This window comes from Hyperolius riggenbachi, chromosome 1, assembly GCF_040937935.1.
Source record: "Hyperolius riggenbachi isolate aHypRig1 chromosome 1, aHypRig1.pri, whole genome shotgun sequence".
Lineage (NCBI taxonomy): Eukaryota > Metazoa > Chordata > Amphibia > Anura > Hyperoliidae > Hyperolius > Hyperolius riggenbachi.
Window position 1 is genome coordinate 443,663,025 of NC_090646.1, and position 138,942 is coordinate 443,801,966.

Sequence of the window (138,942 nt, forward strand, 5' to 3'; positions counted from 1 at the left end):
CCCACCACTGCTGCCCACCTACCCAGCAGGCTACCCAGCAGGCTACCCACCGCTGCTGCCCACCTACCCACCACTGCTGCCCACCTACCCACCGCTGCTGTCCACCTACCCACCACTGCTGCCCACCTACCCACCAGGCTACCCACCGCTGCTGCCCACCTACCCACCACTGCTGCCCACCTACCCACCAGGCTACCCAGCAGGCTACCCACCGCTGCTGCCCACCTACCCACCACTGCTGCCCACCTACCCACCACTGCTGCCCACCTACCCAGCAGGCTACCCACCACTGCTGCCCACCTACCCACCACTGCTGCCCACCTACCCACCACTGCTGCCCACCTACCCACCAGGCTACCCAGCAGGCTGCCCATCTACCCACCACTGCTGCCTACCTACCCACCAGGCTACCCAGCAGGCTACCCACCACTGCTGCCCACCTACCCACCACTGCTGCCCACTTATCCACCACTGCTGCCCACCTACCCACCACTGCTGCCCACCTACCCACCACTGCTGCCCACCTACCCACCAGGCTACCCACCACTGCTGCCCACCTACCCACCACTGCTGCCCACCTACCCACCAGGCTACCCACCGCTGCTGCCCACCTACCCACCGCTGCTGCCCACCTACCCACCGCTGCTGCCCACCTACCCACCGCTGCAGCCCACCTACCCACCACTGCTGCCCTCCTACCCACCAGGCTACCCAGCAGGCTGCCCATCTACCCACCACTGCTGCCCACCTACCCACCACTGCTACCCACCTACGCACCACTGCTGCCCACCTACCCACCACTGCTGCCCACCTACCCACCAGGCTACCCAGCAGGCTGCCCACCTACCCACCAGGCTACCCAGCAGGCTGCCCACCTACCCACCACTGCTACCCACCTATGCACCACTGCTGCCCACCTACCCACCACTGCTGCCCACCTACCCACCAGGCTACCCAGCAGGCTACCCACCGCTGCTGCCCACCTACCCACCACTGCTGCCCACCTACCCACCACTGCTGCCCACCTACCCAGCAGGCTACCCACCACTGCTGCCCACCTACCCACCACTGCTGCCCACCTACCCACCACTGCTGCCCACCTACCCACCAGGCTACCCAGCAGGCTGCCCATCTACCCACCACTGCTGCCTACCTACCCACCAGGCTACCCAGCAGGCTACCCACCACTGCTGCCCACCTACCCACCACTGCTGCCCACCTACCCACCACTGCTGCCCACCTACCCACCAGGCTACCCACCACTGCTGCACACCTACCCACCACTGCTGCCCACCTACCCACCAGGCTACCCAGCAGGCTGCCCACCTACCCACCAGGCTACCCACCACTGCTGCCCACCTACCCACCGCTGCTGCCCACCTACCCACCGCTGCTGCCCACCTACCCACCGCTGCAGCCCACCTACCCACCACTGCTGCCCTCCTACCCACCAGGCTACCCAGCAGGCTGCCCATCTACCCACCACTGCTGCCCACCTACCCACCACTGCTACCCACCTACGCACCACTGCTGCCCACCTACCCACCACTGCTGCCCACCTACCCACCACTGCTGCCCACCTACCCACCAGGCTACCCAGCAGGCTGCCCACCTACCCACCAGGCTACCCAGCAGGCTGCCCACCTACCCACCACTGCTACCCACCTATGCACCACTGCTGCCCACCTACCCACCACTGCTGCCCACCTACCCACCACTGCTGCCCACCTACCCACCAGGCTACCCAGCAGGCTGCCCACCTACCCACCAGGCTACCCAGCAGGCTGCCCACCTACCCACCACTGCTGCCCACCTACCCACCACTGCTACCCAGCAGGCTGCCCACCTAACCACCAGGCTACCCAGCAGGCTGCCCACCTACCCACCACTGCTGCCCACCTACCCACCACTGCTACCCAGCAGGCTGCCCACCTACCCACCACTGCTGCCCCCCTACCCACCAGGCTACCCACCATGCTACCCACCTACCCACCACTGCTGCCCACCTACCCACCAGGCTACTCAGCAGGCTGCCCACCTACCCACCACTGCTGCCCCCCTACCCACCACTGCTACCCAGCAGGCTGCCCACCTACCCACTAGGCAATCAGGCTGCTCACCCTTAACCACCTACCCACCAGGCTATCAGCTTGCCAACACTCAAATCTGCTACCGATATTGTGTATTTTGTGGTCAGATCTGCTACCGACATTGTGTATTTTGTGGTCAGATTAACTGCCGACATTGTGTATTTTGTGGTCAGTTTAACTACCGTCATTGTGTATTTTGTGGTCAGTTTAACTACCGCCATTGTGTATTTTGTGGTCAGTTTAACTACCGTCATTGTGTATTTTGTGGTCAGTTTAACTACCGTCGTGTATTTTGTGGTCAGTTTAACTACCGTCATTGTGTATTTTGTGGTCAGTTTAACTACCGATATTGTGTATTTTGTGGTGAAATCTGGTGCTGACATTGTGCAAGTTCTGGTCAAATCTACCGCAAGATTGAATGATTTTTTTCTGGTCAAATCTGCCGACATGATTGAATGTATTTTCTTGTGAAATCTGCTCACATAACGTGTAATGTCTGGTGAAATGTTCTCGCATTACGTGTATTTTATGTTGAAAGCTTCTGACATTTTGTGTATTTTCTGGAGAAAAGCTGCGCAATGATGTGAATTTTCTGGAGAAAGGTTGACTAAAACTTGGGTGCACTTTTAAATTAGCTCCGCCCCATCCGGTCATAGCCACGCCCATTTTTTCGCCGCGACGCGCTTCGCGCGCCGCAGGTGGTGGACCGTGGGTGGGGGGGTGTCTTTCAATACCTAGCACCGGGTGTCAAATGCCCTAGGTACGCCACTGTGGCTGTGTTTATCTCTATAGTGTCAGTCTGCTGCTCTCCCCGCCTCCTACAGAACTCCAGTCCCCGCCTGCATCCCTTCCCTCCCTGCTGATTGGAGGGAAGGGACGGGGGCAGGGACTGGAGCTATGCAGGAGGCGGGGGAGCAGCTGAGACTGACACTACAGATGTAAACACAGCCTCACAGCATGGCTGTGATTTATGAGGGATTGCAGAGTGCAGGGGGACCTTAGGGGGGTTTGGGATAGCAACAGAGGCTGGGCTGTATAGGCAGATCCAGCCTCTGTTTGCAGATAACATGCTTTAAACACACCTTGGGTTCTCTTTAAGGCTTGGATGAAGATCACATCAAAGATTAATCAGTGCAAAATATTTTTCTCACCACTGCAGCTTGGAATAATTAGCTACAGAGTAGCATTGTCAGACCTGGGATAGTTTTATAAGCGGCATTATAATGAGTTTTGAATGTCTGTAAATATAACTATTACGCAAATAGATGTTACCCGTTTAAAGAAGAAAAAGTTTGCTTGGACTTTTCTACCAAGAGACATGAGCAGGGGAAGGACAACTGAAGTGAGAAGAATATGGAGGCTGCCATGTTCATTTCCTTTTAAACAATACCAGTTGCCTGGCAGCCCTGCTAATCTATTTGGATGCAGTAGTGTCTGAATCACACCAGAAACAAGCATGCAGTTAATATTGTCAGATCTGACAATAATGTCAGAAACACCTGATCGTCTGGATGCTTGTTCAGGGCCTATGGCTAAAAGTATTAGAGGCAGAGTATCAACAGGACAGCCAGGCAACTGGTATTCCTTAAAAGGAAATAAATATTGCAGCCTCCATATACCTCTCACTTCAGTTGCCCTTTTAACCACCCTGGCGTTCTATTAAGATCGCCAGGGTGGCTGCGGGGGGGGGGGGGGGGGGTTTAAATAAAAAAAAAACTATTTCATGCAGCCAACTGAAAGTTGGCTGCGTGAAAGCCCACCAGAGGGCGCTCCGGAGGCGTTCTTCTGATCGCCTCCGGCGGCCAACAGTAACACGGAAGGCCGCAATGAGCGGCCTTCCGTGTTTTGCTTACTTCGTCGCCATGGCGACGAGCGGAGTGACATCATGGACATCAGCCGACGTCCTGACGTCTGCCGCCTCCGATCCAGCCCTTAGCGCTGGCCGGAACTATTTGTTCCGGCTACGCAGGGCTCAGGCGGCTAGGGGGACCCTCTTTCGCCGCTGCTCGCGGCGGATCGCCGCAGAGCGGCGGCGATCAGGCAGCACACGCGGTTGGCAAAGTAAAGATAATTCTCTGTGCGACAGTACCTGAAGCATTAGGTCTCAACTCAAAGTAAGATAACACTCGAATTTTAAAGTTTCGAAAGTCAGATCTATGACCAGAAAACTTCTCGGGCACAGGCATACGTAAGTCTGTAACAAGAGGGGATCGCACTGCGTTAACAGTCGTCTGAAGGGCTTGTATAGACCCAGACAAGGCATTGATCTGGGTCTGATGACTATCCAGCACGCTGATGCAATTCTCCACCGAGGTGGTGATTGCAAGCAGACGACTGTCAAGTGCGCCCATATTGTTTAGGTCTGCTGTTCTGTAATGATTGGTGTCAACACGCAGAGAGAGAATCTGATTATTGGTGATCTGCAGAATCACCAGCAATGCAGATATACACCAGATTATGGATGATCTGCAGAATCACCAATAATCCAGGTATGTCTAACCTCTGGACACCTGAGATATGAGTGTTTGGTGTAACAGTAGCTCTTTGAGTGAGAACCACCAGAGGAGCTGGAGGTTAGAAGAAGAAGGGAATTCACCCCAGACTGTGGGTGAATCCCTATAGGCTAAAGGCTACCTAGGAGAGGGGCCTAGGCTTGGTTGCAGGATGCCCTGCTGCTAAGATGAACAGACATGCCCTAACTGGATGTGAGATCCTAGCTCTCAACACCCTAGAGGCGGGCTAAGGTAATACAAGTACACAGTGCTAGTCTTGGGTGTGAGGTCCGTAGTGTCAACACCATGGAACTAGTCTAAAGCATAACATAGCATTGACACAGTATCCTAGGCTTGGGTGTGAGGTCCGTAGTCACAACACCCTGGAACTAGTCTATAGCATAACATAGCATTGACACAGTATCCTAGGCATGGGTGTGAGGTCCGTAGTCACAACACCCTGGAACTAGTCTATAACATAACATTGCGAGAATAATCTAACTCAGTGTGAATTCCCAGGTCCTCCTGGTTCTAACACACTGTGGGATCTGACTGAGGTCTGTGTGCCAACACGTAAAGCATTCGCAATGGCAGACAACGTGAGACTGAGGGACGAGTGGTTATATAGTGCAGCGCTGATCAGCGCCGCCCAGTCCCTCCAGCCAATCTGCATACATCCTGGGATCAGCTGACCAAGGGAGTCAGCTGATCCCTCTCTGCTTCCCATAAAGCTTCTGTCTTTCCGCGCGCGCGCACGTGTATTCCTCAGCCTATGTGCACAGGAAGGCTGTACCACATCAGACACATGTCGCCGCGCGTAAACCGCCGGACTGGACGCGAAGTAGCCGCCACGCCGTCAGAGCACGCGGTGGCTACTCCGCAATCCTTCACACTCACACTGTTTTACATAAAAATCTTTCACCGTCAAGGTGCGTACACACGTCGGTACACTTTAAGTATGGTTAAAATATACCACTATAAAGTTCTGATTAATAATGTAATAACCTATATTTTTGATTTTTATAATAGTGGCATGTCGCCTCCAGTATGCATAGTATAAATTGTCACTCTCTGCTTATACTAATAGTAAGCAAACTTACTCGAAAACCTGTGCTGATTTTCCCCTCTGCTTGTAAAGGGTTCCTTCCCCCTAGTGTTTTCTCACTACTTATCATCTCTGTGTGGTTTTAGCAGCACTTCTGGCAAACAATGTTTAGGAAGTACAGACTAAAGGTGCATACACACGTCGGATTTGCGCAAACGACCCGTCGTGACGTCAAATCGGGCGTGTGTACAGTCTGTCGTTCAGCTGATAAGCCCGGACTTATCAGCCAAACGACAGACTGTACACACGCCAGATTTGCCGTCCAAACGACCGGTTGTTTGGACGTCCAAACGCCGTGTCGTTTGCGCAAATCCGACGTGTGTACGCACCTTAGCGGTGAAAGATTTTTATATAAACACTGTAAGTCAGATGTCTTGAAATTTAAGAAAGAGCTAAAGTAAGAATATTGCATTATTAATCAAAACCGCACTATAAAAAGTTGTTTACCATACTTCATAAGTGTAAGTACAAAAACAGTCATCCTGTAGGCCGGGGATTTCATTTTAAGACTAAATTCAGCTTTAAAGAGAACCCGAGGTGGGTTTGAAGAATATTATCTGCATACAGAGGATGGATCTGCCTATACAGCCCAGCCTCTGTTGCTATCCCAAACCCCCCTAAGGTCCCCCTGCACTCTGCAATCCCTCATAAATCACAGCCACGCTGCTGACAAACAGCTTGTCAGAGCTGGCTGTGTTTATCTCTATAGTGTCAGTCTGCTGCTCTCCCCGCCTCCTGCAGAACTCCAGTCCCCGCCTGCATCCCTTCCCTCCCTGCTGATTGGAGGGAAGGGACGGGGGCAGGGACCGGAGCTATGCAGGAGGCGGGGGAGCAGCTGAGACTGACACTACAGATGTAAACACAGCCTCACAGCATGGCTGTGATTTATGAGGGATTGCAGAGTGCAGGGGGACCTTAGGGGGGTTTGGGATAGCAACAGAGGCTGGGCTGTATAGGCAGATCCAGCCTCTGTTTGCAGATAACATTCTTTAAACACACCTTGGGTTCTCTTTAAGGCTTGGATGAAGATCACATCAAAGATTAATCAGTGCAAAATATTTTTCTCACCACTGCAGCTTGGAATAATTAGCTACAGAGTAGCATTGTCAGACCTGGGATAGTTTTATAAGCGGCATTATAATGAGTTTTGAATGTCTGTAAATATAACTATTACGCAAATAGATGTTACCCGTTTAAAGAAGAAAAAGTTTGCTTGGACTTTTCTACCAAGAGACATGAGCAGGGGAAGGACAACTGAAGTGAGAAGAATATGGAGGCTGCCATGTTCATTTCCTTTTAAACAATACCAGTTGCCTGGCAGCCCTGCTGATCTATTTGGATGCAGTAGTGTCTGAATCACACCAGAAACAAGCATGCAGTTAATATTGTCAGATCTGACAATAATGTCAGAAACACCTGATCGTCTGGATGCTTGTTCAGGGCCTATGGCTAAAAGTATTAGAGGCAGAGTATCAACAGGACAGCCAGGCAACTGGTATTCCTTAAAAGGAAATAAATATTGCAGCCTTCATATACCTCTCACTTCAGTTGCCCTTTTAACCACCCTGGCGTTCTATTAAGATCGCCAGGGTGGCTGCGGGAGGGGTTTTTTTAAATAAAAAAAAAACTATTTCATGCAGCCAACTGAAAGTTGGCTGCGTGAAAGCCCACCAGAGGGCGCTCCGGAGGCGTTCTTCTGATCGCCTCCGGCGGCCAAAAGTAACACGAAAGGCCGCAATGAGCGGCCTTCTGTGTTTTGCTTACTTCGTCGCCATGGCGACGAGCGGAGTGACGTCATGGACATCAGCCGACGTCCTGACGTCTGCCGCCTCCGATCCAGCCCTTAGCGCTGGCCGGAACTATTTGTTCCGGCTGCGCAGGGCTCAGGCGGCTAGGGGGACCCTCTTTCGCCGCTGCTCGCGGCGGATCGCCGCAGAGCGGCGGCGATCAGGCAGCACACGCGGCTGGCAAAGTGCCGGCTGCGTGTGCTGCACTTTATTTCATTAAAATCGGCCCAGCAGGGCCTGAGCGGCACCCTCTGGCGGTAATGGACGAGCTGAGCTCGTCCAAACCGCTAAGGTGGTTAAGGAAACCACGAATAAGGGAGGCTTCCCTTTACTTAAGTATCCATTTTTTTTTTTTTAGTATTTTCTGATACAGGCTTGTTTTAAAGGGATCCCAAGGTGAGAGCCATATGGTAGATGCCATATTTATTCCTGGCAGTCCTGCTGATTCACTGCCTCTAAAAGTTTTAGCCACAGATTCAGACACTACTGACCAGAAAGATGAGCAGGATAGCCAGGCAACTGGTATTGTTTAAAAGGAAATAAATATGGCAGCCTCCATATCACTCTCGCCTCAGGTTCCTTATAAAATCTGTTTTGTGCTTCCCTGGGCTACCTCCATGTATTCTCGCTCCTTTCTTAAAGGGAATCTGAGATGGCAAAAAAAAAAATATATATAAATATACAGTGGTGTGAAAAACTATTTGCCCCCTTCCTGATTTCTTATTCTTTTGCATGTTTGTCACACTTAAATGTTTCTGCTCATCAAAAACCGTTAACTAGTAGTCAAAGATAACATAATTGAACACAAACTGCAGTTTTAAATGACGGTTTTTATTATTTAGTGAGAAAAAAAACTCCATATCTACATGGCCCTGTGTGAAAAAGTTATTGCCCCCCTTGTTAAAAAAAAACTTAACTGTGGTTTATCACACCTGAGTTCAATTTCTATAGTCACCCCCAGGCCTGATTACTGCCACACCTGTTTCAAGCAAGAAAGCACTTAAATAGGAGCTATCTGACACAGAGAAGTAGACCAAAAGCACATCAAAAGCTAGACATCATGCCAAGATCCAAAGAAATTCAGGAACAAATGAGAACAAAAGTAATTGAAATCTATCAGTCTGGTAAAGGTTATAAAGCCATTTCTAAAGCTTTGGGACTCCAGCGAACCACAGTGAGAGCCATTATCCACAAATGGCAAAAAATGGAACAGTAATGAACCTTCCCAGGAGTGGCCGGCCGACCAAAATTACCCCAAGAACGCAGAGAAAACTCATCCGAGAGGCCACAAACGACCCCAGGACAACATCTAAAGAACTGCAGGCCTCACTTGCCTCAATTAAGGTCAGTGTTCACGACTCCACCATAAGAAAGAGACTGGGCAAAAACGGCCTGCATGGCAGATATCCAAGGCGCAAACCACTTTTAAGCAAAAAGAACATTAAGGCTCATCTCAATTTTGCTAAAAAAACATCTCAATGATTTCCAAGACTTTTGGGAAAATACCTTGTGGACCGACGAGACAAAAGTTGAACTTTTTGGAAGGTGCGTGTCCCGTTACATCCGGCGTAGAAGTAACACAGCATTTCAGCAAAAGAACATCATACCAACAGTAAAATATGGTGGTGGTAGTGTGATGGTCTGGGGTTATTTTGCTGCTTCAGGACCTGGAAGGCTTGCTGTGATAGATGGAACCATGAATTCTACTGTCTACCAAAAAATCCTGAAGAAGAATGTCCGGCCATCTGTTTGTCAACTCAAGCTGAAGCGATCTTGGGTGCTGCAGCAGGACAATGACCCAAAACATACCAGCAAATCCACCTCTGAATGGCTGAAGAAAATCAAAATGAAGACTTTGGAGTGGCCTAGTCAAAGTCCTGACCTGAATCCTATTAAGATGTTGTGGCATGACCTTAAAAAGGCGGTTCATGCTAGAAAACCCTCAAATAAAGCTGAATTACAACAATTCTGCAAAGATGAGTGGGCCAAAATTCCTCCAGAGCGCTGTAAAAAACTCGTTGCAAGTTATCGCAAACGCTTGATTGCAGTTATTGCTGCTAAGGGTGGCCCAACCAGTTATTAGGTTCAGGGGGCAATTTCTTTTTCACACAGTGCCATGTAGGTTTTGAGTTTTTTTTCTCACTAAATAATAAAAACCATCATTTAAAACTGCATTTTTTATTCAATTATGTTATCTTTGACTAATAGTTAACGGTTTTTGATGAGCAGAAACATTTAAGTGTGACAAACATGCAAAATAATAAGAAATCAGGAAGGGGGCAAATAGTTTTTCACACCACTGTATACACACCTGGGGCTTCCTCCAACCCCCCTACAGCCTGATCGCTCCCACGACGTCCTCCTCCGTCTCCCCGGTCCAGGGCCAACTGCCCATGTGTGCGTTCCTGCTGCGTTCATGTTGCCGGAAACATTCTACTCCTGCTGCGAGACGAGGGAGCGCGCCTGACCGGACTGCACATGCGTCGACTGGCCAGTTGCAGGTGAAGTTGCAGGCAAAGGAGGAGGCGACTGAGGACAACGAGGGATCGATCAGACCAGAGGGGGCTGGAGGAAGCCCCAGGTATGTCGAATTTTTTTTGTTGTGTCTCCATCTCAGGTACACTTCAAACCCAAGACTAGGGATGGTCAATGAGATGCAAATAACTCCAAGTTGATGTATCTTGAAAATGTACAGCCATCAATATCTTGCCAGCAAAAAGATCTGCAGAAAACTCCTTGTATGTGTGGGAATTGTTCTGTAGTAGGCAGTAGTGTAACTACAAATCCTGGAGCCCCCCAGCGAAACTTTGATGGGGCTTCCCAATGCTAAAACAAAAGAAAAGAGTTAAATGGCCAGAACTGAGAGAATATTCAAACATCATTTTGACTGAGAACTCTGTGTATATTAAAAGGCATTGACAGCACAGCGCAGTATTAATTTGCTTGGTATATTGTAACCTGCAAAAACGCATGTTTCCCAGTGGGATAGTGAAAATCAAGCTGTAATTTACACAATCAAATGCTTGTGAAATGTCCAGACAGACGTGACATGTATGTTTGCCATCTGTATACAATAGGGGACCCCCTTTCCCACCAGCTGCTTCCTAAACTTCCTTCCCTCTGGCCTGAGCAGGAATACAGAAGGAGGAGCTGGACACGTCTCTCCATTCCCTGACACACTCAAGGGGATAAACTGATGTACACACACGTACACACATCCAGCATTGCAGAGATGTCTGAGTGATATGGTCTGCACAAGCCTTCTGCGCTTGCATGACACTAGTGCAAGCTATGGGTGTATTTTTATATAATGCGCCTACAGTGTGAAAGGTACATCTAAATGCCAACCACAAACTCTGAAAGCCACAATCACTGTTTCCTGTTCTATTGCCAATCTAGTTTCCTGAATCTATCACAAAGGTGCCAAGATCACAGCAGTGTTGAGCAAATATATTGAGTGGTTTTGTACATAAAGAGTTAGTGTACTTTTACATAAGTGTGGTAAAAAAACTCTTAATATAGGGCTCCGAATGGCTCTGAATTTGAGAAGCTCATGCTTCTTCTGGGCCTCTGCAATCCTGCACTGCTCATAGGAGGTAGCACTTATGCTGATACAGATTCGCCAGGTGGGGAATCATGTGCTAAGCTCTCCCAGGGTCAATGCCAAGGCTTTTGATAGAGACTTTGAGCATGTCCTTGAAGCACTTTTTCTGCCCACCTCATGTGCGTTTTCCTTCAGCCAGTTTACCATAAAATAGTCCCTTGAGGAGACATGTGTTTGGCATACGAACAAGGTGGCCTGCCCACCTGACCTGGGCTCTCTTCAGGAGGATGAAGATACCTGGCAGACCAGCTTGAGAGAGGACATCTATGTCTGAAACCTTCTCTTGCCAGGTAATTTTCAGCAGTCTTCTCAAGCAGTTCATGTGGAAGAGATTCAACGTTTTTGCATAGCGCTTGTACACAGACCATGTCTCACAGGCATACAGAAGTATGGGCAGTACAACTGCCTTGTATACTTTAGCTTTGTGGACAGTTTAATGCCTCTCCTCTCCCACACTGACTCCTGCAGGCGTCAAAATGCAGAGCTTGCTTTGGCAATGCAGGTGTACACCCCGATGTCAATATTTACAGATCTAGACAGTGTGCTGCCAAGGCATGTAAACTCCTCAACGGACTTCAGGATTTATTTTTCAGTGGTGGTAGTTGGTTCTGAATACATCTTCCCTGATGCTGGTTTGCACAAGACCTCTGTCTTCTTGGTACTGACTGTTAAACTGAAATGTCTGCAGGCAGTGGAGTATGAAAAGACTCCTCAGACAGGAGTCTTCCATCCATTTGTATACAGAAAAGAGCTATTACTACTGCTGAACTATAGTTACATTCCAGATGCTTCTGGGTGTCATGGCGATGTTTTGTTCACATTTTTTGTGAATAAACAAACCTGCTTTTTAAGAACCAGCCAGTGCTGGTCATTTTTTCTGGTAACCTACAAAGGTTGAAAAACTTGCCATCAGTCCTGTATCTGATCTTGATACTGATGCTGTCATCATCACAGAAAGCATCTGACAGCATGACCAAGAACATCATGCTGAACAATGTGGTTGCCAGTTAACAGCCTTGCTTGACTCTGTTGGTAACTGGGAAGCCATCGTAGGATTCTTCATCATCTAGTACTTGGGTATACATGCCATCAAGAAACTGTCTCACCATACTGATGAATTTATCTGGGCAGCCAAACTTCTCCATGATCCGCCAAAGCCCCTCTCTACTGATTGTGTCAAAAGCTTTAGTTAAAGAGACTCTGTAATTTAAAAAAAAACCCTCTGGGAGATATTTACCTCTGGAGGAATCCAGCGCTGGCTCCCCCGAAACCTCCCACAATTCTCCCCTGACAATCTTGACAAGGCTTGATATATCGCCGGGATCCAACGCAGGCGCAGTAACAGCTCTTTGTACGGGCTAGGTGGAAATAGCCGAGCCCCATAGTATCCGCTTTACTGCACAGGCGCAAAGGACTTGCCCCTGTGCAGTAGTGCGGATTGATCGGGTTCGGCTATTTCTGCCTTAACTTGAAGGGAGAGTGGCTAGTGCACCTGAGCAGGATCGTGGTAGGTAAATATTTAACTTGCCACGATTCGGGGGTCCCAGCAGGGAAATGGAGGGACGGAGGAGGACGGGGGAGCCTCATTAGAATCCAGAAGCTTCCCCCTCAGGAGGTAAGCATCCCCCAGGGGACGTTTTTTTTTTTTTAATACAGATTTTCTTTAAATCTGCAAATGCTGTGCAGAGGTCCCTGTTTAGTTCCTGGCACTTTTCCTGAAGTTTCTGAGCTGCAAATATCATGTTCACTGTCCCACTACCCTCTCTGAAGCTGCAACCATTTTCTGGCAGGTGAATATCTTCCAGGTGTTTAGTGAGGCGATTGAGGAGGACTGTGGAAAGGATTATGCCACCAGGAGAGATATTTGTCTGTTGTCACATGACTGCTTGTTTCCCTTTCTTTTGTAAAGATGGAGGATGGAAGCATCCTTGATGGCATTTTTCTAAGTGAGCAAGGTGGACCTGTCAGCACTAAGCAGTGATGATGTTCCAGTTCATAGATAGTCTCAAGGGCATCGTAGAAGTGTTTGGAGTTGTTACGATCAGCATACTTCTGGATCTCATCTGCCTTTTTTGCTGAGCCAGGAGTCTTGCAACTCTGACTTTTGCCTGATCCTTATTTTTAATGGAATTGTAAGCTGCTTTCTTGGAGACAGCTGTAGGGTCTTGCTGGAGAGATCTGAAGGCATTACACTTCTCATCCAGCAGCTTCTGAATTTCTTCATCATTGTCATCAAACCAATCCTGGTGATAAAGTTTGTTCTGACCCAAATGAGCAAGAGCGGTGTTGTAGACCACATCTCTTAAAACTGTCCAATCTGCTTCTGCGCCATTTGTGCAAAAGCTGAGTTTACTAGTGAGGTCTTCACAGACGTTTACAGAGGAGAAAATTAATAAAAGTAACAATTATAGAGACGGTAGCCAAAGATAGAATAAAAAGGTCAAAACAAAGAAAATGAATACTCAGACATTTTGGAAGAAAGATGTCCTTTGTTTGGAAGACCAGGAAATTAAAAGTTCCTTTGTTTCAGAATTCAGGGAAGCTAGCCGTGGGTTCTCTTGCTCACTTCAATCCATACGTGTTGTTAAATGGAGAAACCTTTTTCGCATTTCAATCCTTTGCTTATATAGGACCCAGCTCTTGAGGGTGGAACTCAGAGTCTGCCCCTGGGCTGAAGCTTGGGGCGTCATCTTATTTGGGAGATAATCTTAAATCCCAAATATGTGACATTTCTATAAATCAAACAACGTTCATTGCACACAAATAATAGTAGCAAATTCAAAATCCCTAAAGAGTATGGATCACATTAATACCATACATGAATAGTGTGTGACATTCCCTTCCTGAGAAGTTTAATAACCAGGTTGCTGGTTATGTCAGATTTATAAATGAAATATGAGAATGCTCGGCCAGATGTTAGCTTTAAAATTATATACTGTTCATATTGATTACAAGTAGGTTATCTTTAAAAAAGGCAAAATAATAAACTACAAGACTCTAGCTTCCACTCTGTCTGCCCTCATGCTGAGCTGAAAGCTTGCTGGCTGCAGTGTACTACCAAATGTCTCCTTTCTGGTGTTCACACCTATGTGTGAGGTGCCTGCTGAGGGAAGATTCTTTTGTTCCCCCTAATTAAAGAAAAACATTGTAATCCCAGAATAGCTGTTTGTCTCCCACTTGAATGAAGCAGACCTCAGACTTTTGCTTCCTACTGCAACTACACATCCAATCTGAATTGTAACATGACAAACAACCAGCAATCAGAAAACCGAGTGTGACTGCGTATTTCATGGTTCGTTCGTGACACTGCAGAACTCGACTGTTGCTTCAATCCAGGAGAGAGCAACCCATTGCCCTGGGCTGCCTGTGTGTGGTGTTATGGCTACAGCTTCCAGTGTATCCGCACTTCATCACGTGCCCATCGCCACAGAACTTGAAGGGGATGGGGTAATGATGTCTTGACTTGCGGGTTGCACTGTTCATCAGTCTCAATCTCGTCCTAGTCCATTTTGGCAAGATGTAGTCGAAAGGACTGGAGATGGACTGGGATGCAGTGGATGGCCAACAGTGTCCTGATATGTCTCACTGTGCCCTAATTGTACTCCACAGCACCTAGATGGGTCCACCTTCCTGCCCATTGAATACATCTAGTGATATCCTCAGCACAGTGTGCTGGATTGAGCCTTCACATGCAAGGGTAGACATGCCCTAACTCACAGAAAGGTAAAATCTGTTGGCTACCCTCACCTGGTGTTGACAGCTAGTCTGAGCCCTTGCACAGCATGTGGCAGCTGTTGCATGCAACACAGCAGGTGAGAGCTGAGAGCCAGGTGAGGACCAAAGTGGATGAACTACTCTAGAGAGAACAACTTGTCCCCCAATCAGAAGTACTACCTCTACCTGACACCCCACCCCATACACCCCCAACACACATATAAGACACACTCTACATCTATATATCAGTTCGAGAACAGGTTCAAGCTAAAAAATGTTACAGTTCTATGAAGCAATTCCATATGTCATAAAGGGGTGGTGATTACTACCGGTAATATCCTGAGAGTTGTCACTTCAGTCAGCACTCCCATGACATGGATCTCATGATCGCAGTCAGGTCTGCTATAAAAGGGAGAGGGAAAAATGGGAAGTAGAGGAGGCTGCAGGGACCTGCAAAAATCTTGCTGTGTTCATTTGTATTTTCATATTTTTATGATCTTAGTTGCATTTTTTCTATACAATTGCATTTTGTTTCTCAAAGAAAGACCCTGAACTAGGTTTTATAGGAAGTTCAGAGCACACTTTTAGCAGCACAATGCTGCCCTGTTGTCTCTTTAGTCTGATACTGGTTTATATTATGCTAGATGTACATAAATCCAACAAAGACTAAATGATAGCTTTTTTTGTTTAACTAAAATTCAGCCTCCAGCTCCAGCACCTACAGCTTGCAGAAGGGGACTGGGAGAAGGGGCCACTGGGCCAGCACATGCAGGCATAAGTCCTAACGTGCACACATGCCACTGAGGCGCCAAGTAGCGACACCCATGAGCATGGCTAACAGGACCTAGCAATTAAACAGTCAGCAATGTCAGTGCCCATGTTTATCATCAGGTTCACACTTGATCTTCAGCTCTAGAGCAGCAAGCAACAACGAGTCCGGAGTGATCACTGGGACTCCATATTTGCACACCCAGGGTAATTACTCACACATTGAGTGCTTTTTATATTACATGATAACATGAATTAAAACACTGGGAAACTTAACGAAAATGTGCGGCACTGTACAGCAACTGTCCTCGTAAAGTGAGATGAATATGTAAGCTGTCTATTTTATTTACATCCTAAATAAAAAATAAAAATCCTACCACCTAGCTGTCAGTAGTATTTGAGCTTGGTTTAATAATTCAGAAACAATGTAGATTCCAGGCAAGCATATTGTGGTTTCCATTAAACTTCCTTGAGCCACAACCTTCCACAGTAGAAGTGCTGTTATCAGAAAATGCTTCGCTAATTTGCTTCACTGGAGCTTGGCTGGTTGTATTCCAGCTGGTATTGCAAGTTCAAAAGGACTAGCGTTAGACACAGACATCCTGCTCTATGTGCACACACCTCTGCACTTGTAGATCTGGATGAGGCAGATGCTGTATCTTACCCTGAACATGATCTGTTTCTCTTCTGTAATCTCATTTTACTGAACATGTGCTTCCTGCAGAGACACTACCAGAAAAGTCACCTGAAGGCCACTCTGCCACCGCCCTCTGCGCCCCTGCAGCTACCTACATAGACACCTAGCACTGTGTCTCGTCACTCAGCTTGTTTGTAAGGAAGAAAAGGTAACTACATTAGTTATTTAAAAAATAAAAATCATATTAGTTATGGTGTTTTGCTAGCAAGATTTTTATATTTCCATATTCTTAGGTAATCCATGTGCTTTCAACCCTGCAAAACCTTTGCATAGCTATCCTGGTCATAGTAAAGGTGCCCATACACACATCGATCTTCTCAATCGATTCCCTGCAATCACTCTGATGGGAGTCGATTCCTTTAAAGGTGGCACTACATTTAGCGATCGATGATCCGATTCGATGATTATTATTGAATCAGATGCAAATTGGTGCTGCCACCAGCATACCCAATCAATGATTCAACCAATTTTGGCCCGAAATTGGTGGAATGTATCGATCCAACGTGCTGGGAAACCTCGACGTGGTCGATCGGATGCACAGCAGTAACGGCGTGCAATATTGAAACGAAGGCGATGGAACCCCCAGCTCACTCCCCCCAAATGTAAATGGATCCCTCTGCCGTGCATTTATACTTTACTTGTCCGCTGTTGCGGTGCCCATCCATCTTCCGTATTGGTGCCCCACTTGCTGCCAGCGTATAGCACGTGGTGCATGTGTGATGCCACACACGTGCCCCACATGCCATATGCCGGTAGCCACATAGCTGGCAATGTGGAAGATGGATGGGCACCGCGGCAGGTGACAGCGATCAGGTAAAGTATTTTTAATGCACGGGCAGAAGGGCACATTTACATTAGGTGGCAGCGGCAGATGTGGCATCTCGAGGCTGATTCCCAAGAGATTTCATGGTGAACAGGAATCAGACTGCAGTGTATATGCAGCCAACAGATCTCTCTCTGTTCACATTCGATCAGAGAGAGATCTGTCTCTTGGTCAAATCTGCCCATGAATCACTAGTTGGATAGACACCTCAAATGTTTCATTCAAACAATTTTGACCGAAAAAAGTATTGATCCTTCTAAATTGAATCTGTTGTTTTGGAACATTGGGTGGGAATATATAAGTGTATGGCCACTGCAGCAAGTCAGTTCCACATCTAATTCTATGGATCACATTCAGAGCCGGGAGAAGGTCCTCCAGCACCCAAGGCTGAGACACCAAAGTGCACCCCTCCATCCCTCCCACCCCAGCCATCCTCAGGGCCCCCAACCCCCAAAACACCTTACTCTCCAGTTATCTGGCTTGGAGTCACTGCCATGTATCACATTTTTCTTATTTCTCTCTGCTTCAAACACAATAGGTGAATGATAGCTGAGTGAGTTGTGCGCCCCCCTCCTACACTGCGCCCTGAGGCTGAAGCCTCTCTCGCCTCTGCCTCGGCCCGGCCCTGCTCACATTCACACAATTACTTGTAGGATAAGTAACTCTAGTCTTTTCATGGCAGCTTCCTCCCCCTCATCCTGTTGTGCATTGTGTTCCTGTCCTCAGGCACCTGCTATGTTTTGGAAAAAAGTTCTGATGGAGAAGAAAGTAGAGTGCTTGGGATCTCGGGTGTAAAATTCTATAGAAGGACTTGTGCAAATGTTTCACCAAAGCCTCTGATTCCCTTTAACCCAAGCTCCCCTTGTAACATGGCACTGGAATGAGTGAAACAGGTTGAATGAATGTGATTATTTTTTTAATAGAGTGTTTCTTTTTTTGCACAGGACAGAAGGAGAACAGAGAGAAATGCACCCTGCATGTATTTAGAGAGTTTAATGTCAAATTCCTTTTTATCTGTAAAATATATAAAAAGAGAACCGAGAGCCCGATATAGTGTAGTAAGTCAAAACAATTGATATAATGAAAAGGAGTAAAATGAATACTCACAAACCAGGGTTACCTCCAGGCAACCACTGTGTAGGCAGGTGAGGAGATTGGCCTGTCCTCACTCAGGATTAAGAAGTCGCTCTCTGTAGACGTGAAGATAAGGGGTATCCCCCTCCACCAAGGGTGGATGTGTAACGTAGAACAATTTGAACAGAGGCGCCAAAAGGATAAGATCAAATATTAAAAGGTTAAAAATTGCTTGGGAGGCAGCGGTGGACTTCCTATAAGCAGACACAATAAGCTGTGTATTTCAACAAAAAGGATATATTTATTGGTACACTCCAAAAGTTAATTCACAATGCGTTTCGCAGGCCTAAAGCCGCTTCATCAGGTAGTAGGGGTCGGAGTACACAACCCAGTGTACAAAGCTGTAACAAAGAAATTATTTTATTTAAATGTTATTATGCTGTTGCTTATCTTTTAGAGCAGATATGACATAGCTTGCCATTGATTTGTGACAATGTCCCCACTAAATAGATAACTGCTTATTTCCAAACCAGGCGACCACTCATATGGACTCAACTGGAATAATTATTATTTAGTATTTATATAGTGCTGACATCTTCCACATTGCTGTACAGAGTATATTGTCTTGTCACTTAATTGTCCCTCAGAGGAGCTCACAATCTAATCCCTACCATAGCTATATGTCTATGTCAGATCTACAGTACGTATGTATCATGTAGTTTATATATTGTAGTCTAGAGCAAATTTAGAGGGAAGCCAATTAACTTTATAAGTATGTTTTTGGAATGTGGGAGGTAACCAGAGTGCCCAGAGGAAGCCCAAACAGACATGGGGAGGACATACAAACTCTGTGCAGATAGTGCCCTGGCTGGGATTCGAACCGGGGACCTAGCGCTACAAAGCTAGAGTATTAAAGTGACTCCGAGCTCAGAGTAAAAATAAAATTTGAACTTACCCGGGGCTTTCTCCATCCCAGCCCTGGTCGGGACGTCCCACGCCGGCCTCCTGGCTCTTCTCCCGGCGGCTGTCCGCATAGCGCGGACAGGCCGGTCCCCCGGGCGACACTGGCGAGTGTCGGGCCTTCTCCTTCCGTATACGTCACGAATGACGTCACACGCCGGCCGCCGCGCGTCATGACGGCGGCCGGCGTGACAGCACGGCGCATGCGCGGTTTAATCGCACATTCGCCGTGCTGTCACGCCGGCCGCCGTCATGACGCGCGGTGGCCGGCGTGTGATGTCATTCGTGACGTATACGGAAGGAGAAGGCCCGACACTCGCCAGTGTCGCCCTGGGGACCGGCCTGTCCGCGCTATGCGGACAGCCGCCGGGAGAAGAGCCAGGAGGCCGGCGTGGGACGTCCCGACCAGGGCTGGGATGGAGAAAGCCCCGGGTAAGTTCAAATTTTATTTTTACTCTGAGCTTGGAGTCCCTACGCCACTATGCCTGGCAGCATTCCCTCCCCCCCTCTTCAGACATGGTTTGTGGAGGGCTGGCCACAGAACCAGCCTGCTCTTCCACTCTTGTCCTGTCCTCCTTCTCTTTCTCTTCAGAGTAAAGTAATGGTTTGACATTAGTACATAGTATGGTTTAGTTCTTTCCATTTAGTTGTTATTAGTCCTCCATCCACAGCTTCAACATAAACTGCTAAAATTGTTCTTCACACTACATATTGTACTTCTTCAGAGTATCTGGGTGTTTCAATTTGGAAGGAATCAGAGGTAGCTATCAGTCACTACAAACTGGCTGCTCAGTACCTGGTATGAAGTGGAGGTGATTTTAGATAACCCCAGGCCAGTCACCTCTTCACTACATTTGTATTATGCTGCTTTTGTAAGGGAAAGCTAATTTCAGAAATGGCAGCCACTCCTGTCCTGTTGCTTCTAGCTGTGAAGATCTATTATAGCTTGGTTGTACTGCAGCTTGAGCAGCCAATTTCTCTCTATCTCCTACCACCCCCTATGCAGGAAATAAATGACAAATGCCTTCTATAACTGGATTTCCTGTGTGACAACGACAATAACTTGTTTTAGGTGAGACAGAAGATATATGTGGCAGAAAAAATGTAAGGACAATATGGTGAGAACTTAAAGGATTTCTCTGGGAAAAACTAAAATCCTCCCGTATTCAGTTCTTTGTGTTTATAAAGTATACATGTGTTGGAGTTTGTAATCCAGGAGCATAAAAATTAAAGAAAATGTCCCTGTGATTCCTGCATATCTGTGAATAGTAAATAGTGACTCAAGCATTCTGTAAGCATTGGCAATTTAATGTGCAGATTGCACATCCTTACTGAACCTTTCCAAATACACAAAAGCGGAAACATTGGAATATTTGACACTAAATGTAAGCTGTTTCGGCAAGCTATTTACAGCTGTGCTTATTGAGGCTTATCAGAGGGAGCAGACAGATGTTCTTATGTGTAATTAGTAGACATTAGGTTTTTTTTGAAACCTGGATTCTGAAGAGCTGTTCAAATTCAAACTTAAGTATCTGAACATCATTAAACATTTTTTTCAGAAAAAAAACAAAAAACAATATGCTGTTTATGTTTACTTGCTCTTAAAAGGCAGATGTTAATCAGGTAAAATACATGTTACAATTAAAAGGAACTTAATGCCTATATACACCTGTATATGGCCTTACAGATCATTAAATTCTTATATTTGCAAGTGTCAGTAATTCAGTACCTCTGAACAAATAAGGCAGGATTTGTGGCACTAGACCAGATGCTCCAGAGAGTGGACCAGCTGATCAAAGGCAAAAGTAACATCCTCTCAAATAAAGTCCACTCAGTTGGTGGCAGAAGAGATGAAGGAAGCACAGTTTCTTAAAAGTCCCTTTATTCTCAAGCTGGGCCAATGATACAGTGGTACAAGGTGGGGGTGACAAATTGCAGCCTGACAACTGTTTCGTAAGAGAACTTGCTTCATCAGAGGCTATGCACGAAGCACATAGCCTCTAACAAAGCAAGTTCCCTTGTGAAACAGTTGTCAGGCTGCAATTTGTCACCACTGCCATCTACCACTGTATCATTGACCCAGCTGGAGAATAAAAGGACTTTTAAAGAACGGTACCTCCTTCATCTCTTCTACCACAAATTGAATACCTTTTAAAGTGACGCTGAAGTGAAAAAAAAAAGACTATTAAAACTAATGATATTATGAATTGTATGTGTAGTACGGATAATTAATAATAGTAAAGAAAATAGTCTCATATTTTTATTTTCAGTTGCATAGCTTTTTTTTCATTATTAGTGCATCATTCTGTCCTATTTGCAGTTAACAAACTACAGTACACTCTGTATCTATGAAACAGAGCAGAGTTATTGACACTTTGAACTTCCCTGCAGTAAAACATTATATGAAGTAGTTTTCACTGTTTCTTTGCTGTATAAGAGTTTCAGAAAACAGCACTGTCTTCGACTCCAATTTGGATCAGAAAGCTCAGAAAAGCTCTTTTGCATAGATAACAACTGAAGTTTCTTAACTCTTCCTGTACTGGAAACAATATGGGACTCTTTTCCTTGCTACTAATGTTCACTAATTCATTAGATCATAAGTTTATTTTCACTTCAGACTCCCTTTAAATGGCCCTGAATTTAATGTGACATTATGTTTTTGTGAAAAGTTTGCTGTAAGCAGAGGTCAGAGCTGCAGAACTCGTTTTAGCATTTAATATTATTAAAAATCTGTTTATCATCTGAGTGTGGAAATGCTCTGACAGCGATGTTTGGAATATTCTCCTCGATCTGGCAGAATAGGAGAGATGACATTGCTGTCAGGACAGTGTCTGGTGTTTCCCTGCACAACATGTATCTGATGTATTAATAGCCCTAACATGATGAATGTATACACATGGAAATGGGAAAGGATCTTGGTAAGCTTCCCTGATACACAAGGGGAAACAAACATGCAAATGTTGCATGCTTAAGCCTGCATTCAATCCTGAACGTCACCAGTCCGACCAATGAATAACCTCCAGGAGCCCTGCATGCTGCCATCTGTCTCATATCTGGAAATCCTCCCAGCGGGACTTGTGTTCCAACTCTCACCCTCTGCCCCATGACTGTAAAATTGTTATAATATTCTCACAACGGTCTTGGGATGCATGAGTTTTCTCACAGATGGCTTTTATCAAATCCTTTATGACAAGTGACTTCTAAAACTGTCACGTTCATCCTCCCGAATACAGAGATGACCTATTGTCAGCCAAAGGAAGGACTTTTTTCGTCTTGTTTCCTGGAGATTGCTCACATCATATAAGAATAGAACAGAGAAGCATATTAATGGTTTATTGAATTACTTTAAATAACATTCATATTTGGAAGTATGTATAAAAAGTGAGAGGCTAAGGAAAGAAAAGCACCAAAACCCTTAAAGGCCGGTTACACATTAACAGCGTGCAGGAGAACGGCTTATGCACGCGTTGCGGCGTGTCGTCGGGAATCTGCGGTGCGACGCTGAGTAGCGGCGGCAGTAGTTAATTAACCCGAAGGGGAAACGCTGATTCCCGACGATAAAATGCACCCGGATGCGTCGTACCACAACGCATCGAAACGCAGCGTCGGTTGTGAAAGGTAAAATGAAAGTCTATGTACTTTCCTTTTACCTTGGTTAACGCAAAGTATAGACTTTGCGTTAAAACGCCGAAAAAGGGCTCTGGTGTGAAAGAGCCCAAAAAGCATAAAAAAAGTTTTCCTGTAACAGCACCATTGCAATAGCAATAGAAACCTGAACAAATCAAGAACCCATTGTAATTGAAAGATCAAAAAATGTCATGTTAATTATCAGCGTAGCCAATTAAGAGACATAACATCCTTAAAATCAATGAAAACCAACAAAGGAACCCAATGGTCTCATTGGGTCATATGGTCTGTCCTCGGGTTGCATGAACACTATATTGGGATTTTTTTATATTATTTAGCACAGACACTTTGTACATTTATAGTATTGTTACTGAGGTATCCTGTGACCCGGGTCATACTCCTCCTGTAGGGGTTTATTATTAATTCCTGCTGGGGAGGTCTCCTTTTCATATATTATACATTACTACTGTATGCATCATTAGGTATGGACCTATTGGATCCCTTTGTTAGTTTTAATAGTTTTTAAAGGACATCCAAGGTGAAAATAAACTGATGAGAAAAAGAATTCTATCTATCCTTCTTCTCCTAAAAATGACTTTTTAGCTATCCCACAGTTTTATTTTATAATTAAATCTAGTTTTTAATGTTTAATTTTCTCTGCACAATGAATCGTCATTGAAGTATGCCAGAGCTCAAATCTATGAACTATTGACCATTTTTATTTCTTTTCTGCTTTCAGAAGCCATTTACTGACAGGAAAATGTTTTATGGCTGTAATTACTTATCAGTGAGAGTTATGCCGTAGTCTGACCCTGTCCTGAAAAAAAGGAACACAGTCTAGTTATTTGTGTGCTTGGCACTGTGCATACACATGTCTATCTCATCATGTCACGTCACCTCGGTTGTCCTTTAAGGATGTTATGACTTGATTGGCTAGGCTGATAAACAAAATTCATTTTTTGATATTTCAATTATATGGGTTCTCGATTTGTTCAGATTCCTATAATTATTGCAGTGGTGCTGTTACAGGAAAACCTTTTCTATGCTCTTCATTGATTGTTGTTTTTTTCCCTAGCACACTGTGCTTAGCCCATCCTATTTAATTAGGTGGTGTGCACCTGTAGCTGATGTAACACCTAAAACTCTTGGGATAAAAAAGTATGGGAGATGCTAGGAATCAATAGTGTACTGTTTACATACACTTTAAAATGTGGTTACATTAAAAATAAAGTATCTCACAAAAGTGAATACACCGCTCATGTAGTAGTAGTCAGTGAACAGTTTGTATAACAGTGTAGATTTGCTTTCCCATCAAAATAACTCAACACACAGCCATTAATGCCCAAGACACTGGCTACAAAAGTGAGTACACCCCTGTATGTACTGTATGTTGCTCAGTTTGTGCTTATAGCAAAATTAAAGGACAACTGAAGTGAGAAGCATATGGAGGCTGCCATATTTATTTCCAATTAAACAATACCAGTTGCCTGGCAGCCCTGCTGATCAATTTGGCTGCAGTAGTGTCTGAATAACACAAAAAAACAAGCATGCAGCTAATCTTGTCAGATCTGACAATAATGTCAGAAACACCTGATCTGCTGCATGCTTGTTCAGGGTCTATGGTTTAGGCCGGCTTCAGACTGGCATTGGCAGCAGGGTTGGGTGTGGCCCGGTGCCACACCGCACTGCCAAAAACAGGCCTTCAGGGATTACTGTGTTAGTATGCAGTAATCCCCTTCTGCCCGAGATCCAAACAGGATGTTGCTTGCTCGCGGTCACTTCCTGTTTCAGAAATACAGAAGTGCACAGAAGCGTATTGTAAAAAATACGCTTCCGTGCATGTGCGCCGCATCGCCGCTGCCATTCTTTTTTAAATGCCTGGGTCGCCAGAGACTTACATGACTTCTACTGTGTTGCACGTTGCCGAAGAGGTCACACGGTGATGTCGGTATATGCTCGAGATAGATTGGCGATTTCCGGCGCACTGCACCACATGCTGTATGAAAGCACCCATAGGCTTTCATTGGCATAGCAGTAAAATCACACACCACACTGCACCAGTGTGAAATGCCCTAAAAGTATCTGAGGCAGAGGATGAACAATATAGCCAGGCAACTGGTATTGCTTAAAAGGAAATAAATATGGCAGCTTCCATATCCCTCTCACTTCAGTTGCCCTATAAGGGGCTTGATTCACAAAGCGGTGCTAACTGTTAGCACGCATGTGAAAACCCCCTTAGCACGTCTAAACGAGCTTTTCGCGATTAAAACTTTATGCGCGCAAAACTTTATGCGCGTAACAATTTACGCGCGCAATGTTAGCGCGCGATCTGATTGAGAGATCCGGTGCTAACCTACTTAGCACCCTGGTTAGCACGTCTAAAGACTTTAGACGTGCTAAGTAGGTTAGCACCGCTTTGTGAATCAAGCCCAAGGTTGGTAAACGTAATGTGGGCAGACAGGGTATGTTAAGTTTACCGACATTTATGCAAGTTTCATAGCTTGTTAGGCAACGTGTATAACTCGCAGTTTACATACATCAATTATATTACCTAGTACACAAGCAACATAAGTGATGCATGTATAAAGCAAGTTAACATGTTACATAAATTGCATAAATGCTAATAAAAACGTAACATGCACTGTCTGCACATGTTAAGTTTACTGAGATTTTGTAACTTTACCCGATTCTTTTCCTCATTCAGCAGCCCATCATGGTTTGCGACTTTGATGTAGCTGGTACCTGCTCACAGCGATGCTGGATATGCATCAAAGCCAGTGGCGTTCCTACCATTGGGCACAGGGGGGCTTGGCGCCCCGGGTGACTGACAGCCAGGGGGTGTCGCCACGACCCCCCATAGTTGCAGAGCAGGAGGGGAAGAGCGCTAGAAGGAGGGGTAGCAGGGACAGCAGTGGGGAGGGGGGACAGATCCCTTCCCTCCCTCACCTGGGTCCCCTCCTTCTGCCTCTCTTCCCCTCCACAATGCGGGCAGCGGGCACCAAACAGGCGGGGCGGAGAATACTCACTTCACTTCCGCGTTCCAGCTGCTGGAACGCTGCGTCGCCGTCACGTGCCTCTTCTGTGCCTCCAATGCCGTGACCAGCATTGAAGGCGCAGAAGAGGCACGTGACAGCGACGCAGCGTTCCAGTGGCTGATACACGGAAGTGAGGTGAGTTATTCTTCTCCCGCCCGTCCTGCCTGTTTGGTGCCTGCTGCCCCCGCTGTCATTTTGGAGACTAAGAGAGGCAGAAGGAGGGGACCCAGGTGAGGGGGGGGGGGGGGTCTGTCCCCCTCCCCTCCTTCTAGCTATACTGGGGGCCCACTATACTAGCTATACTGGGGGGCCACTATACTAGCTACACTGGGGGGGGGGCACTATACTAGCTATACTTGGGGCCACTATACTAGCTACACTGGGGGGGGGGGCACTATACTAGCTATACTTGGGGCCACTATACTAGCTACACTGGGGGCCACTAATCTAGCTACACTGGGGGCCACTATACTAGCTACACTGGGGGCAGCTATACTACTTAAACTGGGGCCACTAATATACTACCTATACTGGGGGCCACTATACTAGCTATACTGGGGGCAACTATACTGGCTCCACTGGGGGCAGATATATTACTTACACTGGGCGGGCCACTATACTATCTATCTTGGGGGTAGCTATACTGGGGGCCACTATACTAGCTACACTGGGGGCAGCAGCACTACCTACATTTGGGGCAGCAGCAATACTTCCTACATTGGGGGTAGCAGCTATGCTGCCTATCCTGGGGGCAACTATACTAGCTATACTGGGGGAAGCTATATTGGGACAACTATACTACCTTCACTGGGGGCAACTAGCTACCTATACTGGGGGCAACTGTGCTAGCTACCTAAACTGGGGGCAACTTTATTACATATACTGGGGCAACTATATTACCTATATAGGGGGCAACTATACCTGGCATTACCCGCCATGGCGCGCTTAGTATGCCACACTCACTCTTTAACTTTTTTTTGGGGGGGGGTGTCTTATAATACCCAGCACCGGGTGTCAAATGCCCTAGGTATGCCACTGATCACAGCTGTGAGTAATCACTCCCTGTAAGGCCTCATCATCTGCCTTCTTTTCAGTTCCTATGCCCTAGTCTCCACCACAGTCTTCATCCTATGTGGCGCATCCCCACTCAACATTATGCGTTGTGCAAGCACATGGCTACACCCAGACGTTTAGCAGAAAGTATAGGGACTGAAGGTGTGAAGGCAGAAGTACCACCAAAATACCACTAGGCAAGATACAGGCATGTAGAATAGTCAACAGTCCAAGGTCATGCATGGGGTTCATACGGCTACCAATCTAGGGGGTCAAACTCAAGGTCAAAAACAAGCCAAGGGAAAAAAAGGCATTATATCAGGCAGTCAGGTGGATATACCACAAACACTTAGAGGCCAGTTCATATGGCAATCCAAAATGAGGTCAGGAAGTCAAACAAAGCCATAACAAGTGTCCAAATCACACCCTTGGCAGCTAGCACTAAGGAAGCCTTCGCCTGTGACAGCATTAGTTGCTGACAGGGGCCAGACTATTGGGGTTGGAACCAGGTGGAACAACAGGAACAAGGGGCAAACATATATAGTGTGTGTGTATTATGCTGAAGTACTTTCTCTTCTAACCATGCTTTCCCAGGGAATGGTGCATAATTGTTTGATAGTAACGTCTTCCCTGGCGAGAAGGCTAGACTGGACGTGCAGTTACAATGTCCTCATCTTCACACACATCGTTGCTTGTCACCACATATGTCAGAGCTGAGATCTCTGCAGGAAGCTCTCAGTGATAATGTAATAGAATACTAGGCAGAAGCTACATGTGACCAGTCTGGGATGTGTCACCATTGTGACTGACACAGCTGGAGCTGCAATTCATTATTTGGAGATGTGAAACAACCTCTATTCTCCTGCTTGTGTTTTATTCTTTGATCCTGCCCATCTTCATAAAATGGATTTTTATATCAAACTATAAATTGCACACCGGTGCCAGTTAATGAGCAGCACAGGGGAAAGGGGGGGGGGGCGGGGAGTGGAATTTAATGGTTGTATTACACAGATGTGTTTAGAGGAATGCGGGTGACAGAAGCTCGTAAACGCTCGTACCTTTATAAGACAAATCCATTATTTTATTCTTGTATTATTTATTGTTTGAATCCATTTGTACTGATAAAAAATTATTCCCTCCACTCCATTTATTTATAACTTAAAAGGGCTGTAGCAAGTTTATAAGATTCTTCTCTCTTTCTTTGTAGCAGTTAATGGGCTATATTTCCTAAGGCAAACAATGGGAAAAGTGCAATTCTTTGGTTTAGTACTAGGTGACAAATGTGATCAGGAGGTGGAATGCAATCACACCCTGCCTGGCTCATGATGCTGCCCCGACTGCTGTGTATTACCCATTCCCCCACAGCTCTCAGCACATTCAGAGCTGCGATCAGTTCCATTGAAGTGATGTGTGATTGATCTTGACATTTCTCCATCATGGCTGTGTATAGTGATTAATCCCTCCCAGTGGCGTAGCTAAGAAGCCGTGGGCCCCAATGAAAGTTTAGCATTGGGCCCCCCAAGCATGCTACAGATAACAATGAATTCAACAAAACCAAAAACAATCAAGGACAACAACAGTGTCAGAGGTGCAAGAAGGGGGTGGGAAACTGTGTGTTAATGATCACTGCTATTCAAATCATCTATAGAAGTGAATATTATCAGCACAGGACCAATAAAGAGCTAATACTGTGTTTGAGGGGTGGGACCCTCGGTGCCCCTCTAGCCCAAGGGCCCCGATGCGGTTGCTATCTCTGCATCCCCTATTGCTACACCACTGATCCCTCCCATGAAGAATGGATGGCCAAGAGGGCGAAGCCACCAAGCATATAGCTCCTCTGCTCTGAGTCAACACCTACTGAAATGGCATTCAACATGAGGAGCAGGGTACCTTGCAAAAAGACAAGATAGACCCCCCCTTCCCTGGGCCAGCCTATCTGTTTGCACTGGTGAGGAGCTGTTTAGTTTCCTATTTTTTCTATACAGTAATGTTAAAGCATACCTGAGCTGAAGAAAAACAGATACCTCAGTAGTGGGAAGCCTCTGAATGGTTCCAATGGGATCTTTTTACACCCCTCCATTACTGTGCTGTGACCCTCTGAAGATATTCAACAATACTGTTGAATATGGTACTTGTGCCGAGCTCCTGTCTCAGTACAAAATATGGTCTGTGTCCTCACAGTAGCATGGAGCCGCTCATGCATGGCTCTTTTCTCCACGCACACTGGCGTCTGCGCAGTACAGATGCACTGGTACACAGAGGGGAGCGTGGCCGCAAAGAAGAGGCTCGCAGCTGACAGCGGAGGGGCAGTGGAAACCTCCTAAGCATTCAGAAGTTTCCCTCTAATTAAGTAAATATTTAGTTTTTGGGGTTTTTTATTCAGATTTGCTTTAATTATTAAAATATGTATTTTATTTAAGAGTGTGATAAGTTGCAGCACTCCTGATTCAATTACCCCACCATATTTTAGGGGGACCTCGAATTTGAGTCTTTCAACACTTGCTAAAGGTGTTTCGCAAGGCGAGAAGTAGTCTCCAATGCTGAAATCTACATAGGTTTGTTTTGACTCAGAGGGGAGCTTCTGCGCACTGAATGGTTCCTCCTGTCTTGTATGGTTGAATAAGGAAATTTACATTACATGTCCAAAATTCTTAACCCCTTGCTAATCTAACCATATAAGTAGGTCTCCAATACACACTCCCACAGACAGTGGAGCTGGCACAGTAGGGTGCAGACAGAACTGGCAGTGTCCTTTGGTGGAACCTAATTGGTTACAGTCATGCACAAATTTAGTACAGCAAAGGAATCAGAATCGATTTTATTGGTTGTGCCCGGAATTGTTTTTGGCAACATACAGGGTACACAGTAAGAATACATCAATAGCAGCAGTGGTAAAGCAGAGCAGCAAAAACAGGACATAGCAGCAAAAAAACAGGAAAATTAACAGTAACAGTAACCACAGTAGTAGCATCAAAGAGATATAGGCATACAGTAAAAAAATGGCACAGAGTAAAAAATGGCGCACCGTTCTGCCGATCATAAAACGCTATTTACCGTTTTAATGTAAAGACATTAAAACGGTAAATAGCGTTTTATAAAACAGCAGAACGGTGCGCCATTGAAAAATGCAGGGAGCAAGTCAGGCAGCGGAGGTCGGGCTGGAGAGACAGCGGGCAGTGGGCTGGCAGCGGGGGTCGGGCTGGAGGAGAGGCAGCGGGCTGGCAGCAGGGTCAGGGTGGAGAGGCAGCGGGGTGGAGGGAGTAGGACTACGTAGCATGTGTATACATTACCTTGTCCCGCCCGGCGATCGCTCCTTCACTTCATAGCTTGCACGAGTCCTGCATCCAACCAATCACCATGCGGCTTCAGTTTCCGCATGGTGATTGGCTGGATGCAGGACTCGTGCAAGCTATGAAGTGAAGGAGCGATCGCCGGCCGGGACAAGGTAATGTATACACATGCTACGTAATCCTACTCCCTCCACCCCGCTGCCTCTCCACCCTGACCCCGCTGCCAGCCCACTGCCTCTCCTCCAGCCCGACCCCCGCTGCCAGCCTACTGCCCGCTGCCTCTCCTCCAGCCCGACCCCCGCTGCCAGCCCACTGCCCGCTGCCTCTCCTCCAGCCCGACCCCCGCTGCCAGCCCACTGCCCGCTGTCTCTCCAGCCTAACCTCCGCTGCCACTCCGCTGCCTCTCCACCCTGACCCCGCTGCCAGCCCACTGCCCGCTGTCTCTTTAACCCGACCTCCGCTGCCAGCCCGCTGCCCACTGGCTCTCCAGCCCGATTCCTGCTAAAAAAAAATGTAGCATATAAAACGATAAATATCGTTTAAAGTTAATTACTGCAGCGCCATTCTGACACTATTGGCACTGTGCGCCATTTTTGCCTGTCCCCAGATGCAGTGCTAACGGCCTGTTGGTAGCAGCAGCAATGGTAATGGCCGTGGCCTGGGGGGAAAATAAGGGAGAGTGACTGTTGAAGGTGTGAGGGTGCTGAGAGTCGAAAGATTAATACAGTTGTGGGGGAAAAAGTGTTTCTATGCCTAGCAGTCTTGGTGGAGGTCTCCAGCCATATGGGAGCTGTCTGAAGTAACAGAAGCCTGTATGGGAGGGGTCGTTAACAATCCTTGTTGCTCTGGAGCCCATTCTGGAGTTGTGAAGGAGGTGGGGGGAGGGGCATTCTAATTATCCTCTCCGCCAATTTATTGATCCTCTATAAGTCTATATCTGTTGCTGGACCGACTTGATGGTGGCAGAGTAGTAGGATCTTAGGAGCTCCTTTGCCATGCCAAACTTTCTAAATTGGTGCAGGAAAAATAATTTCTGGGCTTTCTTCTGGGTGGAGATGGTGCTGGCCTTCCAGCTCAGGTCCGCAAAGATGGTTGATCCCAGGAGGCGGATGCTGCCTACTCTTGCAACCTAGGCTCCATCAATGTTGATCGGTGAAGAGTTGGAGGCAAGCTTTCTAAATAGAGTGTAAACACTGCAAGTCTTCAACCTGTTGTACCCTGCACCTTTCTGTGACTGGCTGGAAAAGCTGTAATCCTTTTTTTCTTGCCTTCAACAGCATGTGTTAGAAATCTGACCTTTCACTTGTACTGAAGCTCTTGCTGATGGTTACTGTCAGAGTTGCCAAGAAGCTCTAAACTATAGCACTGGGCCAGAGCCGTCTCAGTCATTAGGCAACTATAAATATTTGCCTAGAGCGGCATGGGTGGGGGAAGGGCGCAAAGCAGGGAGGCCACTCGCCGCAGCTGCTTATGCAGCCAGTGTGTGTTTTTTCTTCCTTCATGCTGGCCGCCTCTATGACAGGCAGCTCAGCTGTGCCGCCTACTGGACCGCCCCCTTCCCTCTTCACTCAGAGCGACAGAGGCATAGGGAGGGTGGGACATCTGTCTGCAGGTACAGCATCTTGGGGAGCGCTTTGGCAGTGAAGCCAATGCTTTAATTTACTAGCCAGAGTCTCTGCTATGTATCAGCAGCTGCAGAGCTCGGCACTTGGCTGCCCCGCCCCCTGTCTCTCCCCGGCTGTGTCACACACACACAGCCTCTTTCTCATTGCTCAGCCCAGCGCGAGGTTTAAACCTACAGGAGGAGATCTGCTGCTGCTGCCAGACATGCAGAGGCATAAGGATTGGGGAGATTCCATCTGTCCTCAGGTACAGCATCTGGTGGGACGCTGCTCACATGCCTCCACTCACTGCACGGCTGCCTGGCACTGGCAGTACTTCATTAGTTCATGAAATAGCTGTAGTCTCCAGCACCCCCCACCGCCCTCCCTCCTCCCTGTGGGTCATCTGCCCTGTCCTAAACACTGATAGAACCACAGGAAACAGCGTCAATGCAGAAGACACACATACTGCTGTCCGTGTCTCTGCTCTACCTGAACTATTGACCCCTGTGTGCCTGTCCTGAGCTGACCCCCCCCCCCCATGGAAGTACAGCTACTGAAGGGAAGCCAGAGGTGATATGCCAGGTCTGGGGATGGCAGAAGACAAATGAAAAGACTCTCATCTGATTACTGTCTGTAGGACATTCCACCAACAGCCTGCAGAGATCATTCAGAAGCAGACAGTCTAGAGGTATGCAGGGCTATGTATGGGAAGCACACGCACACATACAAACACATTTGCATAGTATACAGACACAAACGCATGCACAGAGTACCAGGGGCGTTTCTAGCCATTTTGTCACTCCAGGCAAGAAAACCTGTGGCGCCCCCACCCCTCTGTGCCCCCCCCCCCCCGCATAGCGCTAATCCTTGTTCAACCCCCACCACCATGCCCCCCACCACGCACACACAAGCCAGTTACCGGATCTGATTGTGGACAAACGGAAGGCAATGGGATGACGGCGAGGGACTGGAGGAAGCTCCGGGGTAAGTAAAAAAAAGTTGTAGTGTACCGTCTCTGGGTCTGCGTCTCTCTGTCTCTGACTGAGGCCAAGATTCAGCAGCAGCAATGCTGCAGCATCACCTCAGACAGCATGATTGCTCGCTGCTGATATCATCATCAGTGGTGCTGCAGCAGCTGCTGCGTCACTCAAACTTAAAGGGAACCTAAACTGAGAGGCATATGGATGTTTCCTTTTAAACCATACCAGTTGCCTGGCAGTCCTGCTGATCTCTTTGGCTGCAGTAGTGGCTGAATCACACACCTGAGACAAGCATGCAGCTAATCCAGTCTGACTTCAGTCAGAGCACCTGATCTGCATGCTTGTTCAGGGGCTGTGGCTAAAAGTATTAGAGACACAGAATCAGCAGTAGAGTCCGGCAACTGGTATTATTTTAAAAGGAAAAATCCATCCTTCTCAGTTTAGGTTCCCTTTAGGACCCTTTTCCACTAGCAAATGCAGGTGATTTGCGCTTGCAATCTTGTGAGCTCCATCTTCCACTATGCGCGTTCCGCTTTACCATTGTCGGGAATGAGAATCGCGACGAGAATCGCGCTGGCCGGCAATCGCATTTCAGCAAAAACCGAACCAAGATTGATGCGTTGTAGTGGAAAACGAGCACCAGAATTTACATGCGGTGCTCTAGCAACTAGAAAAATGGCTGTGATCCGCTTTTTAAATTGGATTGCAGCCAGCGGAAAAGGGCCCTAACTACTCTGCCCAGAGTGGCCAGCATAGCTTGCTTCGCCCACCTAGTGACAGCCCAACCCCCCCCCCCCCCCCCCACACACACACACACACACACACACACACACACACACAGATCTATGCACAGTGTCAGTGTACTGAATAGATCAAGGCTTACTTTGGAGATTCCCAGCATTACGCAGTTTGCATAAAATACATACACATAATTCTTACATTACTTGTTTAACATGTGCGCAGTGTGTAGGTAACATTTACATGCACTTCGTACGCACATACTGTACATTTTTACCATCCAATAATGAATATACCGGAACAGTTAAAGTAAACCTGAGCCGAAGCTCTGGTTCAGAAAGAGATACCTAGAGAGAGGGAAGCCTCTGGAACCTGTTGAGGCTTCCCTCGCTGTCCAATAGTCCCCTGCCGCTGAGCGCGAACCCACTTCCTGCACATTGGGGCTGTGCTCCTCTTTGTTACCAGCACAGTCATGCTGCTAGCTGCACAAGTACAGCTGCACTTGGTGACAAAAGAGGACTGTGACCCCAATTAGATGACCAACTAGCCCTTGTCAGCAATTGTCCGGGGGTCTGGGCTCAGCTACAAGGGACCAGAGGATCCAGAAGCTTCCCTATCTTTAGGTAAGTATCTTTGGCTCAGGAGTACTGTAGGGGGGGGGGGGGGGGAGGTTGGGGGAAAATGAGTTGAACTTACCCGGGGCTTCTAATAGTCCCCCGCAGACATCCTGTGCCCGCGCAGCCACTTCCCAATGCTCCGGCCACCCCCATCCGGTTCACTTCTGGAATTTCTGACTTTAAAGTCGGAAAACCACTGCGCCTGCGTTTCCGTGTCCTCGCTCCCGCTGATGTCACCGGGAGCGTATTGTGCAGGTCCAGTATGGTCTGTGCCTGCGCAGTACGCTCCTGGTGACGTCAGCAAGTGTGAGGACACGGCCGTGCAGGCACAGTGGTTTTCCGACATTAAAGTCAGAAATTCCAGAAGTGAACCGGAGCATCGTTGAGTGGCTGCGTGGGCACAGGACGTCTGCGGGTGACCACTAGAAGCCCCAGGTAAGTCTGTTTCCCCCCCCCCTACAGTAGTCCTTTAAAATGGGCTCCTGACATGCCCGGTTATTAGGGTGCTGCCACAGGCTGCAATGCAACATCCCGCTATGGCGGCACTGAGTGCGTAATTTAGGTGCCAGCATTCTGCCATTGTATTGCCAATCTCAGGCTAGTTGTATGGGGATTCCAGAGCGGCACAGCAAAGATTTTATCTGTAATAAGCCCTCTGCTATAATTATAGCCAAGCAATGTTCGGTGGTGTCAGTTTGGCAATCAGGAATGGGTGTCAGCTATACTATAAATGAGCGTAGGGTTAGTTTGGGTTGGGAATGTGTGATAGGCTATAGTATAGTCAAGCACTTTTTGGCTGCATCGGTTTGGAGATCAGGGATTAGCCTACTCAGATAAAAAGCTTGGTGTGCATGTGTGTGTATGTACTCTGTGCATGTGGGTGTATGTACTCTGTGCATGTGGGTGTATGTACTCTGTGCATGTGGGTGTATGTACTCTGTGCATGTGTGTGTATGTACTCTGTGCATGTGGGTGTATGTACTCTGTGCATGTGGGTGTATGTACTCTGTGCATGTGGGTGTATGTACTCTGTGCATGTGGGTGTATGTACTCTGTGCATGTGGGTGTATGTACTCTGTGCATGTGGGTGTATGTACTCTGTGCATGTGTGTGTATGTACTCTGTGCATGTGTGTGTATGTACTCTGTGCATGTGTGTGTATGTACTCTGTGCATGCGTTTGTGTCTGTATACTATGCAAATGTGTTTGTATGTGTGCGTGTGCTTCCCATACATAGCCCTGCATACCTCTAGACTGTCTGCTTCTGAATGATCTCTGCAGGCTGTTGGTGGAATGTCCTACAGACAGTAATCAGATGAGAGTCTTTTCATTTGTCTTCTGCCATCCCCAGACCTGGCATATCACCTCTGGCTTCCCTTCAGTAGCTGTACTTCCATGGGGGGGGGGTCAGCTCAGGACAGGCACACAGGGGTCAATAGTTCAGGTAGAGCAGAGACACGGACAGCAGTATGTGTGTCTTCTGCATTGACGCTGTTTCCTGTGGTTCTATCAGTGTTTAGGACAGGGCAGATGACCCACAGGGAGGAGGGAGGGCGGTGGGGGGTGCTGGAGACTCAGAGCCGTCTCAGTCATTAGGCAACTATAAATATTTGCCTAGAGCGGCATGGGTGGGGGAAGGGCGCAAAGCAGGGAGGCCACTCGCCGCAGCTGCTTATGCAGCCAGTGTGTGTTTTTTCTTCCTTCATGCTGGCCGCCTCTATGACAGGCAGCTCAGCTGTGCCGCCTACTGGACCGCCCCCTTCCCTCTTCACTCAGAGCGACAGAGGCATAGGGAGGGTGGGACATCTGTCTGCAGGTACAGCATCTTGGGGAGCGCTTTGGCAGTGAAGCCAATGCTTTAATTTACTAGCCAGAGTCTCTGCTATGTATCAGCAGCTGCAGAGCTCGGCACTTGGCTGCCCCGCCCCCTGTCTCTCCCCGGCTGTGTCACACACACACAGCCTCTTTCTCATTGCTCAGCCCAGCGCGAGGTTTAAACCTACAGGAGGAGATCTGCTGCTGCTGCCAGACATGCAGAGGCATAAGGTGGGGGAGATTCCATCTGTCCTCAGGTACAGCATCTGGTGGGACGCTGCTCACATGCCTCCACTCACTGCACGGCTGCCTGGCACTGGCAGTACTTCATTAGTTCATGAAATAGCTGTAGTCTCCAGCACCTCCCACCGCCCTCCCTCCTCCCTGTGGGTCATCTGCCCTGTCCTAAACACTGATAGAACCACAGGAAACAGCGTCAATGCAGAAGACACACATACTGCTGTCCGTGTCTCTGCTCTACCTGAACTATTGACCCCTGTGTGCCTGTCCTGAGCTGACCCCCCCCCCATGGAAGTACAGCTACTGAAGGGAAGCCAGAGGTGATATGCCAGGTCTGGGGATGGCAGAAGACAAATGAAAAGACTCTCATCTGATTACTGTCTGTAGGACATTCCACCAACAGCCTGCAGAGATCATTCAGAAGCAGACAGTCTAGAGGTATGCAGGGCTATGTATGGGAAGCACACGCACACATACAAACACATTTGCATAGTATACAGACACAAACGCATGCACAGAGTACATACACACACATGCACAGAGTACATACACACACATGCACAGAGTACATACACACACATGCACAGAGTACATACACCCACATGCACAGAGTACATACACCCACATGCACAGAGTACATACACCCACATGCACAGAGTACATACACCCACATGCACAGAGTACATACACCCACATGCACAGAGTACATACACCCACATGCACAGAGTACATACACACACATGCACAGAGTACATACACCCACATGCACAGAGTACATACACCCACATGCACAGAGTACATACACCCACATGCACAGAGTACATACACACACATGCACACCAAGCTTTTTATCTGAGTAGGCTAATCCCTGATCTCCAAACCGATGCAGCCAAAAAGTGCTTGACTATACTATAGCCTATCACACATTCCCAACCCAAACTAACCCTACGCTCATTTATAGTATAGCTGACACCCATTCCTGATTGCCAAACTGACACCACCGAACATTGCTTGGCTATAATTATAGCAGAGGGCTTATTACAGATAAAATCTTTGCTGTGCCGCTCTGGAATCCCCATACAACTAGCCTGAGATTGGCAATACAATGGCAGAATGCTGGCACCTAAATTACGCACTCAGTGCCGCCATAGCGGGATGTTGCATTGCAGCCTGTGGCAGCACCCTAATAACCGGGCATGTCAGGAGCCCATTTTAAAGGACTACTGTAGGGGGGGGGGAAACAGACTTACCTGGGGCTTCTAGTGGTCACCCGCAGACGTCCTGTGCCCACGCAGCCACTCAACGATGCTCCGGTTCACTTCTGGAATTTCTGACTTTAATGTCGGAAAACCACTGTGCCTGCACGGCCGTGTCCTCACACTTGCTGACGTCACCAGGAGCGTACTGCGCAGGCACAGACCATACTGGACCTGCACAATACGCTCCCGGTGACATCAGCGGGAGCGAGGACACGGAAACGCAGGCGCAGTGGTTTTCCGACTTTAAAGTCAGAAATTCCAGAAGTGAACCGGATGGGGGTGGCCGGAGCATTGGGAAGTGGCTGCGCGGGCACAGGATGTCTGCGGGGGACTATTAGAAGCCCCGGGTAAGTTCAACTCATTTTCCCCCAACCTCCCCCCCCCCCCCCCCTACAGTACTCCTGAGCCAAAGATACTTACCTAAAGATAGGGAAGCTTCTGGATCCTCTGGTCCCTTGTAGCTGAGCCCAGACCCCCGGACAATTGCTGACAAGGGCTAGTTGGTCATCTAATTGGGGTCACAGTCCTCTTTTGTCACCAAGTGCAGCTGTACTTGTGCAGCTAGCAGCATGACTGTGCTGGTAACAAAGAGGAGCACAGCCCCAATGTGCAGGAAGTGGGTTCGCGCTCAGCGGCAGGGGACTATTGGACAGCGAGGGAAGCCTCAACAGGTTCCAGAGGCTTCCCTCTCTCTAGGTATCTCTTTCTGAACCAGAGCTTCGGCTCAGGTTTACTTTAACTGTTCCGGTATATTCATTATTGGATGGTAAAAATGTACAGTATGTGCGTACGAAGTGCATGTAAATGTTACCTACACACTGCGCACATGTTAAACAAGTAATGTAAGAATTATGTGTATGTATTTTATGCAAACTGTGTAATGCTGGGAATCTCCAAAGTAAGCCTTGATCTATTCAGTACACTGACACTGTGCATAGATCTGTGTGTGTGTGTGTGTGTGTGTGTGTGTGTGTGTGGGGGGGGGGGGGTTGGGCTGTCACTAGGTGGGCGAAGCAAGCTATGCTGGCCACTCTGGGCAGAGTAGTTAGGGCCCTTTTCCGCTGGCTGCAATCCAATTTAAAAAGCGGATCACAGCCATTTTTCTAGTTGCTAGAGCACCGCATGTAAATTCTGGTGCTCGTTTTCCACTACAACGCATCAATCTTGGTTCGGTTTTTGCTGAAATGCGATTGCCGGCCAGCGCGATTCTCGTCGCGATTCTCATTCCCGACAATGGTAAAGCGGAACGCGCATAGTGGAAGATGGAGCTCACAAGATTGCAAGCGCAAATCACCTGCATTTGCTAGTGGAAAAGGGTCCTAAAGGGAACCTAAACTGAGAAGGATGGATTTTTCCTTTTAAAATAATACCAGTTGCCGGACTCTCCTGCTGATTCTGTGTCTCTAATACTTTTAGCCACAGCCCCTGAACAAGCATGCAGATCAGGTGCTCTGACTGAAGTCAGACTGGATTAGCTGCATGCTTGTCTCAGGTGTGTGATTCAGCCACTACTGCAGCCAAAGAGATCAGCAGGACTGCCAGGCAACTGGTATGGTTTAAAAGGAAACATCCATATGCCTCTCAGTTTAGGTTCCCTTTAAGTTTGAGTGACGCAGCAGCTGCTGCAGCACCACTGATGATGATATCAGCAGCGAGCAATCATGCTGTCTGAGGTGATGCTGCAGCATTGCTGCTGCTGAATCTTGGCCTCAGTCAGAGACAGAGAGACGCAGACCCAGAGACGGTACACTACAACTTTTTTTTACTTACCCCGGAGCTTCCTCCAGTCCCTCGCCGTCATCCCATTGCCTTCCGTTTGTCCACAATCAGATCCGGTAACTGGCTTGTGTGTGCGTGGTGGGGGGCATGGTGGTGGGGGTTGAACAAGGATTAGCGCTATGCGGGGGGGGGGGGGGGGCACAGAGGGGTGGGGGCGCCACAGGTTTTCTTGCCTGGAGTGACAAAATGGCTAGAAACGCCCCTGCACTGGGCTTACCACAGTATGGACCATTTGAATGAATTGAACCCAGACATAAAGACAACTTAAAGCATACCTCAAGTTATAGGCAACTAGGTTTAACAAAAAAATCTCCACTTCTTGTTGAGAAATAAACAATTCCTTCCAGGTTAACACTATTCATTAAAATAACTGTTGCAATTATTAGTTTAGCTTCTCCTCTTTTACATGTTTTAAAGATTATATGGCAGTACCATCCTCACACACGGGTCGAATCTGAATCTTTTATCCCTCTGTTCTGGTGCCCATGGTCTGGAATTATGACTTGCTAAGACTTGAGATATGCCTTTTGTTGCTGTGCCACTTCCAGGGCCGGTTTAAGGGGCCCTCCAGCTCTGGGGGAAACTGCAGGGTTCTGGCTCCCCTGCGAAGCCTCCCCCCCATTACCCCTCTGCTCCCCAGGGCCCTGAAAGTATATCAGTAGCAATAATCACCTCAGTACCGGCGTGTGAGCGGGCGGGCGGCGGCAGCACTTTGAGGCACGCTGTCTCTCTCTCACTCTATGATCCAGCGCGTCATGTGTAAACACACGCCGGATCATAGAGTGAGAGACAGCGTGCTTCAAAGTGCAGCCGCTGCCCCCCCCTCTCACACGCCGGGACTAAGGTGATTATTGCTACGAATATACAGTACTTTCAGGGCCCTGGGGAGCGGGGAGAGCAGGCATCCAGGGTCGGCGCTGCGGGGCCTCAGCAGAGGTTGGGGCCCTGGGGCAGTTGCCCCCTTTGCCTCTATGGTAGTGCCGGCCCTGGCCACTTCAGCTTTCCACAACTGTCGATTGGATCATTGTGCCTGTTTAGTGAACAAACTGTATATACTGTATATTCCTAGTGTTTCTGGAGTGCTGCTGGTGCTAACAAATATCTGATTGTTAAACTTTTTACCAGAATAGTCTCTATGTGCTGTTTCCCACAGATCAGTTACAACATTTAATCAGGAACAGAAGGAGAGATACTTCAAGAGATACAGCGTGTATAGGAGAGAATCACCCCTTCAAAATATTCATATTTTGAGCCCTAAAGTGAAGACACTCGCATAAATATTTTTCCAGCTGTATTTATTCAATGCAATCAACAGTTCAAAAAAATAAAAATAAATAAAAAAACAGAATAACTGAGATGGATGAAGTATCATTCACTCCTTAAAATACTTGTAAACTTCATTAGATGTAATTAATCACATTCTCCATTGTACAGCAAGCTGATTGGTTTCTATCTGTAATCATTTTTTTTAGTTTTTCATAAAAGCAGCTATTTCTGGAGCTTTAAGCCCCATACACACTGCCTGATTTCTGTTGTCCTTACAAAATCCCTTGGGCAACAGCAATGCCGACGCTGTATAGACGTGCCATCAGCCTCCAGGCTAGTGATGCATCTGTAGCTATGGAGGGAGAAGGAGGGAAAATCAGCAGCATGGAATGGAGCAGATTTGCATGGACAGGGAAGAACAATGCAATCGGGCAGTGCAGTGCAGTGGTCTATATTTAAAGGGACTCCGAGCCCTAATTGAAATCAAAATCTTAACTTACCTGGGGCTGTCTCCAGCCCACCGTAGGTCGGGAGGTCCCTTGACGTCCATCTGGCACTGCTTCCAGGCCTTGCTCAGAAATGGCTCCCCGGCGGCTCCCGGCGACACTGGCCCCGAATGTTGGGCTCCTCTTCCTGAAAGATGACGTCAGTCGTTACCACACCGGTCGCCTCGCGTCTTCACGGCGGCCGGCGTGACAGTGCGGCACATGCGTGATTAAACCGCGCATGCACAGTACTGTCAGGAGAGAACCCTGAATTGTGACAATGAGTGAATTTTCTTGCAGAAGTGTTCAGACACAGATAAATCCATGTTTTTGTTCCTGATGTTTGATTTGTGAGATGCTAAACAATCTTTTAATGGTTGGGTTGTCTTTCCCACACACCCAAGCCTGCAGGGACATTTCAAAAGATAAACCACCAATCTTGAGTCGCAAATTAAATAACCCTTTAATTTTGTCCCTCGGCTGGGGTGTGTAAAGACATCCCCCTTTACAATAAAACTGCATAAAAGACAGTTAAGACATGGAAATGTACCATTCCTGCTGTTCACATTCTGTCATTCCAGACCCAGATCATTCCTAACTAATTTGTCCCTAAAAGAGGGTGCTTTTTTAAAAGATAGTAGGGGCTTGTCATGAAATTCTTTTACAGTAGGTAACCCCTGTTTTAAAATAGGCCAATGTTTGTTTATTATCTGTCCATTCCTCTCAGAAAGTACATTAAAGGTCGTAACACACCGTATCCTTGCTGATGTTTCCAATCTCACTCCTCCCCGTTTACATAAGGATTGCCCTTAAGGTTTGAATTTGAACCCTTCCTGCAGGCAAACCAGTGGATATCCCCTCGCCAAGAACTTGTATCTCATTTCCTCCATTCTTAGTGCCCTTAAATTAGGGTCCCTCACAATTCTCTCAATTCTCTTGAACTGGCCCTTAGGTATATTATACCTTACATGAGATAGGTGGAAGCTCGAGAAATGGAGAATGGAGTTTCTATCAGTGTCTTTTACATACAAGTCAGTTTCCAAAACCTTGTCCCTCCTAAACACCCATGTGTCCAGGAAGTTGATTCTCTGCTGATCAGCATGGACAGACAGCTCAATTGCAGGACATGTCTGTCCATGCTGATCAGCAGAGAATCAACTTCGTGGACACATGGGTGTTTAGGAGGGACAAGGTTTTGGAAACTGACTTATATGTAAAAGACACGGATAGAAACTCCATTCTCTATTTCTCAAGCTTCCACCTATCTCGTGTAAGGTATAATATACCTAAGGGCCAGTTCAAGAGAATTGAGAGAATTGTGAGGGACCCTAATTTAACCACTTGATGACCGCAGTGTTAAACCCCCCTAAAGACCAGGCTGTTATTTGCAGCACTGGGCTGTGCAGGCTTTTCAGCCTCCTGCACAGCCCAGCTAAGAAGTATGGCGATCGGACTCACCTCTTATTTTTGTCCCTGTGGGGACATGCTGCCGGAGGGTACCCATCGCTGCTGTCACATTTTTTTTCTCAGCCTGTATCAGGCTGTTTATCTCTCCCTCCCCACTCCCCTTCCCTCCTCCCCTCCGTGCAGAGTTGAACAGGACGGCGATACGTCCTGTTCCACCTCTCATAGGCATCAGCCTATGAGAGAAGGGCGATCCCCGGCCAATCAGAGGCCGGGAATCGCCTATTTCGTACAGCGCTGCCGGGGACCACAGCGCTGTATGCTTGTAAACAAAGGGGATTTCTTTTACAAGCGGCCTGATAGCCGCGAACGGCGGCTAGCAGGCTATTCACGGAACTTCGCTCCGTGAACGGGCAGGGAACGATCACGCATGCGCGCGGCCGTTCCCTGTCAAACTGCAGTTTTAGGACTTGATGCCAATTGGCGTTAGGCGGTCTTGGGGCTGCCGCCGCGGTCCCGCCCATTGGCGTGAGGCGGTCTTCAAGTAGTTAAGGGCACTAAGAATGGAGGAAATGAGATACAAGTTCTTGGCGAGGGGATATCCACTGGTTTGCCTGCAGGAAGGGTTCAAATTTAAACCCAAAGGGCAATCCTTATGTAAACGGGGAGGAGTGAGATTGGAAACATCAGCAAGGATACGGTGTGTTACGACCTTTAATGTACTTTCTGGGAGGATTGGACAGATAATAAACAAACATTGGCCTATTATAAAACAGGGGTTACCTACTGTAAAAGAATTTCATGACTGGCCCCTACTATCTTTTAAAAAAGCACCCTCTCTAACGCTGAATACACACAGTTCGTTCCCGCATCGAATGTGCCGCTCGATTCCCGACGAATCGATTATTCCCGAACATATCCGAGCGCATTTCGATGATTTTTAGGTCGATTGCCATGTAAAGTATGGCAAATCGACCTAACGATCCATCGAAACGCGAATGGGACATGTCGGAAATAAACGAATCGACGGGAATCGAGCGGCGCATCGATGGGTATCGAGCGGCGCATCGACGGGAATCGAGTGTGGGAACGAACCGTGTGTATCCAGCATTAGGGACAAATTAGTTAGGAATGATCTGGGTCTGGAATGACAGAATGTGAACAGCAGGAATGGTACATTTCCATGTCTTAACTGTCATTTATGCAGTTTTATTGTAAAGGGGGATGTCTTTACACACCCCAGCCGAGGGACAAAATTCAAAATTAAAGGGTCATTTAATTGTGAATCAAGATTTGTGGTTTATCTTTCGAAATGTCCCTGTGGGCTGGGGTATGTGGGAAAGACAACCCAACCATTAAAAGATCGTTTAGCATCTCACAAATCAAACATCAGGAACAAAAACATGGATTTATCTGTGTCTAAACATTTCTGCAAGAAAATTCACTCATTGTCACAATTGAGGGTTCAGGTAATTGAGGGGATACCTCATCCACATAGAGGGGGGGATAGACATAGAATATTGGCTTTAAGGGAGAAATACTGGATTAACAAACTTGACACCCTTGAACCGAAGGGTCTAAATAGAGACTATGATTTATTAACTTTGATTTAATCCTAATTATTGACTAATGCTGTTCATGCACTGTAGTGTGGGGATGCTGGTGGCGTTGGATCATGTCAGGTTGTTATAGACTTTTGATTTAAGGTTATGTTGTTATGTATTTTGCCTTTATACATGGTCAGTGGTCCTGTGCCCCCGTATTTGGTGCAGGAGAGGAGGAGAAGGGAGTCCGCTGATGTTACTGAACGCATGGCTAATTAATATCTACTGCACAGCGCTGATATAGTATGTTTACATGCAGGAGCAGGCGCTCGCTGCGTTGGGATTGGCTAGCGGGGCCACGTGATGCAGAGTGCTCCGATCACGTGGTTCCTGCAGTCTTACTTGGGACGCGCCGACATCATAGATGAGCGGTGGGTTCCATTGCCAGCAGTCTTCATGATGTGTGATGTGGACGTTGTCTGCGTTTTCTCCATTGGCCACATATCGTGGTGGGTGATGGGCGGCAGCCTCTGAATTGCGGACTCTCTTCCTATTAGCAGATAAATTCTGAAGTCCCTAGGCGGACGTGGTAGGTCTATCTCTGATTGGCTAATATACATTTTGTGATACAAGTAGTTTAAACTGCGAGTTCTTTTCTGTTTATATAATATTAAGCTTGTGAGATAGATTATCTGATATAATCTTCCTTGAATGTTACCAGAATTAGTCTCTGCTCTATGTAATTTATATATCTTTTATTGACATTAGTGTATACGGTGTTCTGATTGGTGGAAGCTATCACATGAATATGCATATATGTTAATAAGTAGACTTCTATGTGGTCCTCTTGTGGGCTATATATACTATGTGGAAAGCAGTTTTACTTCAGTGTGGGTCTGTCCTGATCTGAAAAAGGACCAAGAATAGCCCGAACGCCTGTGCATCATCATTTTTTACTTACCCACAGATGGAATTTTAAGATGTGATTTTTTTAACGAAAGCCTAATAAAGAACCGTTTTTAGACCTGACAATGTCAGAAATCCCTGATCTGTTGCATGCTTGTTCAGGGTCTATGACGAAAATTATTATTGGCAGAGGATCAGCAGAATGGCCAGGCAACTGGTACTGCTTAAAAGGAAATAAATATGGCAGCCTCCATACACCTCTAATTTCAGTTGTCCTTTAAGAAGTGGGAAGTGGTACTACTAGAGACCATCTTAGCCATCCCTCTAAACTGAATAGAAAAGTAGGGAAGAAAGTTGTCAGAGAAGGTGTCAAGAGGCTTATACAAACTATGGGACAGTTACAGGAGATCATGGCAAACAGTGATAATTGTCTGCATGTGACAATATCAAAAGTGCTCCACAAATGTGGCTTGTATGGGAGGGTTGCATAAAAAAATACTACTCAGGAAAGATCATATTACAGTACTCATTAGCTTGGCCAAAATGCAAAATGAAAAAAGGTGTTATGGTCATATGAGGCTTAAACCAAACTATTTTCTCTCAAAACCAAATGGTATATCATCCAAAGAACAACATACACACAGTAAGGCATGGAATTGGTAGAATCTTGATAAAGGGGCGTTTCTCTGCAGCAGGGACTTCTTAGGGTAGAAAGAGAAAAAAATGGGGAAAATTGACATCAATTCTTGAGGAAAATCTACTGCCCTCTGCCAAAATGCTGTTAATTGGAAGAGGGTTTACCTTCCATTGTGACAAAGACTCCAAGCACACAACAAAATTAACTAGAAAGTGACTGACAGAGAAAAAATGAATGTTCTTGTGTGGCCCTGTGAGAGAGTATTTTAACTTTCGTATTATAGCTTTTGAACAAAGATAATTTTGTTAGGCAGTTTTCACTGAAAGTAAACTCTCATCATGTATGATTTATATAAGGATTAATATCAGTAAAGTTTAGGATCAATTTATGATATATCTATTGTGAGAAAGTGAAGCTGACATTTACATTTCCTGGCAATGTCTAAATTCCAGGCTGTAATAAAAACACAAAATGAGGGCTCAACTAACAGGGGTGTTCCCATTTATTAGGTGAGCTAAATATAGAGAAAGACTAGCAGTGTTTCAGACCTCTCACCCTCTCTCAGCTGCACATGAGGAAGCACAGGAAATCTGAAACATTATTCTGGTCTTTCTGTGCATTCTTCTCATCTCATAAATGGGATAACCTTGATTGGTTGAGCCCTGATATTTGTGTTTTCTTCAGTGATGCATTTGGGTGTGGTGGAAACCATTACATACCAGTGGCTCCCAGAAGATGTATACATGCAAAGCCTGCAGGACATTTGTATTACATAGATTTGCAGCTGTGAGGTCTGGCCATTGAGACATGACACCCACCTGGAATAAGTATGGAGGTCACTTAAGTCGGAGGACTAGCATACTTGTTCTAGATGAATTATTATAATTAGATGATCAGCACTGCAGTGCAGCCAGTAAACAAGCATGACCTAGGGTCTGAAGAGGACTGGTGTGGATGTTGAATTGAATTCCGCGGAACTGGTCCGGAATACCGCCGGAATTAAATGGAAGCGGAATTTGGGATCGGCGGTATGCGGAATTACCGCGGAATGGGAAATTGCAATTCCGAGCATGCCTAGCAAAGCATGAATCCAGTGCTTTCAGAAGTCCTGAGCTCCATTCTTGTTGTTTAGTCACTAAATCCCTAATTGAAAACACAGGATAAACATAGCAGTCAGGAACTAGGAATAAAAAAAAACACTTAGATTACAATTACCCTTTACTTATTTTCAGTCATAGTGTATTAAAGTTAAAGAGCCAAAACCCCATACCCTCTAAGTCAGGGGTAGGGAACCTTGGCTCTCCAGCTGTTAAGGAACTACAAGTTCCACAATGCATTGCAGGAGTCTGACAGCCACAGTCATGATTAATAAAGGCAAATGGATGCTGGGATTTGTAGTTTTATCACAGCTGGAGAGCCAAGGTTCCCTACCGCTGCTCTAAGTGGTTCAAATGAGTGAACAAATGAGAGGATACCATAAGCAGTAGGATTAACATGACCAAAATGTGTTATTTATTCTTTGTAGTATTAATACCGGCCAACTAAGCCAAGCAACCCAATCCAGAAAGGGAATTTTCACCCTCTTTTGACCATGACTTGGTCCTGTAATAAATACGCTGAGAACAGTCACAAATCTGGAATTATTAGCAGTACAAGGGTTGGATGTGACTGTGGTATATCTAATGCCCGCACAGCTGGACATAGCAATGAGCCTCACTGGACCAGGATTCTCTCAGGAGATATCTGGGAAAAAGTCTATTTAGGGAAACTCTATTCAGTTGTTTGGCAGCTGTTGTACATGTGCCGTCTTTACTGTTGGGAACTGGTGACATAAATGACCGTTGAGCTTGATGGACTTTAACAGAGAGCAACTCTACACAAGGAAGACAGTGTTCCACTTTCTACACTTAAGTTATATATAGGTACCAACTTCTACTCCTAAGCATTTATTGTACTTAAACACAATAGTGTAACATCTTATAAAGAAAGTGCTATGCAACTGGTGATAAAGCAGAAATATTTCTAAAAATATGTATAAAAGACGATATCAAATCTGAGGATTCGCCCATCTTCAAAGTGATTACAAGTAGAGGCCAAATGAGGGAAACATTCCAACTGATTTATGGGAACACTAGCACACATATAGCTTGTAAAATCACTCCACAATACGCTGTTAGCACATGTCATGCTCTGATCCATCATATGGTTTACAAAACATATATAGTGTGAGGCCAACCTACTATTCTTATGGAAATCTGTAGTGACTGGAATATGGAGACTGACATTTTTAATTACGTTTTTCAAAAATACCAGTTTCCCATCTGTGATGCTAAATTGTGGATGAGTCCAGCAGGAATGGATAACTATGGCAGCTTTAGCAGATGCTATGGGACTAGAGTCAAGGGACAAATGGAGGAAGCAAGCCTTAACTTAATGTAGGCCTTAAGGCAGGGGTGCTGCTAAGGTTTTTGTGGCCCCAAGCAGAACATAATTTGTGGTCCCCCTCCCTAGTCAGAGGTAGATAGCCAAAGGTACACCCCCCAGTATAGATAACAGCCCCAGTATAAATAGCCAAGGTGTCACCCCAGTATAGGTAGCCAAGGTGCCCCCCTCAGTATAAGTAGCCAAAGGAGACATCCACCCCCCCCCCCCCCCGCCGACATATGGCAATGGTGTAAGTGGGGGTATGTAGCTACCTGCTGTCTCCCCATCCCCAAAACTCACAGACCTGCAGATCTGCAGTGACTCAAAGAGTGGAGCACAGCAACCATGAGGCACACTTTATATGTAGGAAGTGAGCAATTACATCACTTCCGCATCTAAAGTGTACTCTGTGGTCACTCCGCTGATCTCCCCTGTGTTGCCGCTAATCTGAGGTCTGTGTGTGAGTGATGGGGAGGCAGTGGTAGCCATACAAGTCACAGACAGGGCGGACCTGTCAGCAAGAGAGGCCCCTGCTGTGGTGAGGCCCCAAGCGGTGACTTGGGGCCCACATTACATGCATAACTACATTCTACTGCATTGGACATGATGACCAACTACAGGGACATCACTAAAATTAATTCCTGTGGCTTTTGTGTACATTTCAGCACTACATTGTGGTGTTAGAGAGAAGGTCTGCCTGCTGTATTGGTGTAGTACAGAATACTTGATCTGTTAAAGGCGCTAGATCCACCTTCACCACATAACAATCCACGTGGTAAAGCCATGTAAGTGTAAACAGGCCATAACAGCAAAAGTAAAGCCAAGGAAAGGAACTGACCCAGTCTACTAACATCTCAGAAGTAGTTACATAGTTATTTGGGTTGAAAAAAGACATACGTCCATCGAGTTCAACCAGTACAAAGTACAACTCCAGCCTGCTCCCTCACATATCCCTGTTGATCCAGAGGAAGGCGAAAAACCCTTACAAGGCATGGTCCAATTAGCCCCAAAAGGGAAAAATTCCTTCCCGACTCCAGATGGCAATCAAATAAAATCCCTGGATCAACATCATTAGGCATTACCTAGTAATTGTAGCCATGGATGTCTTTCAACGCAAGGAAAGCATCTAAGCCCCCTTTTAATGCAGATCTAGAATTTGCCATAACGACTTCTTGTGGCAATGCATTCCACATCTTAATCACTCTTACTGTAAAGAACCCTTTCCTAAATAAATGGCTAAAACGTTTTTCCTCCATGCGCAGATCATGTCCTCTAGTCCTTAGAGAAGGCCTAGGGACAAAAAGCTCATCCGCCAAGCTATTATATTGCCCTCTGATGTATTTATACATGTTAATTAGATCTCCTCTAAGGCGTCTTTTCTCTAGACTAAATAAACCCAGTTTATCTAACTTTTCTTGGTAAGCGAGACCTTCCATCCCACGTATCAATTTTGTTGCTCGTCTCTGCACCTGCTCTAAAACGGCAATATCCTTTTTGTAATGTGGTGCCCAGAACTGAATTCCATATTCCAGATGTGGCCTTACTAGAGAGTTAAACAGGGGCAATATTATGCTAGCATCTCGAGTTGTAAAGACTTACATTTACAGGCATTATGTTGAGTAGCTCCTGAATGGTCATTTCAGTCACTGTTCTGCAACAGTATGGAGTGGGGGTCAACCTGTAAACACAAGTGTATAGGATAACAAATGTGGGTGGAGCAATGGCCTCAGTCATTTGCTAGCAGAGGTCCTACTTCATTGAGCTCTGCTCATTCAATAACATAGCCATGATTCCAAATACATTTATGATCAATATTTCCAAAGCAGTGGTCTGTTTAAATGTGAGACTTTAAAAATTGCTACCACAGCAATTAAGCTTCCTTCTTTATTTGATTTTAATTCTGCTTTAAAATTGTATATTATTTTGCCGAAATTTTCCACGTCTGCTCCACATCACCCTTGTAAAGTAGATCTAGTATATTTGCAGGAAAAAAAAAACATATTCCAAGTACCTTTTGATTGTATCTAAATTGTTCTTATGTGACCTTTTCAAAATGGAGCAACGCTTCTGTCTATGAAGGTTCTGAGTCTTTTCCTGTGCTCCAAAATCCTCTCCCCCACCCTCCCTATTGAGTGACACTTTTTTTTTATCTGTCCTTTTACCCGTATTGAGAGATATTCCCGTTGGAGAGCAGTCATACAAGAATCAGGGTTAGACAGCACAGGACCATACCGGAGATCATTGGTTTGTAAGCTCAGAATCACAATCTGTAAACTGCAGGATTTCATGTAAACAAAAACAGACTATTAGATTTCAAAATCGCCACTTTCCAACCTGAAGAGTTCCATTTCTATAACCAAAGTTGCTTTTAAAAAAACATTTATCAAAATATTACCCTGGCAGCCATGTAAATTTAAAGAGGAACCGTAACGGCATATAGTAAAATGCAGTACATTATTCAGAATACCGTCTTTTACATTACAAATCCTGGTTTCAGCTTCAGAAACACTACCTATTGCTGTATATTGGTATGTGTCCCGCGCCTACCACTGAGGCCTAATCTATTTTATTATGCGGAACTCTCCCCACAGAGCATTCTGGGAGACCAGAGATCCTTTCTCCTGCCTTTAGAACTCTCAGTAAATGAGCATTCTGCAAAGATCACCCACCAGAACTAAAGAGGTTACCCTCTAACAAATTTTGTAAAATAACCACTTGAGGACCCACCCTTTACCCCCCCTTAAGGACCAGCGCTGTTTGTTTGGATCTGTGCTGGGTGGGCTCTGCAGCCCCCAGCACAGATCCGCGGCCACACAGAGCGATCAGATCGCCCCCCTTTTTTTCCCCCTATGGGGATGATGTGCAGGGGGGGTCTGATCGCTCCTACCTGCAGGCATGTTGCGGGGGGGGCACCTCAAAGCCCCCCTCCGCGGCGACATTCTCCCCCCTCCCTCTCCTACCTGCTCCCCCGGGAGATCTGGGCTGCACAGGACGCTATCCGTCCTGTGCAGCCAGTGACAGGACGTCCCCTGTCACATGGCGGCGATCCCCGGCCGCTGATTGGCCGGGGATCGCCGATCTGCCTTACGGCGCTGCTGCGCAGCAGCGCCGTACAAATGTAAACAAAGCGGATTATTTCCGCTTGTGTTTACATTTAGCCTGCGAGCCGCCATCGGCGGCCCGCAGGCTATTCACGGAGCCCCCCGCCGTGAATTGACAGGAAGCAGCCGCTCGCACGATGGTCCTGCAGCTGCCACTATGCCGACGCACGGTATAAGCGTGCGGTCGGCAAGTGGATAAATTAGGGAGAGGAAAGATTTTACAATGGGCAAACACTGACTAAATAATTAATAAATAACTATACAGTATTGTAAAAAAAATATAAGCAATTTTATTCATTATGCTACTTTTACTACAGTTCTTCTTTAAGCAAGATAATCACTTGGGGAAAGGGCAATATTTAGTTACCTCATCAATCATTTACCAAGGCAAGTTATGTCATTCAGTGGTTACCATTAGATGTGAACTATCATGATTAAATCTGTTTCTTAGACATTCTATGCTAGAAAAATGTGTATGAAGATACATTATCTAAGATGGCCACACTACGTCAGTCCCACTTTGCATCAACTATGGATTGAATTACCAATCAGGAAGCGACAACAACCTGCACCACACTGCAGCTCCCATACTGATCAGAAATCCATTGGAACTGATGGAACCTGTCGCCACATGTGGTTCTGTACTGCTTGATGTAGTACAGTTTCTCTACTGTCATCTGCTTATAGTAAAACTGAAATTTCCATGACCATGATAGGCTCAGCATATTTAAATTACTGTATATATGAAGGAGTATGATAATAGACTTTAGGAAATCTTCAGCACCTCCCCTTAACCATAAATGGATCCACAATAACCCAGGTAGAGTCATTCAAGTTTCTTGGGTCCACAATCTCAAATACAACCTAAAATGGGACAACAATACGGCCGCTATCGTCCAGAAAGCGCAGCGGAGGATGTACCATCTACGGCAGCTAAAAAAGTTTAGCCTATCTCAAAATTAAAATGGTGCAGTTCCACACTGCAATCATCGAATCCACCATAACATCATCTATGACTGTATGGTTCGGCTCCTGCTCAGCATTCGAAAAGGGGAGGCTGCAGCGCATCATCCGATCAGCGGAAAGGATAATTGGCTGTAGCTTACCTTCCCTGCAGGATCTTTACGCTAGCAGGTGCAGAAAAAGAGCAACCAAAATTGCCTCTGACCCCTCTCACCGTGCACACTCCATCTTTCAGCTCATGCCTTCAGGAGTAAGATTCCGGTCAATCGCAACTAAAGCCTCTAGACACAGAAACAGCTTTTTTCCGCAGGCGGTAGCCATACTTAATGCTGAACCACGCTAGAGCTGCTAGTACTTGAAAGTAATCAGCACAGAACTGTAAATGAACAATTCTCACCTTGCTTACTGCCACTATACTTACATACGGTCCTTCACTTGTAATATACATACTGTCTGTCCTTGTATTGTTTTTGTTTGTGTTTGTTAAACAACTGCCAATACAAATTCCTTGTAAGTGCAAACTTAAGGTGGCCATACACTGGTCGATTTGCCATCAGATCGACCAACAGATAGATCCCTCTCTGATCAAATCTGATCAGAGAGGGATCGTATGGCTGCCTTTACTGCAAACAGATTGTGAATCGATTTCAGCATGAAATCGATTCACCATCTGTGAAGCTGCTGTTGCTACCACCCCCCCCCCCCCCCCATACATTACCTGATCCGGCCGGTGCGAGTCCCCTCGTCTCCGCTGTCTTCTTCTCCGCGCTCGGCTCCAGCTTCAATCTACTTCCTGCCGGAAGTTTAAACAGTAGAGGGCGCTCTACTGTTTAAACTTCCTGCCGGGACAGGAAGAAGTGAAGCCTGCCGGACTCGGAGCCCAGTGGAGAAGGAGCAGCGGGGACACGCCCTGGTGGAACAGGTAATGTATTGCCGCTGTATTGCGTTGGTCGTCGGGCATTCAAACGCCACTATCGACGCACTCCCGACCCGCCGGCGATCTAGCGAAATCTTCCGCACGGACAGTAACGACGGGAATCGGCGGGAACGATCGTTTTCGGATGGAAATCGATTGTTCGGTCAGAGTTTGTGCGACAATTTCACAGCCGATTCGATCACAGTGATCGATACGGCTGTATATCGGCAGGAAAAATCGGTAAGTGTATGGGCCCCTTTACTTGGGGAAATAAATTGATTCTGATAACATGAAATATGCTACAAGGTCTTTGTCACAAATACCTTTGTGGAGTAGCTCTACTGGAAGTATATTCCCTGTCCCCGCATCCCTGATCAATGTCATGGAGACAGCCAGGAGCCTGGCAACACGCCAGACCTTGATAACATTGTATGTAGCTATGTCCTGAGCTATTAACATCATACTTACACAGGAGTATAGATAGTACTGTAATCATCCCGTGAATGCCCATTTTATATATGTACTTCAAATGGCCAGGATGGAGTGCATCTGCTGATTAAAGAGGAACTGTAATCAACGCAACATAATAAATAAAATTGCTTATTTTTTTTTTTAACCTCTATATAATAAAAAAGTGTCCTTACGTTCTGTATCCCTGTGTCTGTGCATTTGGCATACTGTGCATGCGCGGCACGCGGGCAGACTTGGTACAGCAGAGATCGGGTGCAGGGGAGCGGGCACGTGCGGCGTGAGCTGTGGTGTGAGCGCAGCCATTGTTGGGAGAGAGGCAGCGCGGGGGGTCGTGGCCAAAGCCTAGCATCCGTTTTTAAATGGGCAGGCTTTCATCTAGTTGACATGTCAAACTCTGGCCCATATCTGGCCCTTAGAGTCATCAAATTTGGCCCCCAAGTGGTTTCCCCACTCTGCATTATGTTTGGCCCACTTAAGAGTCAAGACCACCAGGGATGCTATATTGGAGGCAAAGCCCTATATCACCAGGAAAGCCATATGGGGAGAGAAGGGAAAAGCACTAGACACCAGAGAGCTGTATAGGGAAGGGAGGGTGGTCACTAGACAGCAGGGAACTGTATAGGGGAGGGAGGGGGTGCACTAGACACCAGGGAACTGTATAGGGCACGGAGGGTGAACTGTATAGGGCAGGAGGGTGCCACTGGACAACAGGGAACTGTATAAGGTAGGGAGGGGTGCACTAGACACCAGGGAACTGTATAGGGGAGGGAAGAAGGCCACTAGGACCTTGAGGTTAGCCCGCCACTTGGTCTCAATGTTCAATTTTGGCCCCCTTTGTATTTCACTTTGTCACACCTTATGATGGGTACTCTGCAGAATGTTTGTTTACTTAAGCCTCAGTGGGAGGGTACATACCAATATACAGCAATATATAGCTATAGGAAGTATTTTTGATGCTGAATCCAGGATATTTAACGTAAAAGTGGGGGTTTACGGAAGGGGTTTGAAGAATGTAGGGGGAAGGGAACAGAGCAAGCAGACATATTCTGTGTTCAAAAGTGGAAGACTGACTTGACCTCCCAGAGCCTCCCCCCTGACTACCTCATGTAGGTTATGATAGTGGGAGGAGGCCAGCCGAGTATTATCTGACATAGGACAATACTTTGTGCATTTCAAATTATGATATAGTAGTGACCTAAGCCCATTTAAGGTCTGTCGCCGCGCGCACCTGCCACTGACACGTGGACTTGGGACGCAGGGACACTTGTACTTTATTAGGTAGGATTTCACACAATATGCACTAAAGACCATGGCCCATATGCAATTAATTTTTTCACCTGAGTTATGTCCTAGGAGATAATTTTTATCTTCTCTTTAAACTAAATTTTCAGCACTTTACAAATAAAAAAGTACCCAAAAGTTGGTGCAAAAGTACTATCAAATTTATTTTGAGTATTTTCTTGCTTGCTGGTGGATTACAATTTATTTTATAACAAGTTGTGAAAATATCACCTAGGAGAAAACTTGGGAGAAAAAGTGAATTGCATATGCCCCCATGAGTCTGAACTAGTGAGTTAAAGTTTCTGCTGCCAATATGCAAACAAATTTGTGTTTAACTTAAGTTTTTTGGACTATGGCCAACTAGAATGAGACCCGGCCAGCCAAGTCCTGAAGCCTTTACCAGAGTGGTGGGAAGAAGAGCCAATCTGAGAAATGCCGCAAAGACAGACAGTTAAAAATGGAGAATTGAAGTCTCAAAGAAGCTAGGCAACGACAGAGGTGTGATCCAGATGGAAACATCTAGAGTAGAAGGGGACAGAGTATGAGCGGACAACAGAAGGGAACAGAGGTCACAGGGGGACATTTATCAAGAGTGTCTGAGTTGGTAGGTTTTAAAAAATCCATGCAGAACTGTCTCAGACATCTTAAGAAATCATTAGATAGTGCAGATTCCTTCTAAAACTGTTGTAAAATAGGAGGCGCTAGGAAGGTCTCTCAGACAGGGCAGTGTGTGAGGGGAATTGCTGTTGCTGAGGTAACCAACACACCTGCTGTATTGATAGCAGCAGACTCTAAGGAGGAATTCAGCAGAGGGGAGGAGCACCACACAAATCATGTCTAGCCTGTACTCTGCAATCATGTCTAGCCTGCAGTTCTACATCTGTAGAACTGCTATCAAGCACTTCTTAATCTGTGCCAATTTAGGAATGAATTTACACTTTACTTAACTGTAGTACAGCTCTAGAAATTCATGCTAAAGTGCCACTATTACCTAGGATTTAAGAAGGTTCTTATTATTATGCAGAACTGTTCTCCCTGCTGGTTAGAACAGATTAAGAAGAAAAAACTGTCGGTAATGCGCTGTTAAATCTGGCCCACAGAGTAGAGGAGGTGGAGACTGGAAGTGAACAGAGGTGAGGGAACACAGAGTGGAGGGGAGGACAGATGTTCTTGAATCCCAACACCGACCCTCCACAACACGTCTTCTGCACCCGTTGAAAAGCAAAACGGATTGCCTATAAGGACTGTCTTTACAGGTCTTGGACACTGGGAGGGGGTAGCGCACTCCATGTTGTGTATTGCATTGAGTTCTGAGATGTACATGTAGCATCTGTGTTTGAGTTGCAGCAGGCCCTGGGATAGAGGGGAGTGGGAGAGGAGGGGAGCGCAACTGAGAAAATATATCAAGTCTTCTGCACCCGCTTACCGGCCCCTTCCTTGGGACTTGGTTGGTCGAAACCTGTCATTTCCTGTTCTAGCCAACCACAGTCCACAAACGTAAGTTATACACAAATTTGTTTGCATATTGGCTCCATTACCCGAGGCTAGCCAAGTGTTGTCATACGGTAATGCACCTGGACAGCTTGGAAGACACCTTATCCATCTGCTATTATTTTGCCTTCAAATGCAATCGGATCAGTTCATTTCGGCGCACAGCTTTGAGAGCCGAGCGCCAAAACTGGGCACCATCATAGCAACAATGCTATAATGCACGCCCCGCATGGCAGTAATTTGGGGTTCTGGCAGCTGTCAGACCCCGAATTACATCTCGCTCCGAGTAGCGACTACTCGGAGGGGGAATAGTATTTAACGCCCCCTCGACGTTTAGGGACAGTGGGGAAAGCCATCATTCGGCTCTCCCCGTGCCGAACTGATCGGCGCCAAAATAATATGTACCCAAATGCAATGACTACAGTGGACGCTTAATGCATTTCCCTCTTCAGCTCTTTACAGAAGAAACATAGGCACAATCAAAGCCTTTATGTTGACAGCAGTACTTACAATTCATGTGTCAAGGGGGTAGTCTGATTATGTCCACGTCTGAACTTTATTTGGTAAAAGTGGCCTGTGAGATGAAACTCATATTTCTGGCCTTCATGAAAATTTCATGCAGAATGTATGCAGCTCAGAACGGGGTCAATCAAATTCACTTCCTGTCATTTTTGATTGTCCTAATTCCAAGTTGCATACAATTTGCATCAACAAGTGAAAACAAGATGTACAGCAATTATTTGTATCTCATTGACCATCTCTACAAACTGGTATCTGAGGTTACCTTCAAAGACTAGGGAGGATCAATGAGATGCAAATATTTCCGAGTTTATGCACATTTATGTAACATTTTCAGCAAATATATGCAGCTTGAAAATGGACCAATTAAGTCTCACCCAGGTTTAAACTTATTGGTCCAATTCCAAGCTGCATATATTTGCATAAGAATTAACATACATTTGCATAAACTCAGATGTATTTGCATATAATTGATCATCCCTACCAGATACTTTCAAAGAAAGCACCAGTGCAGTTAATTCTATAATGGATCCTTTCATTAAATGTTTGTGACCACAGATTAAACGGAACAGACTGTGCAGAAAGAAATGTATCTGTGTATGTTGAAGAATGCAGGCACTTTGGCCCATATGAAATTAACTATTTCTCCTGAGTTTTCTCCTAGGTGATATTTTCAAACTTGTCAATAAAATGCCTTTTAAATCAACAGCAAGCATTTTTCCACATACTTTTGGTACTTTTTCAATTGCAAAGTGTTGAAAACTTATTCTAAATAGAAGATGAAAAATGATCTCATAGGAGAAAACTCAGGAGAAAAAGGGAATTGCATGTGGGCCTATGTATTCATCTGTCGATGATCTATGCTTCCTAATGAAAACTTGGTCATGTGGTAAATGTGAAAACAGTGAACAGAATAGCACATATATGTAAAAACACAAAACTTTCCACCTTGGTTTAATAAATAAAAAAAAGTCTGAAACAATTCTAAACAACATTTAAGTCACATAATACAGGAGCCTGACACTGATCAGTGCATCACAGTCCATTGTCTGGAAGGTCCAAAGAGTCTCAGGAATTTATAAGTTTCCCTTTTTGTTGGCACTCAGCTTCATGAATTGTGTTTTGTTCAACTTTCACCCCCGATGGAAACCCATTCTGATGCCAAGTTGCTTTCAGTTTACAGCTACTCCCATTGTTATCAGTAGTGCCACCTAAATTAGTCTGTGTGGTTGCCATCATCTCATCGGCTCCATAGGTTAGGGACTTTCCACTGGCTGTGCGGGTCCGAGATGGTAACGCTCGTCCAAACACTTGCTGTCGTAAGATCTTACGAAAAGTGTGGCGGAACTCCCGTATGCGATAGGCATAGATCAGTGGATTCACCACAGAGTTGGCATGAGAGAACAGGATGGCAAAGTACATCACTAAAAGTGGGGGCCGCATACAAGCCTCGCAGAAGAGAGTGAAGCAGTTAATAATATGCAGCGGCAACCAGCAGATGGCAAAAAGCCCCACAATAATGGCTAAAGACTTGGCTGCGTGGACTTCCCGCTGAAGTGTAGACCGCGTGCGCTCCCCACAAGCCACCTTCAACTCTATTTGTTTCAGCTGGCGTCGTGCTGCCATGAAAATATGTAAATAAATGCCAAGCATGAGCAGCAGAGGGATTAAGACGCAGGCAAAAAAATTATAATACACCATGTAATCCATAGTCACAACATTTTCAAACAGGCACTCTAGCATAGGCGGATTACATGTTGTTGAGTTTTGTAATTTGAGGTCCTTACGGTGCCAGCCCAGCATCGGGGTAAGGCCAATCACAAAAGATACCAGCCAGCAGATTCCAATAATCACATTCGCTCTTCGACTAGTCACCAGGCTGTTGTACCTGAAAAAGAGAGAAAACAGAAGATAGGATAAACATAAAATACCAAAAAGTCCTAAGGCAGTTTAAAAAGAGGCTCAAATAGATTTAGATTAAAAAAAAAAAGAAATATAAAAGAATACAAAAACACAAATATCCATACAACCACAGGCAAATGTACCAACAATTGCAAAGTGAAAGCCTGAATAGGGCTCTATTAAAATGATATAATGTTTTTAAGACAACCTTTTCCAAAAAAATTTCTATTTTGAGATTGCCCCTTCCCCTCAGCACTTTTTCATCCACTGTGCTGGCAGGATATGGGTGATCTCTCTGAGCTGTGCCTTGGGGATCTCTACCTCCTTGCATCAGCTTACACACCCTGGTTCTGCCCCACATTGCACACACGCTGCTGTAATATGCAATTACGCGGTGCAGAAGATCAAAGTTTAAGGACTTACTCCGACACCTTAATCTGAGGAGCCTAATGTATCAGAATAGATCCGAGGACAGCGCAGAAGAAGGGAGCTCAAAATATGCCCACATAATATTTGTATCACGTGGCACAGCATGGTGCCGGAGACACTTTGATCAGAGGGGCCTGACGCTGTGCTGTCCCACAGCGTTGCCCCCAGCAGCAGGTTTTTGGAAGTAGCACACTTTACCCGTGGTCTTGGGTACACAACCATGGGTGCTACGCCAGCTCACCCATCAAAAGTCAATGCAAGTGAAGATAAGGTTAGCACACCGTTGTCTCAAAGCAGTATCTTTAGTTTATTGCGTAAGTCAGCACAGACTTGACAATTGTTTTGGGGCCTTAAGGGGTCCCTTTCTTCAGCAAAGTGCAGACAAATGCTTGCCTGCACTTTTCTGAAGGGGACCCCTTAAGGCCCCGAAACAATTGTCAAATCTGTGCCGATTTATGCAATAAACTAAGATACTGCTTTGAGACAACGGTGCGCTAACCTTATCTTCACTTGCATAGTCCGACATCAAGAGCTGGGGAGCACAGACCATCGCTGGACAAAATCTGACAGTGGATCAGAAAGACTTAAAAAAAACAAAAAAAACAAACACTATCACAAAAATAAGTCGTCACTGGCAAAAAGTTGTGTAATAGTACGAGGGTTGTCCAGAACGTAGCAGCCAGTTTCAATTAATCAATTAAGGAACCATTTTATTTATTTTAGACACGCTGTATCTTCAGATTAGTTACCCACATAATCACCTCCTTTATTTAAGCATTTATTATATGGTTTTATACTGTAGCTACAGAATACAACAAGTAAAAGAGATCTTTCTCCCAGGGTAAAATTTGGGGCACTTTCACAGTGACACATTGCATTGTGTTATAACGGAGACTGTTTAGCTCAGTGTAATGTGATGCAATTTAAAGTCTATGAACAGTTCAATATTCAATGGACTCCTTTGTTAGAAGGCAGAGCATGAAATACACCCAGGGCCGGATTTATCATAAGGCACTGCAGGCACTTGCCTACAGGCACCCGATGATGGAAAGGCAGCTCACTCCCCTCCCCGAGCGCCTCCCTCTCTCATTCCGTATGCAAAGCACTGATGAGAGTGTAAATGAGAGGTTACTCACCCTGTTCTCTGCTTTCACCTGACAAGATCTCCCTTCAGTTGGGGCTCCTCTAGCTACTTAATTCTAAGGCTCCTCTAGTTACCTAATACTTGGAGGCACCTCTAGCTCCTAAATATTGAGGGTACTTCTGGCTACCTAATACTAAGGGGCACTTGAAGCTACCTATAATGTGCAGGGGAAGTAAGGGAGAAGTGACACCTGGAATAGTCAGCACACTTGCGGTGTGGCTCGGCGAGGGTTTGTAGGTTTCTGGAGGATGAAGTCTAAGGTGCCAAGACATCTGGGCCTATAGGCTCCTGTGAGGTAAATCCGGGCCTGAATATACCACTAAATTTGCACACATTGACACACATAATGTTATTAGTCAATGAAGGAGCACACTGATCGGATGTTTCTGTGCCTGCGTTACATCACAGCAAATTTTTTGATTTATAGTGCAAATAAAATACTATACACACATGTGAAACTAGCCTGAAGTGAAACAGTATGCACAGAAATATGGGAGTTACCATTGCCATATTTTTTTTTTAACAAATTGGCAAATTTATTTTTGAGCAATTTTGTTGTTTGGAAAGTCTAAAGAGTTCTAATGAATTGACGCAATTCTCCCTTGAATCAGTGCAAGGACTGAGGAGCCGACAGTTCTACAGATCCCATGTTTATAAATCTTTTTTATTGTCCTTTTCCACAAGAAAACATACAATACAATACAAACCGGTTTCCTACACCCACCTCCTCCATCCACCATGAAGTGGGAGCCAGCCCACCACCCAATGACCACCCCAGTCCATCACTGGACCAATCCCCTCAAATAGTTACTAGGACTCTTTATCAGAGTCCAGATATCTAAGCCATGGTCTCCACGGCTTATTTATCTTTTAGGGATAGTTCCTATTCAGATATGTACGTTTTTAAAGATGACATGAATCATGGACCAATTTAATCCAGCCCTTGACTGTTGTGGGCTGCACCTGTATTCAATGCAAAATCCTGAGCTTTCTAGCATAAAAGCACATGTTCCAGAGTGCAACTCAATGAAAGCCTTCGGTGTGACAATTGATGAACCATCCAAAACTTTACTCAGTACCTCCTAGACTTGTGAGCAGAAAGAAACTAGCCTCCAACATGACCAAAGCATATGTAGATAATCCCCAAAAGCCTTAGCACAGTACAGGCATCATTCATCTCTGCCAGGGTACATTTGTGCCAGTCCGAGAGGAGTATAGTAAACCCTAAAGATAAATTTAGTCTGAATCAGTCTATCTCTGGCTGAGTTCAACACATCGCTACTGCCCTGTTCTCCTGCAAATCAGGGACATCCTCCCTCCACAACTGGAACACATACTCAACTCTTACATTGTTGGTGTCAAGCAAAGTTTTAAAAGCAGTTTTATTATAGTTTCTTGTAACAGCAGAGCCTCCAAAACGATCAGACTTTAGCATAATAGGAAGCAGAAATTAGGCTTTCATAGCGTGCCGAACCTGCAAGTATCTAAACAGCATTCCATTTGGGAGAGAGTGTATGTCCTTCAGTTCAGCAAAGGTCAGCAATTGACCCTGCGGGGCAATATGCTTCAGGAGGAAAATCCCCCTTTCAGCCCACAATTGTGGATCAGGGATGGAGCCAAAATGACGTAGTCTAGGGTTACCCCACAGAGGAGAATATGGGGAGAGTAGGTTCTCTTTAAGTAGCTGAGCACATGCTACATTCCATACTTTCAATGTCATTTTAGTTCCCATGTTAATTTGGCGGAAAAAAAGACATTTGCACATTGATTTAAAGCGGAACCATAACAGCATATAGTAGAATGCAGTAAATTATTCAGGATACCCACTGAATATCCAGCAAACACTTCCTATATCTACAGTATATATTGCTGTATATTGGCATCCAGCCTCGCCTTTACACTGAGACTTAGCCTAGGCTGTTTATTATGTGTAATTCTCCCCACCAGAGAACTCTGGGAAACCAGAGATATTTTCTACTGGCTTTAGAACTCAGTGAACCAACATTCCACAGGGATCACCTGCCAATACTTTAGATTTCACCCGTGTTAATAAATCAGCGAGAGGAAAGATTTTACAATGGTTGAACACTGACTAAATAATTTATAAATGAATTTTGTTTAAAATAAGCACTTTTTTTTCATGATGTTATTTTGACTACAGTTCTCATAAAGCATGTGGAATTTGGCTTCAGAATGGGAACATCCATTCTAATTTTAAATGCCAATCTGAAAAAATGGATGAACATTCTGCTATTTTTATTGGAAATGTCAGTAGTTCTCTTTTGTTCTTTTAGAAATAAAAATGCAGTTCCTTTCTAAAGTTATCTCCTATACCCGATAGAACTCACTCTGACAGAAGACTAGGCCACATTTTCTCAGCTCCTTATAGGGAAGAACTCATTTCACAGCTGCTGAGTAACCATTTTCCTCTGAGTTAAGGGGTGTCCTTATGTCTTTTGATAGAACAAGATTTCACTTAATTTTCTGTATGGTCTATTTATATATGGTAATCACATGCCTTCTTAATCTGCTCTTTTCAAGGGTAGCTACATTTAGGTCATCTAACCTTTCCACATAACTGAGCACCTCTATGCCTTCTGTTATTTCAGTGGCCTTTCTCTGCATCCATCCCAGTCACAGAAGTGGAGGTCAAGCTGAATACATTTATGCAAAGAGCTGATGAAGTGATATCATTTTCACTGGTTGCAACAGTTACAGTAAGTGTTGTGATAATAATAAATAATAATAATAATAATAATAATGTAACGATTGGTGTCAGCAAAACAGATTTTCTGATTATTGGTGATCTGCAGTATCACCAATAATACAGATGCTATACCTGATTATGTGGTGATCTGCAGAATCGCCAATAATGCTAGTATAGCCAGACACAGGACAACCAATGTGAGATAGTGTTTGGTGTAACAGTAATGAGTAAGAGGAGATCTCCCGAGGAGCGGGTGACTCAGACAGTACTGCAGCCAATGATCACCTGAGGAGCAGGTGATTCAGACTGTACTGCAGCCAGTGGACACCTGAGGAGCAGGGACCACTGACTGTGCTGCAAGGATGATCACTGAGGAGCAGGCGATTAAGACTATACTGCAGCCAGTGGACACCTGAGGAGCAGGAACCACTGACTGTGCTGCAAAGGATGATCACCTGAGGAGCAGGCAATTAAGACTATACTACAACCAGTGGACACCTGAGGAGCAGGTGTTACAGACAGTGCTGCTAAGGCTGATCACCTGAGGAGCAGGTGATTAAGACTACACTGCAGCCAAGGGACACCTGAGGAGCAGGTGTTACAGACAGTGCTGCAGTTGGGCTTCACCTGAGGAGCAGGTGAAATGCCACAGATCCCTCGCCAGTGGCTAGGCCCACTGGTGAGGCAAGAAAGGTCAGACAAGCAGAGTAGGCAACGTACGGACAGATAAGGTACAAAGACAGAAGACTGATTCAGTGTCAGGTTCAGGCAGGGTCGGCAACATGAATCAGATGAGCAGAGGTACAGAGTCAGTAAGCAGGAGAATAGTCAATGGAAGCAGAAGGTCATAACAGATAATACAATGAATTAGTACTTTAAGCTATCAACAGAATATGGCTAAGTGTGGATCCCCAGCTTCGTCTGGTTCTAGCACACTTTGGGATCTGACTAGGTCTGAGCGCTCACACGTTAGCATTCGCAACAGCAGACATGGAACAACTGACAGACTACCACTATATATACATAGCAGCGCCGTCCCAGTCACTCAGCCAATCTGAGATAGCTTTTGGAGTCAGCTGACCTGACAGATCAGCTGACTCCCCTTCTATTCGCATAAAGGTCCTGTCGCCTGGCACGCGCGCAGCCCTCAATCTATGTGCAATAGAAGGACCAGGCAGAGCACCAGCATGTAACTGCGCGGCCGAAGCTGCCGGATGATACGCGGAGTTAGCCGCCATGCCGCCCGTCTCCGCAGCGGCATCTCCACTATCCATTACAAATAATAATAATAATAATATGCAAAACACTGCCTTAATAGTATTTAGCCTCTTCCATTAATTACCTTATCCAAATGATAGGGGGTTTTAAAAATGCATATTCCAGGGCTTCACAAATAACTGACTGCACAGCGAACATTACAAATGCACCTGGAAAACAAATGAGCTCTGTTGGCACAGAGATACGTGTTTAGCTCCATGCCTAAGGCTGGGACTACACCGTGAGTTTTTTAGATGGCTCAATAGATCATTTCCGGCTGATCTGATTTTGATCGTTTTTCTGAACGATTTTTTCATAGACGTGAATAGAAATCATTGTTTGCTGTGTTGGGAACTGTATCTGTTATGCCCACATTGTGCTCAGAGCACACAATTGACACTAGTAGCTCTTAAGGGGTTAATGCACTAATTACTTTCAAAAATGTCAGGGTCATAAAAGCTTTCTAATATAGTTTTGTCTCCTCCTGCACATTTCTGCTTTGATCTTTAATGGAAGTCATGTTTTACCCTCTATTATTGTTTATTTCTGGCTTTACACATTTTATTTCTTTCCTTGTTGGCTGAAAAGATTGGTGAATATTATTTTAGGGGACAATGCTGCCACGTATATATGTAGCTTTAAGGCTCGTATAACACGATTCAAGTCAGCTAAGGCGGTCAAAAATGGCTGAATATATATATCTATATCAGACGTGTGTACAGTTGCTTATGACCCCCGACCCGCAAGCCCGGGTGATCAACTCTTACCCCCTCTGACGGCCGATCCCATTGACTACACCTCACCCCAAGTGCCGCTCTGTCATCCCTCCACCTCCAAAAGGGCATAGCAACACAGCGCACCTTTACAGGCATGAGTATTGATTCGCTAAATTACGGTAAAATTGCCGTGTGCGATCAATTTTACCAGTGATTACACAAGCAACATAACGTGCACTGTGCAAATATGTGCACAATGCTATTTGCCTAGCATGCATTAGATCAATATGATCATTAGATTAAATCATTGAATCAATGTGCTGAGTACATAATGGAAGCTGCGCTATGCACAAAGCATATTATGTTGATTTCATAATCACCAGTAAAATTGCTGTGCACACAGCAATTTTAATACATACAACAGGTTTTATGTGTACAATAAGACCACCCATCAATAGATATGAACATACAGCATCAGCAAAAGGAAAAAAAAAAAGTGTTTATGCCCAGTAATATGTATAAAGTATAAAACGATTTTTTAAAAGTATAATGCATAACACGAGGACGTTCTTTTTTATAAAATCTGAAATTGTCATGATAAAGTGCATGCAATTATGACCAGCGGCCTGATGCATGTTTCTCAGGGCTTTTCTTCAGAGGGAAAAAAAAAAAAAAAGATTGCAGTAACAGGTCTGTGACGACAACTTAAAAGTACAAAGTCTACAAGAAAAAGGAAAAAAGTCCACATTTTTTTAAAAAAGAAGCGGTCCTCTACATGGCAATCACCCATATGGATGGCCTGTCATATTAATCATATAGGTCATGTAAAGTCCTCGAACTTATAAGTTCCTGTGTTCAGCTTCTCAAACAGATCTACCAATTGTGCAAAGCGCATGCAATCACAGTAAGATAAGCAATAGCTCCACGTACAATGGAAAGACTTGTGTTGCCGAGGTGACAACTAAATCCCTTTGCTTTGCTGCATTTTGCAGCCATTCATTCATTTCCCCTCAATACAATAGCTATTGTGTTGGTACCTCCAACATGCAAGCTGAGTGACTTAGATTAGTATTATACTAATATACTGTTGTGGAACTGTTTCCTCAGTGATATGACATAATTACATGGGTCCATCCAGGCAAGCTATACATACTGTATATTATATGGTTGTTTCTTCTTCTTCTTATTATTATTAGCATTATTGATTTATAAAGCGTCAACATATTCTGTGGTGCTGTACAAAGTAGGAAGACAACAAGGGGTACATATTAATACAGACAATGATATACATCAAATATGGACACTGGTACAAAATACAGAACTGGTGGTACAATGACAGATGTACCATGATGAATAAAATATAACAGAGTGCAAGCTACGAGATGAACAACAAAATCCAAGACACGTAAGGGTGAGAGAGCCCTGCCCTTGCGAGCTTACAATCTAAAGGAATGGGGGAGGGGGAGACAAGAGGTGGGGAGGCACGGTGCCTGTTAAGGTTATCTAGTAAGGAGTAAAACTTGAGAGGTTGGAGGGGAATGGCCTAAGTTAGAGCATATGCTTGTCGGAAAAGTGAGTTTTGAGGGAGCGTTTAAAGATTCCAAAGGTTGGAGAGTGACCGATGTGCTGTGGACGGGCATTTCAGAAGGGGTGAGGCACGTGAGAAGTCTTGTATGCGTGAATGCGTGAATGTAGAGTCCTAAATGAGGAAAGGTTGGATGCGTGATATATTTTTAAGTTGGAGATGACAGGAACTGCTTAGGGGGTGAATGTGAGGAATAAATTAGAGAGAAGAATAAAATATTACTTTTAAGCACCGTGCTTTGGGAGCTGAAGTTATTGGGGGGGGGGGGGGGGGTATCAACATTTATTGTTATATCAGGCAGAGAGCTGGACCGAGACGGTGGAAAGATGGAAAGATGATTCGTTCTGTTTATTCATACTAAGTTTTAAGAAGCGAGAGGACAGACAGGCAGTTAGGAACACGTGTGAGGAGGGAGCTTTATTTGTTTATAATAAATAACATTTCTGTAATTATATAGCACCATATTTGTTCTCTACAGAAACTATCGGAATTATCATTAGGATCTTTGATAGTCTTTTCTCTTTTTTTTTCTTTTTTATTATCTGTTCGTACCATTTTTTAACTATACATTCATCGAGAAGCTTCCTTCCACCTAGGTAAGTATCAAACTTTTTTATATATTTTTAGCCTTCTCAGGTTCACTTCAAAGCTTTTAAAAAACACAAATACTGGAATAAAAAAACAAATCAGAATGCAGTAGTATGTGTACACAGAAGATGTAACTTCTGGGAGGACTCAGTTATAGATGGAGGGGGAAAAATATATGAATTATAGACATTAGGTCAAGGGAGAGACAACCTGGGAATTCTGTCTGCATTCTGGAGAAGCGGCAAGGTCTTCCTGTGCGTGGGATAACAGCTGGAAGACTTAAGTATCTAAGCAGAGATGACAGTGACTTAGTCCAAGAGAGGGCCAAAACATAGAGACAATCATTCCTGGCTTGCAGTCACCAGGGACAAGCGCAGCTTAAAAGCATAAATCCCCACACTCGCTTACAGTGATGATTACAGCCGTGTGTTATCTGGCATGCATTGAAATCCTATAAGTCACAGACAGTGGGGTGGCTCAGAGATTAGCATTGTGGTCTTGCAGGACTGGGGCCATCAGTGCTATTCCTACTAAGCACGGATTGACTAGCACCTAGTGAAACTGGTGTGTGTGTGTGTGCGTGCGCGTGTGTGTGTGTGAGAGAGACAGAGAGAGAGAAAGAGAGAGAGAGAGAGAGAGATTGGTTGTTTTTGGCAACATCTTTCTTCCCTTTCCTCTCTTTTTAGGCCTCATCCACATTATCAATACAGACGGCCTTTGGTTTTGATACAGATGCATGACAACAGGGTTGTGACCAGTGTTGGTACGTGACATAACTCACATTCCATTTACTGCAGTGACTGATGCCATGCATTGCAGAGCAAGACAAGTGGTCCTACTGTATGTTCCGGCAGTGTGCTATACTGCATTGCTTATGATGTAAATAGCTGATGAAATGCAATGGACGTGCCAGCAACTGTATAACATACATGTTACTGAGCAGGTTGCTTCTAAGAAAGTATAACAAAGCCTTACAAACTTACTACTGCATGGCATAGCAACTATAAAAGCTGTAGCTTCTTTATATAAATATGTATCTACATGCTTGGCCATGCCTATGGATATACAAACGGTCACATACTTCTTGTGCTGCAGTGACTTGAGTCAGGTAAGCAAGTTCTGAAGAGGAGAAGAATGTGTGATATCTAAGGTACACCGTTTATTTGTCTACTAGACGACATTACAAGGGTAGTTTCAAGAAAAAATGTCAGCCTATAAACAAGTAGACTGTGAAAAACTGACATTCAAAATATGCATTATGAGTGGCGGCTATAGAATAGAAGCTATAGAAAATTCAGGTTGTTAAACAAAATAGTAAAGTAGTATAGTCATATGACCAGCTGCAGCAGTTATAAAGGCAAATGATGTGGATCATTCGGAAACACAAAGCAGTAAAGAGCAACGGACAGAGGTTCATGGAGGGCGTCATACATTATGGAACAATTCTGCCAGTTATAGGTATGTGTTGTAAAACTACAGAAGAAAGCTATACATAGAACTTGTTTTTGAGAGGTATAAAATGCCCATAAAAAAATCACATACTAAAGTTTATGCATGGAAACACACATGTAACCACCTCCATAAGTAAGAGCAAAGGAACACAATATATGTAATGTATCTACTAATGTAGCCAAACTGGTTGGGGACTAGTTATAAAAACCGCTTGATTTTCTCAGGCCGGGTGCACACATAACAGAGCGTGAAAGGTCGCGTTTTCTGTCATGTGCGTTTTTTTGTGAGTGCGTTTTTAGTGCGTTTGCGTTTTTCCCACATATGCGCTCTTCTAGCGTTTTGAGTGCATTTTTACATGTTTGCGGTTCGCATATACAAAACACATATGCGTTTTTAGTGCGTTTTTACATTGAGTTTTATGCAAAGCACTAGGAAAACAACAGGAAGCGGAAATACATCACAAAACAATAAAAAAGCCTATGCAAAGCGCATACAAACGCAATACATTGTGTTCTCTTTGACTTCCATTATGTGCATTTTTTAACACCATGCAACAAAACCAGCGTTTTTAAAAACGCACACATACAAAATGCATATGCTTTTTTTTCCTGCGGCCCATAAACTTCCATTAGCGGCAAAAACGCAGCATTTTCCGCAATGCTTGCGTTTCTGCTATGTGTGCACCTAACCTCAATCCAAAGTCTTGCCTGCTGGCAGCAGGCCCAGAATTACATTACAGGAGCCTATATGCACAGATGACCTGGCACCCTAGTCTTTCTCCTCCATGAACCTAGAAACACCCGCCAAACCGCACCGCAAGTGTGCTGGCTGGCCCAGCTGTGTCACTTCTCCCTTACTTCCCTTGCCCATCATAGGTAGCTACAGGTGCTCCTTAGTATTAGTAGCCATAGCTATCCTCAGTATTAAAGGACTCACAAGGCCAAAGGAAAAAAAAAAGTTCAGTACATGTAGCTAATTTGAATGCACGGCAGATGCCATCCGCGCCCTCCATGCAGTTTCGCCGGGTCCCCGCTGCTCAATATCCCCCCCAGGCCGGCTCCCGACGCCACAGCCTGGGTTGGGCTCTCATGCCACCTGCAAAATGGATCGGGGGAGGCCCTAGAGCTGCGCAGCCGCACTCGTGTCTGTGCGGACTGCGCAGCCGCGGCCAGCTCGGGCGGACATTTTGCAGGTGGCATGAGAGCCCGACCCAGGCTGTGGGGTCGGGAGCCGGCCTGGGGGGATATTGAGCAGCGGGGACCCGGCGAAACTGCATGGAGGGCACGGATGGCATCCTCCGTGCATTCAAATTAGCTACAGGTACTGAACTTTTATTTTTCCTTTGGCCTCGTAAGTCCTTTAAGTAGCTAGAAGTGCATCCAAGTATTATGTAGCTAGAGGTGCCCCCGACTGAAGGGAGATCTCATCAGTGGAATGCCGAGATCTGTGTGAGTAACTTCTCATTTACACTCCACTCAGGACTCTGCATAGATAAGGCAGGAGGGAGGCGCTTGGGGAGAGGAGTGAGCCACCTTTCCATCATATGCCTTATAGTAAATCCGACCCTGCCTGGCAGGCAGGATGGTGCACTGAACATAAGTATAAGCAATATCTACAGATATATACCTACTATAAATGCAAGTCTCTTTCCCCCTAACAAATGCAATTTTGCTTTCTTAAAACAAGGTTTTTGTGATACAGTAATTCAGCTTGAAGTGAACGACTGTAGTTTCCCACAATGCACCGCTACTGAATATGCAAATCATCTCGTTATGCCCCTGAAAGGAAGGCACGAATCCAGAACCTTTGTATGCTTTCAGGGGCAAAAGAGATGATTTGCAGTGGGCCTGCTTTCACAGACTTCTCCTATGGTGGAAATTTGTCAGAGTCCGGATTTTTTTACAAGGCCAAAATGTCCCTGGCATTTCATTGGTGGCTTACTCACTGGTAAGCTTTGCTTAAAAACTTTCTGAATCAAGTTGAATATAGAACCTATGACCAAATCCAGTCAGAGAAAAATATACCCATCTTTGAATTTTTTCAGAGCCCCCCCCCCAAATATACCATTACCTTAACTGTCTAGCGAAATCCAGGCAAAAAGTTCTGCAGTCTCCCTTTAAAAATATATGCTCAATTGACCTTCTACATAAGAGCATTCTGTCCTTCCTATATTCTATGTTTAATCAGCCCCCCACCCTGAATATAAGTTTCCCTATATGTTGGAGTGGGAAAAGGATCTCTGCCTTACATCGACTTCTGAGCAATGGTGACAGTTCTTAGACACTCTATCCAGAGGGAGCCTGAAGATGTCCAACCTGGAGTCCTCTCTTAGGATTCTGCATCGGGTCCTACTTAGATCCAGGTAGATTGCATGAAATAGACCCAAATCGGTCTTCCCTTTGATTTGGGGTTGCAACTCTGAGGGCACGACTTATCACACTTGGTAGACTTTTATTGTATATGACAGTCTACCCTGTCTGCTTGTATGTACCTTCTTTTTGCATTACTTAATAAAATACTTTGAAACTAAAAAGAGATTTGCATATTCTTCGTTATACAAAGTTTTTTATTGTAAATTGTAACAGGTAAGATAGGCAGTTCACTACAAATTATTCGGATACGAAGCTCATTGTACAAATGCGGAACAATGAAAGAGAGGTAACATCATTATACTTAAAGAGAATCTGTAACGTCAAAACGTCCCCTGGGGGGTACTCCCTTCGGGATTCCCACGCCGTCCTCCGTCCCTCAGGGGTCTCGCTGCAGCCCTCCGTACAGCGGTGACGTCAATATTTACCTTCCCGGCTCCTGCGCAGGCGCTCTGACCGCTGTTGGCTCCGAAGTAGGCGGAAATACACAATCGCCGTCGGATCTGCTCTACTGTGCAGGCGCAGGACTCCGGCACCTGCGCAGTAGAGCGGACCCGACTGAGGTCGGGTATTTCCATCTACTTCGGATCCGAAAGCAGCCACAACGCCCCCGCTGGAGCCAGCAAAGGTAAATATTGAATTGACAGTCGGGTCTGTCGCCGGCTGTTCGGAGGGCTGCAGCGAGACCCCCCTGGGACAGAGGACGGCGTGGGAAGCCTCATTAGGATCCCGAGGCTTTCCCCACCCGAGGTGAGTACCCCCCAGGGGATGTTTTTGATGTTACAGTGTCTCTTTAACAGGACAAGTCATTAATCAGGAGGAGAGCCCCTTATCTGACATTAACACAACCCTTAGGGTAGTCATCAAGGGGGGGTGAGCCCAATTACTAAAACCGGCGGGACCAGATGGCCATAAGGCCACCCGCCAGTGTAGGTATATCGTCTGGTTTGACTTGTAGTTGGTTTGAGATTTGCATATTCAGGAGTGATGCATCCTGGAAAACCACAATTGTTCACTTAAAGGGGCACTATGGCGAAAAACTGTAAAATTAAAAATATGTGCAAACATAGACAAATAAGAAGTACGTTTTTTTTCCGAGTAAAATGAGCCATAAATTACTGTTCTCCTATGTTGCTGTCACTTACAGTAGGTAGTAGAAATCTGACAGAAGTAACAGGTTTTGGACTAGTCCATCTCTTCATAGGGGATTCTCAGCAAGGCTTTTATTCTTTATAAAGATATTTCCTAAAAAGGATTTAAACAATGATGCTGGCCAGCTTCCCTGCAAGCTACACAATTATTGGACAATTGGACAGAGCAATTGACATTCACTAAGTGCTTTTGAAAATAAATAACTACCTGAGAACCCCCTATGAAGTGATGGACTAGTCTAAAACCTGTCACTTCTGTCAGATTTCTACTACCTACTGTAAGTGACAACAACATAGGAGAAAAGTAATTTATGGCTCATTTTACTCTGGGAAAAAAAAACGGACCTCTAATTTGTATATGTTTGCACATATTTTAAATTTTACAATTTTTCGCCATATTGCCCCTTTAAAGCTTAACTACTTTGGCCTCCTGGACGTACTAGCTACGCCCAGGAGGCCATGTGCGCGTCCGTGAAATCCCGCGGCCGATCGCCAATCAGTGAATCGGGCTATGGTGTCCGATCACTGATTCCTCTCCCCCGCAGAGAAAGCGACAGCTTCTCTCGGAAGCTTCGCTTTTTCTGGCTGTTGCATAGGGGGTGCGTCTCTCTAAGCGTACGTTACGCTTAGAGTGACGTCATGTAAACAAACTCAAAAAGTAAAACTACAACTAAAAGTGAAAAAATTAAAAGTCAACACACATTTACATTATTAAAATACTGTGTACATCCCACCCTCCCAAAAATACCCACATAAAATGTTTAACATAAAAAAAAACCAAAATAAAAACATTACAATGAAAAAAAAACAAAAAACATGTAAATATTTACCTAAGGGTCTAAACTTTTTAAATATCAATGTAAATATGAAATATTTCTATATTTTTTTATTTTGAACTTGTAAATAGCGATAGATGCAAAACGGAAAAAAATGCACCTTTATTTCCAAATAAAATATTGTCGCCATACATTGTGATAGGGACATAACTTTAATGGTGTAATACCCGGGACATATGGGAAAATACAATACGCGAGTTTTAATTATGGAGGCATGTATTATTTTAAAACTATAATGGCTGAAAACTGAGAAATAATGAATTTTTTCCGTTTTTTCTTATTCTTCCTGTTAAAATGCATTTACAGTAAAGTGGCTCTTAGCAAAATGTACCACCCAAAGAAAGCCTAATTGGTAGCGGAAAAAACAAGATATAGATCAGTTCATTGTGATAAGTAGTGATAAAGTTATAGGCTAATGAATGAGAGGTGAACATTGCTCGGATGCATAAAGTGAAAACGACTGAAGGCTGAAGTGGTTAAACAGAACCTGACGTTCGTTCTAAGAATCCTATTAGCACACAGAGGCTGGGTCTGCATATAATGCCCAGCCTCTGTTGCTATACTGTCTCCCCCCAGGCCCCCCCTGCGCTCTGCGATGCCCCATAAATTACACAGCCGTGCTAGCGACATTGTTAGCCGGCTGTTTGCATCTACACTGTCACTCTAGCCGCTCCCCCGCCTCCTCTATGTCACTGCTCCCCACCTGCGTCCCTTCCCTCCCCGCTGATTGAAGGGAAGGGATGCAGGCGGGGAGCGACGACATAGAGGAGGCGGGGGAGCGGCTAGAGTGACAGTGTTGATGAAAACAGCCGGCTATCGACGCTGCGTGTCGCTAGCACGGCTGTGTGATTTATGGGGGATAGCAGAGCGCAGGGGGGGCCTGTGGGGGGAAACAGTATAGCAAAAGAGGCTGGGCAGTATATGCAGACCCAGCCTCTGTGTGCTAATAGGATTCTTAGAACCCACCTCGGGTTCTCTTTAATTTTCGCAAATATCTTCTGTTTTAAAGAGGCCAAATTCTATTTAGCACTACTTTTTAATAAAGGGATTTTTTTGGGTTTCTTTTAGCCCTGTATACTTATCTAGTGGTTCTGGGTCACCATAAGCAATCTGGATATTCTTTAAAATTTTCCCCTACCAGCCTTACAAAAACGCCTGAGGCCATCAGTACCCTGAGCTGCCCCTCTTCACCAGAGTCAGCACAAGGATTGCAACCAATTCCAAATCCTCTGCGCCAGCACACAGCTAGCCGTGGGATTCTAGGAGAGGCCTAATGGCCATGTCTTCACAAACACAGTACCTAATTTTAGTCAGGACAGAGAGCCCTGCTTGTGCTGCAGCCTCTGCACTGGCCCTGTAAAAGTCATGTAAGGAAAAGAAGAGGAGGTGCTGCCATACATGTATTGGTAAGGTAGGTACAGGCAAGAGCATCAGTAAAGGCATACCTCCCAACTTTTTGAGATAAGAAAGAGGGACACTTAAGCCACACCCCTAATCACGCCCCTGACACAACCCTAGTCCCACATACCAAAAAGACTTCATAAGAAAAATATATTATTGTATAATTCAATCCACACTGGTTCTTTCTATCCTGGTCCATTATGTTTCATTTTAACATTCAAAATAAGAAATATATCAATTTCATGGATGGAAATAAAGTTTATTTTTTGTAGAAAAATACATATATTTACATAGATCTGGACATCGGTCCTGAAAGAGGGACACATGAGGAAGAAAGAGAGACTGAGGGACATGGTTCCCAAAAAGGGACTGTCCCTCCAAAAGAGGGACAGTTGGGAGCTATGGTAAAGATTATGTTCTAATGCCATTTCTACTAGAATAACTTCAGAAACCAGACCAGAAGATCTAGCCTTTCGCATGTCTTCAAAAGAGAAAGCTAGGAAGGTAACCAAAAAAACAAAACAAAACCCGCTAATTGGTATATTGACACACAAAACAATTTGGTTAAATCTGCGTTATCTGAGGACTGCAGTACTTGTGCAACAGCACTATATAGTCCACAGAAGTAACAGTAAAATTACTGTACTCTGCAACTTTACTGGTGTTTATACTAAATATGCCCTCTTGATGCAGTTTTATTTTACCGTTTATAAGATATATATTAGATATACAGTATATGCAAAAAAGATCAGCTTAAGGCTAGTTGAAACCTAGCCTTTCTGCTTGCATTGAGATGCCTCGCCCCTGTTTCATTGCACCGCAATGCACAAAATGTCAATCATATCACCCTGCAGCAGCAATGTCATATGCATAGCGCTACCAAACGCACCCCCCGCACGGTGTGATGTACTCCCTGCTGGACAGGAAGTACATCACTGGGATTCCCGGTTTATCCCGTTGCCGTACTGCCGCCACCATGATTAAATTCTTGCACCGACCATTGACTTACATTAATTCCACCGCCACGGATCGACCAATTCCAGCAGAACATGCTGCATTGTCATTACTCTGCGGTAAAACAGGGTAACGCAATTCAGGTTTGCAAGGCAAGTTTAAAAGGGGCCTAAAGGAAACCTGTACCAAGCCCGAGGCTGCCATAGCTGACCACTGGTTCTGAAAATACCAACTCACTGCCATTTGGGAACAGGGCAAAAGCCGAGAAATGTCTCTCCCTGTTCCTGAAAAAGTCCATGCGTCGTTAATTAGTATTCCCCCATCTGGCCGCTAAGGACTCTGGGGAAATATGTAATTTGGCTTTTAGCTATTGCTGGCGGCCGAATTATGCTGTTTTTAAAGTAATTTGAGCTATGTCTCTTGATGGCGCTAAATAACTGTCTACACTGCAGCCATAATTCACATTATGGCTTATGGTGGAGTATGGTGCATCCAAATTTCCAGAGCTCTTTTGGCCTATCTTGCTCTCTGACCTCCACCTGAAATCAGTGGCTTGATGAAAATGAGGATCTCACAAAGTAATTAAATCAGAAATGGCAAAAGATAGGTCTCAACAAAAACCTTTATTGACAGCCATTGTTGAGATACATCTTGTCATGGCTATTTAGGAGTTAAAAGCTTATGACGGTATTAGCAGCCGCAAGTTTGTTTTAAATCATTGTGTTGCCTCTTAGTGATGTTTAGAGGTGATCTGGGCAGCTCTTCAGCTCCCTGATCATGCCTGTAAACAGTCAAATATACAGTATACACTACCTCTTCTCTCCCATCAGCCAGATACCTACAGGATGGCCAGAGCAGTGTCCACATTTGCTGGAGAAGGTGGACATGAACTAGTATAAAACCTTATGCTTGCTCATCTCTTTAATTTGCTGGCCCCACAATTCAGAAGAGGTCTCTTGAGCACCTCCTGTGTTATGAAATTGTAGGCATGCCCAGATGTTTCTATCACCATTAGTAGGCGTGAGCTCACCTAGGGAGTATAAGCGAGAGACAGGCCAGAATCATGGTAAGCAATAATTATCAATGTTGAGGTCACAAGCTGAGGTCAAGCGAGTAGAGTAAAGTGTATGGTCAGGCGAGCTAGATCAACAAGTGGGGGTCAAACAAGGATAGACAGGCCACAGCATACTATTAGCCCGTGGTCAGACCAACCCAAGCAGGCAGAACTATCAGCACCTGTGTACACACATACTAACACCGTGACATGCCCACACCTCTAGTCACCTCCAACACTTTGTAACCTGTCTGACTAGTTCAGGGCAACTAAACTGCTGCTGCCATGACAGAACCAGGCAAGAGAACACACATCATCAGAGGGACCCCAATGCATGCAGGGTCAAAGGGCTTGCACTTCATATGCTCCCTGCAGGGATGCCCAGGCACCCTCTGGGAGGAGAGCAGCACTTCAAATGGGGGGAGACCTGGGGGCCTTTCAGTCATCTCTTAGGGAGGAGGAGAACAATGCATATATACAGTAACCAGCAGTCTCAACCAACCAGCACGTCGCCTGCAATACTCACAGTGGTGAAGGCAAACTTTTTAGGCTGTTTGCGGGCTCTGCTTTGTTTAAAGGACCACTATTGCGAAAATGAAAAAAATGAAAATACATGTAAACACTTACAAATAAGTAGTACATTTCTTCCAGAGAAAAATGAGCCATAAATTACTTTTCTCCTATGTTGATTATCACTTTCAGTAGGTAGTAGAAATCTGACAGAACCGACAGGTTTTGGACTAGCCCATGTTTTCATGGGGGATTCTCAGGGTTTTCTTTATTTTCAGAAGCACTTAGTGAATGGCAGTTGCTCCGTCCAACTGCTAAAAAAAGGTTTGTGTGTGTTGGGGTAGCAGGGAGGCTGATCAGTGCCTTTTTTAAATTATTTTCATGGAGTGTCTTTATAAAGAATAAAGGCCAGGCTGAGAATCCCCCATGGAGAGATGGACTAGACCAAAACCTGTCAGTTCTGTCAGATTTCTACTACTGTAAGTGACAGCAAGATGGGAGAGAAGTCATTCATGGCTCATTTTAATCTGGAAGAAACAGACTTCTTATTTGTATGTGTTAACATGTATTTTTACATGTATTAAACCCAGTCCTTTAAAGACTGGGTTTCATGAATGTTCAATTACTGTATTTTAACATTTAATACAGAGTTCATGGTGTGGGGTGTAGTACTGTATTAGCTAAACTGATTTTTAACATTGAATCTCAACCAACCAGAAAGCACACTGCATCAGCCGATCCTCATCAGTGCTGGATGACCGAGACTCTACTGTATATTTATTCTTTATTAAGCACGGATTTATATTTTATTTTCAGTGGGAATCTGGAAGATTTTGTGGTTTCTGTACTCACCATTAATGACAAGTATATTTCTTAAGAAAATATTTTATCAAATGTTGACAATGTGATATGCTCAACTGATAATACTATATTTTAATTATATTTATTTATCTCAATAATGCTATCATTTGTCCCCATCTGTGAGAATTTCCCCATATCCTGTCCAGACAGGATGCTGGGAAATTCCAATAAGAATGACAGAGGCAGCAAAAAAAATGATTTTTTTTTTATTGCAGAGATGAGTTAGAGATTGTTAGAGATGAGTTTCCAGTAGGAGTACAACATCTTTCCATGCTATCCAAAAGTAAAATACAACAAAATCCTGGAGTTGGCCTTCAAAGTCAGATCGGGCAAAAAGTGCATTTCTATTCAGACCTCCCCCATCCTAGCCTGACTCTTCTAAAGATGAAAGATATCAGTCAAGTTGAATCTTACTTGTGGTCGAGTGTCATAAGGTGCCCTGTGACGTCACTTGCTCCTGTCCCCTATTCCCAAACAATGAATGTTCCAGTGGACCAAGCTTCACAGAATCTTCATACACGTCTTCCAAGAAGGATTGCCCTATAGCTGGATTGTGTTTCCTATGTTTCAAATGTAAAATTACGGTAATAAATATCAGCATTAAAGCAGGTCTGAGGTATGGAAAAATAAAACTGTAAAACTGCAGTAGTTGCAGCTTTACATACCAGTCTATGCAGTCCTTTTTAGACAAAGATTCACATATAAGCCCCAGCAAATCACATGACTTTCTGCACTCTTTGTTGGTTGGTGGGTGGAATGGTTTCTGGAAAGGCCAAAGTGGGGGAGGGGGATATATCATGGTTTTCAGCATATGGAAGAGTAGGCTGCAAATGGAAAGGAGATGATGAAAATGGAAAGGAGAGGCTGCAATTTTGGAGCAACACATTGTTCTGAGGTTCTGCCAAAGAGAGGTTACATGACAGAGGGGTGAAGCTGCTCATGGATGGGGAACATAGAACATGGGGCTGCTCACTGTATGGGAGGGAAACTACTGCACATGGAAGGAGAGCTGCAAGAAAGTTGGCCTGGATGGAAAGGATAAATCCAGCCTTGGGGTTTGGTGATTTGTTGGCAGTGAGTCTGCATCTTGCCTGAAGAGACTTCTTAGCCTGGCTAAAACACAGCAGTCTCCAGTCTTCAAGACTTGCTTGAAACAATTTTCTGATATTTATTAAAGTAAATGTCTCTCTTTTTGCTCTAGTCAAAGTACACCAAAAACACATGCCCCGGTAACCAGTTTGGTCTGTGACATCTTGGACCCAATATGGACATAGCCTTACTTGGTCAATGATGTCACTTATGGAACATCCGGAACATGTATAAACATAACTGGCTATCAGACTTGTCATCAGTTTGGTGTAGAGAGAGAGAGAGAGGCTTGTGACTCTTCAGTCAACACCGCAAGAGCCTGAATACCTGAAGAACTGAGGCAGGCACCCTCAATAAATTCAATAAATCCAGGGTTGAAAAACCCTTGAAGACTTAAAGTAACATGAAGGTGAGGGATCCAAAAACATTTACTTAGGCCTGGATCTGTGCTTCATTTCATTAGATATTTAAAACATTCAGCGTTATTGATTTCTTACAGGAAAGGCTACAAGGCAATATGAATGCAATCACATTACGTTTGGTCTCAGCTACCCACTCACCAGGATCAAAACAACCAGTAACTGACCACAAATGCAGGACAATAGAGCAGAATGTGTTTTGGACAACACAAAGCACAAGCACAACTGAGAAATTATTTGAAATGCAGGTAAAAGGTAGCCATACATCTAGAGATTTCGGTGGCCGATTGATCAAGAGGCAGATCTCTCCCTTTGATCGAATCTGATCTGTAGGCCACAATAAACCACAGGCCAATTCCAAATTGTTTTCAGCATGAAATCTTGTGAGGAACAGCCTTGTGAAACTGCCATGCCGCCCCTTGTCCCCCCGTTTTATGTCCCCGCCATGGTGCCCGTGCAGTTATACTTTACCTGCCACCATCCACGCATGTCCTCGTACTTCCGCATATGCGCCCCTCGTGACTACCAGCATTATAGCATGTCCAATCGATACATGCAACTGATCTTGGCAGGACTGATTTTCATCAGATTTGATAATTATCGAATCTGATGGTTAATCGTCCGCCAAATTTATAGATGCATGGCCTTGGCGGGCAATTGACCTTAACACTAAAGTCCATAAGATCTCATTAATTGATTCCTTGTACACATGTTGGATAAAAGTTGTTTGGAACATCCAAAAAACAACAGATATCACCATATCAGATGACAAGTGATATAAAAAAAAAAGATGTAGCCAAACAGTGTTAAACAACAGACGAGTGACTCATATCGCGCATTCTGCCTGATCCAATAGGTGGATCAATTTAGTTAACTATTGGGTAGATATCGTGCAGTCATCCAGTCTGTACAATGTCATTTAAATGACATATGTCCGACATTATTGTCAGATCTGGCAAGATTAGCTGCATGCTTGTCTCTGGTGTTATTAAGACACTACTGCAGTGCAGCCAAATAGACACGCAGGGCTGCCAGTGCCAGGCAACTTGTATTGTTTAAAAGGAAATAAATATGGCAGCCTCCATATTTATTTATTTATTGTATTTATAAAGCGCCAACATATTACGCAGCGCTGGACATTAATTTAGGTTACAGACAATATTTAGGGGTGACATAGAGCAAAATGACAATAAATGAATACAAGAAAGACCAGATCACACAGCACAGTATGAGTACCAGGTAATGCTTAGTCAGTCATTGGAGGGGATCATGGAGATTAGGCAAGTTAGGTTCACTCAGTTGCATAGCATGGGTGCACAGTAATGGAGGTGCATGATCAGGTAGGACAAAAAAGGAGGAGGACCCTGCCCGAAGGCTTACAATCTAGAGGGAGAGGTAAGGACACGAAAGGTAGGAGACCAGAGTTCAGCTATGGGTTTAGAGCACTTGTGAGGGGTAGTAGGCCAGAGTGAAAGAGTGAAAAGGTGTTGTTACAGTTATCCTTTAAAGGATCTGTGAAAAAGTCTGTGTGTCATCTAATAATTACAGAGACTAAGTCACAGTAGATGAGAGTTCAGTAAGCAGCTTTGGCAAAGTAGCGAGATCATTCTCCCTGAACTGGCTACGAGAAACAGAAAGGTGCAAGATAGGTCACTATAACATGAAACCGTTTATTTTGTTATTTAGTAACTCAAGTATATAGCATTCTTGGCCAGAGGCCCACTTTATGTTGTCTTGATAACACCTAATTATAAGTGTACTTACACTTCAAATCTTATGATTTCTAGGCCCGGGGTGAAGTGATGATGTCAATAAAAAAGAGTTCATGGAGAGTCACATTCCACTATTATGGTGACAGTTTTACTCTGAGGTAATGTCTCACCAGGATTCCATCTGCATTTATCTCATGTGTTCTACCCATACTGGTAGGTAAACATTTTACACGCTTTAGATTCCTTGGCCAAAACAACTGTTTATGATCATCCCAGGTATTCTCCCATGTCACCGAAGTGGTCGTCACTGACCAATTAGGCTGGATCACTAACAGTGGACTGCTAGTGTTCCTGAGGGAACGTCTATTGATGTTCTTGGTACAGGGCACCGCCCGCTCTTCCTCTGCACATGGGAGACTTATGCTGGGCATACACGGCTTGATTTTGCCACTCGGTTCTCCCGCTCGATCGATTCTGCAGGCGATTCTCTTATCTTCCGCTCATTTTTCTTTTTGCATTGTCCTCAATGTGGAATTCAGTGACGAAACGATCAGGCGGGAGATCGGACGTGTCGGAAATTATCTATCGAGCCATCTAAATGGCTCAGAATTGAGCAGTGTATTCCCAGCATTAGACTTGCTGTTAGAAGACTTTTGAGCAATTTCAAGTGATTGAGATCGATCATGTATAAAGATACAACATTGCTAAGAGAAAAAGAGGTTTCCAGGAGCAGCTCATCACAACAGTAAAACTCAACTTGTAATAGGTTTTCTTAAAAAGGCCATTCGGTCTCGAGAAAGCCATGACTTGGGGGCGAAACGGCCGTCGACTCATCCTCCGCACCTCTATTTGACTGCATGTGCTTGATAAGTATCTCTTTGTTTGTATCTACAATTTTTATTGCTGCATGGAAGTACTTTTTAAGAAAACCTATTAAAAGTTGAGTTTTACTGTTGTGATGAGCTGCTCCTGGAAACCTCTTTTTCTCTTAGCAATGTTGTATGAACTATATATTATTCTGGATGTTGCACCATCATTCTTAATGTTTTTCCAGCTGATATATATTGTGCACTCGCTACACCCAACCCCCCTACTATATTGAACATGTATAAAAAAAGCTTGTAAGAGCATGCTAGCAGCAGCTAGGCCTCCCATTATCACTTCTGTGATGTGGCGCCTGAGCTTTCTTTCCCCTTCCTCCCTTGTTGGCTGGAGAGGAGGCTTGGCTGTAACAGCCATACAGCCTGGTATATCAAGTGGTGGGGGTGACTGACAAGGCAGGTTGGAGCACAGTGATGTAAGTGTGACATGGAGCTTCCTGTGATTCGATAAAGAGGGAATTTGGGAGATGGCAGAGTTGGGACAGCACCAATTGGAGCCAAAGTAGCTGTAAGTGTTTTATCTCCATGGCTGTCTATGGCTCCTCAGAGGTAAGTATAGGGAGCTGGGGTACACAGTCAGTTTAGTAAGAAGGGGAGAGAGGAAACAAAGGAAGGAAAAAATCTGAGAAATGGGCTCTTACCAAATACGGGTTAGCCCTCTTCTCCACTTGAGCGCATAGGGAATTGTACATATCGAGACAACGCACAAAACTTCTGATTTTTCAGCAATGCAATTGCGATTCCATTTATTACAATGATTGGAAATTGCATTTGCGGTAATTTGTCAGCAAACGCGCTGCAACCCAAGGATGGAAACATCACACGGTGCAGTCTGTGCACTTCTGATGTCCCCCGGGTTGTATTGCAACAAATCATGGCAAAAAAATGCAAGTGTATGTAAGCGACCCAAATGTTTGCAATTGATTTGATGTTTATTTTGCTAAAAACCAACTTAATTATTTTTAAAAAATCAGAGCTTCAGTTAATTGAGGTTGATCTAAATACTGACTGAAATGTGTTTAGGAAAAGCCAATATATTAACAATGGAGTAGGAGCAGCAGAGGATAATTGGCTGCATAGTTTTGTACTACATTAATCAGTATAAAGCTAGTTGTAGCATTCAATCAATTATCAAACATATTTTTACTAAAACGGAGTGGTGCAAGGTATCCAAACTGTCCATATTCGTCAACTGATTCCCGATCACGAAACTCTTGAATGTTTGTGGATCAGGTGAACGTCAACTAGTGTATGACTATACACAAACAACACACAGCGCTTAGGATAATCAACCAATACCAATATGGTTTACCAAAATTAAATTGAATATGTATATAGTGTATGACTAGCTTAACATAATTATTAAGGGTCCTTTTCCACTAGCCATGTTTTAATGTGATTTTCAGATAAGGCTTGATATACCCATAGTAATGGCAGTGCCCTTTTTCCACTGGTGCAAATTGATTTTCACCCAAATGCAAACGTAGTGTATGCTGCATTTTTCCTGCATTCAAGTGAAGTCAATAGGAGTGCAAGATGTGGTGCTATGTTATTTTCTTGCAATTCACCAATCTCCATTTTTTCCACCGCCAAAAATTGTGAACACAGTCAGATACTGAAACCTGCCAGAACATGCAATAGTCACATTGCAACGTTCGCTGTGTGAATAGAGAATTACCATCACATTTCAATCTCATTTCTCAGTGGAAAAGAGCCCCTAAAGTGTATCTATGGGGGACAAAAAACTGCCTCAGTAGAGGTAAGCCTTTGTATAATCTAGAGGCTTCCCCTGTTCCCCTCGCCTCCACTGATCCAGCGTCGAGACCCTCTGAACCTATTTGACAAAAGTTTGTTGACGAGTGCACGTAACTGTACTCCCGCGTACATCAAAAAAGGGCGTCGGGAAAAAAGGGCGCGTGGTGTAAACGATAAACAGTATTATCGTTTATAGAAATATTGTGTAGAATTTCGTTTACAAATAGTGTTTTAAGAATTTATAAATCACTAAATAATGTGTATGAGATCGGCAATTCTTAAAACGTTAATCTTCCCTGTTTGTAAACTGAAACTTATATTTACGTTTGTTAAAAACCCTTCCTGTACCTATCCCTAACCCCTAGACCCCCTGTTGGTGCCTAAACCTAAGACCCCCCAGTTGGTGCCTAAACCTAAGACCCCCCTATTGGTGCCTAAACCTAAGACCCCCCTGTTGGTGCCTAAACCTAAGACCCCCCAGCTGGTGCCTAAACCTAAGACCCCCCTATTGGTGCCTAAACCTAAGACCTCCCTGTTGGTGCCTAAACCTAAGACCCCCCTATTGGTGCCTAAACCTAAGACCCCCCTGTTGGTACCTAAACCTAAGACCCCCCCAGTTGGTGCCTAAACCTAAGACCCCCCAGTTGGTGCCTAAACCTAAGACCCCCCTGTTGGTGCCTAAACCTAAGACCCCCCAGTTGGTGCCTAAACCTAAGACCCCCTGGTGGTGCCTAATCCTAAGACCCCCTATGGATAATAATGTTTTACAGACATTAATAAATAAAAAATGTAAATAAAAAAAATGTAAATAATTTTTTTGGGTGGATAATAATGTTTTAGAAATAGTGATTTAGTATCTTTATAAACGTTATTCGTCACGGGCTCATTTTGTAAAGTTAAATCATCACAAACATAGTTATAAATCCTTAAAAATCTCCGGGCGGCGTTTGTTAAAACGTTAATAATCTCCAGCGCCTTTTTTCCCCTGTTCGGCGCCCATTAAACGATATTTATAATGGGAGTGAATGGGGCGCCCTTTTTGTCCACTTGTCTCATGCGCCCAAATCTGCTGCTTCCGTACTCCCATCCATGAACAAGCACAGATGCACTGCACAGGCACAGGACACCTCATTCCTACGCAGTAGCACGTAGGTTTGGGGGGAAATGCTGTACCCAAGCGACTCTGTTCTACTGCACAGACACTAGGCGTCCTTCATAGGCATAAGGTATCCTGAATAGTGCACCTATGCGCATTCACAGATGGGGCCTAGCCGCAAACTTACAGAGGCCCAGCGGTGGTCTTGAGAAGGACATAGAAAGCCTCTGAAGGATCCAGGGGTTCCCTCAACTGAGGTAAGTATCTGATTTTGTTTTTCTTTATGTCGAAAATTTGCTTTAAAAGATGTGAAGTTGTCTGTTTCATTTGAATTATATAACACGAGCCATGTAGGTACACTGGGGTTACAAAGCACAAGCCTTGCAGATACACTGAGGTTACAGAGCACAAGCCACGCAAGGACACTGAGGTTACAGAGCACAAGCCACGCAAGGACACTGAGGTTACAGAGCACAAGCCACGCAGGTACACTGAGGTTACAGAGCACAAGCCACACAGGTACACTGAGGTTACAGAGCACAAGCCACACAGGTACACTGAGGTTACAGAGCACAAGCCTTGCAGATACACTGAGGTTACAGAGCACAAACCACGCAGGTACATTGAGGTTACAGAGCACAAGCCACGCAGGTACACTGAGGTTACAGAGCACAAGCCACGCAGGTACACTGAGGTTACAGAGCACAAGCCACGCAGGTACACTGAGGTTACAGAGCACAAGCCACGCAGGTACACTGAGGTTACAGAGCACAAGCCACGCAGGTACACTGAGGTTACAGAGCACAAGCCACGCAGGTACACTGAGGTTACAGAGCACAAGCCACGCAGGTACACTGAGGTTACAGAGCACAAGCCACACAGGTACACTGAGGTTACAGAGCACAAGCCACGCAGGTACACTGAAGTTACAGAGCACAAGCCACACAGGTACACTGAGGTTACAGAGCACAAGCCACGCAGGTACACTGAAGTTACAGAGCACAAGCCACACAGGTACACTGAGGTTACAGAGCACAAGCCACACAGGTACACTGAGGTTACAGAGCACAAGCCTTGCAGATACACTGAGGTTACAGAGCACAAGCCACGCAGGTACACTGAGGTTACAGAGCACAAGCCACGCAGGTACACTGAGGTTACAGAGCACAAGCCACGCAGGTACACTGAGGTTACAGAGCACAAGCCACGCAGGTACACTGAGGTTACAGAGCACAAGCCACGCAGGTACACTGAGGTTACAGAGCACAAGCCACGCAGGTACACTGAGGTTACAGAGCACAAGCCACGCAGGTACACTGAGGTTACAGAGCACAAGCCACGCAGGTACACTGAGGTTACAGAGCACAAGCCACGCAGGTACACTGAAGTTACAGAGCAAAAGCCACACAGGTACACTGAGGTTACAGAGCACAAGCCACGCAGGTACACTGAGGTTACAGAGCACAAGCCACGCAGGTACACTGAGGTTACAGAGCACAAGCCGCGCAGGTACACTGAAGTTACAGAGCACAAGCCACACAGGTACACTGAAGTTACAGAGCACAAGCCACACAGGTACACTGAGGTTACAGAGCACAAGCCTTGCAGATACACTGAGGTTACAGAGCACAAGCCACGCAGGTACACTGAGGTTACAGAGCACAAGCCACGCAGGTACACTGAGGTTACAGAGCACAAGCCGCGCAGGTACACTGAAGTTACAGAGCACAAGCCACACAGGTACACTGAGGTTACAGAGCACAAGCCTTGCAGATACACTGAGGTTACAGAGCACAAGCCACGCAGGTACACTGGGGTTACATAGCACAAGTTACACAGGTACACTGGGGGTACATAGCACAAGCCACACAGGTACACTGGGGTTACAGAGCACAAGCCACGCAGATACACTGAGGTTACAGAGCACAAGCCACGCAGGTACACTGAGGTTACAGAGCACAAGCCGCGCAGGTACACTGAAGTTACAGAGCACAAGCCACACAGGTACACTGAGGTTACAGAGCACAAGCCTTGCAGATACACTGAGGTTACAGAGCACAAGCCACGCAGGTACACTGGGGTTACATAGCACAAGTTACACAGGTACACTGGGGATACATAGCACAAGCCACGCAGATACACTGAGGTTACAGAGCACAAGCCACGCAGGTATACTGGGGCTACATAACACAAGCCTCCCACATACACTGGAGTTACATAGCATAAGCCATGCAGGTACACTGGGGTTACATAGCACAAGCCAAAATGTATCTGAAACAATTTGGATGTCTACACACAATGCAATTTCTTATTAGATCTAGCTAATAGATCCGTCTATCTGATGGAAAATTGTACCGTGTAGATTAGGCTTTAAAGAGGTTTCCTATTCTGTGGTCTATTTAGAAAGAGTCACGGAGATTTGGCCTAATGTACCTGTGCTAGTAGCATAATACAAAAGTTTTCAGATGCACAGCTCAATTAAACTGTGTTTAGACCTAAGAAAAATTATGATCCGACTTTTATCTTTAGTCTACTGTACTAAGTGATGGTGCAGTGCGGCCAATTGCTAATCCTTTGAACCAGATTGGCTGCAGAGGAGGGGGTGTACCTATACAGACATCAGACAGTCACCTGATTTCATCATAAATGATTGTTTTGAATAACATCTATTCTCTGTATGATGATTAATGTATTGCAGGTTCCATAATTGATTGTTGGGTTCTCGTGGGGCATAACTGCATGGGAAATGCAATTATGGTGGTTTCCAATACTTTCAAAGGAAAATTTCGCTTTAAATGATCCAAGTTTTTAAGCACACATACTAAAATAGAGTCCTATTATAACTCTAGAACCCTCTTTATGATATGTAAATAATTAATAAACCAACTTATACGTTAATACCTATACATAAACATAAAGATGACATCATGTAAAGCATATCCATAAGCACTCACCTGAGAGGGAGGCGGATAGCAATATAGCGGTCAGCAGCGATTGCAAGAAGACTGAAGATGGAGCTTTGCGTCAGAACCAAAACAAAACAGGCAATAAAGAGGCAGGCATGAAAAGTGGCACAGAATCCAGTGCTAATAGCGACAGCAAATGGAATGGCAAGGACACCCACTGCAATATCTGCCGCAGCTAAGGACACTACAAAATAATTGGTGGCGTTTTGAAGGTTACTGTTAATGCAGACAGCCCAGCACACCAAGACGTTGCCAAGGATAGCCAAAATGGCAATGACTACTTCCAGGACTATGTAAATCAGGTCTACTATGTATGTATTGTTCTCCTCTGTTACCATGGTGATGCTGACCTGCGGTAAAAAAGTGTTGCAGCCTCATTGGTCATTGCTGTAGTAGTCCTCTAAGTGGTATACAGGAGGTCCTCTTGGTGTGTTTTTTTTTAAGATGTTCCCAACATTCATATATATTTTGGAGCTCTGAAAGCTACTTGTATCTTCTTTGATTTCTTATTTACAAATCCCCCATTCTGGTATGGAATACGTTTTCAGTTCCAAATCCTGTCAGAAAGGTACAGATAAACACAGCCATGAACATCACAATGAAATACACCAATGGTAGGACACTGAATCCTACAAGCACACATATTATAAAATGCTGCTAAAAGTACATAAACTGATGGTTTTGACAGTTTTAGCTCCAGGAATGGCTATGTGCCTGATGCTATATAAGACATTTAAAACAAGAAGTTCCCCAGTTACGTATTCCATATATACACTTTCAGCAGACTTACAAGCAGTTTATCAGCACACAACAGCACTTAAACGCCCCCAGTCCAATGACAGGTGCACAACACAGATACACTATGAGTAAGCAGCCTCCTGCAACTCACGCCAAAACATCTCTCTGTCTGAGGCACAGAGCACAGCAGTGTCCTCACTGACACGCCCAAATATTATCCTTCACACCACACAGCCATACTGACACACAAATATCAATATCAGGACATAAACAACCAAATGGTACATATCCGGGGGAGTCAGCATGCCTGTTTCAAAATGTTTATTGAACTATTTTTTAAATAACAAGAATAAACAGCAGTACTAGGGTGTACATAAGTAATGACTACAGCAGTGGCTTCTTATACTGGAGGGATATTTGATATTTTTTTATTTAAAAAATTGTAACATATATAAACAAGACTGAATAAGTATTTTACCTCATTAAAAGTGTAAAGAATATCTGAAATGCATTTATACAGTATTATGGATATGTACAACTAATATATACGTATGTGTCAAGGGGTACTAAAGTACCCCTTGAGGTGATATTACCCTTACATGGTTGTACTTAGAAAACACCATCTTAGTGAAGAGGTAGATACATGCTAAAATAATGTTCAGAAACCCTTGTTTATAGTACTGAAACATATTTTCCTAAACATCACTCTAGAATATAAACTGAACTACACATCTATATGCTTACCTGCACATAACTGTCACCGTAAATAATAATAATAGGCATAATAATTAGGCAATGTAAGTCCCTGCATATAGGTGTCTACACTACAACACAGGTCTGCCCAAACAACACAAGCTCACTTTCACAACAGCCCTAGACATTAATTATTAGGAACTAATCATTACTGGCAGATTATCAGCTATAAAGTACTTCACAGCTTGTAACATAAAAGCATATTCTGCTTGTGCATGCATATATGTGATCTGAGACATATCCATGCGCTTTGAGTCCTATGGGAGAAAAGCGCTTTACAAATCGTATTGTATTGTATAATCCTCTATCTTTGTATAATGCTTGCCATAGGACTCTGAAGGTCCATAGCCATGGCAGGATTTTTCGTGCGATTTTACACAACGAATGTGTGTTTTGTGCAATATCACGTAACATTGTTTAATGCATGAAAACTTATTGTTAAGGTGCCTATACATCAAGCGATGAAAGGGCAGGTTTGACCAAGAGACAAATCTCTCTCTGATCGAATCTGATTAGAGAGAGATCTGCCGGCTATCCTTACACCACAGGCCGATTCCCAATCGATTTCAGCATCGCTACTGCCTCCAGTGTATAAATGTGCACCCATGTGTGCATTCATACATTATTTGTCACACACGCGTGGCACGTGTGTAACGTCACACAAGCTCTGGAGACGGATGGGCACCGCGCAGTGGGCGACATAGGGACAGTAATGTATAAATGCACAAACGGCTGGAAAATGTATACACTAGGCTAGGGGTTACAGCGCTGGGGGTTTTCTCACTCGACCAATTATCTCTTGCTGTTACTGCCGCGCACTCGATCTACCACAGCAGCCCGACATCTTGCAGCATGTTTGATCTACACATGTGACCAATGTTGGCACCAGATTGGTTGCATCAGCGATTAGGCATAACAATTATCGAATCAAATGGTCGATCGGCCGCCAAGTCGAGAGATGTATGGCCATAACTCAGTACTTACAAGTTAACGTTAATAGACAATTAAGGTCATAGGCTATCTATATCGCTTGTTTGTTTTGCCTTAGCTAGCTATCCTAAAACAATGACTTTACCACACCTCCATTTAAACCCTCTTGTCTCTCACAAGGTGATACGCTTCCAGTCCTATAAATAGATAATAATATGTAACATGCACCAGAGAATGAAATATAATCAATCAAATCAAATCTTGAATATATGGTCTTAGGTTTATTACTATTCATTAAAATAATTTAAGATCCCTATATGTGCTATAGAACGCCATGCAAACCTCTCTTTCGATCTTTAGATTGTAAGCCTCTGGCAGAACCATCCCCACTAGTGTTTCCAGCTTGATCATGCAACCTCACCTATTTTTACCAAACACATTAAACTTTAAATGTATCTATTGTGCAGCGCTACATAACATTTTGACGCTTTATAATTACAACAAATGATAATAAATGTTGTATCTAATCAGCAAAATGCCAGAGTCTTCATTTGCATTTGATAAAAGTTTTACAATAAATGATAATAAATGTTGTATCTAATCAGCAAAATGCCAGTCTTCATTTGCATTTGATAAAAGATTTACAATAAATGATAATAAATGTATCTAATCAGCAAAATGCCAGTCTTCATTTGCATTTGGATAAAAGTTTCCTGGTAACATTTTGCACCTGTAGTATGGTGTTAGTGCTGTATATGCAGCCCTAGGGATGCTGTGCCTGTGTCATGTATGGAGCTATGTGATAACAAGCAGTGTCTCACCTGCTGATGTGGATGGCTTTGCAATATCCCCGCAGAGCTGTGTAACGATCAGTCCCATGCACTGACTTGCCTTCTGTGCTGTGCTTGCCTTCCTAAACTGGTGTGTGTCTCTCCTCCTCCTCCTTCCCTCACCCTCCCGCCCCCTCTTGTGTGACATTGTCTCTCCTAGCAGTCTCACACACCTCTTGTTTCTCACACATACCCAAAGCATTTCCCATTATTGTAAAAATACTAGGCTTCCTTCGAAACAAAGTGCACTTCTCTGTGAAACTCACAGAGCCTATTCCATCCCCCTACCCCCAACACACAGACAGTGATATAAGACAGTGTGACTATAAAGTCTGTACTTCAGTGCCAAACAGGGCACTACTGTTGTAGATCAAAATAATAACCAGTCATAGCATGTAGTACCTTTTAATAACTAACTATAGTTGAGATAGCTGCACACTTTCACAGTACAAGTCCCTTCATCTGGCAGATCGCCTTGCAACTGCAGTTATTTCCAGAACAGTTAGTTATTTATCACCTTTTATGTAGCTGTGTTAATATATTCCACATAAAAAAAAAATCAGCACTTTGTCCTAACAAAGTATCTTACATATCTCCCACTCTGCCTTGATTGCTGCACCAGATTAAGAATGTTAACAGCAGGTGAAATATGGATTGTTTTTTATGACCAATTAGATCTGCCAGACATCTATTGCCTCCAGCATGCCCAGTTGAGCAACTTTGTATCCATGTCTGGCAATTTATGAAGAGGGTGATGTGTCATGTTGGAAAACCTCCACCGAGTGGATGGGAGGAGAAGCAGAGAGGAATCACAGGCTGTGCAGCATTGTTCCGCAAGGTGGTATATCCATCACTACTACACAATCAGTTTTCGATCATGGAGTGATCAGTCACTTGCTGCATTATGGTCTTATTGACCCTTAGCTAGCATAACCGTCCACCAGCACAGATGCAGTGTGGCATGTTTACATCTACGGATGGTCAGAAAAGGCGATTTCTGAATCCGCAATCCATAATTTGGGCACGGAGATACCCGCTAATAGTTACCGATATTCTACTATTGGGCAGTGCTAATTTCAATCAGAGCTGGGACAAGGTCCTCCAACACCCAAGGCTAAGACACCAAAGTGTGTCCCTCCGTCACATCCACATCCAGCCGTCACACACTGATTGATATTAGAATAAGATTGGCCCCAGGGCGCCCTACACCTTAATCTCTAGTTATCTGGCTTGCAGTCACTGGCATGTATCCCCTTTTCTTATGTCTCTCTGCTTCAAACACAATAGGGGAATAATAGCTGTGAGTTGTACACCCCCTCCTACACTGCGCCCTGAGGCTGGAGCCTCTCTTGCCTCTGCCTTGGCCTGGCCCTGATTTCAATAGTAAAATATCTGTAAATTTTGCCAAACCTAACCCTATTCTCACACAAGCCTTCCCTCTACCAATGCCTGACTACCACTGCAAAATCCACAGATACTTGTGTTGCCTTCGCCGCAAAATACTCCCTCCTCTCTGCTATTTTTCAGGTGCTGCCTGACCAATCCCAATATGTTCCAAATTGCACCGCAATTCCCATAAGACTCAACTCTCTTAAGATGTTATATCCAACAGGCATGTGCAGAGAGGGTGGACTAATCCCAATATGTATCAGTAGCTCCATGAAGCTGCCCCCCCCCCCCCCCCCCCAACCCCAATAAGCACAAATAAAAATTCCCTCATGTTTGGTTAGTGCTACATTTGAGCCCATTTGTGCTGCAGAAATTATTTACTGCTTTCGTTTTGAGGACAATAGCTTTTACTTTTTTCCAGACAATTACATCACCCAGCCTCCGAAGAACAGCCCTACAGGCATGAAACTGGTATAGTTAGATAAGATAGGCGTACAGGTAATTAAAGCATTGGGAAATTTGGGCGCAGGGCAAAGCCAAAAAACGTCTCACCCTGCTCCTGCAAAAGTCCCGGCGGCGTTAATTGCCATTTCCTCTCCAGGCTGCAGTGAACTCAGGGGCAGGCCCGGATTTACCTCACAGGAGCCTATAGGCACAGATGTCCTGGCACCTTAGATTCCCCTCTCTATGAACCTACAAACCCCCCGCTGAACCGCACCGCAAGTGTTTTGACTGACCCAGCTGTCACTTCTCCCTCACTTCCCTTGCCCATCATAGGTAGCTATGGATGTCCCTTAGTATTAGCCGGCCAGAAGTTCCCTCAACAATAAGTAGCTAGAGGTGCCCCCAAGTATTATGATGGCTAGAGTAACCTCAGTGCTAAGAAGCTAGAGGTGCTCCTGATTAGAGGGAGATCTCATCAGTGGAAAGCAGAAAGCATTTACTTACATTCTCCCTTACACTCTCATCAGGACTCTGCATAGGGAAGGAGGGAGGGAGGCGCTCAAGGAAGGTAGTGAAACCGCCTTTCCATCATCAGGCGCCTGTAGGCATGTGCCTACAGTGCCTTATGGTAAATCAGGTCCTCCTCAGGGGTAAGATGTAATTCAGCTGCCAGTTTTGCTGGTTGCCAAATTACACTGTTTTTATAGTAATTTGCGCTCTGTCAGAGTGTATTGGGCACCAGAGTGTTCCATATTTGGCTGAGAACACACTAGGCAGTATACGGGAAAAGTAGAATTTTGCTGCATATGCGTTTGTGCATTTTTAGTGCGTTTTACTTGCGTTTTGTGTGCATTTGCGTTTTGCGTTTTCCCCGCACATTCATTTTTCTTGCAGTTTACATGCTTTTTAATGCGTTTGCAATTCGCGTATATAAATTGCATATGCATTTTGTATGCGTTTTGCATGCTTTTTTTCATGCGTTTTATGCAAATCACTAGGAAGTCAACAGGAAGCGGAAATACATCATCAAACAAGTTTTTTGGGTTTTTTTTTTAAATATGCATATAAAAACGTATACAAAACGCAATACCTCTGCGTCACCATTGACTTGCATTATGTGCGTTTTCGCTGCATTTTCCGCAATACTAGCGTTTCTGCCTAGTGTGTTCCCTGCCTTAAAGTGTAAAGACAAAGGCCCGTATGCAATTCATTTTTTCACCTGAGTTTTCTTCTAGGTGATATTTTCAGAACTTACCTTTTAAACCACCAGCAAGCAACAACAAAATACTCAAAATAATTTTGGCAGTACTTTTTCACCAACTTTTCATACTTTTTGATTTGCAAAGTGCTGTAAAATTAAACACAAGATGAAAAAAAATATCTCTTAGGAGAAAACTCAGGAGGAAAAGTTAATTGCATATTTTCCCTTTGATATGGGGGGGGGATTGATGCGTTTCACAAGCGTTTTTTTACTAAATAAATATGATGCTCTGTTTTTCTCTATTCAAAAGGGGAAAATACTTACAAAAAAAAATGCAAACTTATGAAAAACACACCATGGCAGAAAACTCGTGGTTTTCCGCACACACAAGTGTGCTCCAAGACTGAACGGCGGAACAGGGAGTAATAGTGTATAAATCTCCACACTTTATTCAATCAGATCATGGCAGGGAGTGGATTTAACAGCTTGATGCTGGAGAAGGTGGAAAAGCAGCAGTGATGTAACACTGTACTGATATGGTGACCTTGCAGTACAGTGCGGTGACATTAATCTGCTTATATTCCTCGACAGTCCGGAAGAAACAGCACACAGCTCATCGCTTTAACCTATAAATAAATACTACCACTTGATTTTAGTGAATGGGAGTTTTTCCTACACCTGAAGCCTTATGAAGTAGATCACATAATTCGAAGCTATATAGTCACTGGATGGAATACTATTGTCTCCGTTGAATATGACTATGGTAGAGACTAGACTTTATTGCAAGCCATGATGTGAGCATGGAAGTTAGTAGTTCTATGTGAAGAGCTGTATAATACAGTATGTTGGCACTAGATACATACAGGAAATCAAGTTCTATGGCTAAAATGTGAAAATTTCATTTTGAAACATGGACTTTAAAGAGGAACTTTAACCAATGATTGAATGTTAATGTTAAAATTTTCTTGAATACATCATCAGGGGGGTCTGTGTGGCTGATATTGTGGTGAAAGCCTTCCCACAATGTGATGTCATGACCATGGTCCTGACAGTTTGTGGTCTGTGAATCTCATTGCATTGTGGTAAATAACAGCTTTTTCTAACTGCCAAGCAAGCAATATCTCACTCTGTGCATAGAACTCTCAGAAACGAACATTCTGTACAGATCACCTGGCAGAACTAAAGATGTCACCACCAGCGATAAATTTCAGAAGGCAAATCAGGGAGGGGAAAGATTTTACAATGTCAAAAATCACTAGAGCAAAACGGCTAGCGATTTCTAGTGTGAATGGTCCCTAAGGGTTCCCATATATGACTTACTAAACAGCTTACCAGAGTATTAAAATTTCTCAAGGCTTGGCTTATACCTTAACCGGTAGTAGGTCTGACATTGTCAGGAGTACCCAGGTAAACGTAGGTGTCCTAACTCTGGCCCTGTAACATGCATAGTGCAGACATGCAAACATTCATTGCATCAAACCTATCAAGGGATTAGGAGCACACATCCTGACGTCCTCTTCCTCTCCTATGCATGTTAGATGGCCAGAGTTAGGACACCTACGTTTACCTGGATACTTCTGCGCAGTGTAGGTGACTAAGCATAAGAATGCATTCTTCTGTGAACTAAAGCACCATCTACACGATACGATTCTTTGTGCGATTCGATTACGATTCTATTTACGATCCGATTAAATCCACCATGTCCAATCTGGATTCAATTTGATTCAATTCGATTTGCCATTGTTTTGCAATGGCAAATCGAATTGAATCGAATACCGATTGGACATGGCGGATTTAATCGGATCATAAATAGAATCGTAATTGAATCGCACAAAGAATTGTATCGTGTAGATTAGGCTTAAGTCCCCAGCTTTTAACTTAGCTGTAGGGATAACAGTGGTGCCTGGATGAGTGAATCTGGGAATGCATTTGTTTGAGCTTGCGAGTGTGCAAAGGGTTACTGATTTTTGCTAATTTTCTGGCCACACCCCCTTCAGCCCCTCCCTTTCCTTAATAACTTATTTAATGTCCTAACTAGAGGCGATGTGCCTGGATATAAGTTTTTTTTCTGGATAGAACAATGGACTAGATCAGGGGTTCCCAATAGGTCGATCGCTATCTACCGGTAGATCGCGACCGCCTATTTGGTAGATCGCGGCCTCTTGGCCGCGTCCCATCACAATTTGCGGCCGGCAGCTTTCCCATCATATTTTGCTGCCAGCCGCCGGCAAATAGGAAGCGGGGAAGAGAGAGGAGGCGCGGCTGAAGAGGCCATGACGCGACGTCATGGCTGGCTGGCGGCGGCGCCGGGCACACGCACACACGCTGGACGGTTTACGTGGCTGCACAGGACGCAGGCTCCTACTGCGCATGCGGGGCTGCACAACGTGAGGGGCTGCAGTAGCTGACACTACACCGGAGCGCTCCGAGTCCGAGAGGGGAGACCAGACATCGCCGCTGGAGAGAGGTAAGTGATTGAGCACCCATCCTACCTACGCTAATGGCACCTATCCCTACCTACCTACGCTAGAGGCACCTATCCCCACCTACCTACCTATGCTAAAGGGACCCACCTACCTACCTATGCTAAAGGGACCCATCCCCCACCTACCTATACTAAAGGGACCCATCCCCACCTACCTATACTAAAGAGACCCATCCCCCACCTACCTATACTAAAGGGACCCATCCCCCACCTACCTATGCTAATGGCACCCATCCCCACCTACCTATGCTAAAGGGACCCACCCCCACCTACCTATGCTAAAGGGACCCATCCCCACCTACCTATGCTAAAGGGACCCATCCCCACCTACCTATGCTAAAGGGACCCATCCCCACCTACCTACCTATGCTAAAGGGACCCACCCCCACCTACCTACCTATGCTAAAGGCACCCATCCCCACCTACCTATGCTAAAGGGACCCATCCCTACCTACCTACCTATGCTAAAGGCACCTATCTCCACCTACCTACCTATGCTGAAGGGACCCATCCCCACCTACCTACCTATGCTAAAGGGACCCAACCCCACCTACCTACCTATGCTAAAGGGACCCACCCCCACCTACCTACCTATGCTAAAGGGACCCATCCCCACCTACCTATACTAAAGGGACCCATCCCCACCTACCTATACTAAAGGCACCCATCCCCACCTACCTATGCTAAAGGGACCTATCCCTACCTACCTACCTATGCTAAAGGCACCTATCCCTACCTACCTATGCTAAAGGCACCTATCCCTACCTACCTATGCTAAAGGCACCTATCCCTACCTACCTATGCTAAAGGGACCTATCCCCACCTACCTATGCTGAAGGCACCTATCCCCACCTACCTATGCTAAAGGGACCTATCCCCACCTACCTATGCTGAAGGCACCTATCCCCACCTACCTATGCTGAAGGCACCCATCCCCACCTACCTATGCTAAAGGGACCCATCCCTACCTACCTACCTATGCTAAAGGCACCTATCTCCACCTACCTACCTATGCTGAAGGGACCCATCCCCACCTACCTACCTATGCTAAAGGGACCCAACCCCACCTACCTACCTATGCTAAAGGGACCCACCCCCACCTACCTACCTATGCTAAAGGGACCCATCCCCACCTACCTATACTAAAGGGACCCATCCCCACCTACCTATACTAAAGGCACCCATCCCCACCTACCTATGCTAAAGGGACCTATCCCTACCTACCTACCTATGCTAAAGGCACCTATCCCTACCTACCTATGCTAAAGGCACCTATCCCTACCTACCTATGCTAAAGGCACCTATCCCTACCTACCTATGCTAAAGGGACCTATCCCCACCTACCTATGCTGAAGGCACCTATCCCCACCTACCTATGCTAAAGGGACCTATCCCCACCTACCTATGCTGAAGGCACCTATCCCCACCTACCTATGCTGAAGGCACCTATCCCCACCTACCTATGCTAAAGGCACCTGTACCCAGCTACCTTTGCTAAAGGAGCCTATACTTAGCTACCTATACTGGAGGCACTTGTACCTGGGGGCTATTCGCGACCGGGGGGGGGAGGTGTCTGCAACACTTAAATGTTGGTAGATCTCCTGGACTTGGCAAATTTTAAAGTAGCTCGCGAGCCGGAAAAGTGTGGGCACCCCTGGACTAGATTAAATGACTGATATAATGACTTGTTGTTTGAATGTCTATTAGTGTGCAACTAATTTACATTAATTTGTCAACTAAGGCCGTGTTCACATTACAAACGCGGACGGGCACGCACGCGGAACGCAATGCATATGAACGCACGCCATCCGCGTGCAGTGTGAACGGGGCCTAATTGACATTCAAACAACAAGTCGTTTGATCAGTCATTTAATACATTAAGTAGTTTGTACACATGTACGGACCTAATTGTCGTTTGAACGACAGTTAGTCCAACGGATCCGCCAATTGGATCAGTCAAAAATGCTGTTATCAGTCTAACGATCGAACGTACATACGTCCAACTGTCGTCCAAACTACCGGTTTGAACTACAAATCGTTCGGAAAAATCGAACGTGTGTACATACCTTAAAGGGAACCTGAACTGAGTAAAATTGTTTAAAATAAACACATGACGAAGCAGCAAATGAATATTACATACTAACCTCACCGTCAGTTCCTATTGATAAATAGGGATCACTGTATTATTATTATACCAGTTGTTTAATTGATTAAAAAAAAAGAATTATACCAGTTGCTGTCAGTTATATATCAGCCGCTGTCAGTTACAACTGAATGTGGAAGGTAATGTCCATGTTTCCATGTTGGCTCAAGTGGGCAATATTACAGTTTAACAGTGTGCTGGCCGGGACGGATCAGTGAATAATGGAGCACAGCGCCTATGCATAAAAATGGCGCCGCATTAAAAACATACGCTTATCGCTATTTATCATTAGCACTGCATAATAATGGCGCACAGGGGAAAAAAAAGAAAAACGTCACACACTAACGTTATTTATCAATAGTGGCACACACTAACGTTATTTATCAATAGTGCTGTTCATTTGCCAAACAGCCGACGTTATTGCCCACAGTAACGTTATTTATCAATAGCGCCCTACATAAGCCAAACTGCAGACGTTATTTAACTGCAAAACGGTGAATTGATTTAATGTAACACTGTCAAGGTTATGGTTAGGCACCACAGGGGGGGTCTTAGGGTTAGGCACCATCAGGGGGGTCTTAGAGTTAGGCACCACCAGGGAGGTCTTAGGGTTAGGCACCACCAGGGGGGTGGTTAGTGTTAGGCACCACCAGGGGGGTGGTTAGGGTTAGGCATCACCAGGGGGGTCTTAGGGTTAGGCACCACCAGGGGGGGTCTTAGGGTTAGGCACCACCAGGGGGGTCTTAGGGTTAGGCACCACCAGGGGGGTTTAGGGGTTAGGGATAGATACAGAGAGGGTTCTGTGTGTTAACGGTAAATAACAATAAGGCTTTAATGGTAAATAACAATAAGGCTTTAACGTTAAATAGCGATAAGCGGCAAACGGATTAGCGGCAACACCGTGCGCCATTATTCGTAGGCACCATTTTCAGATGGATGCGACCAGGAAGCTGTTATGGTGTAATGGCCATTTTTAAAATGGAAGACAGAGAATTGCATTGATCACAGTGGACAAACAAGACGCAGGAGAGGAGAAGGAGATTGAGGAGTAGACTACACAGGAGTTAAGTATGATGTGTTTATGTTTATTTTGACTTTTAATTTTCAGTTCAGGTTCTCTTTAAGGGGGTGAGGGAGAGCATTAGGAACACACAGGATGATATCAACATCAAGAACACAAAAACTGTCTAAATGGAAAACTACAGGAGGACAATGGCAGAGGTGTTTGGAAGGTAACAGCAAGGGGCACACCGCACAGTCAGGAATAATGCTGGGGCAGAAGGAGTTGGTGAAGGATAGCCTGACACACAGCAAGGATAGGTTCCCAATTTGACCTGGACCTCGAACGGCCAGCGGGAGTGGACAGTGTAGTGTCCCCTCTGATAGTCCATTCGGAGACCAGGGCAAATGCATTTCAAACATAGGCTATATAGAAAATGCATCTGCTTGTCCAGAAAAATCGTGGACAGCACAAAGTGAATACCACTTAGCACATTCCATTCACTGTCAGTTTTTACGATGCAGTAAATGGACAAAAAAAGTGCCCATTTTCCGCTGTAGTGGGAACACACTTTCTTTCTTTCTCGCCTCTGCCTCGGCCCAGACTAGAGATGTCGCGAACCTCCGATTTTCGGTTCGCGAACCGGGTTCGCGAACTTCCGCAGAAGGTTCGGTTCGCAGAAAAATTCGCGAACCGCAATAGACTTCAATGGGGAGGCGAACTTTGAAAAATAGAAAAAATTATGCTGGCCACAAAAGTGATGGAAAAGATGTTTCAAGGGGTCTAACACCTGGAGGGGGGCATGGCGGAGTGGGATACATGCCAAAAGTCCCGGTGAAAAATCTGGATATTACGCAAAGCAGCGTTTTAAGGGCAGAAATCACATTGAATGCTAAATTGCAGGCCTAACGTGCTTTCAAACATCTTGCATGTGCATACATCAAACAGGGAGTGTAATTAGAGTACTGCTTCACACTGACACACCAAACTCACTGTGTAATGCACCGCAAACAGCTGTTTGTGTAGTGACGGCCATGCTGTACTACTGCGCAACATGGCGTGATTGCTCTTCCTCACTCAGTGATGTCAGGTAATGTGTGACTTCCTTCTCAACTTTCCATGGCATTGTTAAAAAGCTTACGTTTTGTTTTTAATTTACATTTTCTACTTGCTGTGTACTTGTTCAGTACCGCTACAATGAGAATCCTGTGGAGGCGGGCAAGTCTGCCATTGTGACCCCGGGTAATGGCCGGAGAATGAGAGGTTTGAATCCGGTGTGGAGCCTGAGCAACGGCTACCACTACACATCCAAGGAGGGCAGCGGGCAGGCATGCACGCCCGCCCACCCCGAGGTAGTGACCAAAAATAACAATACAGGAGGAGGACTTTCGAGGCCCTGCTGTGTATTTGAAATGAATGTACTTTAAATCCTTTAACGAGAACCAGTTATGGCGGGCAAAGATGACACCACATTCCTTTCACGAGAATCATATGGAGGCGGGCAAGTCTGTCATTTGTGACCCCGGGTAATGGCCGGGGAATGAGGGATAGAATCCGGTGTGGAGCCTGAGAAACGGCTACCACTACACATCCAAGGAGGGCAGCAGGTAGGCATGCACGCCCGCCCCGAGGTAGTGACCAAAAATAACAATACAGGACTCAGGAGGACCTTTTGCGGCCCTAATTGAAATGAACTAACTTTAAATCCTTTAACGGGAATCCGTTATGGAGGGCAAGTCTGCCATTGTCACCGCGGGGAATGAAGGTTGGATTCCGGCCCGAAGTGGGAGCCTGCTGAGACCCATGCTGTAGCTGCCCTGACCGTGCTTTGCCGACCAGGCATCTGTGGTCAGATGGACCCTTGAGTCAGCGGAATACAAACCAAGTCGAAAGCATTTGCCAAGAATGTTTTACGGAGGGCAAGTTTTTTTGCCCTTTTTTAAAAATTTTTGAAAATGATAGATGGTTGTATTTTTAAATTGTTTGAAAGTTTAGATGGTTGTATTTTTAAATTGTTTGAAAGTTTAGATGGTTGTATTTTTAAATTGTTTGAAAGTTTAGATGGTTGTATTGTTAAATTGTTTGAAAGTTTAGATGGTTGTATTTTTAAATTGTTTAAAAGTGTATCCATTCTTCCTCCCCCCAGCCACGAACAATACCATGGGAACGTGGAGCAGCAGAAGCCCCCTGTGACGGCTGCCACGGTTGTTCTCCGCTGCTTGTCTTTTGAGGGGTGCTTCTTTTCCTCAGGTGTTCTTGCCATAGCTGTTTGTGCCTTCTCTCCAGGTGCCTTCGTAAAGCACTTGTCCCTACGTGACAGTTGGCCTTTCCACGGCTCAATTTTTGCTGGCAGAGACAACAGATGGCTTTGCTCCGATCTGAGACACACACGTGAAAAAATTTCCAAACCGCTGAGCCCCCCTGGGGTGATGGCGCTATGGTGGCATCAGCAGCAGCTGACGTTGAAGGGCATGTGTGCTCCCTGGCCATAGCTGGCGATACATGGCACCGGACACTGCCCCCAGCTGTTTCTGAGGACAAGCTCCCTCTGCTTCTATCATGGAGTCGTCTCCTCCTACTCCTCTCTGACTCCTCCTCTGAACTGTCCCCCTGGTCATCTCCTCTACCGGAAGCATATGTGGTATCCGTATAATCGTCATCATAATCCTCCTGGCCAGCTGCGCTTTCCTCAGACACCTCTTCAAGTGCACCAACTTCAGGTGGTCCACCATCATCCCCATCCACACACGTTACGTCCATACTATCGCCACCTAACTCAGACGTATGAGGTGGTGTACCTGCGCCTTCTTGTTGTTGTTGCAGTAGTGGCTGGGAATCAGTGATTTCACCACCACCACCAAATAACTCCTGCGAAGTGTCAAATGCAGCGGATGTGGTGCTTGTTGTAGCGCTGGTGGCTGCGGGAGATGAGGTGTTCTGTGTTAAATACTCAATCACCTCCTCACGATTTTGGGAAGTGATGGCACGTGCCTTCTTCTGAGCACTGTATTTTGGGGCAGGTCCGCATGAAATCACAGCAACACCACCTCGCACAGCCACAGACCTGCCGTTGCCTGGTGGCCTTCCTCTGGGTCTGCCTCTACCTCTTCCTCTACCTGGTTTGTCCATTTTGTCCATCTCGGGGGTATGCTAGCTATATGCAGTGAGGTGGGTTCTCACTCAACACAACAGGTAGTTAGATGCAGTGAGGTGGCCAGGTGGGTTCACACTCAACACAACAGGTAGTTAGATGCAGTGAGCTGGGTTCACTCAACAGTAAAGGTACTTAAGATGCAGTGAGGTGGGTTCTCACTCAACACAACAGGTAGTTAGATGCAGTGAGGTGGCCAGGTGGGTTCACACTCAACACAACAGGTAGTTAGATGCAGTGAGCTGGGTTCACTCAACAGTAAAGGTACTTAAGATGCAGTGAGGTGGGTTCTCACTCAACACAACAGGTAGTTAGATGCAGTGAGGTGGCCAGGTGGGTTCACACTCAACACAACAGGTAATTAGATGCAGTGAGCTGGGTTCACTAAACACAAGGCTAGGTATATGCAGTGATGAGGTGGGTTAAGTAAACACAACAGGTACTGGGTAGTTAGATGCAGTGAGCTGGGTTCACTCAACAGTAAAGGTACTTAAGATGCAGTGAGGTGGGTTCTCATTCAACACAACAGGTAGTTAGATGCAGTGAGGTGGCCAGGTGGGTTCACACCCAACACAACAGGTAATTAGATGCAGTGAGCTGGGTTCACTCAACACAAGGCTAGGTATATGCAGTGATGAGGTGGGTTAAGTAAACACAACAGGTACTGGGTAGTTAGATGCAGTGAGCTGGGTTCACTCAACAGTAAAGGTACTTAAGATGCAGTGAGGTGGGTTCTCACTCAACACAACAGGTAGTTAGATGCAGTGAGGTGGCCAGGTGGGTTCACACTCAACACAACAGGTAATTAGATGCAGTGAGCTGGGTTCACTCAACACAAGGCTAGGTATATGCAGTGATGAGGTGGGTTAAGTAAACACAACAGGTACTGGGTAGTTAGATGCAGTGAGCTGGGTTCACTCAACAGTAAAGGTACTTAAGATGCAGTGAGGTGGGTTCTCACTCAACACAACAGGTAGTTAGATGCAGTGAGGTGGCCAGGTGGGTTCACACTCAACACAACAGGTAATTAGATGCAGTGAGCTGGGTTCACTCAACACAAGGCTAGGTATATGCAGTGATGAGGTGGATTAAGTAAACACAACAGGTACTGGGTAGTTAGATGCAGTGAGCTGGGTTCACTCAACAGTAAAGGTACTTAAGATGCAGTGAGGTGGGTTCTCACTCAACACAACAGGTAGTTAGATGCAGTGAGGTGGCCAGGTGGGTTCACACTCAACACAACAGGTAGTTAGATGCAGTGAGCTGGGTTCACTCAACAGTAAAGGTACTTAAGATGCAGTGAGGTGGGTTCTCACTCAACACAACAGGTAGTTAGATGCAGTGAGGTGGCCAGGTGGGTTCACACTCAACACAACAGGTAGTTAGATGCAGTGAGCTGGGTTCACTCAACAGTAAAGGTACTTAAGATGCAGTGAGGTGGGTTCTCACTCAACACAACAGGTAGTTAGATGCAGTGAGGTGGCCAGGTGGGTTCACACTCAACACAACAGGTAGTTAGATGCAGTGAGCTGGGTTCACTCAACACAACGCTACGTATATGCAGTGATGATGTGGGTTAAGTAAACACAACAGGTACTGGGTAGTTAGATGCAGTGAGCTGGGTTCACTGAACAGTATACAGTAAAGGTACTTAAGATGCAGTGAGCTGGGTTCACTCAACACAAGGCTAGGTATATGCAGTGATGAGGTGGGTTAAGTAAACACAACAGGTACTGGGTAGTTAGATGCAGTGAGCTGGGTTCACTCAACAGTAAAGGTACTTAAGATGCAGTGAGGTGGGTTCTCACTCAACACAACAGGTAGTTAGATGCAGTGAGGTGGCCAGGTGGGTTCACACCCAACACAACAGGTAATTAGATGCAGTGAGCTGGGTTCACTCAACACAAGGCTAGGTATATGCAGTGATGAGGTGGGTTAAGTAAACACAACAGGTACTGGGTAGTTAGATGCAGTGAGCTGGGTTCACTCAACAGTAAAGGTACTTAAGATGCAGTGAGGTGGGTTCTCACTCAACACAACAAGTAGTTAGATGCAGTGAGGTGGCCAGGTGGGTTCACACTCAACACAACAGGTAGTTAGATGCAGTGAGCTGGGTTCACTCAACAGTAAAGGTACTTAAGATGCAGTGAGGTGGGTTCTCACTCAACACAACAGGTAGTTAGATGCAGTGAGGTGGCCAGGTGGGTTCACACTCAACACAACAGGTAATTAGATGCAGTGAGCTGGGTTCACTCAACACAAGGCTAGGTATATGCAGTGATGAGGTGGGCTAAGTAAACACAACAGGTACTGGGTAGTTAGATGCAGTGAGCTGGGTTCACTCAACAGTAAAGGTACTTAAGATGCAGTGAGGTGGGTTCTCACTCAACACAACAGGTAGTTAGATGCAGTGAGGTGGCCAGGTGGGTTCACACTCAACACAACAGGTAATTAGATGCAGTGAGCTGGGTTCACTCAACACAAGGCTAGGTATATGCAGTGATGAGGTGGGTTAAGTAAACACAACAGGTACTGGGTAGTTAGATGCAGTGAGCTGGGTTCACTCAACAGTAAAGGTACTTAAGATGCAGTGAGGTGGGTTCTCACTCAACACAACAGGTAGTTAGATGCAGTGAGGTGGCCAGGTGGGTTCACACTCAACACAACAGGTAGTTAGATGCAGTGAGCTGAGTTCACTCAACAGTAAAGGTACTTAAGATGCAGTGAGGTGGGTTCTCACTCAACACAACAGGTAGTTAGATGCAGTGAGGTGGCCAGGTGGGTTCACACTCAACACAACAGGTAGTTAGATGCAGTGAGCTGGGTTCACTCAACAGTAAAGGTACTTAAGATGCAGTGAGGTGGGTTCTCACTCAACACAACAGGTAGTTAGATGCAGTGAGGTGGCCAGGTGGGTTCACACTCAACACAACAGGTAGTTAGATGCAGTGAGCTGGGTTCACTCAACACAACGCTACGTATATGCAGTGATGATGTGGGTTAAGTAAACACAACAGGTACTGGGTAGTTAGATGCAGTGAGCTGGGTTCACTGAACAGTATACAGTAAAGGTACTTAAGATGCAGTGAGGTGGGTTCTCACTCAACACAACAGGTAGTTAGACTTAGATGCAGTGAGCTGGGTTCACTCAACACAACGCTAGGTATATGCAGTGATGAGGTGGGTTAAGTAAACACAACAGGTACTGGGTAGTTAGATGCAGTGAGCTGGGTTCACTCAACAGTAAAGGTACTTAAGATGCAGTGAGGTGGGTTCTCACTCAACACAACAAGTAGTTAGATGCAGTGAGGTGGCCAGGTGGGTTCACACTCAACACAACAGGTAGTTAGATGCAGTGAGCTGGGTTCACTCAACAGTAAAGGTACTTAAGATGCAGTGAGGTGGGTTCTCACTCAACACAACAGGTAGTTAGATGCAGTGAGGTGGCCAGGTGGGTTCACACTCAACACAACAGGTAATTAGATGCAGTGAGCTGGGTTCACTCAACACAAGGCTAGGTATATGCAGTGATGAGGTGGGCTAAGTAAACACAACAGGTACTGGGTAGTTAGATGCAGTGAGCTGGGTTCACTCAACAGTAAAGGTACTTAAGATGCAGTGAGGTGGGTTCTCACTCAACACAACAGGTAGTTAGATGCAGTGAGGTGGCCAGGTGGGTTCACACTCAACACAACAGGTAATTAGATGCAGTGAGCTGGGTTCACTCAACACAAGGCTAGGTATATGCAGTGATGAGGTGGGTTAAGTAAACACAACAGGTACTGGGTAGTTAGATGCAGTGAGCTGGGTTCACTCAACAGTAAAGGTACTTAAGATGCAGTGAGGTGGGTTCTCACTCAACACAACAGGTAGTTAGATGCAGTGAGGTGGCCAGGTGGGTTCACACCCAACACAACAGGTAATTAGATGCAGTGAGCTGGGTTCACTCAACACAAGGCTAGGTATATGCAGTGATGAGGTGGGTTAAGTAAACACAACAGGTACTGGGTAGTTAGATGCAGTGAGCTGGGTTCACTCAACAGTAAAGGTACTTAAGATGCAGTGAGGTGGGTTCTCACTCAACACAACAAGTAGTTAGATGCAGTGAGGTGGCCAGGTGGGTTCACACTCAACACAACAGGTAGTTAGATGCAGTGAGCTGGGTTCACTCAACAGTAAAGGTACTTAAGATGCAGTGAGGTGGGTTCTCACTCAACACAACAGGTAGTTAGATGCAGTGAGGTGGCCAGGTGGGTTCACACTCAACACAACAGGTAATTAGATGCAGTGAGCTGGGTTCACTCAACACAAGGCTAGGTATATGCAGTGATGAGGTGGGCTAAGTAAACACAACAGGTACTGGGTAGTTAGATGCAGTGAGCTGGGTTCACTCAACAGTAAAGGTACTTAAGATGCAGTGAGGTGGGTTCTCACTCAACACAACAGGTAGTTAGATGCAGTGAGGTGGCCAGGTGGGTTCACACTCAACACAACAGGTAATTAGATGCAGTGAGCTGGGTTCACTCAACACAAGGCTAGGTATATGCAGTGATGAGGTGGGTTAAGTAAACACAACAGGTACTGGGTAGTTAGATGCAGTGAGCTGGGTTCACTCAACAGTAAAGGTACTTAAGATGCAGTGAGGTGGGTTCTCACTCAACACAACAGGTAGTTAGATGCAGTGAGGTGGCCAGGTGGGTTCACACTCAACACAACAGGTAGTTAGATGCAGTGAGCTGAGTTCACTCAACAGTAAAGGTACTTAAGATGCAGTGAGGTGGGTTCTCACTCAACACAACAGGTAGTTAGATGCAGTGAGGTGGCCAGGTGGGTTCACACTCAACACAACAGGTAGTTAGATGCAGTGAGCTGGGTTCACTCAACAGTAAAGGTACTTAAGATGCAGTGAGGTGGGTTCTCACTCAACACAACAGGTAGTTAGATGCAGTGAGGTGGCCAGGTGGGTTCACACTCAACACAACAGGTAGTTAGATGCAGTGAGCTGGGTTCACTCAACACAACGCTACGTATATGCAGTGATGATGTGGGTTAAGTAAACACAACAGGTACTGGGTAGTTAGATGCAGTGAGCTGGGTTCACTGAACAGTATACAGTAAAGGTACTTAAGATGCAGTGAGGTGGGTTCTCACTCAACACAACAGGTAGTTAGACTTAGATGCAGTGAGCTGGGTTCACTCAACACAACGCTAGGTATATGCAGTGATGAGGTGGGTTAAGTAAACACAACAGGTACTGGGTAGTTAGATGCAGTGAGCTGGGTTCACTCAACAGTAAAGGTACTTAAGATGCAGTGACTGAGGTGGGTTCTCACTCAACACAACAGGTAGTTAGATGCAGTGAGGTGGCCAGGTGGGTTCTCACTCACCACAACAGGTAGTTAGATGCAGTGAGCTGGGTTCACTCAACACAAAGCTAGGTATATGCAGTGATGAGGTGGGTTAAGTAAACACAACAGGTACTGGGGTATATGCAGTACTGGGTAGTACAATGTGCAGCTCCCTGTCACACACACAGGCAGTCAGTCACTGAATGTGCTGGGCTGCTGGCAGTGGCACACACACTATCAATTAGCAAGGCTGTGCATGCAACAAAAGTGTCAGAAAAAAAAATGTACAGGTTGAGCTCTGAAAAGAGCTGTTGCTGGGTGCTTTAAAAGCAATATTAATCAGTCAGGAACAAGCAAAGCAGCCTAGAACCTAACTAATCTGTCCCTAAGAGAAAAATTCTGCAGCAGCTGTCCCTTTCCTCTCTCTAGCAGGCACACGAGTGACTGTAATGGCCGCCGGAGGCTGCCTTATATAAGGGAGGGGTGGGGCTCCAGGGCTTACTGTAGCCTGAATGGCTACAATGTGCCTGCTGACTGTGATGCAGAGGGTCAAAGTTGACCCTCATAGTGCATTATGGGGCGAATCGAACTTCCGGAAAAGTTCGCCTGGCGCAGGCGAACGCGAACCCCCAATGTTCGCCTGGAACCGTTCGCCGGCGAACCGTTAGGTACACCTCTAGCCCAGACCTGCTTCTTTCCCCATGTAATCCCCCCTATATATTGCGCCCCCCCCCCCCCCCTTACCTTCTCCTGTGTGACGCTCACTACCCCAAATCATCCTTTAAAGGGGCACTATGGCGAAAAATTGTAACATTTAAAATATGTGCAAACATACACAAATAAGAAGTATGTTTTTTTTTCCAGAGTAAAATGAGCCATAAATTACTTTTCTCCTATGTTGCTGTCACTTACAGAAGGTAGTAGAAATCTGACAGAAGTGACAGGTTTTGGATTAGTCCATCTCTGCATAGGGGATTCTGTCAGATTTCTACTACAAGATACAAGATGGATATATTCGCCAAGTACGGTGGTGCCGTACTCGGAATTGCTTGTGGTACACATGGCTTGGCAAGTACGTAAAGACAGTTGTACATTTTACATATATACAGCGACAATTACACATACTGACAGCATTTACAATACATTAGCGGCTACAGTTCCACATACCAGCAACATAACAGTACAATAACATCTTTTTATATTGTGTGTTAGAGATGCAGAAAAGAAACAGAAGTTTGTGTGTTAGAGATGCAGAAGAGCCACTAAGGCAAGTATGCTGATTGCAGACCAGGACGGAAGGGTCAGGAGTCAGAGTTGTTGAGCAGCAGAACTGCCTGGGGGAAGAAAGAGTTCCTGTGCCTGGTGGTCTTGGTTGGGATAGTTCGGAAGCGGCGGCCAGATGGGAGGGGCTCAAAAAAGCGGCTGCCAGGGTGGGCGGGGTCGCAGGAAATCCTGGTGGCCCTCTTCCTCATCCTAGCCGCGTGGAGGAGATCGATCCTTTCCGCCTCACTAATGATTCTTTGCAGTTTATGTCTGTCGCTGGCCGATGCGCAGGCATACCAGACGATAACTGAGGAGCAAAGTATGGACTCCGTGGTAGCAGTGTAGAAGCTGGTCAGCAGCTCCCGAGGCATACCAAATTTTTTAAGTTGGCGCAGGAAAAAAAGCCTCTGCTGTGCCTTCTTCTGAATTTTGATGGTATTCTGTACCCACCTTAGGTCAGTGGATAAGGTTGTGCCAAGGAACCAGACCGATGATACTCTGGAGACTTCGGTCTCGTCTATGCAGACTGGTGAGTGGGAGGGTTCCTCCTGAAATCAACAATCAGCTCAACAGTCTTTGTTGCGTTGAGGACCAGGTTGCAGTTCTTGCACCACTCGCAGATTCTCCCTATCTCCTTGCGGTAGTCCCGCTCTCCGTTTCCGTCGATGAGACCGATGATTGTTGTGTCGTCAGCAAATTTGATGACCTTGACGGAGTCTGAGGCGGAAGTGCAATTGTTGGTGTACAAAGAGAATAGGAGCGGGGACAGTACACACCCTTGGGGTGCCCCTGTATTGGTAGTTCTCATGCTGGAGGAGCAGTTTCCGAGCTTGGCCTGTTGTGTCCTGTCTGAAAGGAAGCTCTTGACCCATGCGCAAAGTGCGGGGTCGACACCGAGCTGCGCCAGGTTGTCGAGCAGGGTGTCTTGGCAGATCATGTTGAAGGCTTACCTACTGTAAGTGACAACAACATAGGAGAAAAGTAATTTATGGCTCATTTGACTCTAGAAATAACATACTTCTTATTTGTATATGTTTTTTTTTTTTTATAATTCTTTTTATTGAAATTTTCAAGATAAAACAAAAGTTAACAAACTTTACAAAAACAGCCCTGACCTCCAGCACACGCAGGTGAGGAGACAGGTTAAATCCACAAGAAGGAATGTACAGTATTTCCATTCGTCACATATTTTTACATATAGAACATCATTAGGGAGCAAAAAAATCTGGTGACCGGTTCTTTATGTACATTGTGAGTTTGACAGGAGCCGGAGACATTACCCTTTTTACATAAGAGGCTCATGGCAGGAGTAAGGTATTATATCTACCACATCAATTAAATTCTGTATATATTAGCAGACTAAAATATAAGAACTATCACAGAAATCGAGGAGAAGGTATTCATGTATAATTATGCAGTGTCTCTGTTAGAGGTCCAGAGCCCCCACACCTTTTTAAACTTAGATGGGCAACCCCTTGCTATATAGGTGGCCTTGTATAGATGAAGAGAATTATTGACCAATTGTTTCCAATAGGGATGGAGGGGCCGGTTGCTTCCACTTCAGGACAATTGCTTTCCTATAATAAAATAGCAGTAGGTCAATCAGATGTCTCTGAGGTCTAGAGGTGGCAAGAATTTGCACATTACCTAACAAACAGGTCATGGGTTAAGGTGTAATATGAGTCTTTGTGATGGAGCTTACAAAGTCACACACTTCCCTCCAAGTATCGGCAATCGGGGGACAATCCCAGAATACGTGAGAAAAATCAGCTCTATCAAGACCGCAACGCTAGCATGAGCTGGAGCCCTCTCTGTTAAACTTGCTTAATTTATATGGGGTCAGATAAGCCTGATGGATGATTTTAAATTGAATTAATTTGTCTCTGGTTGATATCAAATACTCAAAAGGCTTTATTAACGTATCTTCCCAATCCTCATCGTCTAACGTGCGTATCATTGTGAGCTAGGGTTGCTTATAAACTGCAACGTGAGGTTCAGTAATTAAGATTATGCTTTGGTAGATTGCTGAGAGAGCTTTTGTGAGATTCTCATTTATAATTATATCCTCTATAGCAGAGGAAAGAAGCCTGACCGGCTCTCGCCCAAACTGTGCTGCGTATGCGTGTCTCAGCTGCAAATACCTAAAAAAGTAGTTGTTTGGGAGTGAGAAAGTAGTTTTAAGAGTGTCAAAGTCCATTAACTCTCTATTTAGGACAATATGTTCTAGACAAGTTATCCCTTTCCTAATCCATAAAACTGGGTCAGGGATCTTAAAAAATCATGGTAAAGTGGGATTGTTCCAGAGTGGAACCCTTGGAGAGAAGGAATTACTAGATGGGGAAAACCAAGATTGGACAATACTCCAAGCCCTTAACACTACTTTCATGTTGATGGTTAAAGGGTACGGTGCCCGCATTCCTCTATACAGTATTTGAGCAAGTGCCTCATAAGAACCCAGGAGGGCTGCGTCTAGAACTATTGAAGCATTTGTCTTATCTTGCACAAGCCACCAATGGGCCGTAACCAGCTGGCTAGCCATAAAATATTTATAGAGGTCCGGGAATGCCAGGCCCCCTTCGTCCATGGCCTCTGGAGTTTTTTAAGACTAATGGCCCATACTCACGGGCAGCAAATGTTGCCTGTCGCCAGCACACGTGAGCGTGTGGGCGACAGGCCGGCGACAGCTCCTCGCCAGGTCCCTCCGCGTACACACGCGGAAGAGGGACCAGCGGCATGACGGAAGCTGTCGCCGACGTTCCTCCTCCCCCCGCCGGAAGCTCGCCGGAAGCTCTGTGTACCTCAATGGAGGTTGCTGTCGCTAGTCCGCGTACTCACGCGGACTAGCGACAGCTGCGGCGGAGTTGCGGCGGCGACTGTCGCCAGGCGATTGAACTTTTCAATCGCCTGGCGACATCAGCGACGGGCGACAGTTCGGGGTGCGCGCCCGTTGCGGGCGACAGTTCGGGGTGCGCGCGGCCCATAATCACGGGCGACCTGTCGCCGCAACACGCGCGCGCCGCGTGTTGAGGCGACAAAAGTCCCTCGTGAGTATGGGCCATAGGTTTCGAAGTTTTATTGTACCAGATGAAGCTAGACAGAAGTGAGTTGAGCTGTTTAAAAAAGCTTTTATGTAGCCAGATTGGGCAGTTTCTGAGTAAATATAGATATTTAGGGAGGAGCTTCATCTTAATAAGGTTAATTCTCCCAATCAAAGAGAGAGGGAGAGCCTGCCACCCCAGGAGCCTCTTTTTGGTGTATTGTATTAGTGGTAGTATGTTGTCAGAGAAGTAATCTGCAGAGTTATTTGAGACAATTATTCCTAGATATTTGGTTCTGGATACAACTTCTAGTTGGGTTTGTACTGATAGAGTATGGTTTAAAGGAAGTATCTTGGACTTTCCCCAGTTTACATTTAAACCAGTATAAGATGAAAACAGTTTAAATAGCTCTAAGACTCCTTTAAGGGAATCCACGGGGTCCTCTAAATATTATTTGTATATGTTTGCACATATTTTAAATGTTACAATTTTTTGCCATAGTGCCCCTTTAAAGGATGATTTGGGGTAGGGAGCGTCACACAGGAGAAGGTAAGGGGGGGCATGGGAGGCAAAATATAAAGGGGAATACATGGGGAAAGAAGCAGGTCTGGGCCGAGGCAGAGGCGAGAAAGGCTCCAGCCCCAGGGCGCAGTGTAGGAGGGGCGCACAACTCCCTCAGCTATCATTCCCCTATTGTGTTTGAAGCAGAGATACATAAGAAAGGGGGATACATGGCAGTAACTGCAGGCCAGATAAGTAGACATTAAGGTGTTTGGAAGCCCTGGGGCACCTGTTAGTGTAATAGCAATCAGTGTGTGACGACTGGGGTGGAAGGGATGGAGGAGCACACTTTGGTGTCTCAGCCTTGGGTGCTGGAGGACCTTGTCCCGGCTCTGGAAAACAGGTAATTAGGACATAAGCATAATAGGATCCACAGCGGACTTGCAAAAGTCTATTGGATGAAAAAAAGGAAGGAAAGCAGATAACAGTTAGCGAGCAACAAGGAGGTAAATGGGGAAAGGAACAGGCACTACACAGATGGAGGGGAATACATGCAGCGGATTAGAGAAAGGTGAATGGGGAGTTGGGGGAATACAATGCGTGATTACAGGCTGGTTGCTGGTGGCTGTGTGGGAGGGAAGAGTCAGCTTGGAAAAATTCCAGGAATAATGTAGCATAACAGCCCATGAGACTGGGATGTTCTCATGTCCACCACCAAGTCACATCACATCGGGATATGATTAAATTAGGTCCCACCTAAGTGCTAAAAGGAAACCAGACAACAGGGCTAGAGTATGGCCAAAGCTGATTAGTTCAGCACTGCCCTTCATATCTTACCACCTTCCTCTGCCATTTTCCACAGTCTGTGGGCTTCTCTTCCTCCTGACATGTCAAAGCTAGAACTGCAGCTCTTCTCCTGCATGGGGGAAAGCGATCCCTCCAGAAGGATCCCTACTAGGGAGGCCAGCATTGTCAGGAGACACCTGTACACACTTTACATTTTTTTTTTGCAGAAATTATCATTCATAATTGTTTGGCCAGAAACTTAATGTGGTTAAGTAGCTTTTAGCTACATACACTGGATTTGCATTGGCCTTTTATCAGCCAGAAAAATCTTGTGTGAATACAGCAACACCACTAACGACATCATTAGCGATCCATGATGTGGGACACATTTGAAAACGAATGGCAATAACTGATATAACTTGGGAGATACTTTTATCTAATGCTTTGGGAAATTCCTTAAAGCGACACTGAAGCGGGAAAAAAAAATATGATGTAATGATTTGTATGTGTAGTACAGCTAAGAAATAAAACATTAGGAGCAGAGACATAAGTCTAATATTGTTTCCAGCACAGGAAGGGTTAAGGAACTCCATTTGTTATTTATGTAAAAGAGCCATTAAGCTCCACGACTTTCAAAGTCGCAGAGAGCTCTATCTTCTGACACTTATTATCTCAAGTGTCTGGCACTGTATTGTTTTTGTTTCTGCAGAGGACGGGTCAAAAGTTCACTAGCCTGCTCTGTTATATCATTTAGAATGCTGAGTAGTGTGTAAACTGAAAATAGTAGAGAATGACGCAATGTTACAAAAAAAAAACTTATAACTGAAAATAAAAATATGAGAATATTTTCTTTGCTACTAATGTTCTAGTAATTATCCGTACTACACAGCCAATTAAATATACTATAATTTTGTTTCTTCGCTTCAGCGTCTCTTTAAAGAGAACCTGAAAATTAAGTATTTACCTAAGGAGAGGGAAGCCTCTGGATCCTCCTGAGGCTTCTCACGCTTTACTCTAGACCTCCGCTGGTGCCTGGGACCCTTCACACATCACCACTGCACTCCTCTTCATGCAAGAACACAGCCATGCTGCACTCGAAACGAGCACGGCCACGCCTGCACAGTAGTAAGGACGCACAAGCTGCTCCGGCATGGCCTGCACATGCAAAAGAAGTACAAACATACTTCTGCTTGAAGGAGGGTGCGGTCATGAGCTTGGAATTAGACAAGAGCTTATTGGCTTCCTTTGGGGGTTCCATGCTAGGCAACAGTGGACCGGAGGATGGAGTGAGAAGCCTCTACAGGATCCAGAGACTTCCCTGTTCTAAGCTAAGTCATTTACTTTTGAACCCGATGCTTGCCTCAGGTACACATTACAGTAAATCTGAAGTCCTATGAAAAAAAAATGAAATATTTAACCTCAGTAGAGGGAAGGAAGCCTCAGGATTCTCCACAGGCTTTTCCAATCCTCTTAGACCTCTCCGCAGCTGGCCAGGACTCTCTTCTTTACAGCCACGCTTCCAGCCATGTAAAGGTGACCACACACAATACAATAAAATGATCTGATTTTACAGCAATTTGATTAACAAAATTGGATTTCCCAGTAAAAATTTAAAGCTTTTTTTTATTTGAGCAAGAAATCCGATTGGATTTCCCATTTTTATTTCATAAAAGTTGAATGCTGGATTTTTCTGATCAATTTTTATGAAAATTGAATGACGTGTGGTATATTGTCAATTTATCTACATATGCACCCAAGCAAATTGCTCAGAGTTTCCAATCATTTTTATCAAAACTGAAGAAAAATTTAACATAAGTGTCTGGTTCATTGGTCAAATTTTTGAAATGTTACAATCAGTCTGAAAAATTGATTGCTATTCATGAATTGAACAGATATATTAAAAATTGTATGGTGTGTGGCCACCTTAAGAGTACAGATGCATTGTGCAGGCACAAGTAGGGTCCGTGGCTGCGCAGTACCACAAAGCTGCTCATGCATGAAGGAAAAGAAACGCGCACGAGTGACTTCCTGCTACTGCTCGGGCACGGACAATACAGGCGTCTGCGCAGTGCAGTTGGGTTCGTACGCCGTGATCAAGGCAAGGGCGGTCACTGGCACCAAGCGCAGGAAAGAAGACTGGGGAAGCCTCTGGACTATCCTTTTGGGCCAAAATGTTAGTGGTTCCGGTCTTCCCTAACTTGACTGGGTTTCCTACATTTTTAACTTATAGAAAAATTTTAGATATGTATTTACCTGTGTCAAAATTCAAAAATTCCCTCTTCACACATTTCCATCCAGTAGCTGCAACACAAGTAAAATGACATTGAAATATGGTGTGTGTGTTTGACATGTCAATACAACAAACATCTACACAACAGGTCTTTGCACTTTACATAGCCTTTCTATTTCCAATTAACAGGACCTTTCATTTAAGTGCTTCTGTCCATCACTCTGCCAGTGGCACTGTCACACAAAAGCATTCCATCCCATTGTGTATGAGGACACAGACAACATACACCTTTTCACACAAGTGTTTGTGGTTGCTCAGGAAAGTTGTACTTACATAGAACCAGCTTGCATCTCTTTCCCCAAGCCTCTTTATTTCACAATTCACCCCTTGTATTCATTCCATTTTGTTATCTCCACACAAATTCCATCTGCAAGCAGAACGCCTTCCCTCTAGAAAAAATCCAGTCCACTTCCCCTGGCTTTAATTAAATCATTATTTATGATAGTTTCTCTGAATAGCTAAAATAACTGTAAAGGAGAGGGAATGGGAATTGTAATAGAAGACACCAGCACTACGCATTGGAATTCAGCTATATAAATGACGGCAATCAGCATTTAGGCATGGGACCCACTAGGAATTTCTGCAGCAATTTAAAATCAGGCAAGCGCTGTGTGCAGCGATTCTTAGGCCCATTGCAATTCCCTCCGATTTGAACTTTCTGATTAGGGTTTTTTTTTTCTTTTTAAATAAACTTTATCATACTTACCAGGTGTCCCGATGTCTGGCTTCTGTCCATATGCCCACCTCCTAATAAAATAGATCATACGTGCTCTTCTAGGACCAATCAAAGAAGCAATGTGACCTCTTTTGCTTGGGGGCTGGGCTACGGGCGTAAGCCAGACATCAGGACACTTGGTAAATATGATTAACTTTATTTAAAAATCAAAACGCTTGGCCCCCAAATCACTACAAAATCCTTTCAAAGAGATCTTGCAGTGTTTTTCTACATAGCATGCTGCATGTCGTACGATTGCGATTATCCCTAATTGCAATCGCACTAGTGGGTTTCCCACCAATTAAATACCTAGGCAAAGCATTTTTTGGAATCTCTGGCTATTGTCGGCGATCCAAAAACGCTGCCAAAATCCCTCTAGTGGGTTCCAGCCCTTATACACAATAGAGGCAAATTTTAATTCAGCAAAACAGACCCAGAAATCAGTTGTTAGTTACTAAACATGCATGGCACAAGCTAACACTGATGCTGTAATTAACATTTTAATAGATTGACATAAGATTCAAAAAAAATGTTGAATCTAATACAAAAAAAATCTACCAAAAAAGCATCATCCTTTACTCAACGTTTGATTGTTTCGTTGTTGGAAAATCAATTGGGAAAGGCCGTACTCATGCTAGGTACACACTATTCAATTTCCCATCAGATGGACGGGTCTAGCCAATCATTTCTGACATGTCCGATCTGCTCCCGATCGATAACGGAATTGATTTTGTGCAGTAGTGATTTGAAAAATACTATCAAGAGCAGATCTGACATGTCAGACATTATTAGTTCAACCCGTCGATCTGACAGGAAATTGAATGATGTGTACCTAGCATTACATAGCTCATTACATAACTACATATTCTCATTTGAGTCTTCTTGCCTTCAGGGTTTTTTCTTCTATGAAGGTCATTATTTGAGAGTTGTGGATGGTTCTTATTATTTCTTTATTTTAAATTAGTTATAAAAAAGAGAGATGGTTTTAATAAGACAGTAGGGCAGGACTTAGCTTGCCAGTGGATAAAACTGATTCAAGCACTTTATTGTCATTGTGTGACACAACAAAATTACTTTTCATAACAATGTGTTTTGTAAGCACTGGTGACATATCATGCTGTAATTTGTAAAAAGAGAAAAGGGATAATACCTATTTATTTGTAAATGAAGAATTATTATAAAAAAACTGAGCTTCCCACTATCCTCCAAGTGCTTCATACACACGTAAAGGCATTGGCCCATGGGAACTACAAGTGCCATTTAAGAATGAAAATATACATAATTGTTTTTTCTGTTAGTGGTCTATGCTGTTGTACTATGTTCTTTGATATTTGATGCAAACACATAAGATTGTATTACCCATTGATCTTATTTCTGTATAATTTCTGTATAGTTATATCCCTGTTCTAAATACTATACATAGATATCTGTCTAGAGATATTTAAAATTTTATTAAAAAAGATAATATATACCGTAAATATAAAGAGAATGAAAGTTAAATCCTGAGCATCTCTGCCTTTGCTTTGCCCATGATTATGCATGTGATGTCCAGTATAGAGGCTTACAGGATCTCCCTGTCGGTTTATTGCTCACCAGCATAGCTCTTTTGGAGGGACAGTCCCTCTTCAAGAACCCTGTCCCTAGGTCCCTCTTTCTTCCTCATTTGTCCCTATTTCAGGACTAATGTACAGATTCATGTAAATATATGTATTTTTCTACCGTAAAATGTGTTTAATTGACTCTATTCTCATACTTTAAATTGATATATTTCTTATTTTCATTAACATTAAATGTTAATGTGAAGGAAAATGAACCAGGATATAAAGGACCAGAGTGGTTTGAATGATAAAATATTTTTCTTATTAAATCTTTATTGAATGCATGACTAGGGGTGTGTCGAGGGCATGATTAAGGGTGTGGCAGGGGTGTGGCTTAACCACCCTGGCGTTCTGATTAAATCGCCAGGGTGGCTGCGGGAGGGTTTTTTTTAAATAAAAAAAAAACTATTTCATGCAGCCAACTGAAAGTTGGCTGCATGAAAGCCCACTAGAGGGCGCTCCGGAGGCGATCTTCCGATCGCCTCCGGCGCCCAGAATAAACAAGGAAGGCCGCAATGAGCGGCCTTCCTTGTTTTGCTTATATCGTCGCCATAGCGACGAGCGGAGTGACGTCATCGACGTCAGCCGACGTCCTGACGTCAGCCGCCTCCGATCCAGCCCTTAGCGCTGGCCGGAACTTTTTGTTCCGGCTGCGCAGGGCTCAGGCGGCTAGGGGGGCCCTCTTTCGCCGCTGCTCGCGGCGAATCGCCGCAGAGCGGCGGCGATCAGGCAGCACACGCGGCTGGCAAAGTGCCGGCTGCGTGTGCTGCTTTTTATTTCATTAAAATCGGCCCAGCAGGGCCTGAGCGGCAGCCGCTGGCGGTGTTGGACGAGCTGAGCTCGTCCAGACCGCTCAGCTGGTTAAGTGGTCCTTCTTATCTTGAAAAGTTGGGAGGTATACACCAGTATATTTTGTTTGCATTTGTTGACTTACAGAATCCTGCAATTATGCCCTGTTTCATTCCCAAGAGTCTTCACTGAAAGGCTCTGGATTTCAGATAAAGTCAGAAATATCACAGTGCTGTGTGAACCTGCAGCCTTATCCACAAGAATACATTTGTAGTCCAGACATTTTGCAGGAAAGCTCCTGACTGAAGGTAATCACATGCCTGTGATTACTGAGGAACTTCCTTTTCTCTGTATTGTTTAATCATTATATGTGGCAGGTTATAGGGTTTAATGAACCTGCAGGCATGTGGTACCTCTCTCTGTACAGCATCAGCTACATCCCTACCCAGCCTGCAGGCTCCGGAATGCACATGCCCAGAACTATTCCTTCTGCTTGCACAGTCTTGTCCTGCTCAGGCTGTGACAAGGGCAAAAAGTCAAAGTTTATAGCATATGTAACCTTTTCCCAAATGGAGACTCCTGCAGGGAAGAGCCATAGAAAGAAGGGACAAGCCTTAGCCTGCCATGTCAGACTGGGAATATCTGAAAATAAAGGATCTGTCATATCTTTACCATGCTGGGAATACTTTGTGCTCATACACATGAAAATGGAAAACCCCTGTGCTACTGAAGGAAGTGGCTACATTAGGGGGGAGACATTAAGTAATTAAAGTCCTTGTTCAGCCTCCCATTCTTTTAATGCCTATGATAGTAGAATTGCATTAGCTAGCAATGCACAGAGTTTTCTGCAATGCATATTTGAACTTTGTGCAATGAATCTATTATAAATACCCGGCTATTGGCTTCTACCTTGGTCCTACAGCTCTTGGTTGCCAGCAGAATGGTAGTTCCTTCCCCAGTAAAGAGCTGATTGCCTGACCCCACCCACCTCCTCCCTGTGCTGAAAGATATTAAAGGAAAACTGTAATGGTCCTACAGCTCTTGGTTGCCAGCAGAATGGTAGTTCCTTCCCCAGTAAAGAGCTGATTGCCTGACCCCACCCACCTCCTCCCTGTGCTGAAAGATATTAAAGGAACACTGTAATGGTCCTACAGCTCTTGGTTGCCAGCAGAATGGTAGTTCCTTCCCCAGTAAAGAGCTGATTGTCTGACCCCACCCACCTCCTCCCTGTGCTGAAAGATATTAAAGGAAAACTGTAATGGTCCTACAGCTCTTGGTTGCCAGCAGAATGGTAGTTCCTTCCCCAGTAAAGAGCTGATTGCCTGACCCCACCCACCTCCTCCCTGTGCTGAAAGATATTAAAGGAACACTGTAATGGTCCTACAGCTCTTGGTTGCCAGCAGAATGGTAGTTCCTTCCCCAGTAAAGAGCTGATTGCCTGACCCCACCCACCTCCTCCCTGTGCTGAAAGATATTAAAGGAAAACTGTAATGACTTAAAAAAAAATAGTTTCACTTACCCGGGGCATCGGTCAGCCCCCTGCAGCTGTCCTAAGCCCGTGACGATACTCAACGATCCTCTGGTCCTCTGCCGTGGCTCAGTTTCACTTTTGGTGACTGAGCCTGTTGCTGGCCACTGTGCCTGCACGGCCCTGGCAACACGTGTCCTCGTTCACGCTCCCGTGGCCATTGACTTGCAAGTCAGTGAAAGTGAAACAGCAGTGGCGGGGGCCCGGAGGATCGTTGAGTACCTGGGGCTGCATGGGGCTGGCCGAAGCCCCAGGTAAGTGAAACTCTTTTTTTTAAGTCATTACAGGTTTCCTTTAACCATTTGTGGCCAGCACTACACCCACAGTTCCTCTCTGCTCCGTGTGCAGTAAAACATCAAACTGTTCCCACACCCTCCTCAGTGTTTTTAAAAATGTGTATCTCTTGTTACCTTTGCCTTGCCTGCAATATGAAACTATTTCTCATTGTTCTTTTATCTAACCCTTTTATCATGTCTAGTGTAGTTGTACATGGGATGCAGAGGAGTTTGGACAGCTATCTTACCAATAAAATTACACTGTGTTCTCAACAAGAAATGGAGGTATACAAGCCCAGCCTGACAGTTATTTTAAGTTTATTTATTACATACAGTACAGAAGTACAATGCACAAAACCTTTTGCCTTGCTGAGTAACACACATTTTCTGCTGTTTCTGGCCTTTTTGTCACCCCGGGCAAAAAATCCTGTGACCCCCCCCCCCCAAAGAAAAACACCCACCCTCACACTAGAGAATCGTGGCGGTATAGGGTGGATGCATAAAACAGGGAGTCCCTGAGATACAAACCACCCACCGATTCTGACGCATTTCATTGTACACCGCCTTCCTGCACTCCCCCAGCCTAGTGTGTAAATGCAGAGTATAGCGCATCTGAAGCTGTCAGAGCAGTGCCCTGCTTCTGCCTATTTGCACACCACTTGCCCTAGTGCCCAGCATCTCTTAGCGCGTGTAGCGTGATTACACACGACGCGAGGTGCCAGCACTAGAGGGAGCAAGAGACAGCCATGATGGTCACACAGACACAGCGCTAAACTCTAGAGGGGAGGTGAAAAAACTGCTTCTGCTGCGCAATACTTTACTTTTACACACTAGGCTGGGGAAGCACAGGAGGGGCATGGGGACAGATAGAGGCACAAAGGGGACAGAAGGAGGCACAAAGGAGGACAGAAAGGTGCATGGGGAGGCAGAGGTAGCACAAGGGGACAGAAGGAGGCAAAGAGGGACAAAAGGAGTCACACAGGGGGACTGAAGGGGGCACAAAGAGGGGCAGAAGGAGGCACATGGGGACTGAAGGCGGCACAAAGGGGGGCACAAGGAAGCGCAAAGGGGGACTTAAGGAGGCACAAAAGGAGGACAGAGGGATGTACAGGGGGGAAGAGGCACAGGGGGACAAAAGGAGGCACAGGGACCAGAAGGAGTTGCAAAGCAGCAAAGAAGGAGACACAGGGGGACTAAAGGAGGCACAAAGTGAAACTTCCCTTACACTGAAAATTGCTACAAAAATACACCAGTACTCTACAATATGGTACATTTCGTATGGCTATTTAATTAAAATACATCTTTCCATATCAGCTTGCAGCCAGCTCAGAATCCTCAGACTGCAGCTGACTGCTCTTCTTTGCCAGCCTAGAATCTGAACTCTTTGTGAAGTACAGACTGCCCAGAAACCTCCCAAGTTGCCGCATTAGCAATTAGCTGCACAGAGTAAGAGCTGGTTACAGATTTTCCACACCTGAACTAACTGAGTAACTGGTAGCAAAATCGGACACCCCTATATTCTATCAATTTCTGCAACGAAACCTGTGGAATTACTGTGCTTTACATGTATCTTATTTAACATACATGTTTTTGACTGGGTAGAAAGATTTAATTCAATAAATATCTCACCCTCAAGATTCCAGGGTGAGTAAGGAGTTTGACAAGTCTAAGGATAAAAATTAGGAAAAAAAAGTGGGGTCTCCCTTCCCAAACACTTTTATCCTTGTTTCCTGCATATGTGGGGCTTTGCTCATTGAGCAATAACAATCCACATGGTCCATAAGATTGGAGGAGCAAAAACTTCCTCCTTCCCCCTTTTATAGAGCACCCTTGTCAAGCATCATGGATGAGGAGCTCATCCTTAAAGAGAATCTGTATTGTTAAAATCGCACAAAAGTAAACATACCAGTGCGTTAGGGGACATCTCCTATTACCCTCTGTCACAATTTCGTCACTCCTCGCCGCATTAAAAGTGGTTAAAAACAGTTTTAAAAAGTTTGTTTGTAAACAAACAAAATGGCCACCAAAACAGGAAGTAGGTTGATGTACAGTATGTCCACACATAGAAAATACATCCATACACAAGCAGGCTGTATACAGCATTCCTTTTGAATCTCAAGAGATCATTTGTGTGTTTCTTTCCCCCATGCACTGAAGTTTCAGGCTGCTCTTTTCTTCCTGCAAACAGCTTTGCCCTTGTCTGTAATTCTTCAGTATGTGAAAGCCCAGCCAGCTCAGAGGACGATTTATCCAGCTGATTAGAGCAGCTTCTCTCTTCTCTCTTATCTAAATAACACACAGGCAGTGTGCATAGAGGGGCCAGGAAGGGCGAGTTCATAGCAGAACCACAACACTGAAGAACTTGGCAGCCTTCCAGACACAGGCCGACAAGTCTGACAGGGGAAAGATACATTGATTTATTACAGAGACTGTCATAGTAGAAAGTGCTGCAGTTAGCCAGAACACATTAGAATAGCTTTTGGAACTTGTAGGATGATAAAAAACAGGATGCAATTTTTGTTACGAAGTCTCTTTAACATCAGTACCCAGGAAGAGACAGGGTAACTACTTTGATGCATGTGATGCTAATCCTCAGAGAGTGACCTGTGATGGAATGTGAAAGCTCCTTTAACTTTATGCCTATGTAAAACTTTATGCCCGGAACAGGTAACTATAACCGATTCCTGCCGCTGACTCGGCATGACCTCATTAGGCATGCCGACTGAGATTAAAATGAGTGCACATTTTTTAACAAAATATTTAGTTTGAAGATGCTAAAGGGTTAATTAAAAGGGGACTCCCAGAAATTCCTAGGTGGAATTAATATATTACTCATTCCCATAAAGAGTTAAAGAAAAACCACAAAAACACAAATTAACAAGTTTTAACCTTGCACTCCAATATCCTTGGAATAATGATCCCATGCCAGAATCCTTGGAATAATGTTCCCATGGCAATATCCTTGTAATAATGGTCCCACAATAACATCCTGGTAATAAAGGTCCCACACACCAATATCCTTGGAATAATGGTCCCAAACAAATATCCTTGGAATAATGGTCTCACACCAATATCCGTGGAATAATGGTCTCATGCCAATATCCGTGGAATAATGGTCTCATGTCAATATCCTTGGAAGTATGGTCTCATGACAATATCTGTGGAAAAATTAGACTCATGCCAATATCTGTGGAATAATGGACTCATGCCAATATCCGTGGAATAATGGACTCATGCCAATATCCGTGGAATAATGGACTCATGCCAATATCCGTGGAATGTTGGTCCCACACCAATATCTTCAGAAGAACAATCCCACTGTGAAATGCAGATGGAGGCTGATTAAATGGCCCACAGCAGAAATAAGTGCAGGCAGCAGGCTACATTCCTGTAATAAATGTCCCGTGGTGATATTATGGTCCCATGATACTGTATGTCTGCAAGGAAGCCTGCCACACTCATTGGAAGCAGTGTCATCTATGTGAAAAAATAGGAGATAAGACAAAAATAATAGTAATTCAATACAAGCCTAATTCATATTTTTATAAATGACATTTCCCTTGAAATAATCCACTTGCCGACCGCGCACTCATAACGCGCGTCGGCAAAGTGGCAGCTGCAGGACCAGCGACGCAGTATTGCGTCGCCAGCTGCAGGCTGATTAATCAGGAAGCAGCCGCTCGTGCGAGCGGCTGCTTCCTGTCAATTCACGGCGGGGGGCTCCGTGAATAGCCTGCGGGCCGCCGATGGCGGCTCGCAGGCTAAATGTAAACACAAGCGGAAATAATCCGCTTTGTTTACATCTGTACGGCGCTGCTGCGCAGCAGCGCCGTAAGGCAGATCGGCGATCCCCGGCCAATCAGCGGCCGGGTATCGCCGCCATGTGACAGGGGACGTCCCATCACTGGCTGCACAGGACGGATAGCGTCCTGTGCAGTCCGGATCTCCAGGGGGGGGGCCAGGTAGGAGAGGGAGGGGGAGGATTTCGCCGCGGAGGGGGGCTTTGAGGTGCCCCCCCCCGCAACACCCGGCAGGCAGGAGCGATCAGACCCCCCCAGCACATCATCCCCCTAGTGGGGAAAAAAGGGGGGCGATCTGGTCGCTCTGCCTGCACGCTGATCTGTGCTGGGGGCTGCAGAGCCCACCCAGCACAGATCAGCTACAACAGCGCTGGTCCTTAAGGGGGGGTAAAGGGTGGGTCCTCAAGTGGTTAAGGTCTCTTCACAAGTTCTTGATTGTAGAGCATCCGGTGATGTCACCATTGTAAAGTTTGTTTACGTCAATATCACTTCTAGCCAGCTGCCAATATTTCCCATCATAGGAAATAATGTATTTTATTTTAACTAAATGGGTCTTGGGGGTTATTTTAATGTAAACTAACTTCTTTGCCAGACCAGGCATTTGGGATCCTCATTCTAGTCACGGTGGTGTAGTGGTTAGCACTCTCGCCTTGCAGCGCTGGGTCCCGGTTCATATCCCAGGTCAACATGTGCAAGGAGTTTGCATGTTCTCCCCATGTCTGTGTGGGTTTCATTCGGGCACCCAAGTTTCCTCCCACATCCCAAAAACATACAGATAAGTTAATTGGCTTCCCCCTAAAATTGGCCTTAGATTTTAATACAGATACTAAACGATATAGACAGACATATAACTAGGGTAGGGATTAGACTCTGAGCCCCTCTGAGGGACAGTTAAGTGGCAATATACTCTGTACAGCGCTACAGAAGATGACAGCGCTATATATAATATAATACTAATAGTAATAATGATAATTTTAGATTCCTCCTACATATTATTATTATTTTAGCTAAATGGGATTTAAAAAAAAATACAATGAAATAAGACCAGTCCTTTTGTTTTAGTTAAACCCCCTTTCTATTATTAGCTGCTTCAATCATGGTCCCAAATCAGTAGTTTGTTTTTGTTTGAAAGATTGTCTCTGGCCAATAAATGGGGTCTTTGGTCTTCAACTTGGCAGCTACATGGAGGGACTGCTGGCAAGCACTCAGATCACAGCATCCCAGGAAAAAAATACACATCAAGCATCTTAAAAATCTTTGGACCCCTATGGTGAAATAATATATATATTTAATCTTTTTTTTATTTTTTTTTAACTTGTCATTACACAGCTGTGAGCTGTCATTATCCAGTAAGTCATCAGCTTGGTGGAGCTTCTATGGCTGTCCTACACCCAACCCACATTTTAGCATTATACATGTTTCTTGTATACATACATGTTTGGTTATAATGAGCAATGCTTGGGAGAAAGCGGAGGAAGACCCAAATTTAAACACCAACACTACAAGAAACATCCTTTTGTCTTCCAAGGGACTTGTACATATTACTGTTATATTCCATGTTAAATCTCAGTGATGCTCATGTTAGGACTGTTTGGAATTAGAACTTCAAGCCAATTGGTACTGCAATTCATTGCTTTCATGTACAGTATGAAACATATTCCCCCACTGATACATGAATACAGTATGGGAAACCTATTGCCAGGATGTGTTTACCAACAATAATGCAAACCAAAGCCCAGTTCAGCACACATTTCTATAAATGGCTGGAATAAAACTGGAAACCTGTGTCTGGGATTCAGGTAACAAAAAAGGCAAGCAGAAGACTGGCCACTTAGCTCTCCTCAAGTTATCTTGCTGCTGCTGCAGAGTGACTTTCAGGCAGCCAAGGAACTTGAACTACAAAACTGTATGTACCGCACTTAGGCTCCCTGCACACTGCATGCGATTCCGATTTTTAATCGTTTTTTACATCCGATTCCGATTTTTCATCGTTACAGCATGCTGCATTTTTCCCTCCGTTTTTCTGTTGATTGCATTCAGGGAAAATCGGAATTGAAAATCGGAATCGCAAAACGGATTTGCAGTGTGCAGGGAGCCTAAGTTGGACTGTTTGGACTGTAGTGGAAAAAGCATAAGAACAGGTCCAAATTTATCACACAGCAGCCTATAGGCACAGATGTTCTGGCAACCTAGACTTCACTCTCCCCGAACCTACAAATCCCCACCGAACTGAACCACAAGTGCGCTGGCTGGCCCAGGGAGTGAGGCTCCTCTCCATCATCAGGCGCCTGTAGGCACGTGCCTACAGTGCCTTATGGTAAATCCGGCCCTGCATAAGAAACACTTAAAGAAGCACTGTAGTGACATATAGTAGAAGGTAGCAAATTATTCAAGATACCCACTTTTATGTTAATTATCTTGGTTTCAGCATCAGAAACACTTCCTACATCTATATATTGCAAAATATAGTCACAGTGTGGTGATGTCACAGCCTAGGTTGTTTAGCTATGTGAAATTGAGGGAGACCAGGTATTATTTTTACTGGCTTCAGTACACAGAGTAGACAAACAGCAGTGATGCACCTAACTGCATTAAAGATATTGCCACCAGTGATAAATTTCAGGATGTAAATCAGGGTGAGGAAAACATTTACAATAGGCAAACATTGACTAAATAATGTATCAATGAATATTGTAAAAAAAAAAAAAAAACCAGTCCACAAAACTGTCCACGTTTTGATTTTAGTGATTTTTCTACAGTAAAAAAAAAAGAGAAAATCCTTCTTAGCATTTCTCATTTTAACTGTGGCTATTTTGAAGCCAATTCTGATGTAATTTCCTCCCTTACTCTCCTCTGCCTGATTGTGTATGCAAAGCCCACCCTTCACTATAGAAAGCGCATTGACTCAGCATGAGAAATATTGGCCAATCAGAGAGGAGCAGAGGTGTGGGATTGATTGCCTGGTTAGCATCCTTATTACTTTTGATTTTATGCCCGACAGTTACACTTTAAGTTATCTCTTGATATGCAGCCCTGCCTTTTGTTCTGTTTGCATGTTCTACCATGGATGTGTTCTGTTTTATTCAAAACTTAAATAACAAAAATCTTTTAAACATAAACAATGAGATGCTGATCTAGGGTTTTAAAGTGGCACAATTTGGAATAACATACAATAAAAATCTGCTGTCTTAGTCTATATTGTCCATATATGTCCTTGCAACATCCAGTGACCAATAAACCTTCAGATCAAAGTGAGAGAAAAGCCTTGTACACCACACACACAATTACTTTTGCCCACAGGAATTGGAATTAGATCCCTAAGGCGACAGTTCAGGGCTGAAATCTGTACAGATGCGTTGCTCACCTATTGGCTAGCAACTTGTTCTATTGGTGTGGAGGGGGAAGGAGGGCTGATGGAGCAGCGAACAACTGAGTGACATGGAACGGGTGGGGTAAGTAAGAGAACAATAGGCTCAACCAGCGCTTGGCTGAGATGATCCGCCAGTCCAGATTTCTTGCTGCAGCATGAGGGCGGGGGAGAACTGCCATACACGTTTCTAGAAACGTCTAGCATGTGCACAATGCTTTAGTTTACTAACATTTTCTATCACTCCTCCCTTTGTAGAATCAGGCCTTTGCTCTTTATTATTATAGTATATAAGGCAATAAAGGCAGTCGCATAAGACCCTGTTATTTAACAATATTCTAGTCAGCGTAACCTTTGCTACAATGCGACATATGAGGGTTTAAATTGTGTTATTAAAGGACCACTATCGCGAAAATCATGAAAGTTAAAATACATATAAACAAATACAAAAAAGAAGTACATTTCTTCCAGAGTAAAATGAGACATGATTTACTTTTCTCCTATGTTGCTGTCACTTACAGTCGGTAGTAGAAATCAGACATTACTGACAGGTTTTGGACTAGTCTTTCTCTCCATGGGGGATTCTCAGCATGGCCTTTATTCTTTATAAAGACACTCCTTGAAAAATAATTATATAAAGATGCTGGCCAGCCTCCCTGTTCGATGCACACTTTTTTCGGCAGTTGGACAGAGCAACTGCCTTTCACTAAGTGCTTTTGAAACTAAACAAAACCATGAGAATCCCCCATGAGGAGATGGACTTGTCCAAATCCTGTCGGTTCTGTCTAATTTCTACTACCTGCTGTAAGTGACAGCAACATAGGAGAAAAGCAATGCATGGCTCATTTTACTCTGGAAGAAATGCACTTCTTATTTGTATGTGTTTAAATGCATTTTAAATTTTACAATTTTCATGATAGTGGTCCTTTAAGTAAGATCCTAAAAAGAGGATTTAATTAAAAATAGGTCTAGCAGCTGTGCAATTTAGAAGGTTATAGAGTTTCATTCTAACAGACTTAAGAATATTCACATACATTAATAAAACTCAGGGGAGAAGATAAGGGTGTTTTTATTCTGTGCATGTTCTGTTGCTCAATAACACAACATATTCCCTCATGTGAATGCCTTGCTACAGTTATTGCATGGGCACATTCACAGATCAGTGTTATACTGGATCACAATACCCTAAAGGCGCGTACACTTGCCGTATTTTTACAAACCACAGGTCCGTCAGACCCTCTGTCGTTCTGCCGACAGTAGCACGTGAGCACAGGCTGTTGGCAGACTGATAAGACTGTTTTTGACTGATCTGCTTGGCGGATCAGTCATAAACAGTTTTATCAGTATGCCCACAGCTTGTACTCACGTGCTACTGTCGGCAGAACGACCACCCCGCGGGAGGGTCTGACGGACCCGTCGTTTGTAAAAATATGCCGTGTGTACGCGGCGCGCCTTAAAGCATAGTGGGCAAAAACACCCACATTCCATAGAAATTGACCATGCTACGAAATAATGAAGTACCTTTACACACAGATTGTTACGTGCACATCATAGCGTACATTTTGCACAACACACATTGGGTTGATTCACTAATGGTCTGTAAAATTGTCGTTCACAGACAGCGTAAGGCGTTACTGGTATGTACACCAGCTAAGAGTCGGAAGTTGTGCAATTATCGCAACTGGCAGTATCTAGATAACTAACTGCATGCCACTGAGCTGGTATAAGTACCAGTAAAATTACTGTGTGCTATCGGCATACTGCTGTTTTACAGACCTTTAGTGAATCAACCTCAAAATGTGAATGGACAATAAAGGTGAGTACGCGAGCATAATGGATGTCGCCCAAAGGGATCAGCACTCGATCTCTTGTGCAACAGTTCCAGGGCTGAGTGCTGTACAGATGCCTCATTCTGGGGAAGAGGGGAGGGATCAGAGCAGCTTCTGGCAGAAGGGGTTCGAAAATTTGGCATTCCAGATCTTTAAACAAGCTCTGGGGGCACTTGTTCACAGACGCGATTCTCATCCATGGTGGCCACCCTCAACAAGCGGCTGAGTAGTATGACAGGATAGATTCTGACAAGCCTTTTGTGGTCTTGGGCTCAGTATGTGATGAAGCTCTTCATATCCATTCCCTCAGCCCCCCTGTTCTGCCCTTTGTAGTTCAGTGGAGTCTTATCATTGACAGTTTATCACAGTGATGTCCTCACCTCCTTCTTTACTTTCCAATACATGGATGGTAAAGTGTGGACAGGTCAGAGTATCATCCACCCAAATGTCAGACAAACCAGTTCAGCCCTTTGCCCAAGGCATCATTTATACAGCTATGTTTACATTCCAGCTCATTTATATCCAGACTCCTTAAAAGTACAATGGAAAGTGGCCAGAATCCAATTACTGTCAATCAGTGCTTCATTACTGGAGCTCATTAGCAGGTGATACTAGTAATTTAAAAGATTTACATTTTGTATTTGCCAAGCTGACCAGTGATAATGCACTTGTTCAGTTTAATTAAACATAGTACATTTTCTCATTAAAGAAGCTAATTTCCAAGCCTAGTGATTGGCTGTGTGTTATGTGGGGGTAGGGGCTTGTTGACAAAACCAGGAAGTGTTGGCTGGAACTGTGACAGGGGTGGGAACATTGCATGAGGCAAGTAGCCATGTAAAGGTGTGTACACACGCACTACATGCGGCAACGATGGGTCCGTCAGACCCTCCCGCTGGGCGGACGTTCAGCCGACAGTAGTGCGTGTGTACGCACCTTTACATGGCTACTTGCCTCATGCAATGTTCCCAGTTCCCACCACTGATAAGGCTAAGCGGATCGTTCAGAAGCAGCCTTATCAGTTCGCCGACAGAGCGTACACACGCACTATGGTCGGCTAAAAGTCCGCCCGGCGGGAGGGGCTGACGGACCAGTCGTTGGCGGCTGTAGTGTGTGTGTACGCACCTTAAGGTTCTGGCTGCCTGTTCTTGCAGCCACTTTTTTTTTTAAGGTCAGGTATAAACTTAGTTTTAATTAGAGAAGAGATCGTTATGGACAGCCTCTTATTTTTCTAAAACTGATGCAAGGTTCTCTGGTTAATTAGATTCAATCAATTCATATGTGTCAGATTTAAATGGAAGCAGGTGGTAGCACCATCCCCTTCATTGCCTAGCAGGGCTAATTGCTGGGGATTTTTTTCTTTATTTAATCAAATGTCATTGATTTTCATATGATCAATAAAGTAGTTACAGAAGTATAGAAATACTGCATTGGTTAATGATTTATCACATGAAATGTTGAGATTACTATAAAACAGTTAGGGTCCGTTTATACTGTGATTTTTATTTTTGGATTGTTTTGGGGTTTTTTTGCACATAGCAATTTACCTAAAATTGTATCTAATAAACTTCAAAATCACATGCGATTTTTTTTAATACAAAATGTGATTTTGTCTGCATTCCTTTGACTTGTATTAAATGTAAATCTCACGTGAAAAAAAATCTCTGATTTTAAAACGTAGAAAGATTGTAGAGCATTTTATAGCAATCCACAGCTTGAATACTGTTACTGTACAAAAGCACCTTTTTGAAGTGAAAGCTCTTTTCCTTCATAAGTGGCTGTAGCCTCATTGTCTTTCATACAGACAATTAGGCTAGGTACACAGTTCGACAGCAGGAACGGAACGGGAAAGCGGCACCACGTGTTATCCATGCCTTGCGCCGCAGTGAAGCATACAGTCAATGAAAAGTATGCTTCAATGTCAATACACGCGTTTCATGGTAATGCACTGCTTGGGATGCCCCATGCTGTTATACCGCAACCACTGCATGGTAAATGTGGCATAGGTGATATATTGCAGTGCAGCACCGCAACGCACCACTGTGAACTTTGCCAAAAAAATAAAAATCTTATTCACCAAATCATTATTAAAGGACAACTATCACAAACAATTGTAAAAAATGTAAAATACAAACATATAAGATATAACTTTGCCCCAGAGTAAAATGCACTATAAATTACTTATTTCCTATGCCACCGTCACTTAACAATAGGTAGTAAAAATGTGACATATCTGAAATCAGCAGGCTGCATCTTAAAAGCGTGGATGAAAAGAGATGCATCAGAATCTTCATGCATGGCACGGCAAAGGGATACAGAAGCAAATTTGCATCAGCATGGGTGCCTTGTCTGTTTCCGAAACAGACCCAGCCCCCCAGTGGAAAAGCCAATTACACTTACCGCTAATTGGATTTCTGCATAGCCTCCACGACGGGTGAACGATGACAAGACAAGACAAGACAAATAACATTTATATCGCGCTTTTCTCCTGGCGGACTCAAAGCGCCAGAGCTGCAGCCACTAGGACTCGCTCTATAGGCAGTAGCAATGTTAGGGAGACTTGCCTTTGCTCTCCTACTGAATAGGTGCTGGCTTACTGAACAGAAAAAGTCGAGATTCGAACCCTGGTCTCCTGCGTCAGAGGCAGAGCCCTTAACCAGTACACCATCAGATGAGATTGCCCCGCCTGCCAAGGAGACAGGAAGCGCACGATACAATTAAATAGCCACATCCTCCTACCTAGCCTCAGTGCATAGACTATTACCTTGACTCAGTAGGAGACTTACCATTAGATTTGGGTGGGTATGTCCACCCGTCGGGGAGGCTACGCAGAAATCCAATTACCTGTAAGTGTAATTATTGGCTTCTGCATGCCTCCACTCCGGGTGAACGATGAGAGTTTTAGAATATTACCTCTCTCAAGGCGGGACCACCGCAGACAATACTTTGCGACCAAACCCCAAGTCTTGGTGACTTGGTAAATCCAAACGGTAGTGCTTTATGAAGGTGTCATAAGAGGACCATGTGGCAGCCTTACAAATTTGGAGTACTGAGGCAGAATTTCTTTCTGCCCAGGAAGAGGAGACCACCCTAGTCAGGGGCGTAGGAATAGACCCTGCAGCCCCTGCAGTTGCAGGGGGGCCCCTAGCAAGTCAGGGGCCCGGAGGAGGAAAGGCTGTCACCACCGGCGTACCTACCGGGGATGCGACTCTCTCAGCCGCAGGGGGGCCGGCCGCCCGGGGCTGCTCTGGGGCCCGCTCACTGTGCGTGGGGGGAGCGCTGCTCTGGACCCCCCAGCAAGGTGCTCAACTGGCCGAAGCGTCTGCCAGTTCATTCCCCGCAGCCCCGCTCCACCAGCAGCCTGCATAGTCTCCGGCAGGCAGAGCAGGGCTACGGCAAGATGGCCGCCGAAGAAGCCCTACACTGGAGACTATTTGTGTCTCTAGTACAGGGTTTCGGCAGCCATCTTGCCGTAGCCCTGCACTCTGCCTGTCAGCGCGGGAGATGTGCTGCAGGAGGACTCGGGGAGCTGCGAGCCAGATGCCGGGAGAGGAGAAGACTTCTGTCAGGTAAGTGAATTGTTTTTTTTTCACAGGTGCATTTTTTTTTCTAGTGTCTGCTGCCCACATTGTGATTTTCTGGTCACTGCTGCCCACATTGTGATTTTCAGGTGTCTGCTGCCCACATTATGATTTTCTGGTCACTGCTGCCCACATTGTGATTTTCAGGTGTCTGCTGCCCACATTGCGATTTTCTGGTGTCTGCTGCCCACATTATGATTTTCTGGTGTCTGCTGCCCACATTACGATTTTCTGGTCACTGCTGCCCACATTGCGATTTTCTGGTGTCTGCTGCCCACATTGCGATTTTCTGGTGTCTGCTGCCCACATTACGATTTTCAGGTGTCTGCTGCCCACATTGTGATTTTCAGGTGTCTGCTGCCCACATTACGATTTTCTGGTCACTGCTGCCCAGTGCCCACATTGCGATTTTCTGGTCACTGCTGCCCACATTGCGATTTTCAGGTGTCTGCTGCCCTCATTACGATTTTCAGGTGTCTGCTGCCCACATTACGATTTTCAGGTGTCTGCTGCCCACATTACGATTTTCAGGTGTCTGCTGCCCACATTGTGATTTTCAGGTGTCTGCTGCCCACATTACGATTTTCAGGTGTCTGCTGCCCACATTGCGATTTTCAGGTGTCTGCTGCCCACATTGTGATTTTCTGGTCACTGCTGCCCACATTGTGATTTTCAGGTGTCTGCTGCCCACATTATGATTTTCTGGTCACTGCTGCCCACATTGTGATTTTCAGGTGTCTGCTGCCCACATTATGATTTTCTGGTCACTGCTGCCCACATTGTGATTTTCAGGTGTCTGCTGCCCACATTGCGATTTTCTGGTGTCTGCTGCCCACATTGCGATTTTCTGGTGTCTGCTGCCCACATTATGATTTTCTGGTGTCTGCTGCCCACATTACGATTTTCTGGTCACTGCTGCCCACATTGCGATTTTCTGGTGTCTGCTGCCCACATTGCGATTTTCTGGTGTCTGCTGCCCACATTACGATTTTCAGGTGTCTGCTGCCCACATTGTGATTTTCAGGTGTCTGCTGCCCACATTACGATTTTCTGGTCACTGCTGCCCACATTACGATTTTCTGGTCACTGATGCCCACATTGCGATTTTCTGGTCACTGCTGCCCACATTGCGATTTTCAGGTGTCTGCTGCCCTCATTACGATTTTCAGGTGTCTGCTGCCCACATTACGATTTTCAGGTGTCTGCTGCCCACATTACGATTTTCAGGTGTCTGCTGCCCACATTGTGATTTTCAGGTGTCTGCTGCCCACATTACGATTTTCAGGTGTCTGCTGCCCACATTGCGATTTTCAGGTGTCTGCTGCCCACATTGTGATTTTCTGGTCACTGCTGCCCACATTGTGATTTTCAGGTGTCTGCTGCCCACATTATGATTTTCTGGTCACTGCTGCCCACATTGTGATTTTCAGGTGTCTGCTGCCCACATTATGATTTTCTGGTCACTGCTGCCCACATTGTGATTTTCAGGTGTCTGCTGCCCACATTGCGATTTTCTGGTGTCTGCTGCCCACATTGCGATTTTCTGGTGTCTGCTGCCCACATTGCGATTTTCTGGTGTCTGCTGCCCACATTATGATTTTCTGGTGTCTGCTGCCCACATTACGATTTTCTGGTCACTGCTGCCCACATTGCGATTTTCTGGTGTCTGCTGCCCACATTGCGATTTTCTGGTGTCTGCTGCCCACATTACGATTTTCAGGTGTCTGCTGCCCACATTGTGATTTTCAGGTGTCTGCTGCCCACATTACGATTTTCTGGTCACTGCTGCCCACATTGCGATTTTCTGGTCACTGCTGCCCACATTGCGATTTTCAGGTGTCTGCTGCCCTCATTACGATTTTCAGGTGTCTGCTGCCCACATTACGATTTTCAGGTGTCTGCTGCCCACATTACGATTTTCAGGTGTCTGCTGCCCACATTGCGATTTTCAGGTGTCTGCTGCCCACATTGCGATTTTCTGGTGTCTGCTGCCCACATTACGATTTTCTGGTGTATGCTGCCCACATTAGGATTTTCTGGTGACTGCTGCCCACATTGCGATTTTTCTGGTGACTGCTGCCCACATTGCGATTTTTCTGGTGACTGCTGCCCACATAAGGATTTTCTGGTGACTGCTGCCCACATTAGGATTTTCTGGTGTCTGCTGCCCACATTATGACATTCTGGTGACTGACTGCTGCCCACATTAGGATTTTCTGGTGACTGCTGCCCACATTACGATATTCTGGTGACTGCTGCCCACATTAGGATTTTCTGGTGACTGATGCCCACATTGCAATTTTCTGGTGACTGCTGCCCACATTGCGATTTTCTGGTGAACTCTGCCCACATTACGATTTTCTGGCCCACATTACGATTTTCTGGTGAACACTGCCCACGTTACGATTGTCTGGTGAATGCTGTCCACGTTACGATTTTCTGGTGAACGCTGCCCACATTACGATTTTCTGGCCCACATTACGATTTTCTGGTGAACACTGCCCAAGTTACGATTGTCTGGTGAATGCTGTCCATGTTACAATTTTCTGGTGAACTCTGCCCACATTACGATTTTCTGTCCCACATTACGATATTCTGGTGAACGCTGCCCACATTACGATTGTCTGGTGAATGCTGCCCACGTTACAATTTTCTGGTGACTGGTGCCCACATTAGGATTTTCTGGTGAACTCTGCCCACATTATGATTTTCTAAAGGCCCACATTACGATTTTCTGGTGAACTCTGCCCACATTACGATTTTCTGGCCCACATTACGATTGTCTGGTAAAATGCTGCCCACTTTACAATTAATTTACAGTGAAACGCTGCCCCATTACGATTATTTGGCACCTATGGGGGGGGCCCCATCCAAATATTCGCAGGGGGGCCCAGTGATTTCTAGTTACGCCCCTGACCCTAGTGGAGTGTGCTTTGACATGTACAGGAGCTGGCTTGCCTGCTATTTCATAAGCTTTGCTTATACATAACTTTAACCAGTTACTGAGAGTACTCTTGGATGCGCTTAAACCTTTACGAGCACCCTGAAACTGAGCAAATAAATTATCCTCCTTTCTCCACTCAGCAGTTTTATCTAGATAAAACAAAATAATTTTCCGGATATCCAGGGAACTAAACTTCTCTTCTTTGCAGTTTGGATTCGGATACAAAGAAGGGATAAAGATTTCCTGTTCTCTATGGAAATCTGTGACGACTTTTGGAGAAAAAATTGGAGGTAACTTAAAAGTGACTCTATCCGGCTGGATAGACATAAATGGTGGCTTTATGTTTAAGGCTTGTATTTCCTGAATACGCCTGGCCGTAGTCACTGCTACTAGCAAATACGTTTTTAGCATTAAGTCCTTAGTGGAAATTTGATCCAAGGGCTCAAAGGGGAATGCAATAAGGGAATTTAGGACTAAATTCAAGTCCCAAGGCATTACAGTTGTTTTTTTCACCACTGATTTCCTTTTAACCGCCTTGATAAATCTTTTAATCAAAGAATTTGAGGTAAAAGGGAAATCAAAGTATGCACCCAGGGCTGCTAACTGCACCTTAAGGGTGTTCAATTTTAGACCCATATCTAGCCCTTTTTGGAGGAACTCTAGAATATTTGGGATTGAAAATTTTACAAGATTTTCTGGAGTGTCTTTGTTAAATTCACAAAACACTTTCCAAACCCTGAGATAGATAGTGGAAGTGACAGGTTTCCTTGCGTGCAACAAGGTAGAGACCACTTTTTCAGATAGGTCTTGATTTAACAATAAGCGCCGCTCAAAAGCCACGCCTTCAGGTTCAGACTTGTCACTGAGGGATGGTATACTTGTCCCTGATACAGTATATCTTCCCTGATTGGCAGGATCCAGGGTTCCTCTACTGCTAGAGAGAGTAATAGAGGATACCAAGGCCTTTCTGGTCAGTCTGGGGCATTAAAGTGACTCTGTAACAAAAATTACAACGTTTTTTCTACCATCCTACAAGTTCCTAAACCTATTCTAATCTGTTCTGGCTCAATGCAGCTCTTTCTACTATAATCATCTCTGTAATAAATCAATGTATCTTTCCCCTGTCAGACTTGTGGCCTGTGTCTGGAAGGCTGCCAAGTTCTTCAGTGTTGAACTGTTCCTCTATGCACACTTCAGTGTGTGTTTTATTTACATAAGCCAGCAGCTTCTCTGCTATCTTATCAGTGATAGAAGAGAGCTGGATAAAAATCCTCCTCTGGAGGCTGTGAAAGGAGCTGGTCTGTCACATACTGAGGAATTAACTACATAGGCAGAGCTGTCTGCAGGAAGCCTGTAATGTTCAGTGCATGAGAGAAGCTGGGGACAGAAGGTAAACACACACAAGTGATCTCTTGAGATTCAGAAGTAAGGCTGTATACAGCCTGCTTGTGTATGGATGTATTTTCTATGTGTGGACATGCTGTACATCAACCTACTTCCTGTTTTGGTGGCCATTTTGTTTGTTTATAAACAAACTTTTTAAAACTGTTTTTGACTACTTTTAATGCGGCGAGGAGCGGTGAAATTGTGACAGAGGGTAATAGGAGATGTCCCCTAACACACTGGTATGTTTACTTTTGTGCGATTTTAACAATACAGATTCTCTTTAAGAATTATCGTGGCCCGGTCTTTGATTACTTTCTGTAGTACTCTCCAAATCATTTTCAAGGGTGGGTGTACAAACACTCTCTCCAGTCCCCAGTGAAGCAGGAAAGCATCTAGACAAACCGGAGAGCCTCTGGGGTTGAGGGAGCAAAATCTGGGAAGAAGTGCATTGTCCCAGGCAGCAAACAGGTCTATGGATGGAAGACCCCACTTGCTGCAAATCATCAGAAAGACCTCTTTGTTCAGACATCAGGTGCTCTGATTTAGCTCCTGGCAGCTTAACCAATCCGCTAGAACATTATCCTTTCCCATGAGGTGAACCGGCTTTAAGGAAAGAACCTTGTTCTCTACCCAGTGGAAAATCTGCAGAGATTAGCGAAGGGCTGTGAGTCCCTCCTTGCTTGTTTATGTGAGTCACTAATGTCTGGTTGTCTGACTGAACAATCACGTTTTTGTTTACAAGCAGATTTTCCCATCTCTGTAGAGACTTCCAGATTGCCAGTAACTCTTTGTGATTGGATGAGAAGATATTTTCTATTGGAGACCATCTGCCTTGGATGTATTCTCGTCCCAGATGAGCTCCCCATCCCCAGAGGCTTGCATCTGTCGTAATAATCACTGGATTTTGCAAGATCCAACTCACACCTTTTTGCAGGTTTTGACTGGAAGTCCACCAGTTCAAAGAATGAATCACTGGATCTGACAAATCGATTTTTTGATCTAGATCCTCCTGTCTGCCCGACCACTGACACAGTATTGTCAGTTGAAAGATTCTGTAGTTTGCCTGAGCCCAAGCCACTACTGGAATACAGGCTGAATACTTGCCCAGGAGAGACATAGCTTGTTTTACTGTGACAGACTTTGCTCTCAGAAGTTCCTGAGTAAAAGTGATCACTTGATCCACTTTCCTTTGTGTCCAGTAACACCCCAAGAAATTATTTTCTCTGATCTGGTGTAAGGTCGGATTTCTTTAAATTCAAGATCCATTCCAGGTCCTTCAGAACTGTCAGAACCATTTGAATATGCTCTTGGAGAGTATGCTTGTATTTTGCAGCAGATCGTCTAGGTATGGTACTAGAATGATCTTCTGCATTCTTAGATGTGCTGCAACTTCTATCATGATCTTTGTAAAGATCCTGGGAGCACTTGAAATCCTAAATGGGAGTGCCTT

General features: G+C 45.0%; 1 protein-coding gene across 3 annotated transcripts; it reads right to left on the bottom strand.

The window, feature by feature from the left end:
* Window positions 1-57,484: 57,484 nt before the first annotated feature.
* ADORA2A (adenosine A2a receptor) lies at window positions 57,485-115,671 on the bottom strand. Of its 3 annotated transcripts, none has more exons than XM_068271459.1 (3): window positions 115,647-115,671; window positions 87,382-87,950; window positions 57,485-58,447 (listed from the first exon to the last, which is right to left on the bottom strand). In XM_068271459.1, exons 2-3 carry the CDS (start codon window positions 87,729-87,731, stop codon window positions 57,628-57,630), a joined length of 1,170 nt encoding a protein of 389 aa, XP_068127560.1. In that variant the 5' UTR covers window positions 87,732-87,950; window positions 115,647-115,671; the 3' UTR covers window positions 57,485-57,627. The 3 variants fall into 3 exon arrangements, with proteins under 3 accessions (XP_068127560.1, XP_068127559.1, XP_068127561.1); XM_068271458.1 differs by lacking the exon at window positions 115,647-115,671 and adding an exon at window positions 90,636-90,720; XM_068271460.1 differs by lacking the exon at window positions 115,647-115,671 and adding an exon at window positions 88,061-88,083.
* Between the last annotated feature and the right edge of the window lie 23,271 nt (window positions 115,672-138,942).

Excerpts from the sequence above, each read along its gene's own strand:
- ADORA2A (XM_068271459.1), bottom strand. The coding sequence starts at position 87,731 with ATGGTAACAGAGGAGAACAATACATACATAGTAGACCTGATTTACATA. Across the intron at positions 58,448-87,381 it reads GCTATCCGCCTCCCTCTCAG|GTACAACAGCCTGGTGACTA; the intron begins GTGAGTGCTTAT and ends TCTCTTTTTCAG.